The 143,764-nt window shown below is 44.2% G+C and overlaps 5 protein-coding genes and 2 long non-coding RNA genes across 7 annotated transcripts; 4 read left to right on the top strand and 3 right to left on the bottom strand.

Annotated features, from left to right (window-relative positions):
* The first annotated feature begins 33,080 nt into the window (after window positions 1-33,080).
* LOC310831462 lies at window positions 33,081-35,286 on the top strand. Its single transcript, XR_014557878.1, has 2 exons — window positions 33,081-33,763; window positions 34,874-35,286. It is a non-coding gene; the product is annotated as an uncharacterized lncRNA (long non-coding RNA).
* Window positions 35,287-53,141: 17,855 nt separating this feature from the next.
* Window positions 53,142-68,075, top strand: LCTL (lactase like; the record flags this gene model as incomplete). The annotated part of the gene is given in 12 exon segments (XM_083712139.1): window positions 53,142-53,179; window positions 56,852-57,011; window positions 57,194-57,281; window positions 57,900-58,002; window positions 60,352-60,484; window positions 62,154-62,258; window positions 62,841-62,988; window positions 63,358-63,689; window positions 64,500-64,571; window positions 64,577-64,639; window positions 66,180-66,243; window positions 66,984-68,075. Coding segments are annotated over 12 exon segments (1,422 nt in total). The 3' UTR covers window positions 67,100-68,075.
* A 141-nt stretch (window positions 68,076-68,216) lies between these two features.
* ZWILCH (zwilch kinetochore protein) lies at window positions 68,217-86,417 on the bottom strand. Its single transcript, XM_083713154.1, has 18 exons — window positions 86,253-86,417; window positions 83,558-83,609; window positions 82,705-82,800; window positions 82,500-82,615; window positions 81,328-81,524; window positions 80,743-80,822; window positions 79,781-79,951; window positions 79,519-79,590; window positions 78,925-79,018; window positions 78,478-78,530; window positions 76,970-77,066; window positions 76,723-76,802; window positions 73,705-73,861; window positions 72,098-72,126; window positions 71,315-71,451; window positions 70,128-70,223; window positions 69,908-70,026; window positions 68,217-68,836 (listed from the first exon to the last, which is right to left on the bottom strand). The coding sequence occupies exons 1-18, from the start codon at window positions 86,306-86,308 to the stop codon at window positions 68,751-68,753; spliced, it is 1,788 nt and encodes a 595-aa protein (XP_083569280.1). The 5' UTR covers window positions 86,309-86,417; the 3' UTR covers window positions 68,217-68,750.
* A 39-nt stretch (window positions 86,418-86,456) lies between these two features.
* RPL4 (ribosomal protein L4) lies at window positions 86,457-92,890 on the top strand. The gene is made up of 10 exons (XM_083713225.1): window positions 86,457-86,784; window positions 88,892-89,063; window positions 89,376-89,482; window positions 90,011-90,149; window positions 90,586-90,710; window positions 90,976-91,105; window positions 91,385-91,541; window positions 92,021-92,104; window positions 92,448-92,568; window positions 92,654-92,890. Exons 1-10 carry the CDS (start codon window positions 86,782-86,784, stop codon window positions 92,801-92,803), a joined length of 1,188 nt encoding a protein of 395 aa, XP_083569351.1. The 5' UTR covers window positions 86,457-86,781; the 3' UTR covers window positions 92,804-92,890.
* On the bottom strand, window positions 89,106-94,514 carry LOC310831998. Its single transcript, XR_014558102.1, has 2 exons — window positions 94,347-94,514; window positions 89,106-89,308 (listed from the first exon to the last, which is right to left on the bottom strand). It is a non-coding gene; the product is annotated as an uncharacterized lncRNA (long non-coding RNA).
* Window positions 94,515-94,593: 79 nt separating this feature from the next.
* SNAPC5 (small nuclear RNA activating complex polypeptide 5) lies at window positions 94,594-100,879 on the top strand. Its single transcript, XM_083713307.1, has 3 exons — window positions 94,594-94,801; window positions 98,286-98,375; window positions 98,937-100,879. The coding sequence occupies exons 1-3, from the start codon at window positions 94,712-94,714 to the stop codon at window positions 99,039-99,041; spliced, it is 285 nt and encodes a 94-aa protein (XP_083569433.1). The 5' UTR covers window positions 94,594-94,711; the 3' UTR covers window positions 99,042-100,879.
* MAP2K1 (mitogen-activated protein kinase kinase 1) lies at window positions 100,802-139,535 on the bottom strand. Its single transcript, XM_083713226.1, has 11 exons — window positions 139,096-139,535; window positions 123,952-124,162; window positions 122,979-123,125; window positions 118,353-118,430; window positions 117,270-117,321; window positions 108,429-108,553; window positions 107,458-107,665; window positions 105,676-105,740; window positions 103,365-103,426; window positions 102,489-102,534; window positions 100,802-102,224 (listed from the first exon to the last, which is right to left on the bottom strand). Exons 1-11 carry the CDS (start codon window positions 139,173-139,175, stop codon window positions 102,111-102,113), a joined length of 1,188 nt encoding a protein of 395 aa, XP_083569352.1. The 5' UTR covers window positions 139,176-139,535; the 3' UTR covers window positions 100,802-102,110.
* Window positions 139,536-143,764: the final 4,229 nt, after the last annotated feature.

The following is a 143,764-nucleotide window of genomic DNA, read 5'->3' as shown; positions in this document are numbered from 1 at the left end:
GGTATTATAGTTTTTCAGTTTCCTATAGAAATAAATATAGATATAGATATGAAAAATTGCAATATATGTACAACTACAATATTTTATACTTATATACATATGGTGTCACTTTTGTAAACTGCTTAGAGACACTCTAGCTATTAAGCAGTACATAAATATATGAAACAAATAAACATGAAACTAAATTTTTAAAAGGTGACTATTTCTGCATTTACAACTATAATTATAAACTGGCAAATGCAAAATTGTACCCTCTTTAAGCTGAGGCTGAAGCGTCCGCCCTGTGTACTGAGCAGAGGAGAGATAAAAATTAGGAACATAGATGGGTTCATATCCAAAGTACTGTTCAGTCTCTTGTTCCACTGGAACAAGAATTTATCATTGCACAGCAAAACTCCTCCCCCTCCTTTCCCTGCCCCCCTAAATTTATTCTGGGGGCTCTACAACCCCCATCAACCATGCTGGCTGGTGCCAAGGATGAGACAAAAATTTGATTCAGTTTGTCTTTAAGGGCAAACCTACCTAATTCACACTTTCTGAACCAAAACATGGCCATCCTTCAAAATTTGCATTTCTCCGAATTTTGCAGTTCAGTTCTGCACCCAAGTAATGTGTACATAAATGAATTTACTGGGGTATGTGTGCATAAAAAGGAATATATTCATGACAATAACATGCAGAGACGCATTATGTTGAGGAAAATATAAACATTAGGGAGCAAATGCTTTGCCAAAAAGGATGTGTATATTCGTACAATTGCATACAAAATTGTGGATATTAGGAAGGATTCGCAGTAAAGTACTGATGTGTTTTCCCGAGGACTATCAACATTATTTTCAAAAGTTGCAAAAGAACATGGAAATGTAGAGAACTGAACAAGAACCCAAGAGAAATAAAAATTGGCATGTTTTCCATCCCTGGCCAGGGCTGACGAAAATTGCAGTTTGAAACATCTGGAGGGCACCAAGTTAGGGAAGGCTGATCTTCAGGAATCCTACATGCATAAGAACATGGGGACCAAAATCCAACTCCCCCTCTTCTGCTTTGCAACAGTTTCTTGAGAGCAGCGCATCCCTCGCCCCTTGAGATTAACCCGGTTTTGGAGATCTGGGTCTGGGATCCCAGGCCTTGTTCTTGGTGACTTTCCCTCCCGGCACCTCTTTGTTAAGGCCGGGCGGGCCTCCCTTTCCCATGCCAGGGAGAGATTTGCCTGGTGCCGGCCAGCTCTTTGTCCCAGAGCGCAATTGATACAGCTTCCCCCAGATAAACACAAGCTTGTTTAACTATGTCTGTTGATAAGTCCCAGCAAGACTTGATAATGTGGCCGGTCGGATGTTGTCAGGACGAAGGAGTCAGACATGCTGGCAACAACCTTTTCCCTTTCAAAGCACATATGTTTAGAGAAGAGAAGGGGCCGAGGCTGGTGCCTCTGAAGCACCACTGGAGGCTATCAGAAGCATCAAAACACAGAGCGGAATGCTGTCGCCCAGTCTGTGAGCACAGTCACCCCTTCCCTCCCAGGCCCGGATCATGAAATAAAGATCACACTCTTACAAAAACAAAAGGGTCTCAGTGAAATGGCTTGTGGGCACATAAGGGGTTGCGGGCTGCATCCCACATAGTGCTGTGCGAAAATTCTGTCGGCACAGGATTCCTGCATGTGCAATGGAACATAAGAGCTTGCTAGATCAGGCCAGTGGCACATCTAGCCCAGCACCCTGTTCTCACAGTGGCCACCAAGATCTCCCTAAATCAGCGGTTTTCAACCTGTGAGTCCCCAGATGTTGTTGGACTACAACTCCCATCATCCCTGGCCTTGCTAGCTAGAGGTAATGGGAGTTGTAGTTCAACAACATCTGGGGACCCACAGGTTGAGAAAGGCTGCCTTAAAGGGAAGCCTACAACTCCCATCACCCCTAGCTAGCAAGGCCAGAGCTCAGGGATGATGGGAGTTGTAGTCCAACAACATCTGGGGACCCACAGGTTGAGAACCACTGCCCTAAAGGGAAGCCCATTAGCAGGATCTGAGCACAAGAGCACTTCCTCCCTGCCTCAGTTTCCAGCAGCTGGTATCACTCTGTACACTAACCACGCAACCCCTAAATCTGTTCTAGGGGTTTCCCCAACACTCTGGATAAGCTTTGGGGAGGGCACACGCAGACACACACGTGTGTGTGTGTGTGTGTGTGTGTGTAGAAGGGAGAAGTCCCATTGTGCCAGCAGAAATCCTTACACTGATGGGGCAAGTTCACTGAATACCACTCCAGATATGCAGCACTGTGCATGTGCGTTTGTATGCAAATATGTGTCTGTGTGCACATTCAACAGTTCTCTGGATATAATATGTTGGCTGTTCAGGCCATTGCTGCTTTCTAGCGCTGCACTGACAAATTTTATCTTCTGCCTCCTCCCAGTCGTTCTCAATCGTGTACTAAGAGAAGAAGTTGCATTCGAAAATTATCAAAGGGGAGGAAAATTGGTAAAATGTTTGTGTGCAGACTTTTTGTTGTGCTTTCCTTACTTTTGAGGTGGTGCTTATGGGACTGTCCTGTCTTTCATTCTACAAATAATCTTGCCAGTGGTCTGCACTCTACAGCCATCCCTGGCTTCCCGCCCATCAATCAAAGCCCAGGGGAAGATGTTGTGATGCAACTCTTCCCCTGGGGCTTTTTTTGGACCAGGAAATGTGGACAGCCAGGGAGGCTGGATATATGTTTACTGGAAAGAAGGGAAACACACACATGCATACAACCCATAGGCACTTCACAGGAACAAGGTAAGCTCAAAACCCCAGACCTTCTTAAATTCTTAAAACCACAATCTAAACTGTCCTAAGCATGAAGTCGAAAATGGAAGCCTCTTTTGCATAGGAGGCAACCCTGCAAGGAACTGCAGGACAGATCTGGGCAAAACACAATGCTGTTGTGTTGGATCCTCAACCTACTTACAGCGATTTCATGACTGATTCATCTGGTTTTCATCTCTGCAATAACATGTATGTGCATTGCTCTATTTTCCTTTGTTTGATGGCTACACACTGGGGCCAAATGGTAGGGCATTTATGGTGCTCAGAACTGGTCATCACTACTTGCGGTGGACCCTCCATTGCAACCTATTGAATCTGTGCATTTCTAAAGCAAGGGTAGGGGAACCTGTGGCCCTCCAGATGTTGCAGGACTACAACTCCCATTGTCCCTGACCATCAGTCATTTGGGTCGGGATTGATGGCAGTTGGAATCCGACCCGCATGTGCGAATGGACCACCACCACAGCAAACTTCACTGTCACCTTTGGTGGACCCAGATCACACATTCGGCCTGCAAGGCTGCCTGTCTCTGGGACGCAGCCACATGTTTTCCCACCCCTGTTCTAAAGAAAGACCTTTGTGGGTAAGGGCTGTAGCTCAGTGCCTTGCACACAGAAAGTCCCGGAACGTCCCAATGGCATCTCCAGGTAGAGCTGACAGAGGACCCTGGAAAGATGCTGCCAGTCAGTGCAGACAGTACTGAGCAAGATGGACCAATAGTCTGATTCAGTACAGTGGTAAATCGGGTTACATACGCTTCAGGCTACATACGCTTCAGGTTACAGACTCTGCTAACCCAGAAATATTACCTCGGGTAAAGAACTTTGCTTCAGGGTAAGAAGAGAAATCGGGCTCCGGCGGTGCAGCGGCAGCAGGAGGCCCCATTAGCTAAAGTGGTGCTTCAGGTTAAGAACAGTTTCAGGTTAAGAACAGACCTCCGGAACGAATTAAGTACGTAACCAGAGATACCACTGTATAAGACATCTTCCTATGCTTCCCTCTCTCCTCTCTGTCTTAAAGGGAGTCCAGTTTGAAAAAGCTCAGAGCCCTTGCAAAGTCTCCACGAATAAAATCAGAGAGCACTGAACCTGACAAACAGGATTTGTGCACGGACAGACCCCATGCTGGACCATGCAGCCTGCCAGAGGCATCCACCCGCCTGTCACCTCTCTCTTGAGATGGAAAACTTTCCTGGCCAAAGGGAGCTCTTCCCTTTGATACACTCTCTCTTCCAGTGTTGAGGAAGAACCCACAACACAACCGGCACCTGAAAAGAAAGGCACTCTCATGCCAGGAGGCAAGTCTGTCTTTTCTTATTTCAAACGTTTGGTTTTTTAGAGTGTAATGAACAGATTAAACAAGCTCACACCTACAATTTGCAGCAGATGCGGTCAGCGGCAGCACCGAAGTTACGAAATTTAAAACCCTGTGAACGACGTACCAAAAAAACAACAACACCCGCAAATCAGGACCGCACCTGACACTGAACAAAGGGGGAAATAGTGCAGACAACTTTCCCTGGACTGGGCTGGTGAAAGCGGGTTAAGCTAGCTGCCCTGAGGACAGCATTCCAGAGACAGGCTGGCAGCTGCATGTATGAACTGACACCACTGGAGGTGACAAGAAAGTTTGCTGTGGGAGGGAAGGTCTGCAGTAGTGGCCCAAATGCTGCAGCCATCAAGCAGTGAGTATGGTGGACATGGGAGACTGTTTGATTTTTATACAACCCTTCATCAAAAGATCTCAGGGTGGTTCACAATACAAAAGACATGAGATAAAAGCACAAATACAGTGGTACCTTGGGTTAAGTACTTAATTTGTTCCGTTCTTAACTTGAAACTGTTCCTAACCTGAAGCACCACTTTAGCTAATGGGGCCTCCCGCTGCTGTCATGCCACCGGAGCACAATTTCTGTTCTCATCCTGAAGCAAAGTTCTTAATCTGAAGCACTATTTCTTGGTTAGCTGAGTCTGTAACCTGAAGCGTATGCAACCCGAGGTGCCACTGTAAATAGCTAAAACAGATTTCAGGAATGCAACTCTTTGGATGCTGACACTGAATTCCCATTATAAACGACGAACTTTGCTGAACCTGAACTGCAGGAAAGTTCTTGTAAGACCTGGGTTGCTTTGCAAGCTAGGTGGCCCCATTAAAAGCGAGCTGCTTGATGACAAGCTGACGAGGTTTCCTTCCCCAGCAGACTTAATCAGCGAGAGTCAAAGGGCCAAACCTAACGGGATGGTAAACGCATTATTGCTACTCCTGTCAGAGATTTTAAAATTAATAGCAGGCATGGTGAGGGGGGGGGCGGTACTGATTTTCATCAAGAGCATAGCATACAAAGGAGGGGAAGTTTAAGCAATGGAAGCTTTGCTCCTAGGTCTCCTAGTAACTTGGAGGGGGGCAATTTTCATCAGGAGTTAGGAAGGGTTTAACATTCCTACTTGACAGGGATGACAGATATATGGGGTGGAAGGGGCTCCAGTCATCGTCCCCAATATTTTGGGGCAGGAAGCTGTCCCTCCAATATTGAGGGGATTACCACATCCTGCCACCGGGCATCCTCTGCATGCCCCAACTCCAGCCTCCTCCCGGCAGCCAGGACAAGCGAGGGCGATCAGCTGGGATGAGCAGAGGCATTGTCAGCCCACAAATCTGAAATCCAAGATGCTCCGTTGCAGACTTTTAAAGCTTCCAAAAATATACTTGGATTCGGGGCCAAGGTCAATACAATCTTCCTTCACATCCACACACCAGTTTAAAACCCACACAAAAATATGGCAATCTGCCCTTCCCTCTTTTTTCTCACAGGGAAGCTCACAAGCAGTCTTTCTTTTTATCACTTCAAAAGGTTAGCATTTATTACCACATCAGCTCCCAAGTAAACCTCTTAGTTATTACAAGAAACGACTTAGGAGAGGTCTGTAGGTTTATGCAAAAGGTTGTATATCAAGGAGCCCGCCTTTAGATTTAAATTCTTTGCGAGTTCTCTTCTCTTAGGTATTTTTAAAACATCTTTAATAGAATCTCTATATTTTGACAGACTTTATCCTCCCAAATCAAGCAGGTCCTGTTTAAAATCTGGAGAAATCTGCCTCTCACTATCCAGAACCCAAGAGTTCTGGGCTCATTTTTTTATATTTTAAAAAAAATTCGCTGCCTATCCAACTGAGTTCTAAGTTGTAAACACCTGAAGTAATTCTTTCCATAAGCTGAGCCACTGTGGGCCTCACTTGCTCATCACACACAAATCTTCAGAAGTGTCTTTATGATGCACAACCGTGTAAACATGTGTGAGCCAATGAAGCACCAGGGCTTTAATTGAAGAAGAAGAAGAAGAAGAAGAAGAAGAAGAAGAAGAAGGAGGAGGAGGAGGAGGAGGAGGAGGAGGAGGAGGAGGAGGAGGAGGAGGAGGAGACGTTAATGGCACAGAATGCAAATCCACCAGGGTGCAATTCTTTCCAGCTCTGCTATTCTCAAGTCATTGCAACCAAACACATATAGGACTTCTTGTAAGGTGGGGCAAATTTCCATAGACACATCCCTGGAGGAAAGCTATACATTAATATAGTCATGGGAATAAGAACAGTACTCAGCATTTAATCGAATCTTCGCCAGCCTGCTGCCTTTTAGATGCTTTGGACTACAATTCCCATCAACCCTAGCCAGCATAAGGTTCCCAAAAGCCATTGCTTTTTGAGTGTTTTTAAAAAATTATTTATGATTTTCAGTTGTATACATTTCAACAGTTTTACAGTCATTCTAACATTTCAAAACTTGACTTCCTTCCTCCTCTTTCTGCAGTTCCTTAAATTTATTTTTATCATTTACTGCATATTCTAAATTAACTTGACTTATTCTTTTATTCACCTACTTTAATAACATACTCTTATGAAACTGCAGGTTATTACAATAATCCTGCCAATGTCCTTATCTGTTTACAATTTGTTTGTAAATATTCAATAAACCATTTCCATTCTTTTATTAAAAGTTCTTATTTTTCTGGTAAAATTCACCATTTCTGCATAGTTCATAAGTTTTTGTATCCATTCTTCTTTCCTCAGGACTTCTTCTTCCTTCCATTTTTGAGCAAATAACATTATTGCGCTGTAGTCACATACTGTACATGAATAAATTTCTATACCATTTAGGTAGTTCTACCCCTATAATTCCCAGAAGGAAAGCTTCTGGGGTGTTTTTTTTACAAATGTTATTTTAAACATATTTTTCCATTCATTATATATCATTTCTCAGTAAGCTTTAACCTTACTACAAGACCACCACAGGCTTCAAACAAATCTCAAAATCCTCTGACACCCAGGTTGAGGGGGAGGCTGCTGCCACATTGCAGATGTTGACAGAATGGCTGTTGGAAGTGCAGCAGCAGGGATCATCCACCTTGTTAAAGGTAAAGGTAAAGGTACCCCTGCCCGTACGGGCCAGTCTTGACAGACTCTGGGGTTGTGCGCCCATCTCACACAAGAGGCCAGGGGCCAGCGCTGTCCGGAGACACTTCCGGGTCACGTGGCCAGCGTGACATCGCTGCTCTGGCGAGCCAGAGCCGCACACGGAAACGCCGTTTACCTTCCCGCTGGTAAGCGGTCCCTATTTATCTACTTGCACCCGGAGGTGCTTTCGAACTGCTAGGTTGGCAGGCGCTGGGACCGAGCAGCGGGAGCGCACCCCGCCGCAGGGATTCAAACCGCCGACCTTTTGATCGGCAAGTCCTAGGCGCTGGGGCTTTAACCCACAGCGCCACCTGCATCCCATCCACCTTGTTACTTAAGGGTTAATTCTATTCTCATTGAAGTCAAGTAGCCAAGAGGAGAATGGGTGGAGGTGTTGCTTAGCAACCAGGCAGAGTTACATGATCTTCACTTAGATAGCAGGTGGACTGATTGGCTGTGTAGTTCTAAGTTTTCTTTTGTATGTTTGGTTGCATATCTCTGTGGTATGTACAAGGTCTGAACTAAGAAAAATAAAACCTCTCTGTTTTTTTCTCCTCAAATTATGCACTGCTTTTGTTCAGTTTGGTCAGCCCAGTGTTAACAGGACTTTTCTTTTTTATTATTATTAAATCGTTATTGGTTTAAAATACAAAGATACAAACATACAATGAAGGTAAGTATTTCAGATTTAAATACAAAAAAGAAAAAAGAAAAGAAAGGGGGGGGAGAATAATTTTGAAACAAAGACAGAAAAAATGATATAAAGAAAAAAAGAAAAGACCAAAGATTTATACAACATTATATCTATCATATAATTTTTTTTGCAAAAAACTTCTAATCTTTCTCATTATACTTTTTCTGTTGTCATGATATTATCGTGCAGTTTTGTTTTATATCCTTTTTTATACATTCCACTATAATGTTTATATCATTTATCTGTTATTCGCAAGTATCATTCCAATTCTGCTAAGGGGAGTTTTAAACCAGAAAACATACAGAGAATGGAAAATATTTAAAGAATTTATAAGATTATTTTGCAAAAAATAAATAAATTGTTAACAGGACTTTTCTGCCTGGACTCCATCTGCATTATTTGAGTAACTGAGACTACACTCTTTACCAGGACTAACTAGGAAGTCCTGTGGGAAGGCAACATGCTATATAACAACAGAGAGAGAGAGACAGAGACAGAGAGACGGGGTGGGGTGGGGTGGGGGGAAACAGACAACTTTCCTTCCCTCAAGCACTGTGCCAAATTGGCATTAACTTGCTTAAGCTGCCAGCTACCAGGCATAGTTCATTAACATTTTGCCCATTTGCCATGGTGTTACTATCATGTTGATCTGCTTGAGATATTTTTTTAACAAACCAGCTTCATCCAGGCAGCCAATTAAGAGGGCTCTTTGAACTCATGCTAATGAATGCATTATGGTATCATGGCAAGAGGAGGCATGTTTGGCAAGAGCAGGCCAACCCCTCTTTCCACCTCTCTCAAACACAGACACACAAACACACAAGCGTTTCACAAAACGGGAGGTGTGTGGCTGGGTCAAATCCCACAAGATGGTACCCTGAGCCACCTCTGGGGAGACTGATCTTGTTCTCGGGTCCTGCTTGTGGACTTCCCATTGGGGCACCTGGGTAGCCCACTGTGAGAACAGGATGCTAGACTAGATGGACCATTGGCTTGATCCAGCAGGCTCGTCTTTTGTTGTTAGTCTCAAACATTAGCAAACATTTTCTAGAAAAAGAGGTGCCGGAGCTAGCTCTCCATGAACACCTCCCTCAATCTCATATGATAGCAATAGCACCCACCTGAGAGGTGCTGGAACTGAGTTCTGGTAAGTTCTGGCTGGAAAGAAACTCTTGCCAACAAGGCACCAGACTGGGGAAAGTGTGCTCTAGTCCGTCTTCTCTGTGGAGGGTTTGAGTTCAAGCACCAAGTTAGCGGAAATGTCAATGACCAAACAGCCAAGACTTGAGCTGCTTCTGCGCCTGATAGTCTTATCTTGTGCGCCGCCATTGCCAAGGCTCTCAGTCAAGCCGTTCAGTCAAGCAACCTGTGATGGTCGTGCAAGTTGCAATTTGTTTATAAGCTCGTGTTTGTAATGAATCATGCAAGGAAGTGTTCACCGCATGGAGACAAAAGTCTGGAGTTGCTAAATCAAAAGGGAAATGTAACGACGCAGTTTGCCTCTCCCCTTGGCACAGAGTACCTTTCAGGGTTTTAAAAAAACCACGCATACATACATGTGTGTGTGTGTGTGTGTGTGTGTGATTTTCTGCTTATTTCAGCTGTTTCTTTTTGTCTCGTTTTTATATAGCAAAAACTAGGCACGGTATCTGATTTTAAATAAGAAAGGCTTCGGACATTTTTTTAAAAATTTGTACACTTATTCAGAGTGGAAAGAACAGCCCAGTTCCCCTCTGGAACTCCTTTTCAATGCTAAAATCTCTCTCTTTTTTTTTACAGAAATAAGTAAGCAACAATGTAGAACAGGAGAGTTTGGAGAGGGAAAACTTCCATACTGCAGTTGTTTGCAAATCAAGAGGAGGGGAGGATTCTCAGCAACTCACAGGCAAAGAATCAACATTCCCACCCTATCCACCACTAATAAAATTATTAAAATAAGTACACAGATTCAGGGTGCCTCCCTCAACTGGGGAGCTGTGGGGCTGTTGCAGGGGTGAGGAACCAGGTCACTTCCAGATGTTGCTGGACTACAACTCCCATCATTCCTATCCATTGGCCATGATGGGTGGAGCTGATGGAAATTGGAGCCCAACCACATCTGGGTGTTAGGGGTTTAAATCATTGATTACTCCGAACTACAAAGGGGCCACAGCTCACAAACAACCCACCACTCCCTAAACCTGTAGGTGGGATCATTAAGCATGAGAATAATCAACCACAGTGTAACCAGGAGGGTGGGGGCTTCTTCCAGCAGTATTATTACCCTCCTAATGGTATTTCCCTTTTAAAAAAAAAACTTTCAAGGCCACCCAGCCCCTAAGAATCCTATTATTATTCCAAGGCAAAGCCATGACTTGCTGAATGCTAGGAGTGGACAAGAGAGGATGGTGTGCTCGCTTGGTGCCCTCTGCTGTAATCCCAAAGCATGAAAGGCTAGAAGTTGGAAAACGAGGAGCTGAAGGAAGGGCCAGAGGTGAGATACCGCAGGGAGCTTGGGTGAATCGGTCAATTTCAGTTTCTTAGTTTCCAGTTTACCACACTTCCACATCAGTTTGCATCTTTAAAAAAAAATAGGACTCATGAAAATGCACGAGCATTTTGGTGCAGATTTCTCCTTAAATTGGCATTTTTGCAAAGCAATTTCCCCTACTATAATGTGTTTCTGTATGCCATTTTCACTAATATAGGTAAAGGTAAAGAGACCCCTGACCATTAGGTCCAGTCGTGACCGACTCTGGGGTTGCAGCGCTCATCTCGCTTTATTGGCCGAGGGAGCTTCCAGGTCATGTGGCCAGCATGACTAAGCCGCTTCTGGCGAACCAGAGCAGCGCACAGAAACGCCGTTTACCTTCCCGCCAGAGTGGTACCTATTTATCTACTTGCACTTTAACGTGCTTTCAAACTGCTAGGTTGGCAGGAGCTGGGACTGAGCAAAGGGAGCTCACCCTGTCACGGGGATTCGAACCCCCGACCTTCTGATCGGCAAGTCCTAGGCTCTGTGGTTTAACCCACAGCGCCACCCACGTTTCGCGTTTCACTAATATAGGTATGTTTTAATGCACACTTCACGCTAGCGCATGCATTTTTGTGCGCCTTGCTTGGCTGGAGAGCTGCACTGCAAAATTCAGAGAAGTGTGGATTTTGAGGGATGGCTGTGCTCATGTATAGTTTCATAAAATGTGGATTAGGGAGGCTCGCCATTAAATGCAGACTGGATCAAATTCCATTCGTAATGCCACACATTGCGTTTTGCATGTGTGTTGCTGCAGGTTGAGATCATGGAGATATTTTCACATCACAAACTGGCTTCTTGCATGCCAGGCTGTCCCTGGGACGTTGTCAACAAGCTGCTTAGTGATTGGTTGGCGGTGTCACCATGGAAACGGGGGGTACAGTTGGTGTGGTTGTTCCATTCTGTGCTTTGGGCTTTTTTGTGTGCTGGGGGGTGCCTAGGATCCTGACTAAATTGTGCCAAAAGGAATGAGTTGCCAACTTGCCAAACTATAGGGATTGCTCAGTTACTCTGCCCAGCTAATGAACAAGTTTCCTCTAAGCCAGCCTTCCCCAACCAATCAGTTGCAGTCAGCACAGCCCACAGTCAGGGATGATGGGAGCTGTAGATGAAATCATCTGGAGGGCCCCAGCTTGGGGAAGACTGCCCCACCATAGAAAAATAAAAATTCAGCCCTGGAGAAATATATAGCACCAAAGAGCATAAGCCACAAGGGGGTTAGATGTGGCACGACTCAAGTCCTTGAAGATGAAAGATTGGCATTTATCAAAATGTGACAGTATAAATATCTTAATTACATTAGGGCAACTGCCAGAACATAATTGCCTGAATGGTACAGACAAGTATGCTAAATCTTCTCCAAGTGGTAGCCAGGTAAGGATGATTATGCATCATTACACTTTTATCTCTGCAAAAGCAGTTGGGGGGGCTGCTTCTTCTTTTTGTGATCTCTTGGGTACAATTAAGTGTTTGCTTCTTCTCCAGGAGAAGATTGAGAAGGTGAGACAGGAGGGGGAGTCATCCTGCTCCAAGTTGTGAGGGGTGGAATCTCTCACTCTTGCCAGCAGTGAGGCTGACATATTCCCATCAGCTTCTTTTAATCATCCTACCCCCAGAAACTTTTACAAGGCAAGGCAGGAGAACAGCAAGCTGCCATTTATGCTTATTTGACATGTGGGTGTCCTGGACCAACGGATTCAAATGACAAGAAAGGAGATAAGGAATAACTTATTGATGGTAAGGGCTGTTCAACCACGGAAGGGACAACTTGGGAAGGTGATGGACTCTCCTTCACTGGAGGTTTTTCAACAGAGGTTGGATGGCCATCTTTCAAGGATTCTTTGGCTGTGATTTCTGAATTGCAGGAGGTTGTACCAGATAACGTTTGGGCGCCTTCCAACTCTACAGTTCTATGATTTTATGAAATCTTTTTCTGTTCAAGTAAGTTTCTAGATTCGGAATGGAGCAACCTAACTCTGTCCCATTTCATTTTCACTGGTGCTCAACTATAAATCCATTTTATCTCACTTTGTGTGGATCTTCTTCTTTTTTTAATAGCATACAGATTCCCAGTCTGTAAATTGTACATATTTAATGGAATTTTGATGTATGGAAGTGAGAGCTGGACCATAAAGAAGGCTGATCACCGAAGAATTGAGGCTTTTGAATTATGGTGCTGGAGGAGACTCTTGAGAGTCCCATGGACTGCAAGAAGATCAAACCTATCCATTCTGAAGGAAATCACCCCAGAGTGCTCACTGGAAGGACAGATCCTGAAGTTGAGGCTCCAGTACTTTGGCCACCTCATGAGAAGAGAAGACTCCCTGGAAAAGACCCTGATGTTGGGAAAGCTTGGGGGCACAAGGAGAAGTGGATAATAGAGGCCGAGATGGTTGGACAGTGTTCTCGAAGCTACCAGCATGAGTTTGACCAAACTGCGGGAAGCAGTGGAAGACAGTGGAAGGCGTGCTCTGGTCCATGGGGTCACGAAGAGTCAGACACGACTAAACAACAACAACAACAACAAATGGACTTTTTGCATCAAAACCACAATTTTTTCATACGTTTTATGTATGCATTTTTCTGTGAAATGTGCATATTTTTAATATAAAATATGTACTTTTCTGTGCACTTTCTGCACACCCAAACGACGCTGCAAGATCTGCAGCACAGTGGAATCAGACTAGGAGTTTCATTCTGATCTGCAAGCAACCAATGGCACTTCAGACAAAAAAGGAGTGTCTTGGTCAAGTTCAACAGTTGTGGAATCCAAAGTTTAGAGAAGCTCTTAATTTACCCAGCTAAGTAGGAAAATGCCCCAAAGATCTTGGTCCCCACAAGCAAAACTAGCTCACCCATATTCCAAATAGTCAGGACACAATATACAAAGTGAGATTTGTAACGCAGGTATGCAAGAACACCCATTAAACTTTTGAAATGCAGACCTCATTGGGGCAGACACAACAAAGGGTTAACATGCAGCATGGCCACGAGGTCAGGAGTCCCATTTGCATTGCTTGGAATCCTTAAGCTCTCTCATAAGATCACCCACAGGCTGCGTCAGACCCTCAAGAAGATCAGATTTGCCTGCTGTTGCAACACACTTGTCAGCACGCCAGGTCTCCATTCACTACCATAAACCAAATCTCTAACCCTTCCCGCTCCATGCTCCATATTTTCTGATAATCCTTCATTCATCCTAACTGCAACATTTCATTGGACAGAGAATCATTCTGGGGCAAAGCACCGAAAGGCACTTACCAAGCCCTGACCAACATCTAATGGTTTGTGGGGTTGGAAACCACCCGCAGGGGGGGGGGGTTTGCAATCACAAAATCATAGAAATGTAGAGTTGGAAGGAACCCGAAGGGTCATCTTGTCCAACCCCCTGAGATGCAGGAATCTTAACTAAAGCATCCACGACAGACGGCCACCCAACCTCGCCTTAAAAACCTCCAAGGAAGGAGAGTTCACCACCTCTCGTGCAAGTCCGTTCCACTGCCAAACAGCTCTTATGGAAGATGTTTTCACCAGATTGCACAAGTCCACTGGCAATGGGAAGACCAATACCCTTCCCCCAATGGGTCTGCAAGAAGACTGGAGCATAAGAAGTGGCCTTATTTGGAACCAGACCCATTGAGCCACCTACGTAGCTTAGTATTGTCTACATTGGAAGACAATGGCACTGCAGGGTTTCAGTCTGAATTTCTCCCAGCCTTACCTGGAGATGCAAAGGATTGGACACAGGGCCTTCTGCATGCCACGCAAATGCTCTAACCACTCAGGCTCAATCCTTACCTAAGGGGAGGAGAAGTGCATTGTTTTTTTCCCCCACCTCCCATGAACCCTGAAGTTCTCTAATTTTCACTCCTCTGTCTAATTCCCTCCCTCCAGCCTGCGCTCTCAGAAAGTTGCAAATAATATAAAACCATAATGATTCTTATGCATGTCGTGGCATAAAAGAAAGGAGATTTGCAGAGGCCTGATGAAAGCGGAGAGTTCAGCCAGCAAACTCTGAGAGATTGTTGGCAAATTTGTGAATTGGCCTCTCCCCATCTTCTGCAACCCGTAGAAAGTAGCTGCACTCAGGATATAAACAGAGCAGGCTGAGTAAGGCCACTTCGTGGTGCCTCAGCACTAGCCAGGAGTTTGGGCAGGTGGCGAGGAGCAGGGGCCGTCAGAAAGGTGACAGAATATCCACCCCGTGTCTTTGTGTAGCGTCTGACACACGTTGAGGATTATCGCATTCAGAAATACAACGCAGTTCCAACATCTGAAGTGCCAAAAGCAACCTCGGCTAATGGAAAACTTTGCAGAGTATTTAACAACTGTTGTGTTTGTCCAGGCTTTTTTACATGTTGGTGAAGGAAGTCGGCTTTGAACACTGACACTTTGGTTGCTCTGTCCTTTCGTAACTATTCGTGGATTTTGGGATGTTGTTGCTTTTGAATTTTTTCCTGGAAACTCTCTGGACTGAGGAGCGGGATGCATTCCAAGCAAATAATTAATAGGCAAACTTGGCACTGACTTTTCAGCAAGCAATCGCCAGTGATTTCAGCCTCTGGGTTTTGTGGCTGCACTTAAGTTAGTCACTTCAATTCATTTCATATTTAAAGGTGACCCTACCTAATATGTGAATTGTGGGGGAAAGCCAACCTTTGGAATTCACACTTCTCTGAATTTTGCAATGAAGTTTTCCAGTTAAGTCATGTTTACAGATATGCATACATATGCATATATTAGTGAAAACAACATACAAAAATGTGTTCTATTGGGGGAAATTGTCTATATTAGGCAATATTGAATGCAAACATGTGTATATTAGGATAAATTCACAGTAAAATTCTGGTGAATTTTCATGAGGACTTAAGAAAACTGATGTGGAAAACTTAAGGCTGGAAATCTTAGAAAACGAGAGAAACCAAAATTGAAGGATTTACCCATCCTTCGCTTACACACATTACAATGCCATTGGTAACTTTAAGTAAAGCACTGGGCTGATTTGGGCAATCATAGCTGAATAAGCCAAGATACGAATGTGCCTCTGGGGTGCCTGTTCCACCCCCATGCTTCTTCCTTTGTGCTGGGAGCAAAGGAACCAGAAAGTTTTCTGTAGAGTTTTTTGTTCCATCCAAACCAAGAAACTATGGTTAACATAATACAGGATATTAAGCAAACTTCATCATCCATAATCACTTCATATATTAGGTTGGTTTTTTTAAGCCGTTAAACCATAGTTTCCTGGTTTGGATTAAACGGGAAACTGTAGTTAATGAAAAACCTCCTGGTTTCTTAGCTCACTTGCACAAATGGAGGAGGGAAGTGGCTGCAAGCACAACCCAGAAGTTTGCTCATAGCTTACTGAGCTGAGAATGAACATCCAAATGCAGCCATGTTCACTCACTGCAACCCCCACCCCCAAACTGCCATAGAGGGATAATACAATCCTGGTCTATTTTACGGTGTGGTTTGCAAAGATTAGAGGGTGGATATATGAAGAGCCAATGTGGTGTAGTGATTAGAGTGTTGGACTAGGACATGGGAAACCAGGGTTCAAATCCCCACACAGCCATGAAGTTCACTGGGCAACCTTGAACCAGTTACTGCCTCTCAGCCTCACCTACCTCACTGGGTTGTTGTGGGGATTAAATGAGGAGGGGGAGAACCATGTCCACCAGCCTGAGCTCATTGGAGAATATGGTGGGATACAACGGCAAGAAATAAATAAGTGGACTTCATGAAATCTAAGGGGCTTTTCCCCAACTTTTCAGAGGGGAATTGTTTTTCTTCCTGTTGCTTTTTCATTTTCAAATTAAAACAACAACATACTTTAAGTTCGAACCCTAACATCACTTCTCATCTCTTTCAATAGCCAGTGGATAAAGTCAAGAGAGGGAATACAGGTCTTTTATCCATCAAAAAGATTGGCACCTCAGTCAAACTAGAGCATCCTCCCAGTGGGGCTGCCTCATCAATCATGCTATCTCCCTTACCTCCCTCCTCTCCATTTCCAGGTCTCCAGTTCCTCCAGTAGGAAATTTTGCACCTTTTACAAACAGTAGCTCCTCCAGAATCTCAGCAAGTTGGATAGGAGTCAGGTATACTCATGTCATCCTGCCTGGCTCTCGTCCCATCCTGGCTTTATTTATCGAGACCCTTTGCTTCTCGTTCTGAATTCACAACGAAGGTGTCAGAAGGTGGCGCATACACATCATCAGGTGAACGGGACATTTGATGCATCAGAGTTAAGTGCAGTTTTCACTTCTGCTTTACTATGCCAGTATGGCCAATGATCATGGAAATTAAGAGTTGGACTTGAACAGCTTCTAGAGAGCCACAGGTTAGCTACTCTTTTTTATCCTGCTCTTCAGGCAAAATAAAAAAGGGGGGTGCTTCCAAAGATTAGAACTGAAAAAAGTACCTGCCTGCAGACTTATGTTTTCAAAGACGTGGCACACAAGAAAAGGAAGATGGGAAGGGAGGAGGAAAAAAGCAAGCTCAGACACCAACGTTGTGTGGAACCACCCTTGTTTCTCAAGTGTCTTGTTGTGGCTACGGGGCTATTATAACTTAGCACCTGTATTTGCTGTTTGAATATGTATGAAAACAAACAAATAGTTTGTATCAGTTCTTAAATCCTCTCTGTATCTGTGAAAACAAATCTCTAAAGCCACACACACATCACTTCTTCTTCTTCTTTTTTTTAGAAACCTGGGCAGCAAAAGTGAAGGAATCACCTCAATACATTCCTCAGCAGCTCTTATCTGATGAAAGATCTCCGCAAATGCGCCCAGGCAGCAAAAGAAACGCTCCTTTGTTAGGCCTTAACATTACCTCATAATCCAGGCTGGTGTGCTTACGGAAGTCCAGATGGTCCATTTAAAATAAAATAAAAAATGAGCATGTTGCCCCTTCTGGTTCGCCCAGTTTGAGGAAGAAGCCATTTGCTGCTAGAAGTTATTGCGACACTGAAACACGATTCAGGCCTCCCTGATCTCCCACTCATTCCATAGGCTTCAGAGCAGACGGCAAACTGGGGGAGCGAGAGGAAAAGGCAACAGAAAGAGCCCCACATCGCAGCTCAAGTTTTAGCAATATCCTTCAGCAGGGCTGTAATTAGATAGCGCACTGCATTAATCTGCCGCATTGCCTGCAGGCCGCCGTTGGCCTCCAGCAAAACCTCCCTTAATGAGAGAGGATTCCAAAGATTCCAGGATGGGAAACGGTACATGAGAAACCCTGGGCCCTTGTGGGTTCTCCTCCCAGTCAGCTAAAGCAGGAGTTGGCTAACTGACTGAGCTGCATCAAACAGCAGGTCATGAGGAGGCCTATGTCAAAAGTAAACATGTAGGAGGAGGGATCCAGTTCAGTTTGTATCTTAAGGTGAACCCACCCAACTCACGTTTCCTGGAGAAATACAGTGGTACCTTGGGTTACAGACGCTTCAGGTTACAGACACTTTCAGGTATAGACTCTGCTAACCCAGAAATAGTACCTCGGGTTAAGAACTTTGCTTCAGGATGAGAACAGAAATCGTGTGGCAGCAGCAGGAGGCCCCATTAGCTCAAGTGGTACCTCAGCTTAAAAACAGTTTCAGGTTAAGAACGGACTTCCAGAACGAATTAAGTTCTTAACCCGAGGTACCACTGTACACAAACCAAAGCACCACCACCCTTCAAAATCTGCACAGATCTGAATTTTGCAATGTGGTTCTCCTACTGAAAGGAATGCATGAAATTATGTGTATTTATTTTGTTTACAGATTTGTATACCACTTGATTGTTTTTAATATTAAAAAGTCCCCAAAGCAATTCAGGACAGATTGAAAGGAAGGGCTTAATTCATGCAGCACATGGTTAAACTATGGAAACTCGCTCCCACAGGAGGCAGAGATGGCCAACTTGGATGGCTTTCAAAGAGGATGAAACACATTCATGGAGGAGAGGACTACTAGATGACTATGCTGTCCCTGTACAGCTGGAGGCAGTGCTTCTGAAACCCAGTGGATGGAAGTTACAGGAGGGGAGAGAGCTCTTGTGCTTACATGCTGCTTGCTTGGCCACTCTGAGAACAGGATGGATGATTAGATGGGCCACCAGCAGGTTCTTCTTTTGTATGGAGAAAATACCTATACACAGAGAGACCGACAGAGCTTTTTCTCCCTCTCTCATAATAATAGAACCTGGGGAACTCTCTCAGCGGGGAGTCAGGCCTGGCACCATCACCACCAGTGTTTTTGGCACCAGCCTCAGGCGTTTCAGTTTCCTGAAGATTTTTTGGCTCTTAATCATGGATCCGACCTCAGCAGGATTCTGGCTTCTGTTCATTGTTTAGTGAGGTGGAGTCAGATTTTATAGGAGGACTAGATCAGCACAGCGGGAATTTTGCTAGCTTTGTTTTGTTTGTTTTTCTTGCTGTTTGTTTTTTAACTGATTTTAGCTGTCTTTGTATTTTATTGGGTTGAAAGTCATTTTGACGCGCTTTTATTGTATAAAGCAACAGATAAAGGACAGGCAAAGCAACCTGTAATTAGCTGGTGGAATGCACAGCATTTCAGTTCACTAAAAAGCACTGAAAAAATGCATATTTTGCATCAATCGTGCGTGCAAAAATCCCTACTTTATGCAAAAAGCGGAAACGAAATGTGTATAATTTAAATATAATTTTTTCCATGTTATTGTGAAAAACCCACACAAAGAGAGATGAAATTGACCTATAACTGAGCACCAGCAAAACTGAAACAGGATGGAATTTGGCCACTCAGCCCATCAGTACCTGCCAGCATTCATCCCTTCAAGAGGTCTGTTGCCTTTGCTATTTCTCGGTTGTTGTTTGTACTGATTAAGACTCTCACGCTCTACTGACTGAGCTATGTGAATTAATACGTGCCTTATAAGTAAGCAAGTCAGAGCATCTGGCGCTAGTAACCCACCTCCCCAGAAAGAACGCCTTTAAAAAGTACCTATAAACTACAAGTTTGCTTTTCATTAGAAGCAGAAAATGCGCCCAAGCCAAAGGGATTCCCTCCATCAACCTAACTGGAGTGGCTTATCTTGAAAATCAAGCCCAAATTCTCCAAGGCAGGATGAGGGCTTTGAAACCTGATCCTCAGATGCCTCAAAGAGGGCCAAGGCACCTCGCTCTGAGCCCTAGAGCCTCTAACCAAGACTCCAATCGGATTGGCTGAGGTGGGGGGAGGGATGGTCAGAGTAGGGGGGGAGTGTGTATCATTCTGTTGCAAGACATTTTGGCACCTGAGACAAACCACAAAACGGCACACCCCCCCTCCACCAGGGAAGAACGGATGAGTGCAGAACTACAAGAATGGAGAGGTTTGATCTTGCAGTCCATGGGACTCTCAAGAGTCTCCTCCAGCACCATAATTCAAAAGCATCAATTCTTCGGCAATCAGCCTTCTTTATAGTCCAGCTCTCACTTCCATACATATATCACTACTGGGAAAACCATAGCTTTAACTATACGGACCTTTGTTGGCAAGGCGATGTCTCTGCTTTTTAGGATCTCTGCTTTTTAGGATGGAAACTACAGGAGGGGAAAGTGCTCTTGTGTTTGGGTCCTGCTTGTGGTTTTCCCATGGGTTAGCCACTGTGAAAATGGGATGCTAGACTAGATGGGCCATTGGCCTGATCCAGCAGGCTCTTCTTACGTTCTTAAGATGTTTGGGACCCCGTGGAAAGTGATTCTCTGCAGAAAGAGCACATCTGAGGTGCCTGGTGTTCAAGGCCTCAAGCGAAGGCAGGAGGCTCCTTCCCACAGAACTGAGGCATGTGGGATGCTCTGCTTCTGCTAGAAGGCCATTCAAAGAGGGACCGTTCTGAACCAGAGGAATACGTGCAATTTCTGGAGAAAGAAAGATAGCTTGGCACACAGTATTATTTAGATAACACTTTGTCCTAAAGGCGGGTATAAAAAGGAGAGGCTCCATCTCACTCCTCCTGCTTTGCTGTTGACTGATAAGCAGCAACACCCTGGCATATCAGCTACAAGGATCTCCCAGGAAATCTGGCTCCAAGACGTGGGCACAGGTGGGAGACAAGGAAGGCTGAGGGACACTTGCCCCAACAGAGAACTTCTCCAGGGCATGTTCCTGAGGATTCCTCCCCACCTCATTGCTCTGCATTCCTCAGCCTGCAAAGGAAGACGGAAAACAGAGGATGTAGCCACGGGGGTTGCAAGGAGATGGAAGCTTTACAGGAACATAGGAAGCTACTTTATCCAGAGTTTGGCCCTTGGTCTATCTAGTGCAGTATTTTCTGCACTGACTGGCAGCGGCTCCCTAGGGTGTCAGGCAGGACTTTGTCCCAGATCTACTAGAAGATGCAGGGAATTGCACCTGGGACCTCCTGCATGCAAAGCATGCAACTTTCTGCAAACTGGAGGGCTGGCAGAGTTGATAGAGAGTAAAAGAACGATGGCAGGACACATTTGCTGGCATCGTTTGTGTGACCACCAAGTATGGTGAAGAAGCACATGCTGATTGCACCAAAGAATTCATATATTTCGTTAGGATTTTCATACCACGTGGGCTCTGAAATCCTCACACTCCCTGCTTCAAGGAAAACCCAATAAATCTTGGTTGGGAATTTTAAATTTTGGTTCTGACATGAATGAAGCTATGCTGATGGGGAATAGGTGGGGAGGAGAGAGACTGTTGTGAAATGCACCATTTCATTGTGCTCTCAGGTGCCAATGTGAGCACCTCCTGACAGTGGTACAGTATTTTTTTGATGTCCTCAGCTTACTGTTGCTGCTTCAAGAAAGCAAATCTTCACTGGTGCAGTCAATGACCAGCACCAGGGAGACAAAATAGGAAGCGCATAAAACACATTATCCAAATGTGTATGATAGAATTCACTTCCTCTTGCCACTCTGTGTGCTTTCCAAGGCTCCAATTGGCACCTGAGCATCTGAAGAGAAAGTGGCATGACCGAGAGAGTAAGGGAAGGGAAGAGATCTGGGAGGCTGAGGGAGGAAAACAGTGCAAAGTGGGGGTGGGGGACTCAGAATTCAGGAAAGAGAATGCCAGAGAGAGAAGTTGTGTGCTCTCACACACAGGCTGAATCCAGTAAAATGGGTGCTCTTGAAATTACGTATTTATTTAATGGGTTCTCCCATGTCCCCAGCCACTATCAAATCACAGATCACACCTGTCTCCATTGACTCAGCTGCAAAAAAGTGGACCCAGTGTTTTCCAGCACTGCCATAGCACAAAAGGATGGATTTTTATGGATTCACATTTCCTCCGCCCACAAGAGATTCCTTCAAAATCACCATCAAATCATAGGTAGCATCTGTGCTCACAGTTGTGTTCTGTGATTTATGGTTGTCATCCTTTTTTAAAAAAAGCAACCACCATGAAGATCCATAATGATCTGTGCATTGGTGCTGGCAAGCTCCAGACCTATTATTTTCATTGTTCAGCCATAAACTTTAATTTGATGGTAGTTTTTTGGGTGGACCTCTGCAAATTCAATATGGATCTGTTCAAATTGTGCCCAGGCCCTTAGAAAAATGAAGTCCTGGTGGCTAAGTATTGGAAAGGTAAACAAATACCCACTAGGGAAGAATGGTTATGCAAACTTTGTGAATACATGGAACTAGCAGAGCTGACAGACATTATAAGACATAAACCAAAAAATATAGATAAGAAGGAATGGGACTGTGTGAATGAGTATTTTGAAAGACAAGATTCAAGGGTAAAAAACTGGCTGTGTTTAGAATGATCTCATGAATGGAAAGGAAAATGTGTACACACATGCACACGCACACACACACACACACACACACACACATTAAGATAAGAATAATAACGAAATACAGATAGGCATATTAAGTACAAAAGGAAGTGCTGTGAGATTGGTGGAAGTCTATTATTTATTATTTATGTTAAAAAAGGTGTTAAGGGTTTTTGAAGTATTTTTTCTTTATTCATTTCTCTATTTTTTATTTCTTTTCTACTTTCTCCCTTCACCTTCATTACTTTTTTCTTTCTTTCTTCATCTTTTATTCATTTCTATGCATTATCTATTATTATTTTTTATGTATTGCTTTGTTTCAATGTAGTTACTTTGCAAGAAAAATAAAAATTATAAGAAGAAATAAAGAAAAAATGAAGTTTGTGCGGCCCCAAAGAATTGGTGACCACTGATGCTGCCTTAAAGCAGAGAATGCTGCTGATATAAGTCCATCTTGAGGACTGACGCCTTGCAAAGATGGCTCACACACCATCCTGGATATTTTAGGCTTAAAACCCAAACACATAAAGCGGAAAAAGGAGTTCTCTCCAAAAGACCACAATCTGAAAACAAAATGAAATCACATGAGCTGTATGGAGTTCAAGGCATCTTGGGAGCCAATGGTTTCTTATCAGCCAGATAAATGTGAGGAAGGAGAAGCCTGACGGCAGCAGGCAATTGTACAGCTGAACACTGCATATGGATACAACAAAGCGCATTTTTGAGCCACGGTGCCCCAGAATAATAAAGACAGTGTTGACAGGTGGATCGGACGTTGGTCTTCTGTAGTGAAAGAGGGATGGGATTCCAGTGGCAACCTTGCACCTCCTTTAGAGAAGTCTGAGTCCAACTAGCTGGAGCAGACACATCAAAAGCCAGTATAAAAAAGGGTTCTCTGTGGCACATGGAAGAATTATTTAGTTTTATTTGTTTTCAGTGTTCTGTCCTGGACCCATTGTTGTTCAACATCTTTATACAGTTGGACCTTGGAAGTCGAACGGAATCCGTTTCGGAAGTCCGTTCGACTTCCAAAACATTCGTAAACCAAAGCACGGCTTCTGATTGGCTGCAGGAAGCTCCGTCGGACGTTTGGCTTCCAAAAATAGTTTGCAAACCAGAACAGTCACTTCTGGGTTTGCAGCGTTCAGGAGCCAAAACGTTTGGGAACCAAGCTGTTCCAAAACCAAGGTATGACTGTACTGTAAATGACTTGGATGAAGGTATTGAGGGGGTGCTTATTTAATCTGCAGATGACACCGAACTGGGAGGGGTGGCCAGTGCCACTGAACTGGGCTTCAATATGACCTTAACAGATTGGAGAACTGAGTTCCAGTTGAAAAAAAGCCCTGGCTTCAGGAATCACAGCTGCCGTCAGGGGTGCTGGCTGGGGTATCTAGGAGCTGTGGAAGAGCCCCAGATAGGTTAAGTCTAATGCATGGCAAGTTAAATTCAAGGGTCATGGAAAAAAGACTTTTGGGATGAAGACTCAGGAGCCAACTGTCAGCCCACCACTGCAAGATATGAACAATCTACAGCCTTCACCACTACTACAGAAAGGCCACACCTACTCTCTTCACAGCCATCCCGGTCTCTGTTTCACACCCTCCTTGGGTGTTTTTGCCAGGTTGGACTGTGCCTTTGCACACTGAGAGTGCCTCTTGCTTGTCTGGATGGAGGCTAGAGACCAATGTGTGAATGTGTGTAGAAACTAGACTACAGTACAAAGGTACAATTTGTTGATCCACCCACTTTGCCTTTGGCCACACCCATCCCTGGCATATGGCGCTTGGGAGGTTGCCCAGAAGAGAACATGGCCTTCAGGTGGAAAATAGTTCCCCAGCTCTGCCAAGGTGGAAGATAGGGAGAGGTGTGCTTCCATAGAAACTTCCCTACTGTTCAAAGGTTAAATTTGCATTTGTTGCTCCACCCACCTTTATCTCTGGCCCCTCCCACCACTGGCACCATGCAGCCCCTGGGAGGTTGCCCAGAGGGGAATTTGGCCATCAGACTGAAAAATGGTTTTCTGCCCAAGATGTAAGTGAAGCCAGTTGGCAAAACAAAGCACATACTCTCAACACCTATCTACTGCCCTCCATGTGACATCTAAGAAAGCCATCCAAATACAGAATTTTGCCCCGTTCCTCCACGGTCATGCCACCCAGATTTCTAGGTTGGCTGGCCATCGTACCATTTTATTTAGGCTAAGATACCGAAACGACAAGGACGGCCCTCCAGTGGAGGGAGCCCTGTTGCATAAACAATACTTTCGAGAGAATAAGCAAGGTTCTGTGTTGCCGTGACCCACTCCAGAGCCAATAAATTACATCTACGCTAATAAATCGCTCAAGAAAGAACACTCTTGTTCCATTAGAAGAATGGCGCTCAACTCTGACCCCGAAAGGAGTAATCGTATTACAGTATTAATAAAACAAACTCCATCCGATATGTTATTTTCCTTCCAGGAGAACATGCACTCTCGGTCCTTCACAGAGGGGAGGAAGGAGTAACAATTCCCCAGTTAGCCGCGTCAGGAAAAATGCATAAAATGCACCACTACAGCTGACAGGGAGAGCAGAGAAAATGATTTATTGGGTAAACTCGTAATGCTTTCAAGTCACATTCCTCCTGCCCACACAGCCCTGCTCTCCTTGCTGCAAGAGAGCCCGTTTCTCAGGGTGTACGATGAAATTTAAGATTACTTTTAATTACAGAGGGTGTGGGAGAATGTTTTCATGGGAGACAAATGCATCTTCTGCTTCTGAACTCTGTTGATTTAAGAGGCTCACAGCAAAACACAAATAAACCAATTTATTGGCATGGGGGCATAACACAGCAGACGGCCTCAGCGCTTCAGATTTACATATATTTTCTTTAGGAGTTTGGCCTCTGGGCTCATTATAATTGGGCACTGTGGAGTGCTTGTAGAAGAAAGGTTATTTTGACTTTTCTCCTTCAAAACCCCGGTTTATGGATCCGACATTGCAAACGGGATGCAGGTGAGATGGCCAGCCTGCCTTTCCCCATTCCACAAGCTGACAGAAGATCCAGGTCCCCTCCAGACATCCTCTTTACGGCCCATTCATGTTGATTTCTGCTCACGGTGCTCTTGAGGCAGTCAAACAAGACCCCCTTTTCAACACTGTTTGCCCTTGCAAAAGTTCTGGGGTGGTCGCATAACTTCCTGCTGAAATCCTGTAACTTTTTGTACTGTGCATGTTCTGGTTTAGTTTTGTCCGGATAGCAGTAATGTGACAGAAGTGGGGCAACATCACAGGACAATGAATAAAGCAGTTAAGCCCATCAGTTTATTACATCAAGACTGTTATGTACTGAAGTTCTCACCCTGGGCCAGCAGGGGGATACTGTAGATAGTTTTCACTCAGGTCCACATATGCAAATAACGGATTGAAAGTGACGTTCAGTGATTGGATAGTTACAGAAAGTTGTTCCTGTTGCATTGTAGTGGAGCTCTATATAAGTAGGCTGGCTGAACCCTTCAGTTTAGTTCTGTTCTGGGTCTGTGAATAAATAAGAGCTGTTTGAAGAATCGCTGTGTCGTCTGATATGTTCACCCACAACTTAACAAAGACTATGTTGAATAAACTAATGGAAGAGCCCCCCCTGTACACATCCTTCTTTGCATGCGGAAGGTCCCAAGTCCAATCCCCAGCATCTCCAGGTAAAGTTGGGAGAGACCCCAGTCTGACACCCAGGAGGCCTGCTGCCAGTCAGTGTGGACAGTACTGACTAGCTAAGAAGAAGGCCTAGCTAAGAATAAGGCAGCTTCCTATGTCCCACTTACAGAGCACCAGAAAAGAGGAAGCACATCACCAGGTACAGGTCTGTATAACATTTTCATATGCTAATGTATGTGCAAATATAGATATATAGCTATATATCTGAAAGCAACATAAATAAATAATACAAATAAGGACTATGATTGAGATAGAAATACCAAAAATACGTCAGCAGGGTGTGGAGGCAGACTTTAACCAGATGATGTATCTGCTGCCCAAGTGGCCACTGTTCATTGTATGCAACGCTGTTTCTGTTCTTCTGCAGTTCATCTCTCACCAAAAACTATGCCATCTGTCTCGCTGCTCACTGTGGCAAAATTACATTGTTTGTATAATTTACGTTTATCGGGACATAGGATGAATAAGCGAGCATTGGCAATTGCTGCTCCCATTTCCCTTTCCACAGGGAATTCTCTGACCTCTCCATCACTGATAACAACTTCAAACCCACACCCACCTCTCTGCTGGTTTCCCTTCTTAATGTTCATTGTCCTTGAAGTGGGCTTGGACCACACACTTTGGAGTACAGTGGTACCTTGGGTTACAGACACTTCAGGTTACAGACTCCACTAACCCAGAAATAGTACCTCGGGTTAAGAACTTTGCTTCAGGGTGAGAACAGAAATCGCACGGCAGTGGCACGGCACGGCAGCAGCGGGAGGCCCCATTAGCCAAAGTTGTACCTCAGGTTAAGAACAGTTTCAGGTTAAGAATGGACCTCCTGAACGAATTAAGTTCTTAACCTGAGGTACCACTATATATGGAACAAATCCTCCTTGGTGTTCTTCCTGCTTGCCTTCTCCAGAGTGATCCTGGGAGCCAATCCTCCAAGGCTGAATCCCCTCTTTTCACTCTGATTGGCTCCAATCAGCACAAAGGGCAAGAAGACTTCTTCTTAGTCTTCTGCTGACTGAGTGACTCTAGGATGCTGGATGACAAGAGACCCTGCTGGAACCCTGCTGCAGAAATAGTAATAGGTGTCTGCCCCCCACCCCCGTATCCTTGGGCCACTAAATATTGGGTACTGGACCACCCAGGTTTGGTATTTGTTCCTGACAAATGGCATTCTGGTGTTCTCTTGAACAAAGGCTCCATGCCATGGAAACATTGCTTCCCTTGTTCTTCTTAAAGCCAAGTTCATCTACAAGTCAGGGTGAAGGCGGCTTTGGCCATCGAAAGCCAAGACACTCTGACGATGCTCTGGATGACCCAAAGGACCTTCTCTTCCTTGCCAAACAACCTGCCAAGTCAACACCACATCTCTGTGAGAAAGCTGCCATTTCCCATGATATACGGGCAACGATTCTCTCTCTTACTGGCAAGATCACTGGAAAATTGCAAAACATTTTCACTTAAAAGAGGCGTTTCAGCCTGCTTCTTTACAGGAATGTGTGGGGGAAAGACCCAAAAAAACAGCTGGAAAGATTCCGTGGACCTTTTGTGTTCATAATGCCATTTAAAAAAGGAAGATATATCTAAAGTATAAGGAGATAAGGAAGAGGCACAGTTACATTCTAATGTGATCTGCATAAGTAGGGAAAGTGGGAGCTTTCAGGACCTTAAGGGGGGCGGGAATCCCTGGCCACAGTCAAATGAGTGGGAGCTGGCTAGAGCACTGACACTCAAGGATTGTTCATTATTTCCCTTGCGCAATCAGCATGCATGACAGAATGATAAGGGAAGGACACAGATTCCCTGCCTCAGGGACCTTACAATCAAAATCTCAGCAGAAAGGAAGGCAAAGGGAAGAAAGGAAGAGGCAAGGGTATAAAGGGCAGGTCAATATGTACCAATCCAGCTTCAGCCAGCATGACCCAGCGGTCAGGTACAACAGGGACTGCGGTGCAGCAACATGTCATGGGGAACAGATTGGGTATCCCTGCACGAGCCCATGACAAGTTGGCCATGTGCACACAACAATTTGTTGATGGCGTGTGAGAAAGGTTGTGAGGGGCAGAAAGGCACGGCAAAGAGAGTGTGTGTAATAAGGAAGCCGCAGAAGGTGGCTCACATTATAAGTCTTGTACATTTTTATATCAGCTTAACTGTTGTGCATTCTCCCAAAGGATCCTGGGAACTGTCATTTGGCAAAAGTGCCGAGAATTTATCTGCTGACGATCCCTGGCTTCCCTCCACTTTGGAGAACTACAGCTCCCAGGGTGCCCTGGGGTGGCCATTAAAGCCTGTGAGCCAGTGTGGTGTAGTGGTTAAAAGCGGTAGTCTTGTAATCTGGGGAACTGGGTTCGCGTCTCCGCTCCTCCACATGCAGCTGCTGGGTGACCTTGGGCTAGTCACACTTCTTTGAAGTCTCTAAGCCCCACTCAACTCACAGAGTGTTTGCTGTCGGAGAGGAAGGGAAAGGAGAATGTTAGACGCTTTGAGACTCCTTCAGGTAGTGATAAAGCGGGATATCAAATCCAAATTCTTCTTCTTCTCTTCTTAAGTAGTGCTATGCAGATATGCCCATGAAAGTGTTACACAGAGAGAGACACAGACACACACACTGGATCTGTTGAGTGGAAGGTGCCAGCTGGCCACCCTCCAGATTCTTACAACGCAAAGCCCTTTAAATTGTGCTTGGCTGTGGTTTTTAGGAGGGTGCCTAGTCTTGAACAATCAGAGGATGGTGAAGGATCCACCATCCCTCTTGGCAGCCTTCCCCCTCTCCTCCAGGACTTATCACCTGTGTATGATTAATTGTGTTTTCTTTTTATGTCTGATTTGCATTTTTCCAACTTTGACTTCCTGCCCTGGTTGATCCCGCCCCGCCCAAGGGTAGGCCTCTCACTGATCAGGTGTAAACCTTAAGAGTGTTAAGAAAAAGAAGTCCCTGCTTATAATAGCATGTTACTTCTGCTGGGGACGAGCTGGATAGATCATACATGATGACTAGGCATTTAAGCTTAAATCTAAGCTACAAACTGATTTCAGTTTTAATTCAGTGTCATTTTCACGGCTTCCCCTAAAGCATCCTGGATACTGTCATTAAAGAATAATAAAGAGCAATACATAGTAAAAAGGCTTGGCAGTGATAGCTACCGTATTTTTCCGTGTATAAGACACCCTCATGTATAAGATGACCCCTATTTTTTTTTTAATTCAAAATTAAGAAAATGCACTATGCACTATCCATGTATAAGACAACACCTTATTTTAAAATTCAAAAATTTAGGAAAAAATATAGTCTTATACACTGAAAAATAAAGCATATGTCTAGTGTGAGTTTTGGGGCTTTGTTCACAGACACAAATGGAGGACTCAGTGCATTCAACAACATCCAAGTGTTGGCAGAAATTGTTTTCTCCGCCTCAGAAAGACTTGTTTGTAACTATCGCAACAAACTGGGTGAAGTCATGCCAAAGTCACATTTCGGTTTGCCTTCTTGGTTCAAAATGGCAACTGGAATCCCAATGTCAATGAACACCGCTGTCCGCACCTTGGAAACTCTTGTGCCAAGTTTGAAACTGGAACAGTTTGGATCCGTCACACCAAAAATTGGACAACATCATGCTAAAGTCACGTTTCAGAGCACCATCTTGATTCAAAATGGCAGCCAGCATCCCAACATCAATGAAAACCGCCACCTCCCATTTCGGGAACCACTGTGCCAAGTTTGGTGATGATATCCTGAGACACATCCAAATGCAGAGCGAATGATCGGTTTCTCAAAATAAACAGTCGATTTTGAGGGGTCAGCAAGAAGAAGACTGATGGCCTTTCCCCAGGCTTTACTTCCCATTTGCCTTATCTGCCGGGGTGGGGGGACACCCTATCTTTTGCATGTCCTCAACATGCTACCTTTCCTCTTTATGGTTTTTTCCGCAGGTGTTTTGTGGCTCTCAACAGATCATTAGCAAAGTCTTCTCACTTGATAACGTCAAGAGCCAGCCAGATCAAAGCCGCAGCTGATCTTGCAACCAGTAAACTTGACTTTCTCCACTGTAATTTCTCTAATGGCTCAGCAAGAAGCTCCGAGGGTTGATTGCTTTCCAGCCGTGGCGCCAGATTCTGAGCCCTCATTAACTTCTGCACCAAGGTTTGTGCAACCCAGGAGTTAATAATGACTCTGAATTAACATGGGCTTGGCATTGCTCCAGGTGAGATGTTGCGGTGTGATGGGCTGCACCCAATGGCTGCAGTGCATTTTTAAAGGAATCTTCTGAATGCCCTGCAAGCCCCACCCTAACCCCTTTGGCCATCCTGCAATTGCAGGGTGATTTGGAGTTATCCCTAAGCAGGGCAATAGAATCTGCACCAGGTTTCCCCCTGGTGGCTTGGAAGGAGGCGGAAATCCAAAGCACATTTTAAAAATAAATGCAGATGTTTGTCTGAAGTTTCCCCCATGCAAGTTTTTACACAGCTTTTCATTCTTGGAGCTGCTTTTGTATGCTGCTTTTTGGGCTGGAGGAAGGGGAGTTCATGCTTTTATTCTAGGCTGTATCTGCATTTTATTGCTTATGCAAACCACTCAAAATATATGGCTGGATGAGGGTGTGTGTATATATAACTGTAGTAAACAAATTTGACTCGTGGCACCACACCCTACAGGAGGAATGGGGAACCTCTGGCCTTCCAGAAAGGTTCTGAACTCCATCCCCCATCAGTCCCAGCAGGCATGGCCAATGGCAAGGGATGATGGGATCTGCAGTCTTCCAACTTCTGGAGGGCCAAAGATTACCTCAACCCATGCCCTACAGAATATCACAGGGCGAGAATCTGAAAATGGGTATTTTCTGCTATTACATTGGTATCTTAGGTTACCAACTTCAGAGGAGGGATTTGCTCAGAAGCTGACCAGCCAAGTGGGACAGAGGCATCATGCTAGCTTCCAGGCAGGTGAGCAGCTGTTGCTTCCTGAGATGGTGAGGGATGGCACCACATGGGAGGTCAGCATGGTACAAACATGCCAACAGGAGACCATGCTGGCTACGCTGCTGAGTTTGCACTGCACCAACCTCCTCACCACATCGCCCCTCCCTTCTCCCTCCCAGTAAGCAGCAGTGACCTGCCTGCTGAGAAGCAAGAGCAGCATACTGGGAAGTGTAGTTTGTTAAGGGTACTGAGAGTTGTTCTTCACAGAGCTACAATTCCCAGAGTGATTTAACAGTCATTTCTTGTTGTAGGGCAATGTAGCTATGCAAAGGGAATAGGAATGTCTTAACAACTCTACACCCTTAAACTATACTTCCTAGGAAGGCATGACTGTTCAAAGTGTTGTAATAGTGCTTTAAGTTTATGGTGCAGACGGGGCCCAAGGTATTGGCACCCATTGTCGCGCACCAGCTTTCCTCATGACTTCTTGACAACGGGTGCTCTCACCAGCCCTTTGCGGCCCTGCCAGGGTGTCGGTGGTGCCCGCTGCCTCTTTATTTGGGGCGAGGCTGACTCCGAGGGCAGTGCTCTGTTTCCTCAGCTGGAGAGAGCATTGTGTGGAAAATGTCACACAACCGCTCTCCTGCGCAACCGAGCAAGCGGCGGCTTCATTAAGATCCATGCGTAATGAGCACATCGTTCCCGTAGGACCTGCCCAACGTAGGAGAGGCTGCCAGGCAAAACCCTCCTTGAAGGAAACCAGACTTGACTGTAATTTAATGGAGTAGCAGCTTTGCATTCTTGGAGCGTTAAATAACCAGGAGAAATGATCATAAATTGATCAAGCCGGAGTGTGTAGATTTCCCCCTCCCCTTTTAAGCGCTTTATGGTGCCAGAGCTGCTTATAGAGTGAGCAGAACAAGATCTCCGGGAATGGTAGAATGCAGAGAAGCCCAGGAGTTTACATAATCCTAAATGTCAGATGGAAAATCAGTTAAAGGAGGAGGGACCCTCCGCCTCACACATGCAAGTGCGCGCGCGCACACACACACAGACTGCATTGAAGTACCACTCCTTTTAAGGAATGTATGGGCGGCAATAGCCCTGGGGCAAGGTATCAAGGCTACAGATGCGAGCTGGAAAGGCCCCACTTCAAATTTCTTCTCAGGCCATAAACTGAGGCTGGGAAACCTCAGCCCCAGGGGCCATTTATGACCCTCCATGCCTCTCATCCCTCTTCCCAGACACACCCACTTTTCACAGGCTGCCCCCTCACTAGCCCTGCTTTGTACCTCAAGTATTGCTTGCGTGGAAGGAGGACAGAGAGGGTGTGTTGTGTGTTTGTTTAAAAACCTCTGGCACGTGGGTTGGAATTGTTGGGATGCGATTAGATGTTCAGAGAGGATATGTTTATTAGATGTTATCTTTCCTCCCTCAGGTTTGCGAGTCCAGCAGAGTACATCCCTTTGCAGCTTAAAAGCGAAGCTAAGATTGGCTAGTTTCAGCCTTTTAGTTTATTCAGACTGTATTTTCCTGGTATTCCCCCACCCCCCTGTAAAATAATAACCAAGAACCAGAATTGTTAAAAGGTATAAATAACATATACTCACTCACAATGCTTCTTGAAGAGTAACAGATACAGCAGCTGTGTTCAGACAGGCTTAAAACATTAATTTGGTTACAAAGACTTACTTAAGTCTGGCTTAAAAATGGAGTTTGGGCCTGGAGCTCAGACACATAGATGCTTCCACACTGCTAGCATGGTACATAAGAGCAGAAAAAGGATGTGCTCCGGCAGGGAGAAGCATATATAGTGACAATCACTTCCTGTCAGGGCAACGAGGGGAGTGTTCTCATCGGGTTCTCTCTAGGAAGCTTACAGGAAAACTCTGTGAGCCTCAGCCCCTTAATACACCTATCTGGCAAAACATGAATTGTTGGTTTGACTGCCTTTAAACATCCCACAGGAATGTGACCTACTGTACCAAGGCAAACAAAACTTCGCTCTGTCCCCTTTTCTTCCAGCCCCACCCACAACTGGCATGTGGCCCCCAGAAGGGAGGGAATGTGGCCTTTGAGCAGAAAATGGATCCCCAACTTGGAATTTCAAGGGCCACTTGGGCAAATTGGTTAACCTTTCCTGGAGTTTAACCACCCTTTTGTTGACTTACAAAAACCCTAGCATCATCATCATCATCATCATCATCATTATTATTATTATTTGTTACATTTATATACCGTCCTTCACAGAAGAACATACAAAATTTAAAAAACCATTAAATAATTAGAATAAAACAGCAAAGCAATAACCACCACCACCCTTCCCACTCACACATTTAAAAGGCTGTAGAATATTAATCAGCCAAAGGCCTGGTTGAAGAGGAATGCTTTTGTCTGGCGCCTAAAAATATATAATGAAGGCACCAGGTGAACCTCCCTGGAGAGAGCATTCCACAAATGGGGAGCCACTGCAGAAAAGGCCCATTCTTTTGTTGCTATCCTCATGTGAAGGGCCTCACATGATGAACGCAGAGTCCAGGGCGGTTTGTATGGGAGAGGTGGTCCTTGAGGGAGGGAGATCAGACACTACCTGACTTCCCTCCCTGCCCCACCTCTCCTGTTTCTTTGTAGATGGAGAAATAGTTTTCCATAATCTGAAGTAAATGGCAAACAGTTTGTATCATGGTGTGTGTGTGTCAGAGGGGTGAGAGTGCATGTAGAAACGAGATCACCCTACAAAAGGTCACACTCATTGTTCAGTCCATTTTTTGCCTCTGCCCCCCCCCCCACTGGAAAGCAACCTGTCCAAAAGGAATGCAGTCCATGACCTGGGGGGGGGGGGAGATTCCCTACATCTGGCTTCCTGGAAGGAGGTGAAGGAAGGAGCAGCTGCAGAAATCAGAGGATGAGCAGATGGCTGTTTATTGCCTCTATCTAGGTAGGTCTGCATACACACACACACACACACACACACACTCACTCACACACGGAACTGTATTCAAATTTGAACATTTGCATGATTTGAAATGGTGCGGGCAGGTTTGCTTTGCTCAAGCTTTTGCATTTTCTTTCTGCACGGCGTACAGAATGAGCATACTGCCGTTGAATGTTGTCTGAATGCGCTTGGCATCCCACACGTCTGAATTTGCATGGTGTCCTCAGCGGTGCCAAAGCCTGAAGAATATGCCTCTTTTCCCCATTTCGAAACTTAATGGCCTGTGGACTGTGTTTTCTCCAAAGGAGAGCATCCATCGCAGCGCACTAAATCTCTGCCACACAACTGGAAAGCTGCCTTTCGCTCAAGCCTGGCTCTAGAATGGGAATTATTTAGGTCAAAGTCAAAGTGTATTTTAACTTGCTAACTCTATTTCTTCCTTAATTAGTGGCAAGAGCCATGCTGATCCAAAGCAATAAACTTCTCTCCCATGGTTTATCTATCCCAAATACATCTCCTTCCCATTTTTATGGGTGCTCTGTTGCACGTGTGAAGCTGAAGAGGGAATGGAGTATTCCCTTCCGGCCATTAATGGAAGACACTAAATATCCTTTTCAGCCTGATTTCAACAGTTTTGCAGTCCATTTGCATGGTAAATTTTGCCAGCGTTAAGAACATTCTTGCTTCAAAGAGCTGGGACTGGAGAAAGATACAGTCTATATACTTCATTTGGTGGATGTAATGACACTTCTCCCCCATTTCCCCACAACTTTGAGAATGCTCAGAGGCATTTTGTGGTTTGCATTCTGTGACTCAAGAGTGGTTCACACAACCCACTTCTTTTGTTTTGGGTTAGAATAATAGAATTGTAGCGTTGGAAGGTACCCCAAGGGTCATCTAGTCCAACGCCCTTCAATGCAGGAATCTCAGCTAAAGCATCCATGACAGATGGCCATCCAACCTCTGCTTAAAAACCTCCAAAGAAGGAGAGTCCATAACCTCCCGAATGAGTCCGTTCCACTGTCAAACAGTTCTTGCAGTCAGAAAGTTCTTCCTGAGGTTTAGTCAGAATCTCCTTTCTTTGTAACTTGAAGCCTTCTATTGTTTTAAAAGGTTGGATCATTCTCCCTGCAACTTTGCACCCTCCAGATCTTTTGGACTACAAATCCCATCAGTACTAGCCAGCAAGTACAGGTCATCACATTTGCACATCAGCTTGTGTGTGTGTGCTATGTACTGAGCTGAATCCTAGAACAATAGGATCCAGAATGGAGCAGTCTGATTGGTCCGCAGGAGCCACCCAATCCAGCTCCAGGTGGAAGTGAATTAGCAACCTGATTGGCCTGCAGGAGCAGCCAATCAGGCTTCTGGAGGAAGTGAATCCGCAACCTGATTGGCCTACAGGAGCAGCCTGGAATTAGCCAATCACATGGGGCCCATTGTGTAAATAATGTATATATAACTAGACGTTTGGGGAAAAGTTTCATTCATTGCTACTACGAACTGAATAAAGAGCATGAAATTCACACTCCAAGTATATTTCAGTGTGTTTTAAGTCCTCACATTCTGTCTGATTTACCATTTGGCCTTTAAGCTTCTTTCCTGATCAAGTCCTTCCTTTTTTGCAAGCAGTTTCCCCTAATATAATGCAGTTCATATGTTATTTTCACTAGCACATGGTATTTTGGCTTTGTCCTAATATATACATTTTTGCACACACCTCAAAATTCAGAGAAACGCGAATTTTGAAGGGCAGCTTTCTTTCAATTTTGTACATATTGTTCTCAGCATTGTAAAATGAGGCAGTTTGCGAATTGAACTAAATTGCCTCCCCATCAGTGCACAAGAATCTACCCCATGAAGTATAAGAACTGATCTGCCTGAAGGAAATCAAGGAAAAAAGCACTGCTGTGAAGTTGTTGGGAGATGGGGAAAGCAGGTCACTGGTCTCCCTGAATTAAACAGTTGATTATCCACAACGAGAACCAGTGTGGTGTGGTGGTTAGAGTGTCAGACTAGGACTTGCAAGATCTGGCTTCAAATCCCTCCTTGACCATGAAGTTGCTGGGTAACCTTGAGCCGATCGCTGCCTAATCTACCTCACAGGGTTGTTTTGGGGATTAAGTGAGGAGGGAGAGAACCCTGTAGGCCACCTTAAGCTCCTTGGAGGAATGGTGGGATAGAAATACAGTGAAATGAATAAACGCAGTGAAATTAACCAGAGGACTCATCTCTATGTGGCAGTCAGATAGAGCTATGAGCAGATATCAAAAGAGAGTTCTCTTTTTCCTATGAAGAAGTGGGGCGGTGGCTGGGGGAGGTAAAACTTTAAAATGTGAAGCCAGAACTTGACCTCAGAAGGCAATACGGTAAGGAAACATCACATTATGTGGAAAGAAAACCTCCCCTCTGCTGACATTAAAGCCACTCAGTATTTATCACCAAGTTGCCGTGTCATAGCAACTTGCAAAAGACAACACATCATACAGGGTGACTTTTTCCCCCTTTGAAATAATTAATGAGCGGAGAGCTGTCATCTTGGTGTCCTGATTCAAGGAGGAGAGAAGTCATAATTCAAAAGGAGGGCAAACTGGATATATACAGTTCCCTTCACTCACTGCTGACATCCAAGAATGACAGCATTAATTGCTCATCAAACATACAGAATATCTTACTGTGTGCATTTTGGACAGCCCTCAGCTGTCAGAAATTGACACCTGGCAGGATTGGTTCCCTGAACTCCATGCTTATTTTTTTCCTGAGGTGACAGGAGTCTGTGAAATTGACTAAGCCGGGCTGATGGTTATACATGAGAATGGAATGCTCTGAACAGAGGATGGTGTGTGATAGGTAACAGGTTGCAATTGCCACATAACTTTGGAATTCCCTTCCTGAAGAAGTTAAGCCGTCAGGTGATGACATTTCTATTCCGACAGGCCTTTGGGAACTGACAGTTTTTGAGAAAAGGGCTGGTGCTGTGATGCTTTAATTGCTATTGTCTGTGTTTTAAATGGACCTTCTAAATATTATTTTAATTCTATTAGTGTTTAATTACATTTTAATCATGGGCTTTTCTATGTTTTTAGCTCGTTCTGTTTTATCTGTGTAAGCCGCCTTGAGTCCTGGACTGGGGACAGGGCAGCATATAATATAAATATAAATATAAATATACTGTAATAGAAGTTTTGGGTGGTTAACCAAATAAAGTGAGAATTGGTAAAAGGTATAGCTTAAAATATAACGTAAGAATAGCCCTGCTGGGTCAGGCCAGTACCCATCTAGGCCAGCATCCTGTTCTCACAGTGACCAACCAGATGGCTGAGCACAGTTTCTCTACTTGTGATCCACAGCAACTGGAATTCAGAGACATAATGCTTCTGACAGTGTAGGTTAGAGTTACCAGACGTCCCCAGTTCCCGGGGACAGTCCCTGGATTCACCAATCTGTCCCTGGACAAAATCTGTCCCCGGAATGTCCCCGGATTTATGCCTGGGGGCCTCCGGCGAAGCACCATGGTGGGCGCCATGGCTGTGAGCAGCACTGGATGTCCCAGCCACGTCAAAGTTCCAGCCAGCCAGTCCACTGGCTGGGGGGGGGGCTATTTAAACCGAGGCACAAGCCAGAGAGCTTCTTTCTGGCTCGCTTCCTCAATCAACGCTCACCCGAAACTCGTGCAGAGCTGCCCGCAGCAGAAGAGCCCATGTTTGTGTGTTTGTAAATGGGGTTCTCCACCTGCCTTGTGTCGAGGTGTGCACCTGACAATCTTTGGGTTCCCCCCACCTAAAAAAAGGTCAAGAACTCTGGGCAACTGAAATATACTCAGAGTCGAGAGTGGATTTCATGCTCTTTATTCAGCTCATAGTGGTGAGGAGGGAAGACCAATCAGACAGCTGCATTTTGGATCCTATTGTTCTAGAACCAATCAAACTGCTGCATTTTGGATCCTATTCTACTCAGTACATAACAGCAACCCTTTCCTAAAATAAAGCATGAAATCCCCCCCCCCCGCCTCCAAAAAAGTGTCCCCAGATTCCCTGGAAAAAATCTGCTAACCGTAGTGTAGGTACAACATCATCCATGATTCTAATGCTCCTGTAAAGCCATCGAAGTTGATGGCCATCACTGCTTCTCATGGGAGCAGATTTTCAAAGTTCCCTGTGAAGAGGGATCAAATATCAAACCACTCTGAGAATTGTAGCTCTGAGTGGTGAACAGGAGTCTCTTGGCACCTTTAACAAACTACAGCTCCGAGGATTATTTGGGGAAGCTATGACTCTTAAGTGGTATAACAGTGCTTTAAACATATGGCTTGGAGGGTCTCTAGCTAAATTGCTCTTGGATTATTTTACAGTCTTAATTAATGTGCTATACCAGCTTACTTAACAGTGCTCTGAGGATTGGTTTTGCAAATATCAAAGGGCATCTAGCAAACTCAGAAAACTGTATGGGAGCATTCCCAGGGAAATCAGATTTTGTTCCTTGCTTGGCCTGAATTAACTCTCCTTTTCCCACTCCTAACTCCCAGATTATCACTCACTCTTCTTTTTTTCTTTGATAAATGGTGTCCCCTACTGGTTTGATAAAACATATATAAATCACTAGACTCCTGGGGCCTTTCTGCAGGATCCTGAAAGCACACTGCTACTGGCTGCCTAGGGGACACCTGCTTTGTAGACTCAGAACCCACCTTCAGTCCCAACCTTCAAAAAGGAACATAGTTTTCTTTCTTGCTACTCCTATTTCTTTCTCCTCATATAGCTGACCTTGGTAGTACATTGCACAGCTGCCTCACAAACAGCTACATCCATTTTAGACACACACACACACACACACACACACCCCGTTCTTATAATTCCTTCTAGATCTTTATTCTTTTCATTGTTTGCATCCCTCACAATCGGCAACAAATGGTGGCAGAAGTATGGGTTACATAAGGTTACCACCTCATGGAATCGTAGAGTCATCTCATCCAACCCTCTTTAATGCAGGAATCACAGCTAAAGAATCCCTGAGCGATGACCATCCAACCTCTTTTTTAAAAACCTGCAATGAAGGAGAGTCCACCATCTGTTCCATCTCACCCGATATAAAAGGTAAGGGGACCCCTGACCATTAGGTCCAGTCGTGGCCAACTCTGGGGTTGCGGCGCTCATCTCTTTATTGGCCGAGGGAGCCAGTGTACAGCTTCCAGGTCATGTGGCCAGCATGACTAAGCCGCTTCTGGCGAACCAGAGCAGCGCACAGAAACACTGTTTACCTTCCCGTTGGAGCGGTACCTATTTATCTACTTGCACTTTGACGTGTTTTCGAACTGCTAGGTTGGCAGGAGCAGGGACTGAGCAACGGGAGCTCACCCTGTCACGGGGATTCGAACCGCCAATCTTCTGATCAGCAGGTCCTAGGCTCTGTGGTTTAACCCACAGCGCCACCCACGTCCCTTTTCACCCCATATAACTCTGCCCAAAAACTGTGCTCCTCAGATGTGACAGTGCTAAGGGATGCACTAGGAACTGGTCATTTAACTGTTATAGCTGCAGCACTCTGGAATTAGTTCCCAGTTGAACTTAGACTAGCATCTTTATTGAATACAGTCATACCTCAGGTTACAGATGCTTCAGGTTGTGCGTTTTTGGGCTGTGCACCGCGCCGAACCTGGAAGTACTGGAACGGGTTACTTCTGGGTTTCGGCGCTCGCGCATGTACAGAAACACCAAATCACAACCCCGTGTGCGCAGACGCGGCGCTGCAGGTTGCGAACTTGCCTCCTGCACTGATCATGTTCGCAACCCAAGTGTCCACTGTAGTTAGTTAGTTATTTTCCATACTGCCCTTCATCCAAGGATCATGGGGCAGTTTACAATATGAAAACACATAACACAGCAACAATACCCTCCCCACAGTTTAAAAGGCCATAGAGATTGTTGAATTAGCCAAGGCCTGGGAGAAGAGGAAAGTTTTTGCCTGGTGCCTAAAAATATGTAAGAAAGACTGCAGGTGAGCCTCCCCGGGGAGAGCATTCCTCAAGCAGGGAGCCACCACAGAAAAGACCCGTTCTCGTGCTGCCACCCTCCGGACCTCTTATGGAGGAGGCACATGAAGAAAGCCCTCCAACGATGATTGCAGGGTCTGGGGCAGTTCATATGGAGAGACGAGGCCCTTGAGGAAGTGCAGTCCTGAACTGTTTATAGCTATTAAAGCCATTTTACCTGAAAGACTGTCTTCCTAAGAGCCAATGTGGTGTAGTGGTTAAGAGCAGTGGACTCGTAATCTGGTGAACTGGGTTCGCGTCTCCGCTCCTCCACATGCAGCTGCTGGGTGACCTTGGGCTAGTCACACTTCTCTGAAGTCTCTCAGCCCCACTCACCTCACAGAGTGTTTGTTGTGGGGGAGGAAGGGAAAAGGAGATTGTTAGCCGCTTTGAGACTCCTTCGGGTAGTGATAAAGTGGGATATCAAGTCCAAACGCTGCTGCTGCTGCTGCTTCTTCTTCTTCTTCTTCTTCTTCTTCTTCTTCTTCTTCTTCTTCTTCTTCTTCTTCTTCTTCTTCTTCTTCTTCTTCCTTTCCACTACCTGGTAACAAGTGGATGATTATGATTATCAGCTGGCTTTTTCACTGGTAGCACCAAGGTTGTGGAATGCTCTCTCTCTGCTGAAATATAAAAGGCGCCACTGGTATTAGGGTTCTGCCAGTTCTTAAAGATGCACTTGTTTAGGCAAGCATTCCCCTGATCTTCTGACCCCAACCTCCTGTTTTAATGCCTGTTTTAATTGCTGTTTTAATTGTGCTCTTTTAATGGCCTTGTTTTATGGCACATTTTAATTGTGGATGTTTATTTTCATGTTTCAACAGAATTTTGATTTATTGTGTATTTTAATTATGTGTATTTTTTTCTCGTAATTGGGTTTATACTTGTAAATTGCTCAGAAGCCACTTTGGAAATTAAGAACCAAATAAATTTAACAATCACCACTGTCATATTTTTTGGTTCAAGAAGAATTTCCCTGAAGTGTGACTCGGTCGTGTTATGGGATAACAATTGTACAGTTGTAGAAATTGTTTTTTGTTTTTTTTCAGTTTACTGAGTTTGTAACCTTTTAAAATTTAGTTTAATTGTATTGCACTCTGTGTCGGTAACCTTTGGTGGTGAAGTGGTTTATAAATCCTCAACCGAATCAATAAAATAAGTGTGTTCCATCTTAGATTAGGCTGAGATCCTCTGGTGGACACCTACCAGCTGATGGCCATTATGCAAGCACATTTTAAAACATTTCACAGTACCACCACCCTACACAAGTGAATTTTCAGATAAATAGCCCGCAATAGATAAACAGCTAGGGCAAGTAGCCTTGTTCAGGGGGCAGGAAACATGCTGCTGTTCTCTAGAATGCCACATGACACTATGTAGTAGTCAAAACTGCATACAAACAATCTGTATTTTGGGAAAAATTCACACAAAAATGCTGATAAGGATTTTTAATTTTTATTTTAAAACAACAAGATTAAAAATCGCAAATTGCTGTGCAAATGTGAAGACCCAACGTTAAGACTGTAAAAATGGGAAACTTCAGTTGACAGATTTGTCCATCCGTCATTGCCATGTGGAATAAGCTCTAATCGTTAACATTTTCCACACAGTTACGTTCTCAGGTTTGCAATTGTGGAGAGAAAGGGCTGTTTATACATGTGAACTGTGAGGAAATTCAGGGTTCTCTTACTTGTAAAAGGAACGTGTAGGGAATGTGTGGACCTCAATCCAAGAGGCAAACGTAGATCTAGTGATTCTGTTGAAAACTTTCTTCCGCCCCATTCAAACAGTCAAGGAGGCCCACTTCAGAAACCAGTTTGGCAGGAATGCTGGCGAGGAAAGATCAAGCAGTCCTGCAAACATGTTTGATTTCCTCCAAGTAAATCCATCTGGGATAGAATCTTAGGTGGAGGGTTTTTTGCTTAGATCTTGTTCTTAAGCCATTTTGCTTCTCAGATCATTCTCATTTATCAAATTGCAACAGAATCCCCTCCAAAGAATCCCAGAGAAAGTCCTGGGTGCAGATTCCCAAAAGACAATATGAGTTCAAAACTGTAATGTGGATTTTTAAAACTCTCATCAGGCTCAGGGACATTACTCAATGATTGCAACCACTTTCCAGAAACAGTTGGGAGACAGTTTTGTTCCAACCAGCTTCCCGAGATGAATGACTATATCTGTGCTGTGGGTGTCCATTTTCTGTTTTTGAATTAGTTCAGTGAATTAGTGAATCTGTTCACTCCAAGCACTGCATTTATTATACAGGTCACATTAAGGAAAGACATAACAGGAGTCTTTTGAAGAGGTACTAGTGGAGTTTATTATTTATCCCGAAAGGGAAGTTGGGAGCAAAAAAAAAAAAGAGAGAGGCAGGAAGCAGCCCAGCATTCAAGCTGGTTCACCCGGCCAAAGTCCTCTGCCTTTTCAGCAACGCCAAAGTCCCCCTCGAAAAGCCATTCACGTTAATTAGAGTTTTGTAAAAGGAGAAATCCCTACCCCCCAAAAAAAGATGTCAAATTTTATCTGGAGTGTTAGTGATGGATGGATGGAGTGAGGCTTTTGGGCCTCTTAATTGGGTCTGTTTGCTCAAGCGCCACAAACGCTTTTGACACGAAATGTTCTAATAACCCGGCAGCACAGGTGGCCCATGTTCCTGACAGGCCCGGTCTTCATGTCCGTTTCGTTCAGGGTCCGCACGACTGAACAGACGGCTTTGGGCCTTACAGTCATTAACCCTCATGTTCTCAGCCGGTCGCCTAGCAACCAATTTAAGTAGCCGGGATCTGTTAACATCCGTACCAGAAATCCACACAAATAAAAAAGCGGTTCTGGGGTAGACTGGATTTTATCGACATAGATCTCATGAGGGTTTGGTGTGGCTTTTTTCTTCCTGATTAACAATGTGGGCTGAGTGAGAGACAGTCAGCAAAAACCTCCCACTTTTGACACTGCATTCAAACACTACTGAAGATCTCTGCACATGTTTCTAGAAGTTCAGTTTGGTTTAGCTGGTCTAAACCAAAGAATGCATCTAAACCAAACATCAAGAAGGTAGTGTAAAGGTTATCAGGGCAACCTTGCATGCAAACAAGTTGTGGTGCTTTCATTTATTTTTTTTATTTCATAAAATTTGTGTGCTGCTTGATTGTATAACACACACAAAAAATCTAAGCAGTTTACAAAAAAGATAAAACAATAAAAGTATCACTAAGAGAAATCAACAACAATAACTGATATCAAGTAATCCAACTTTTTTTACCCCATGTCATCCAATTTTCTTAATATTTTGTACACTTGTTGAATGATCAAAACTAAGTTTAAATCTGAATTTTTTATCTCATCCTGTTTGTGAGTTACGAGGATTTGAAATTTTTTAAAAATTGACAATTTTGTCCTCGCCAGAGTAAATAAATACCTTAAAAGCTCAGCCCAAAATTGAGATACGTCAAAACTAAAGACACCAATTTCTTCTGAACTTCATGGGCTTTAATATTATATGCCAAATTTTAAAATTTAAGTTACAAAATTTAAAAAATGATTTTTTAAAAATGTATTGATTATTTAATATTTCTAAGAGCTATCTGCAAAATTTCATCTTGGAATCTCAATAGAACCACATTTTTAAAACATATTTTGTACATACACGTCTGCCTTATTGGGTTCTATTTAGGATAAATGGGTCTTCTTGGAGTAAAATAGAATAAACAAGACTTCAAACTATAATATCAGTTACTTCAGGCATTTCTTCAAAAAGTCCTTCAAACGTATCTGAAAAGCTAGTCAGGCTTTTCTTTCAAAAATGTGTTCCAAAGCTGAGTGATAGCTTGCTATGGCATGTTAAAATTAATGCTTTGAAATAATTATTGTTAATCTACTTATTACCTCATAAACATTACAACAAAATACATATCAAACAAAAGTATGACACTGCAGAAACTCTTTAACTGGTGCCAAGATAACATCCTTTCTATCCAGTTCTTATTTTCAACAAATTTGGAGTACAAAAAAGAAGAGGGAAAGTGATGAAGGGAAAACAAGGATTTCAATGCTTTGTTCCATTTAAAGGTAAAGGGACCCCTGACCATCAGGTCCAGTCGTGGCCGACTCTGGGGTTGCGACGCTCATCTCACTTTACTGGCCGAGGGAGCCGGCGTACAGCTTCCGGGTCATGTGGCCAGCATGACAAAGCCACTTCTGGCGAACCAGAGCAGTGCACGGAAATGCCGTTTACCTTCCCACTGGAGCGGTACCTATTTATCTACTTGCACTATGACGTGCTTTTGAACTCGTAGGTTGGCAGGAACTGGGGCTGAGCAACGGGAGCTCACCCCATTGTGGGGATTTGAACCACCAACCTTCTGATCGCCAAGTCCTAGGCTCTGTGGTTTAACCCACAGCACCACCCGCGTCCCCTTGTTCCATCTACAGCCATTCTAACAGAAAATGTGATCATTTCCTACCTCCCCACTCCTATAAACCTCAGCCTCTTGAAGACATGGGGTCGACTTAGTAGAGACAGCTTTGCTGCATGCCTTCCACGTGCAACCTCTCAGGACCTGCAAGGCTTCCTCTCATTGTCTTTGGCTCTCCTCAAAGCGAGGGAGAGATGATTGATGGTTCGGAGACATTTCCATGTTATGTATTATTGACACTTTTAAACCTTGGCTTTATTGCTAACTCTTAAATTGTAGTTGTTTTTCGTTGGCCGTGCAATAAACGAAAAGGCAAAGCAGCGAGATCGCACCGATTAGGAGCAGATAGCAGCTTGTATTACACATGCAAATAGGGGTGTTAATCGTTCATTAAGCAACCCTAAATTAAATATATATTTATTTTGTGGGGACAAGCTGTACCCTGAATTGCAAAAGAAGCGAGCGAGATAACAATCTTGGAACAGCATCTGGAAGGGGGGAGGGGAGGGAAGAAAGTTGCTGTTTTATCTAATCTGATGTTTTGCAACCTGTTACCTCACTCGCTGCCAAAGCTGGCTGCTCATAGAAAGCAGGCAATTAATCATCCAGGGCTGATTGTTTTTGAATAGCAGTCTCTGATGCTTTGGGAAATGAGGAAAGCCCGCTTGTGAATTTGTCACCTTTGTAACCCAGCTATTTCTTCACCAAGCATTGGTGATTGGGATGTTGCTGCACTTCATTCTAACAACAATCCTAAGAGGTAGGCTAGGCTTGGAGATGATGATTGGCCAACATCACCCCAGGGCCGGGCCAGGAACACTTAGAACTACAAATGATTAATTGGTATATAAAGGATCGAAATAAAATAAATAAAATAAAGAGGCAAATGTCAAGATAACATCCCCACTCCCAAACCTGAGGAGCAGCTGAACCTTCCTTCAACACGGAGAACAGAACATCTTCCACTGTACCTGAGAACTACAGGCTAGTTAGAAGGTGCAGGATAGGGTATTTATTACAGTGGTACCTCGGGTTAAGAACTTAATTTGTTCTGGAGGTCCGTTCTTAACCTGAAACTGTTCTTAACCTGAAACACCACTTTAGCTAATGAGGCTCCCGCTGCCGCCGCACAATTTCTGTTCTCATCCTGAAGCAAAGTTCTTAACGCGAGGTACTATTTCTGGGTTAGCAGAATCTGTAACTTGAAGCGTCTGTAACATGAAGCGTCTGTAACCTGAGGTACCACTGTATTATAAATCAGGGGTCAGCAAACTTTTTCAGCAGGGGGCCACTCCACCGTCCCTCAGACCTTGTGGGGGGCCGGACTAGATTTTGGAAAAAAATAATGAACGAATTCCTATGCCCCACAAATAACCCAGAGATGTATTTTAAATAAAAGCACACATTCTACTCATGTAAAAACACTAGGCAGGCCCCACAAATAACCCAGAGATGCATTTTAAATAAAATGACACATCCTACCCATGTAAAAACACGTTGATTCCCGGAACGTCCGCGGGCTGGATTTAGGAGGCGACTGGGCTGGATCCAGCCCCCAGGCCTTAGTTTGCCTACCCATGTTATAAATAATAAAGCTGGATAATGAAGCTGTATAATGAAGTCCCTCACCCCTGCTCTACAATGACTATTGCTCCAACTCCTGGGAAAGTGAGGACTTTTAACTAACTGCCTTCTTTTCCCACTAACATTCAAGGCCGGACCTATCATTAAGCAGAGTGAAGCAACTGCCTCAGGTGGCAGATGTTCAGGGGCAGCCCCTGACTCTTCCTCCTGAGCCCCCGGTAATTGCCTTCTGATGCCAGATGGCCTCTCCTACGCCCTCCCCCCCAATTCAGCTTGCTGCCTCCAGTGTTTTGGAGGATGTTACCATATCACAAGCATTAGATTCAACTGCTGGCCCAGGCAGCTTCTGTGTGTAGACTTGGTAAGGAGCACTGTACGTAGGTCCTTAAATTTTGCTCCATGGAGCTACTGTTGGCAAGTGGAAACAGACCAGAGTCGCATCAGAAGTAAAATAAAGTGGAAAGATTTGTTTAAATTGAAACAAAGAAATGGTGAAAATATATAATCTCTTCCATTACTAAAAAAAAACATTAAAAATGCATGAATGAAATGTAAGAGTGCATATTATAAATGGAAAATGAGATCAGATTGGCGAATAAAAATAATTAACCCTTAAGTAAGTAACCCAACAGTTGCCAATAAAGCATGCATATTCCTAAGCCCTAAATTGAATCCTCCAAAAACTTCCACCAGTCCAAACTAGTTGAAAGCTTACTAAATTCCAGCCTTATAGCAATTTAACAAAGATCAGGAGTGGGAGTGGATTATAACTGCCAATCCAAACAGGGATCTGAGGAACTGGCTTCTGTGGGCTCAAAGGGAAAGTTGGGAATGAATCATCCAGGATCCATTGTAAAGGATCCAAAAGGATCCGAGAGGAAATAAGTTCAGTTTAAAAATAAGGAGAAATGTTTAAAACTGGATGTCTGAACCTCAGAAGGGAATAAACAGAAAGTAAAATGAAAAAATGAAAAATGATTTTAGGGTTAAAAAAATAAATAAAATTTCAAAACTGAATCAATTCAAAACGGTTCATGAGCCAAATATCCAGACCCGAAAAAACTGGCTCAAAGCAGCTTCAAAAGCTGAAGGAGAGACATGCTCAAAGCATATTCTCTCAAACGGAAGACAAAAAGGCATGTCACATTCAAAAAGCCCCCAAAACAAGCATTAATCTGTTAGCAAAACTTGGAGCTAAACATTTTTTAAAAAATGCAAAGCACATGTGAGTTCTAGCACTGAGAGCAGTCTTTTTTTGATACTCCAAATTTCCTACATTCTGATTTGTCCTTTTTTCTCACCCCACATTTTTCTCACCAAAATTCAGTTTTGTATTTTTAAACATTGAACACCAGTAGAAACCGTGTAATTCCAAGCTGTATGGGGGTACGAAGAACACTGCTAGCGGCCACACATGGAATAACAAATCCTGTGTCTTCTTCACACAGATGCATGGTCTTGACTTGACAATGGCCTTATCTTGTCTCACATTCCAGACAGAAAAGCATTTCTGCCCTCAAGACAGGTATTCAGGACTACTACAGCGATGAACCAAAGCTTCTTGGTTCAACATTTCTCTTCCATTCTACTCCAAGCTTTGTAGGGTGATTATCTTCACCCTGTGTGCAGATTCCCCCCCAAAACTGACCTCCCTGAAAGGCTCCACCTCCTCATTTCTCTCAGGTAACAAAATGTCCTGGGCCAGCCCTCTTGACAGGGCACCTGGGACAGTATCTCAGTGTCCTTCATTCAGTCCCATCAAGGTGAATTGAACACACACTTTGCTCTCTTCATCGGAAACTAACAGGACTTAAAAGTGGACAAATGAAACTTTTTTTATTCTCTCTCTCTGTTATGTATTTAAGTTCTCACCCTGGCCATCAGGGGTATTGTGTATATAGTTTTCACTCAGGTCCACGTCAGTTAAATTAGGCGGGAAACCCTGGGATGTTGTTGTTACAGTGTTGACAGCCGGTGTTATGTACTGAGTTGAATAGGATCCAAAATGCAGCAGTCTGATTGGTCCTAGAACAATAGGATTCAGAATGCAGCAGTCTGATTGGTCCTAGAACAATAGGATCCAGAATGCAGCAGTCTGATTGGTCCACAGGAGCCACCCAATCCAGCTCCAGGTGGAAGTGAATCCGCAACCTGATTGGCCTACAGGTGAATCCCGGAATTAGCCAGCCACGTGGGGCCCATTGTGTAAATAATGTATATAAAGCAGACATTCTGGGGGAACTTCCATTCCTCCTCACCACTATGAGCTGAATAAAGAGCATGAAATCCACTGTCGACTCCGAGTATATTTCAGCCAGCTGCCTATAAAAGCAGGCCGGCTGAGCTGTTTGGTTCAGTTCCAGCTTACTATAAAGAACCACTTGGAGAAATCTCTGTGTCATCTCCTTTGTCAACCCACTACCTAATACCCTCATACCCCTAGAACTCATGGACATCCAATGAAGCTGAATGTTGGAAGATTCAGGACAGACAAAAGGAAGTACTTCTTCATTGAACTGTGTAATTGAACTGTGGAACTCATTTCCACAGGAGGCAGTGATGGCCACCAACCTAGATGGCTTTAAAAGTGGATTGGAAAATTTAATGAAGAAGAGGGCCGTCGATGGCTACCAGCCACAATGGTCACAGTTAGAGGCAGCAGTGCTCCTGAATACCAGCTTCTGGAAGCTACAGGAGGGAAGAGAGCTCTTGTGCTCAAATCCTGCTTGCTGGTTTCCCACAGGCATGTGGTCGGCTGCTGTGAAAAGAGGGTGCTGGATTAGATGAGCCATTGGCCTGATCCAGCTGCCTTATCATATGGTCTTTTCTTCCTATAATATTGTTAATAGAAGCCAAAAAAACTTTGCAACCAGGAACTAAAGGCAGTTTACTCTCCAACACCCAGAGAAAGGCTTTAGCCGAAACATGGCAGGGTTAGCGGAGTGAGTGCCTGCAAACTCACGCGTTAAATAAAGCTGTTCCTTTTCATTCAAGGTGGCTACTGTCTAACAGTACATAATTAATATCGACTTGAAAGGCAGACTTCCCAAGGGAACCTAAACAAATGCTGATGCTACACGCCGATAAAAGGAACAATCTGGGTATCTGATGGTCTGTTTATGCCATAACCTAAATGAATATTTGTCAGTTCCAGTTGGAATCTCTTCTGTCTTCTGCACAAACTCTTGGCCTTGGAATAAGGGGGAACCTATGGAAGATGGAACAGGAAACTCTGCTGGGTTGGAACAAATCCAGCCCGCAGAAGAAACAGATGGTACCTGCTATTAAACCTTTGTCTTATTTATTGAAAGTATTTCTATACCATTTTTCATAGGAAAGTTTGCACAATGGTTTACAAGCAAGGTGCGGTGTCAAATCAACAAAATTAACAGTACAAAACTGCACCGGATAAAAACATCGTAAAACATCAAAACCCATGCAACAGAACAGCATAATCTTCCCATAATTCAGAGTAGGGTAACTAAAGGTACCCTAAGCCTGGCAGAGTAAAAATGTAAAGATGTCTTAGCAATGATGCAACCAAGTATCCCAAATGGTATATGTACCAAATTGCCCAATAGCAGGGAAGGAGAAAAGATGATGGGCAAGTCCACTGGAGAACATAAGAATGCAAAGTAATGAAAAGCTTTGATTATCAGCCTTGATCATAAAATGAAGAATGTTATTATGTCTTATTGTTTTCATTTTTAGCTTTGTAAAACTAGAGAATCCAATAAAAATATTTAATATGAATAAAATGGATAATGGCTACAGAGCAACTTTGAACTGCACAGTTGTAAGGTGCACGAAGTCCCTATTTGGGCTGACAGAGAAATTGGCAGCAGAACCCATGCTGCAGGGGGGCCTGGTCAGGAGCCCAGCACCTCTGAACACCAGCATCCCACAAAAACCAGGGTCATTCCTCCTTCCAGGGAAGTCTAAGAAATATACTGGGTGAGGAAAACACAATGGACCTCTAACAGAAATCTCATCACTTCATCAGTCTCAGAGGTAGTCACAGGAGCTATGTAAAGCGGTACAAAGTAAAGCTATGTATACAGGGTAAAGAGGATCTGAAACTCAGTAGGAAACTCAGTAACAGCGCAGGAATCCTGTTGACTTCACAAACCTTTGGAACTAGACGACCTGAGCTGATCCTTCCTTCCTTCCTTCCTTCCTTCCTTCCTTCCTTCCTTCCTTCCTTCCAAGAAACCCAGCCAAATGAGGAAAGAACATGTTTTAATTAGCTGTCGGCTGTAACGATAACAATTGAATCAAGTAAATGTTCTTAATTCCTAGCTTTTAATAAATTTAAATACAAAATTTAAATGTTGCATCGCTGGCTAGCAAGCAAACTGGCGGAGCATTAAAGGGTTACAAATTTAGCTGGAATGAGCACAAATCTGATTTTTTTTTTGTTTTATGATTACAGCTAAGTAATAATCCCACAGGAGACAAAGTTCTTTTCTTCAAACTATGCCAACAAAGTTAGCTGGAGAAAACACACACACACACACACACACACACACACACATGCGAGCCCTTAAGAAACTTAAGAATATATTTGAAATTTTAAGTATTCTTTTTATAATAATAATAATAATAATGAATTCACCCCACGACACAGGAAACAATAATCAGATGACCTCAGCTCCAAAAATATTCCACTGTAGTGGCTATGCCAGGTTGGAGAGTTCATGTGGAAAATAAAAAGCTTTTTAATGTCTCCAAGTATCAGTCATCACTTCCAGATACCTCTAAATACAGCCATTCATTTCACGCTGCAGGATATTGTATCAAAAAGCAAGGCAAGGCACAGCCAATCGAGCACCTTCCACGGCTAACTCACACACACACAGCACACACAAGGACCTCTGGCTAAGTGTGTTTTTCCTATTTGGAACAGGGCTTCTTCAGTGCTGGAGAAAGATTTGTGGAGCGAGCGCTCCTCTTGGATAGGGAAATTATTCACAGCCCTTTGCAATGCAGTCCTAACATTCCATGAGAGCTACATGGCAGAGATGCTCCTAGTGATTCAGCAACCGCTTCCTTCTGTGATATGCATCAATCTTTTATGGATCAAAGCGATGCATAGCAATAGAGCCGGCCCTACCATTAGGCAGAGTGAGGAAGATGCTAGGGAGAAGGGCATGGCAGCAAGGTGTTGGGAAACAGAGCGGTGTGTGCCAGCACTCCCTAGGCTAGTGTGCTGCCCCCACAGGTGCAGTGGAAAACACTGACCCCCCCCCCAGGGTAAAATATAATTCAGTAGAGAGGGGGGAGGTATTTCACATTTAAAGGCAAAACTACCAAATTCGTACTTTCTTGAAACAATGCAGTTCTCTAGCTAAGCAATGTGTACAAAAAATGCTCAGCTCCCACCTGTGGCTCCTAGAAGCTGTCAGCAGGTGACAGCAGCCACATCCCAGGAACAGCTATGACTGGCTGGCTAAACCAGGAGAGGCTAGTTGATGGGTCTCAAACCCTCAGTGAGTTAGGGACTTCCACTGCATGTGAAGACAGGCTCTGGCAGATTGAGGCAAAGAGACCAATTGTGGGGCCAACGGTCAAGGTAGCCCATCTAGGAGAAGGAGAACTCTGGTGCTAAACCTTGAAGGATATATTCGGGAGAAGAAACAGAGTGGAGACCCTAAGATGGTTGGATGGTGCTTTGCATGCCTCCTTCCAGCAACTCCTGCAGCCAAGCTGGTTCCAAATGTATTGCTCGTCTTTCATTTGGACCACATCAGCAAGGCTCAGGGTGTGGTTTTGTCATCTGGGCAGCCCAGGACCTCCATACACACTCAGACCCTCCAAGTGTCCCTATTTTCCAAGGACGTCCCTGATTTAGAGAAGCCACCCCAGTTTCTGATTTGATCCTGTAATGTCCCACTTTTCCTTAGGATGTTCCTATTTTCATCGGAGAAATGTTGGAGGGTATGCATACTGACCAGGTTTTCACCTCAGGGAGGTCACTTCACTGCTGCTAACACCCTGGGGTTCGACATCATCACCGGAGGCGCACTCCATTGTCTTTCAAGACAGACAAATGCCAACAACATAAGGAGCGTGAGGCATGGCAGTGGTTGGGACATCTTCACTGCTTCCATTCAGTCCTGCAGCTCTTGTACCTTGGAATCACGACTTCTGGACCCTGTGCTTGTTTGTTGAGCCTGTACTGCCATTAGCCTGAAAAACGATCTCTTCTTTTGGGACATGAGAGTGGCAGGAACTTGTGGCTGGTGAGCCAATACTGGTCCAGCAGGAGTTTTGATTTGGCACATGAAGTTTTGTTAAACCACGTCCACCTGTCAGTTAGAGGTGTGCGCACCTTGATGGGCAGGTTTGATATGCACAATGGAGCCCTGCACTGAGCAAGATAGAACCCCAACACACCACCTGATGGGTAGGAAATTGAGTCCTGCTTTCGGCTGCATGTGCAGCTGATCCCTTCACTGAGCAGGACTGAACTCTCCTCACCCATCAGCTGAGCCCAAGGCAGTTCATTCCTGCCTTGGTTTGGCTGCATGTGCCAGTTCTCCATAGGGAACTGGCTCACATAGTCAATCCTTGCGCCAAACAGGGCCAATCAATCGCTGGGCATGCCAGTCAATTTCTGCAGAAAGCACAACTGAACTCCCGCTCAGCTGATGCACAGAGAATTTAATACTGCTCAGTTTAGCTGCGGGCACAGTGAAAAATGTTGGAAGGCATGCTCATCTTCCTCAGCCCCCCATGCGCATTGGGACAAGAACAATTGTGGCCTACTTTACAAGGCTGCTATTAAGGGTTGCTGCAAAAATGTGTGTGAGGCACTTTGAACTCTCCCCAAACACTATATAAACTACCCCCCCTCCACTAGGTAATAAAATCCAGCCACCGAAATCCAAATCTTTGGGAAAGGTGCTGAGTTGCAGATGTTTGCTTCCTCCGTGACATAAATGCTCATGTTTTAAAGTCTAGTTTACACAAGATAAGAGAGCGAACTTGGGCTGATGTCGCCGAATTGTTGCCTGAGGCGCTGCGTGGATGTCAGAGCGCTACCAACTAGCCCTGGAAGCATTAGTTGATTACTCAGTGTGATTAACCAATTAATAGCTTGATTACAGAGTAAATATACAGCTCTGGCTAATTGGAACTGACAATCCACTGGGGGTCTTCGACTTCCACTGCTGGGGCTGACATGTTGCTTAATGCTCCACTTTCTTACTGTGCTGCCTCCCACAGCCCGACTTGCACCCCTAACCTTTCTCCACCCCCTAATGAATAATTGTTTGTCTCCTAACATCTCTGAACATTCTTCACTGCAGCCTGCCTTGCTTCCACTAACGCCACTCTTTGGTTTCCGGAGTTTGTGAGCATGGAAGGGTTGAACAAGAAGCCTCAACAGTCAGGAAAGTATAACGTCAAGACCAAATAGCGCCAGATAATCTCGCCTGACCACACTGGCCTAATTTAAGGCCTTGGTTTCCCCTGTCTTTTAAGAAAGGCTGCTCAGAGCTTGCACTAGGGGAACGAAAAGAGGAAGGCAAGTGGAAGTGTTATTCTAATGCTGCCATCTTGTGGGGGGAATGGAACATGGAACCATCTGACCTCTAAGGTTTGTCTTCGGGCAAATTTTAGTGCCTGCTTGCTGCAAAAGTGTCTCCATCACTACGGTTTTGCCTGAAGGGGCTGCTCATCAGAGTCAGGGATTTGCAAAAGAACCGTAATGGCATTTTAATGGCTGTGAAAGTGACCCAAGGGCAATTCACCTGTGGTGTGTGTGTGTCAGATGAAGCTATCTGTGCCCTACGGATGAGCTACTCCAAAGACCTGTCTGTGTGGCTGCCTTCGCTGCGTTGGGCCCAGGAGGCAGGGCTCTCTCCAAAATCTGTTGTGAATAGATTTCACTTTTGTAAAAGGTGGTGGGTGGCTGGGTGGGTGAGTGAGAGAACTTCAATTGGTGCAATTATCCAAAGCTCTAACAACACCCAGCTGATGCTGGCTCTGGTCTTATCAAATGCTGATGGCCTAGCTTAAATTGAGATGCGTTCTGGGTGGATAGTGGAGATGATGTCACCATTTGAATTCAATTGTTTGGAGGCCGGTCATCAAGCAATAGAGCAGCAACTATTAATTTTAAGGAGAGAATGCCAATATTTGAAAAGTGAACTACTCACTAAAAAACTTCCTCGCCAGTCGTCATACTCCAAGTTGAAAACTCTGTGTTTTGGGATAACCTCATTCCTTCTTGCTTTGATATGTGATCTCCTCATTCTGTCCTCATTCTGATCAGTTTCATTGGATTCCCCCTCCCCATTGGGTGCTTCCAGATGAGTGTTGATTGAGGAAAGGCAGCTTCTCAAGCATTAATTTTTTTTTGCAGAGCCTGTATTCCCCCTGCCTTTGCAAAATCTCAGCGACCCATTTGCAATTTAAGCCTGCACCTGGAAACACTCATTAGTAGTCAATAAAATTCTTCAGTAGGTGCTCTTGCTCAATTGAAAGATGAAAAACTGCTTTTGCTGGACAGCTCTTGTCATGTCCTTTGCATTGCACTTGGCAAAACCGCTTTTTGCGGTCCAACGAGTTTCTTGCAGAACCCCCCAGGAAATGAACAAAGCCTTGGCAAAAAGAGCATGAAAGTGACCAAGTCCCATTTGGTTCAAGGAAGATTCCACACTAAAAATTCCCACGGATGGTGATGGGGCTCGTCCTTCATTATGAAGCTGTGCTTACCAAGCCCTTTGCGAAAAAGAAAAAAAAAAGGAGGGGAAGGAGAAACTATTTGTATAGTTAAGCTAAATCCTTTGCTGCACCAATGGCTGCAGACAAAATAGAAGGATTGTTCTGTATTGTTGTAGGGCATTTTTTCTTGTTGTCGTTCTTGTTTTAACCAATAGAACATAGATGGGGAGGTGCTCTACCTAGAAGTTTCTACCATATGTATGAGGCAATCTGTAAAGTAATGTAAAGGTGAATTTGTTGTTCATGCTCTGGTAGTTTTCCAGCTGCGATGTGAAAGTCTCCCCCCATCAGAACACCACGCAAGGAAAACTAGCAGGTAAGAGCAAGCAAAGAGAACAGTAATTGAGTGAGGGGGGCAGCGGCTATTTTAATTAGCAGGTAACTTACTAAAAAAAAAGGCAAGGTTATTTATAAATATGCCTCCAGATCAAGAGAGTACAAGAGTGTGTAATTATAAATCAGAATTTTCAGACTGACTCTCACACATCTTAGCGCTGATCATTGCTAAAGTAATTATTCACACAGGTTTTCTAATTGCAGTTTGGGCCTGCTCTCCTGTCTTTAATAGGAATGGGGTAGAGGGAAGCAAGTGACGTTTTTCCTGGGCCCTGGTGATAGAGCAATAGGACGTGAGCTGTGTGTCAAGCTGTTGTTAAAGGGCAGCAGCAAACAACCTCTTCTATCAGACTTTACTAACCTGGTGGCCTCCAGAAGGCTGGAGACTTTACTAACCTGGTGGCCTCCAGAAGGCTGGAGACTTTACTAACCTGGTGGCCTCCTGAGGTAATATTTCTGGGTTAGCGGAGTCTGTAACCTGAAGCGTCTGTAACCTGAGGTACCACTGTAAATGGAAGTGCTCTGTCATCCCCGCTTTTAAAAAAAGAAAAAGAAACGGGCATTTTATGGTTAAGAAAATGACAGGGAAACGCACTGAAAAGTGGAGATGAACAAATGACTAATGGGAAGATGTGTAAGTACCCTACAAGCAACTCAGGGTGAATCACTTGGTGGGCTATAAATGCAATCTATCTATCTATCTATCTATCTATCTATCTATCTATCTATATCTATCTATCTATCTATATCTATATCTATCTATCTCTCTCTCTCTCTCTCTATCTATCTATCTGTCTATCTGTCTATCTGTCTATCTATCTATCTATCTATCTATCTATCTATCTATCTATCTATCTATCTATTATCTATCTATTATCTATCTATCATCTATCTATCTATCTATCTATCTATCTATCTATCTATCTATCTATCTATCTATCTATCTATCTATTATCTATCTATTATCTATCTATCATCTATCTATCTATCTATCTATCTATCTATCTATCTATCTATCTATCTATCTATCATCATCTATCTATCATCTATCTATCTATATCATCTATCTATCTATCTATTCAGTGACCATGGACCATAATCTGCTTCGTTAGAAAGCTTACACCATCGCTACACACACACACACACACACACACACACACACACGTATGCCACAATTTCATAGATTTGTTAGTCTTCAAGGTGCCACAAGACTGCATGGTTTTTGGTACAAGAGAGTGGCAGGACTGCCAATCTGGGTACTGTTTCCGAAGATGTACATTTACTTCAGGGCTGTCGCTACTGTAATCTAAAATTTAGTGCCTTTTTTGAAAGAAAGAAAAATTGGGTGGGCTGGGATATGTGGCTAATGTGGCTGTTCGTTTTGGGACTTGTTTCCAAACAGTTAGATTTAGTTCGGGGCTGGAGATAACAACAAATGAACCAATGTTGCCAAAATCCAGTGCCAAAAATGTTTAACGTGCCAACCCTCATAAATGCAAGCTTGACAATACTCTGACATAAACAGCTAAAGCTCTTCTTTAAAAAATCTCTTTCTCAAATACCTTTTTCCTTTCTCTCTCCTCTCCCTTCTGCAGAGCACACCAGAAACTGTAATAACCTAAGCCAGATTAAAGAATTGGGCACAAACATGCCAGTGCACATAAGGGAATTATTGAGCAACTACAATATGCTGCATAGACAGAGAGCAGCTCCCTGGGTGTCAATATAAACAGCAGTTCGCTATCTATTTGTGGTTTCTGCAATGCTGCATACGTGCCATCCATTTAAAGCACGTGACTTCCCCCAAAGAATCCTGGGAACTGTAGTTTAACCCTCACAGAGCTACAATTCCCAGAACCCTTACCAAACTACAGTTCCCAGAATTCTTTGGGGGAAGTCATGTACACCATGGAGGAAATGTGCTATAAATAGAAATGAAATGGTTTGGTGGGACTCCTGTTTGCTGAGTTGTTTTTTGCTGTGCTCATTTGTTGATATCTTCAGGGTTCCTCTGGGCGTTGGCAGTTCTGCCGGTCAAACCGAAGGCGCCTGGGACAAGGATGGAAAAGGCCCACGTATCTGGGACTCTCTCGGGCATCAAGCAGGGAAGGTCTTTATGAACCACATAGCAGATTCGTCATGCAAAGGCTACTATACCGTTAAAGTAAGATTCCTCCCCAACCCTCCAAATTTTCAGGACTGAATTCAGTAAGCAGGATGCTGTTGGATGGATCACTAACCTAACTCAGCCTTGCAAATCTCCAGTTTGTAGCAAGACCTGTAGGATGTTTTTAAAGACGTGAGCAAAACTAATTTATTTCACCCTCTTTTCCCCTCTGCTTGTAGGATGACATTCAGCTATTGAAAGAACTGAAGGTTAATCACTACTTGTTCTCAATTTCCTGGCCTCGTATTTTGCCCACAGGGATTAGATGTAAGCCTAATGTTTTGGGGTAACACATCAATATTTTCCTACAATATGGCAACTAACTGATGGTGTGGGATTTGGTGGTGATCCCCCCTCTCCATACATGTATCGTACTTAGACCAAGAGGGAGCTTTCAGTTTTTGTTTTTGCTGCACGATAAACCACTCTTGAAATTGAAAGAAGTTTCAGGAATACAGTGGTAACTCGGGTTAAGTACTTAATTCGTTCCGGAGGTCCGTTCTTAACCTGAAACTGTTCTTAACCTGAGACAACACTTTAGGTAATGGGGCCTCCTGCTGCCCCATTTCTGCCACGCGATTTCTGTTCTCACCCTGAAGCAAAGTTCTTAACCCGAGGTACTATTTCTGGGTTAGCGGAGTCTGTAACCTGAAGTGTATGTAAGCCAAGGTACCACTGTAGTTTGTGATAGAACATGTAAGTTTTTGTTTTGTTTTGTTTTGAAAGCAATTTAACACATTCCATTGGGTGACTGCAAACACTTATGTGGGCCAAAAAAGTTCTTCTGCCCATATATCAGGGTCAGTTTATGTATTTTCCCCTGAATTACATCTTAATACTGAGATCCTCTCTTATTCTCCCCCACCCCATCCCACCTGTTCACAGCTCAAGTGAATGAGAAAGGCATACACTTCTACAATGATACCATCAATGCACTCTTGGAAAACAGGATTGTTCCCTTTGTAACACTCTACTACTGGGATCTGCTGTTGGAGACTTCAGAATGCAGACCAGAATGGAAAAAAATCCAGGCAGCAATATTTTAAAACAAAAGTTTTATTGACTTTGGTTTATTTGTCAGACAAGCAAAGCAAAGTGGGTACATTCAGCAAAAATGAGAGAATGCCCCCGAACACCAGGGGCAGACAGTTTTTATCCCCTTAGGCAAAGCAAAGTTCAGCCCCTTCACCCACCCCCCTTAAACATTCCCCTTTATGCAAATTCATTGAAGCTCAACCAATTAAAGAATTGATGGTGGCCCTTCGGTTCCAAGCTGCATTATCCACTAGGTGGCGCTGCGAGCTTATAAACCTCTTGACCTATTTACAATTCCTAGTAAAACCACATTGGCCATCTGTGTTCTCACCATTAGTCTTGTGGTGGGCTACATCTTCCTGTTGTTCGCTCTATTCTCGGTGTGTTTACTGGAATTGGGTCAACGGCTAGAGCAGGTGTGAAGTGCTCTGACCACATTTGCTGCATTTACAAAAATGCTGTGTGCAGGCAGAGGAGAGAAATAGTTTTTAGCTTTTAGCTTGCTTCTTATAAAATGGCTTCAGTCTGGCTCTCCAAAGTGGACCCAGGTGGACCCTTGGTCCTCACTCCTTCACTGCCTCAGGTTTGAAGGAGGATACTTTGATAATGTGGGTTGGGTTGGGGAATGACAACTAACATTTAAAAATGTGTTTTTTTATTGACCCATCCCAGTGAATTGTAAGTTATATAAAGGAAAAATAAAAGTACTGTACACGGGTATATAAAAGCATCTTGGAGTTTACTGTTGCAATTATTTTCCCCATTTCTTTGCAAATGCATTTGTTACTTGCTTATTAATAAATTGATGGTGGTGGTGGTGGTGGTAGTAGTAGTAGTAGTAATAATAATAAATTTAATTATAATAATAAATTTAATTATTACCAACCATTCAACCCTGAGGTCCCAGATAAGTTACAGCATTAAAAACAAAAGAAACGTACAACCCTAAGGATAAGATGGGTCCCAAAAACATGCCCTCCCATCAGATGTCAAAGAAATAAACACCTCGGGTTAAGAACTTAATTCATTCTGGAGGTCCGTTCTTAACCTGAAACTGTTCTTAACCTGAGGTACCACTTTAGCTAATGGGGCTTCCCGCTGCCGCTATGCGATTTCTCTTCTCATCCTGAAGTAAAGTTCTTAACCCAAGGTACTATTTCTGGGTTAGCAGAGTCTGTAACCTGAAGTGTCTGTAACCCGAGGTACCACTGTATCTGACTTTTAGAAGACATCTGAAGGCAACCATGTATCAGGAAATTTTTTAATGACTAATGTTTCACAATTTTTTCATGTGCTGTAAGCCACCCAAATTATTATTATTATTATTATTATTATTATTATTATTATTATTACCCCAAGTGTCAAAAGCCAGGGTAAAGAGGGGTATCTCATCATCCTCCAGACAGCTGTTCTCAACCATCATCCCTGACCACTGGTCATGCTGGCTAGGAATGATGGGAGCTGTAGTCCAACAACATCTGGGGACCCACAGGTTGAGAAACACTGCTCCAGAAGCTATATAATGAAGGTGCCAGACACACTTCTGCGGGTAGTGAGTCCCACAGCTTACCAGCTGCCACAGAGAAGGCCCTCTTCCAGACTACCACCCCCTGAGGGTGGAGGAACTACCAAGGGATTGACAGAAGAGTTCAGACAGAAAAGCAACTGTGCATACCTTCCCATAGCAATCCAATATGGAAGGAATCCTTAAAGATTTCCAGTAAGCTGTTGCAGTATGTAGGATTGACATTGGCTCCCAGCATGATTCTGAATGATAACAGGTAACAGGAGGGTGCTAATTCCAAGTGGTAGCATTTCACTGATTTTGTAATATGCTACTGTTAAATTAGTACTGTTGTAGTACGGCAGGTCAGGTGTGTGGTTTTTTTATCCTGCTCTGAGCAATCTCACCCCCTGCAACTGATGGCCTTTGGCTAAATTCTAAAGATTTGGCTTTAAGATGGATGGAGTGACACAGCTTTTTTTAAAAGTACAGTGGTACCTCAGGTTAAGTACTTAATTCGTTCCAGAGGTCCGTTCTTAACTTGAAACTGTTGTTAACCTGAAGAACCATTTTAGCTAATGGGGCCTCCTGCTGCTGCCGCGCCGCCAGAGCCCAATTTCTGTTCTTATCCTGAAGCAAAGTTCTTAACCTGAAGCACTATTTCTGGGTTAGCGGAGTCTGTAACCTGAAGCGTATGTAACCTGAGGTACCACTGTATTAATCTTGCATTTATTAAATCAAGAGAAAATGTTGGACACTTTCAAAAAATTTAGCCATTTAAAAATTTCTTGCACACATGCAGGTATTTCAAGAAAAATACGGAGGGTGGCAGAATGCGAGCATGGCAAGTTATTTTAAGGATTATGCAGATTTGTGTTTTGAGAGTTTTGGCGACCGGGTGAAGCACTGGATTACTTTTAACAACCCCATGGTAAGTGCCAGCTTCGTCCAGAAAGAATGCACATTAAAGCCAAACATCTGTATAACGCTGGAACTTAAGACAAGGATCCAAAGATCCACACAAACAGTACAGTGCCATAGCAGCAAGGATGGAGGTTTCTCTGACAGCAATATGGGGCATAGGGACGCAGGTGGCGCTGTGGGTTAAAGCCTCAGCGCCTAGGGCTTGCCGATCGAAAGGTCGGCGGTTCGAATCCCTGCGGCGGGGTGCGCTCCCGCTGCTCGGTCCCAGCGCCTGCCAACCTAGCAGTTCGAAAGCACCTCCGGGTGCAAGTAGATAAATAGGGACCGCTTACCAGCGGGAAGGTAAACGGCGTTTCCGTGTGCGGCTCTGGCTCGCCAGAGCAGCGATGTCACGCTGGCCATGTGACCCGGAAGTGTCTCCGGACAGCGCTGGCCCCTGGCCTCTTAAGTGAGATGGGCGCACAACCCCAGAGTCTGTCAAGACTGGCCCGTACGGGCAGGGGGACCTTTACCTTTACCTTTAATATGGGGCATAATGGCCAGAGCCTGGAGACAGAGGAGAGCTTAAACATTATGGCATCAAGTTTTCTGAGTGTGAGGAATTTTGTGGAGCTTTTTTTTTTTAAAAAAAGGTTAATATTTCACCAGGACTCAAGATTATAGATGCATAGTTGTTAAGAGCACCTCAATCTCTGAGCGCTAAGGGATCGCAGAGGTCTCTGGGCATACCTTGCTTTATGCTTTTCTTAGAAGGATCACTGGAAGCTTGTGGTGGTCTTTGTGATACATGGCTTTATTTGTACATGCATACAGCCTGAGCTGAAGGTGGAAGATCTCCACAGATCTTGCTTCCCCCTCAAGCCATTCCTTTATGCCTCTTCCAATCCCACTTCAACGCTGCCTGTTCTTTGTTCTCCTTCAAACACAAAGACCTTGATACCACCTTCAGCCAGGGAAGGGGAAAGGTATACGGTAGCTTCCCTTCTGCATATCTTATGTAATTCCCATGGCCACCACTTACGTGTATTCCTTACGGTTGCAAAGAGACTATCTAAAGCCATTAACCTGCAGTACTTTTTCTCTGCAGGAAACCCTGAAACCCTAAAGATATAACATCACAGGCTCAGAGGTGACTAGTTTCCCAATTTAAAGGCTGCAGTCTTAAGCACTGTGATTAAAGCCCAGTGAATACAGTGGGGCTTTCCTTCAGAGTAAATATGCAGAATGTTATATAGAGAAGTTAAAACATGGGTTGGCAAACTTAAGGCCCGGGGGCCAGATCCGGCCCAATCGTCTTCTAAATCTGACCCACGGACGGTCCGGGAATCAGCATGTTTTTACATGAGTAGAATGTGTCCTTTTATTTAAAATGCACCTCTGGGTTATTTGTGGGGCCTGCCTGGTGTTTTTACATCAGTAGAATGTGTCCTTTTATTTGTGGGGCATAGGAATTCATTCATATTTTTTTCCAAAATATAGTCCGGCCCCCCACAAGGTCTGAGGGACAGTGTACTGGCCCCCTGCTGGAAAAGTTTGCTGACCCCCTGAGCTAAAACATATTGTGTGTGGGCTATGTGGCCGATTACTGGCCAGGGCGCAGTTTAATTTGGCAGTGCCAGTTCTTATGTACTTTCCCTGCCTCTGTACCCTAAGTGAAACAAATGTTGTGTTTCCAGACAATCGCAGTAGAAGGCTATGAGACAGGACAGCAGGCGCCAGGCCTCAAACTAGGCTCAGATGGAGCTTACAAAGCAGCACATCATATAATTAAGGTAACATGGGCAGAATGCTGAATCCAATTCATGTTAGTATTTGATTCCTGCGTGACCAGAACAGTGAAGACACCACTTTCCCCTTCTCCTCAACTTTGTATCATTCCAGCCACATTCATAAACATACCTAAGAGCCTTGTTACATCAGACCAAAGGCTTGTGTAGTCCCGTGTCCTGTTTTCACAGTGGCCAACTTGATATCTCTGGGACATGAATGCAACGGCACTATCCCTGCTTGCAATTCTTACCAACTTCGCTGTGAGTCCCAGAAGATTTGCTCCCTGCCTTGTTGGCCTTTCCCCACTTGGCCTGGGAGGATAGGGACCTGGGAGGATGTGGTCTTTTGTAACTTTATTTTAGATCCTGTGGTGATTTATGTAGAAATTGTTCAGTTTGGTTTGGTGTGTTTTTTATTGCTTGACTACTTTTGTTATGTTGTGCTTATGTACTTCATGTTGTAAGCCACCTTGAGCATGGTTTGAACTGTGGAAAGGTGGCTTACAAAAAAAAAATGGTATTCAGAGGCACAATACAGCCATCAGGACTAGTAGCCATGGGTAGAATTTGTCTAATCCTTTGTCTGGCTCACAGCTTTGCCCATCTTTGCCTTCATCTGCCCCACCTAAAATAAAACATGTCTCTCCCAAACCAGTCAATGACTGGAAGAGCCAACACAGTTTAGTCCCCATCTTCCTCCCTGCTGTCTTCTGCAAGGGCTTTGCCAACTTCTTCCTCTTTGGTCTCCATTCTGCCCTTGCAGAAGACAGCAGGGAGGAAGATGGGGACTAAACTGTGTTGGCTCTTCCAGTCATTGACTCTGGCTCCTTTTTTCCTACTGGTTCCTGGCACCAGCCACTAGAGATACAGTTAGTGTGGATGCAATGGGCTGTATTGCATCCATTAATATCACTAATTTCAACTCTGAATGGGATTGGCATTGGCTACAACCTAATGCACTTCTATTGAGCTTATCCCACTGTAATCAGAAAGAGGGTCTAATTGAGGCATTAATGACTACAGAAATACAGCCAGTGACTGCTAAAGAGAGCTTCACTGCTTGGATGTTGTAGCCAGCATATGTGCTCTTTCTAAAACAGGAAAAGGTAAGAAAGCTTAAATCCTACACATACCTACACAGACTGCTTTTTCTTCTTCGTGCTTGCCTTGAAAGGTAGAAAAAGTGCCAAGCAAGGACTGGCATCAAGACTGCCAGTTTTCTCAGCACAAGAGAAGAGCTACATTAAGGGTACAGCAGACTTCCTAGGAATAAGCCATTTCACCACCCGTTACATTTCACAAAAGAACTATCCATCGGAAGAGCTAAGCTATTTCACCAACAGAGATTTGATGGAATTGGTGGATCCCAAGTGGCCAAATGCAGGGTCCCAGTGGGTATACATTGTGCCTTGGGGCTTCCGAAGACTACTCAACTTTGTCAAGGTAATGTGTGCTTCCTTAAAGAGTCCTCCTCTTTGCAAGATGTGTGTTATTCTATCAAGTTGGAAGCACTGTAAAACATTATAAGCACATCAGAGCTTGTCTTTTGCCAGTTCACCTCCAGCATCAATTGATTTGCATCACCAGGTCACTAAAAACAACTTTTCTATCAAGGTAAATGCAATGCTTTTCAACTGAGAGAGCTCTCTAGAGTCAGCTGCAAGTTATCCAGTGTGATGAAATCAAGAAATTACATATACCTACGTGAAAGCTAACTACCAAACAATGCATGAATGCATACAAGCATGACATCTGGTTTACACCAGGGATGGAGAATCCCTTCCCCTCGAGTGTTCTTAGGAATATAACTCCCATTATCCTTAGCTGTGTGCTAGCTAAAACTGATGGATGAGAGAGTCCAGCATCTACATGGCCACAGGTTCACTATCCCTGGGTTTTTAATAAACCTTAACTGGAACTAGCTGCAGCTGGAAGTGCCATTGTATCAAACAATGGTTTAAAGGAGCACCCCATGGGTACATGTTGGTTTGGGCTCCAGTGCTCAACAGAACTTGCAATCAAATCTTTTCCAGCCTTTTTACATACTAGCACTGCATTCTATAACCACAAATATTTGAATTATCTTGGATCACTCCAGCTATCCTTAAAATATGTACATTGGGGGTTGGTTTTTGTTGCCTTAGGAACCCAGCTCCAATTTCAGTGCAGCAAAATGCACTCATGGCTCTTGGAACAAGGGCAGCTCTGCCTTTGATACACATATCAATGAAGACTTTCTCTTTTTGTTTATAGGCACAATATGGAAACCCACTCATTTATGTGACTGAGAATGGCATTTCAGAAAAGCTACTGTACACTCATCTGTACAGTACCCAAAAGCTTCAGTTCACTATTATAAGGCAATAGTAAATGGATTTCCTAACCCAAGGGAGACAAGGCCACTTTCTGCTAATTTTTGCTTCATGGGGAAAGGCAAAACTGATCAGGTCTGAAGCATCAAACAAGCATCACTTGGCTTGGAGTTTGGCAACCATGTTTCCTTCTAAGAAAAGAGCAGAAGAGTGCTGCTGGATCAAACCAAAAACCTCTTATGTTCCAAAAAGAATGAAGTCTCAAGGCTGCTCTCCAATGTGATGTAGGGAACTTCATCTGCCTAAGTTGGGTTTGTTGTTGGGACTCCCATCAGCCAATTGTCGTAGATAAGAGCTGGAGTCCCAGCAAACACCCAGAGGGCCAACGGTTCCCAATCCCTGACTTGGGCAGACTAAGAACGTTTCCCTGTATCACACTGGAGAGCAGCCTTGAGAATTTATTGCCTTTTCACACATCACAGCAGGAAGAACCAATGTTGTACACTCCAGACTTTTTGGAATACATTTCCTGACATTCCATGCAGGATGAGGATGGTGGAAGTTGTAGTCCAAAACCTTTGTAGAGCTCCATCCATACTGGTTATTCTCTGCACTCATGGTTTCCTTCAGTGCTAGAAACTGAGATATAAAAGCTAGGAGCTAAATGGCACCTTAAACCTAGGTTATGGGTGCAGCAACGGAATGTCTAGGCACACTTTTTTATAACAAGAATACAAAGCTGAAAATGAACTGCAGCTAAAACCTTATGCTCGTTTTTCACGTGGTCTAGTCCTCATCTGAAGACTGCAAAAAACAAAGCCCTACATCCCCTGCCTGCCCCCTTAATATTCTTATGAGGGCCCCTCAAAACGCTGCCTTTCTGTAAGGCCGGCTGAGAGGCAGAGCCTTTCAGTTTGCCTGATGCTGTGGTGATTTCTTGGAAGTTGAGGAGGCAGGAATTTCTCCTCCCACGCCCTCAGCACCAGCAGTGGCAGTTTTAATCTGGAATGTTAAGTGCAGTACTGTGCCCCATGCTCAGAAATTGCTTGCACTACTGAAATTCCCAGTCGCAAAATGCGCCTAGAACAATGGGAGTTTCGAACACTGGTTTCCTTCAAGCACAGTAGCTAGTTCCTCAACTAGGTGTTTTCTTAATAGCACATTGATGTGGGCTAATCTTTAAAGAGCACACTGCTCCTTTCCAGCTCTATTACTTTATAGGTAAAGGTAAAGGTACCCCTGCCCGTACGGGCCAGTCTTGCCAGACTCTGGGGTTGTGCGCCCATCTCACTCAAGAGGCCGGGGGCCAGCGCTGTCCGGAGACACTTCCGGGTTACGTGGCCAGCGTGACATCGCTGCTCTGGCGAGCCAGAGCCGCACACGGAAACGCCGTTTACCTTCCCGCTGGTAAGCGGTCCCTATTTATCTACTTGCACCCGGGGGTGCTTTCGAACTGCTAGGTTGGCAGGCGCTGGGACCGAGCAGCGGGAGCGCACCCCGCCGCAGGGATTCGAACCGCCGACCTTTCGATCGGCAAGTCCTAGGCGCTGAGGCTTTAACCCACAGCGCCACCTGCGTCCCGCGCTATTACTTTATAGCTAACAGCAATTTGATTTGGCAGGTGGAAAACTGGCACCAGAAGGCCACTGAAGTCTGCTCAGCCATGAACCAACTCCTTAGTGCAGGTAACTCGTTTGAACTGCCCAATGATGATTCTTCCAGATCACAAAGACAGAGTTGTAGCAGTAATATAGATCAATACACTTAAGTTTCAGTTTTGCTTTTAGAACTTTGCTCACTTCAGAAATTATTACATATGTTTAAGCGAGTCTTGTCTCTTAAGTCAGGTAGGGAAATAGGATGTAGAATGTTTGTGGTTGTGCACTCTTACCTTTAAGGGCTAGTATAGAAAAAGTCATGGGTGCAGCCATCTTAGTGTAACATTTTTTTTCCCTCGCTAGAGACACATTGCACAGCACGATGGAAGCTGCCTCCCAGCACTGAGCAAGCACCATCTGAGGATAGTTAGTAGCGATGGGGGAAGAGGGTGCTCCGCTATGTGTGCACCAGAATGACAAATGGTGAAGCTGCTCCAAAGATTGACAACTCTTTCTTTCCCTTTCTTTAAAAATTAAGAGTATCAGCAGAATACTGTTGCTAATATACTCAGACTAATTCACAGTAATGGGCACAACCCATTTTTGTTATCATCTGAGCATTCACATGCTTGTAGATTCTGTTAAAAGGGGGAAAGACAGGAATCCAGAATTGGGCTTCCTTGTGTTTCAAAGTTCTTATGGGAGTTGTTGACATTTGCTCATAATTCCAACTTAGTGCAGAATGACAGCAATGCTGCTCAAAAGTAATTCTTGATGAAAATGCACAGCTGTACTTATCTAGCCCCCACTCTTTTCTCAAATTTCAGAGCCTTTGACAACTCATTTGGAAATGGTGGCTGAGATTGTTGTGCCAACAGTTTTCACTCTCTGCATTCTCATAAGTGCTGTTCTACTGCTGACTCTACTCAGGAAACATCATTAACAAGCTTTTCATAATACATCTTCATTTGAAAAATGTTCCCACCCATTTACTTCTCCATCTATTGGCTAACCAAAGTTCATATTTTTGCTGACTTTATCAGTCATCTTTTAAATCAACACTTCCTTTGGGTCAATCGCGAGCGAAATAGCTGTACCCATTAATTCAGTGAGAACACTTTATAACAAAGTAGCAATTTTTTATTTTACATCCATAACCTATCTTTTTTCCAATATGGAACTCAAGCACCTTTGGCAAGGTGGCTGCATCATGTGCCTTCAGACTATGCTGTGGGACTTAACTAGGCACAGCAATCTCTGATCTTAATTAGGAGAGGAATTTAACATATCGTTTGTCTGCTTCTGAAGTAAAAAGTGGCCTTCAAAAATTACGAAAGGCTACATAAAAATGGCCCTTCTGGAATATATAAATAATATCCAAGAAGAGTTCAATGTTGAAAATCCCACACTAAACCTCACTTGCTGCCCAAAATTCCAGCTCGTAAAAGAAATAACTTGGCTTGATTTTTAACATCAATTAGACTGATTGGATGACAGTTGTTGGGTTGTTGTTTTTAAACCTTTCTTAGAGATCAGGACAATACTTGTGGTCCAACCCTGTGATATGCTTCTGGAATGATGTAAAATTTGAAAAGTGTAACAAACACTGGGATCCACCAGTCTAAAGTCTTTTCTGATTAATTTAGCAAAAATACAACCTTTTGCTGAGGCTTTCATTATGAAAATGTTATTTGAATTATAGAAAATTAGGTGCCAACTGGTTCAGGGTTACTCAATAGCTAAAATGAGCATTTTTAAAGTAGGTTACCTGTCAATAGAAGTGTCTTGCTTTTCAACACAGTCCTCACTACCTCATTTTTCACTGCCACTCTTCCCGACATCCCCACTTTTCCTTTGCTAGCCCCACAACCCTCCTCACTTCCTCTCAGTCCCATCTACCTAACATAGATTCCAAGTATTGTGGACAAATGAGTATATTAACTTCTGGCACACTGTAGACACTACATAAATGTTTACCAGGAGCAAAGAATAAACCTTAAAATTTAAGGCTGCAGCTCTGCTTCGTGTATTGACTTTGGTACAAAGCTGGAGTGGAGTCCAACAGTCCACTTATCAGGAACATCATCACCATCATTTATTTATTATTTCTACCCCGCCCATCTGGCTGGGTTTCCCCAGCCACTCTGGTAGGGGGCTTCCAATAAAAGATTAAAAATACATTAAAACATCAGGCATTAAAAGCTTCCCTAAACATAAGGAAGTTGTCATATATAGAGTCAGAACGTACTATCTCAGTACTATCTACAAATTTTCAATGGATCTATTGGCGGTTACTAGACATAAGCACAATTTCAGTGTCAAGAGGCCTGCGACTACTAAATTTCAGGAACACAGAAAGCTGCCTGGTTCTGGGGTCAGATTATTGGTCCGTCCAGCTCAGCATTATCTATACTGATTGGCAATAATCTCTCTCAAAACTTTCTGCATGCAAAATAGATATTCCTCCTGCTATCCGCTCAACTGCATTTTTACTATTATATTGGTTTTAATAACTGTCTTATGTAGATTTTATATTTGGCTATTGTTAGATGCCCTAGGCTCTTATGGAAAGAACAGGAAATACTGCCAATATTTTATGTAAAGTACACCTGAGAGCACTCGGTGAAGGTAATAAAACACATTTCTTTACTGCCACCATCTTCAGTATCATCCAGAAGACCTGCAAGACCAAAGAAAAGTGGTGACAGGTAGAGAAACCACAACAAGTGGATTATGAGGTGCTACACTGGGTGTTAAGAGCAAAACATTGGACTTATCCATTAAGCTTTTTCTGGTTAAGTAAAAGGGGAGGCTTCTGTGTTTTCCGGGGGGGGGGGGAGAGAAACTTTCTCAGGTTTGGAAGCTCCCACAGTGAAGGAATAAGCTAAACTATGCAATTCAAGAAACCCGGAAACTCACTGACATGGACCACTTTCTTGTACAGAAAAAGAGGACAGAAGCCCATCCACAGGATCTTAGACAAAAACACATAGTCCCTAGGTAGAATGTGGAGACCTGGTCTACCTAGGATGTTATTTCCAGTAGCAAAACATCCAATGTTTTTTCAGAGAATCTCTGAACAGTTTGGGATGAAATCTGGATCTGACATCTACATTCTGGTGGTAACCTTCATCTTAACATCTGACCTCCACTACATCAGCCATAGCTGGAAGTGGAAAGGTGGTATTTCTCCCTTTCTGAAGACCTCAAAGCAAAGCCATCAAAATTAATCAACCCATCAGCTGCATGGCCCTGACTGTAACCAATAAGGAACTTGTTTCCAAACTCACTGAAAAACTATAATGCCTCTCTACGAACTAGTTTGGGGAGTTATTTAAGCCAGCGCCCTTGTTGTTTACCTTTCCTCAGTATCACACACATACTTCATAGAAGAAACCCATCTTCTTCTCTTTCTAGAAAACGACACTCCTGTAAGCTACACCCCAGAAATTCCCTTCATTTTTGGAGGCCAAAAGGAACTGTAATCAGTGATCTCTCGTACATATAAATAGCCTCTCCCTTGCTGGTATGCAAGTCTTCACACATGCCTCAGGTCTACCCATTTAAACCACATGTAAGATGCATCTGCATTGGCAATCACCAGTCTGCCATCAGCTCCAGTACTGGAAAATAAGATTCCCAATAATAAGACATTTGCAAGGCAGGCTACAGGAAGTGGAAGGAGGCAGAGTGGGGAGAGACAAAGAAGCAAATACAAACACTGAAATTCAGATCATAGAGACCCACTCACCTACACTGCTTGAGTCCATGTGTTCAGCTGGCACTGTGGTGCTCAGTTGCCATATTGTTTTCACTTTTTTCTCTCCTTGCCCACTGCTGATTTCCACTCTCCAGACCTGAGGATTTGCACTGAAGGACAGTCAAGAAGAAAGCCAATTATAAGACAACCTGGCAGTTATCGCTATACAGGCATTTAAATTCCAGGGTTCAAATACTGAGGCATAGCTTACTTTTGGTAGAACTCCTTCACAAAAGTTGTCCTGACTGGTAGCTGAAATGCATTATTTTCATTCAGGGGGGTTTCCTTGTAGTAATTTATACAGGACCTAGGAAAAGAGAATTTCTTTGAATATCAGCGCTCTGAAGAGATACCCAGGGAATGTTACCTATTCATCCCTACAAAGTAATTCCAAACCAGCCACATCCTTAATCTTTACAATGATCATCTGGCAAAAAGGTATGAGATACACTCAGGCAAATCGCAACCTATTTGGAAGGTATTTTCATAAGTGCCAGAGTGAACAGGAGTTGTGCAAAGAGCACATTCATGCTGAAAAACGTAGGGGCCTTTACAGGAAATAGCAGCAACAGAAATCCCTTCAACTGATTTTTGATTTCTTAAATAGGAGCAGAGAGACACTTTAATTTAGAGCTGTGGTTCTCAAAGTGGCTGGTACTGTCCTCTGGAAGGCGCTAAAAGGCAAGGGGGCAGCAGGGGGCCAGCGGAAGTGTAAATGGCCATCAGACTTTGAAAAGCTGGTATCATCAATATAGTTGAATTAACTGAACTAAATAGTTTTATTGGATTTTGAATAAATGTGCAATTAATTGTTATTATTTTGAATTTTATTATACTATTATCTTCCTTAGTAGGTTGTACAAGCCACTATTCTGAATAATGGTTTTTATAGAGTAGGCAGCACTGGGTATTAATTTATGTAACCATGGCGTTGGTGGTATGAAAAAAAATTGGGAGCCACTGATTTAGAGCTTAGCTGTTAAGAATTAAACAGTACTCCCCTCCCCTTTAGAAATATATTCTATGGCCAAAACCTTGACACACAGTAACTTGGGTGTCAAAGAGCAAGACCTCAATAATCCAATCATTATTATATATTTGCCCCCAAGTTGTATTTTTGTGACAGCTGCACTTCTCTTACAACCTCTTACAAATGGAGAAAGGAGTTAGCAGCAGTACACACTATGATACACAGGAAAATAAAAGGGTTTAATAATAATAATAATAATAATAATAATAATAATAATAATAATAATTTATTATTTCTACCCCACCCATAGTGGGGATTGGGATTGCAGTCTCCATCCTCAATTAAGATGGCCACTTTCCCTTTCCACATATCAGTATTCCAGAGAATTCACTTGTCCTTGCTATTGAGATTTGCTGGTAAACAATTACTGTGTCAAGAAGATGAGGTTCTCTTGCTCAAGTTTAAGAAGTTCTACACAATTGTCCACGATCTCTAGCATATGGTGGAGTTTCTGGATGCGCTGAACCTGCTCCTGCAGATCTACTGAAGTTGACATGAAGTAGTCCTTTAAGACAAAGAGGCGTCAAAGAACAAAAACCAATAGCTTTTAAGAGAGACACCAAATATATATAAGTTGCTGGGTTAAGACAGAATACAATGCAAATACTTCAATACATGCAAGACAGTGCTCACCCCTACTTTACTCAAGAAAGACTAAGCCAAAAGAATTGCTGCAGTTCCGCTCATAAAAGGTCTAGTTTGCTCATCATAGTAAACCATATTTAATGGTTTACTGTGAACAGGTTCTTTGCTCCCCGCGTTATCATGTGGAAACAAACCATGATTCTTGGCCTAGTGGTCTGCCCCACTCCCTTAAACCCCTGAACTATAAGCAACATTTGTTTTTGGCTCACTGACTATATAGTCTGTTGGGAATGAAACAAACCACCATCTCCTGTTTGGAAACTATGCTAATCCAGGGATTATGGTTTACTGCTTCTTGATAAAGCACAAGGGGAAACAAAGTAGCCAAGATCAGCAAGTTGTATCAAATGCTAGTCCTGCTCAGAGCAGACCCATTGAAATGGATGGAAATGACTAACATAGGTCCATCAATTCCAGTTGGTTTACTCAGAGTAGAACTGGCACTGTGCAGGCTGGGCCAGTCACTGACTACTGTTTTGAACAGAGGAAAATTGGAAGTCTCTTACCAAGTGAGTACGGGTTGCAAATTCCTTGCCTGAAACAAAGATAGTTCTACTTAGCATAATTTTAAATACAAGGGAAATTTTCATTTATATAAAAAAACCGAATGGGGATATTACACAGAAAGTCACAAGCCTTCCTCCAAGTTTACTCTGCAAAGAGCCCAAGACCAATGAGAAAACTTGAGATGAAACCCAGATGAGTAAGAGACCTTGCAAGTTGGCCAGCAGAGTTTTAACTTCTTAACAAATTAAAAACACTTTTTTTGTATCCCAGCATTTGGTTGACTTCTTATTGGAGAATTCTACTGGATCTCTGTGTTTTGTTGCTGTTTAAAAGTTCTACTTGCTAATATAATTTATGCTTTATTGTGCTTATTATATTGTACCCCACTCTGGGATTATTTTTTATTGAAGAGTGCTTCAGAAAACTTTTTTTAAAAGAGGGCAGTTTTGCAACCACTAATATTTACAGGCAGCAGAAGGCCCCTGTTTTAGTGGCAATGCTATATACAATGTATTGCTAATATCAATTAGGTCAGCAAAATAACCCCTGAATGAATGGATCTAGGAGCATGACCAGGAGTCTAGACCACCAAGTGCAATCAGAGAGTCATTAAATGTAAAAAAAATAGAAGGAAATTGGTACTAGAATGATTACCTAGTAACACATATAAAAAGACAGATGTACAGTGGCAAAAATGTTGGTTCAACCAATAATTTTAGTTGCTAAATACTTGGGGAAAATAATAAATTCCATCTGTAAGATTCTAGTGCATAAATTGCATGTTATTAACAAATATGGGAAGGAACATTAGATTTTTTTTGCAAAGTTTCCCTTAAATCTTGGCACACATTCATATTTCATTAGTAGTAGTAGTAATAATAATAATAATAATAATAATAATAATAATAATAATAATGTATTAATTATATGCCGCCCATCTGACTGTTACCCCAGCCACTCTGGATGGCTTCCAACAAACAAAGACAGTAAGGCATAACAGTGTAATAAAGCCAAACATTTGGGTCAATAGCTCTCTGTATAGGAGGTGATTTAATAAATGTGCTGAAGGCAATATTGAAAACTTAGTTTGTACATAAACAGTACTCATCATTGTACCCCCTTCCAATGGATCTCTAACGATTCTCTCTCTTCTCTCTTTTTTGTACTTTTGTTTTAAATGCAAACCTCATTCATTTATTTATATTCCACCATTCCCACTGAAAGGGACTTATGAACACTTTCTGCTCCTAAAAAAAATTATCTGCAACCCCCCCACCCAAAAAAACAATAAGTCTTTTAAAAAGAGAAATCTTCTAAATATTATGTGAAGATAATGTAGAAAAGCAACGTAAGGACAAGGACCATCTGGAAAACTCAGCTGATAGTTTGTTGAGTAAGACAGTCACTTTTGTTGGTTTATATCCAAAAGTAGCATTCATGGAAACAGTCCTAACATGTAATTAAGTAATTTGCCCAATAGAACTTCAAATCCTTTTTCATGACATGCCCGTCTAGATTTTTTAATTGAAAGAGATTGATTTCAAAAGTGATGGATTGTTTGGACGCAGTCACCCAATATCATGATGGCTGTGCAAAACAGACTTACCTACAAAATAGCTAACATAATCTCTCCTCATCTTATCCACACCAATTTCTAGGAGCATTTGAATTGGAGTATCTCCACTAAGAGAAACTGATTCTATGCTTCCATTATAAGATTGCTTAATCAGTTTGCTCAGTAAGCTGTTACTTCCTTGATGAACCTACAGAGACATAATCCGTATAAATAAATGTACACATCCTGTCTACTGATAAGATATAGTGAAGTACAATTACAGCACAACGAGTAGTTTTAAGAGAGCCCATTTCTGAAGGCTATACGAGTCAGTTCATCCCTAATCATTCAACCAAATACATTCACTGATACTCATTCCCTCAATTAGCAAAGTCAGGTAGTAGAATACCTCTTAGTTTGGAAATAAAGCAGGGTCACTCAAAAGTAATGAGTGGTTTCATAGTTGGGAGCCTATATAGTGTCCTCCAAATGTTAGTGGACTACAACTCCCATCAGACCCAACCAGCACAGCAGATTGTCAGATTTGTTGTAACCCAGCAACATCTGCAGAGCAACACCTGCCCTGGGTACAAAGAAATACAATAGTTTGTAAATTAATTTATCATTATTATTAAATTCACAGAGAGCATGACATGCAAGTTTCCAGCATGTATTGAATATTGAGGGGTGCCAAATAAAGGGAAATTGTGGGTGGGGGAGAAAACTGGCCTCTGCGAACCCCTAAGATAGTTAGCAACCTGACAGAAAAGGATTAAGGTGGGGACAGGTGTGTGACATGACATTAAAAAGCCCACCTACCTTCTCTGCACTGTATTTCAGGAGCAAGGAAAGGAAAACACAGATTTTCTCTTTCCCATTCTCCAGAACCCTCCCACCATGCTGGCTACTTAGGTTTCAGATGCTTGGTTTCATGGGTACCAGCCTTAAAACAGAGCCCACTGAGAATATAAGAAGCTGCTTTTTACCACAACAGGCTGCTTATCTGTCTCACCCACTGTTGCCTAATTTTGACTGGCAGTGTTATTTCAAAGAATCGGGCAGAGATATACCATATGGATGAATTATCTTATCCTCAGCACAGCTGGGAAAGGTATCATAGGGGTGTGAAAGACAAAAAAGGTGGTCTATTTATTCTCTGTGAAACTCTGCCTGCCCCTACTTACAAAGCCTGAATAGGACTGACTGAACTAAAGCATTCCTCTTAGGGGCTGGAAGCAGACCTGCCTTAAAGAAGTTTCCTGGTCACCACTGGCAACTAGAAATTGCTGCCAGGCAACCAGGCAGTGACTCAAGACTTCTCAATATGCAACACATTCCCCAGCACGAGCCTAGTCCTTAAAAAAACAAAACCAAAGTAAATTCACTGGATATGCTCCGTTCAGTGCCAATTATATCAAACTAGAACTTTGTCCCAGAAGCCTCCTGCGTGACTTTGCGGAGAGCACTGTCATTTCACAAGACTCCGTAAGCTGAGATGAAGACTTAGGATGAGCAGATTGTTCATGGCCTTTGGAAGGATCTTTAGCACCTTCTGTTTGCTTTTGCCTTGAGGCTGATTCATTAGGAAGGTATAAAGTGAGCTCCAATAAGCCATTTACTTTTGTAGAAGCTGCAGCTGCCTTAAAATAACCTGGAAACTGCTTTGATAGGAATTCTGCAAGGGCTATACAAGACTGCTTACAGTTACTCAGCAAGTAAAGAAAAAACATATCACTTAATATATGGTTTCTAGGCATTAGTTACGTCAGCCTGTTTGTGAGCTGAGTCCTGGTGGTAAAAAAACAAACTTTGGTCCAAGTTCTAGTAACACCAACTCAAATTAAAAGGAGAGAAAATGAGATCTGCCAGAGAGGTGCACCTGCAGTTGTGTTGTAAAGAGGTGCCGGTTTGGGGCAGCGGGGGAGATTTATTTTGCTTTGTCTGCCCAGCAAGGAGAAGCTCCTCTGCAACTGTGTCCAATATTTTAAGAACAATATTCCTGTGCTTCTTTGGAGATTCATCAAGGTAAATCCAAATCCAAAACCACCTTCTCTATTTCCCCCCCCCTCGAGTTTTCTTTGTCTTGAGACTTTACTTCTGTAATTCCAGAGCAGCTGGTTTAAAAGCAAAGCAAGCCCCCGCCCCGTTCTCTTAAATCTGAGGTGAGAGAACTGACAAAAAGTGCTTTAAAAAAAGACTCACGTCAATATGGAAGGAATTAAAATACAATGAGGTGAGAGGCAAGGGAAAGAGGGATTCTAATCTATGTACTCAGCATTTAATTAAAAAGGTATTTATTTCCCACCCACTTTAGCAGGTAGCCCCCTGGAGAGTTGGCTAAGGGTCAATGAGGCCCTAGGCCTGAAAAAGGTTGACTTAAGGGAACTATATTGTAGTTCCTCTGGCTGGGGGTTTACAAGATTTGGTGGAAGCCCAGCATGAAAAATGGCTGCAATGTAGGTATCCTTTCCAAAGCTACCCGATTGGTGGACTGTAGCACCAAGGAATGCCGAAGGAGCTTGTCATTTTTTTGGTTATCTGGTTGTGCTTCTCCCCATCCCAGTCCCAGACCAAATACTTCCTGGATACCACAGCTGCTCAGCTAGCCTAGTAGCTGTGCATCTTGTCTCCCTACCTACTTCCCAGTAACATAATTACTATATAGCAGGGGTGGTCAGAAGGTAGACTGGGATCTACTGATAGATCTCTGGAGGATTTGCAGTAGATTAACAATTGGGAATGAAATTCTTGGTGAACAATAGAAAAAAACTTCTTGTTTTCCAAAATGCAACAAAGAAAGTGGTGGGCTGGAGGAATGGATTTTTCAGCAGAACAAAAGCGAGCTCAGGTTCTGGCATTGAAAACAAATTCCTGGGCACCAACGTATGCCCTGTTCCTTAACTCTAAGGATATACCTGCTCCACTTTCTAAGAAAGTACTTTGCACATGGTTCCAGTTTGCAGACAGCAGGATTACAGGAAAAAAGGCAGATCCCACAAGCTTGAAGTCTGACCATCCCTAGATAGGATTGGTTTGCCCAAGATGTAAGCTTTATTAATCATTACATACCCAGGTCTTCAATTCACCACGCTGGAGAGCTTTCATTATCAACGTGAAGCACTTCACCAATTCTTCATATGAAGTAACATCTTGGGAGGGGGGAGCAAAGCATTAAATAAAACCAGTGTTAATTAAAAGTAGCTCAAATGAAAAACAAACAAATAAGCAGGACAGTGCATAAACCTTCAGTCATTGCTCTTACAGGCTAAAAATCTTAAAATAAAAGATACCTAGGGTCATCTAGAAGCATACTTACTCTTCCATATTTTAGACCAGAACTGCTCAACAAAATCAATGTCTCTTCTCCTGCTAAAATGTGTTTTCATGGTGCCATAAACTGCAGCAGTGTCATCCTGGAGATTCGGGGGGAAAAAATTAAAATCATCCTTCAAAATAAAGGCATGGATTTAATATTATTTTAGTTATTTATATCTTGCTCTTCAAATAAATCTATCACTGTGCATTTACAATAAAAAAGCAAAAAACACTACACCTTTTTTTTAACCAACAGCAGTAGCAAATAAAAAGGCCAAATAGTTAAATATGGAAGAGTTCTTTGGGATCACACAATGTTAGGTTGGTAATGGCACCAGGTTGGAGAAGGCTGAACAAAGGGAATCAACAGGAGCAGACATGCCACCCCAAACCCATCAGACTCTGTGTTAGACTAGTTTAATAGGTCCCCATCACTGAAATGAGCTGCACTAGTGCACCCCAGGACCTGAGAAACTGCCCCAATATAGACCTGTAAGGTAACTTTGATCATCTGGAGAAATTCTACTCATTGCATCACGCTCTATTATATTTTTACCATAGGGTGGTGACCTGAAAACAAGTATTTCTGCTACTGCCCATTCGGTGGCATGCCTTTTTCTGTTTGCCCCATGTGAGAGCAGCAGCCATTATATGTTTCTGATGTCTTGTAGAGACATCTTTTTGCCCAGGCTTTTCTTGACCCAGAAGATCAGACTCTTGTTTTATGTGTTCGAATCCCCCAATTCCTATTGTATCTGTTTTATATGCTTTTATATTGTTCTTTTATCATATTTAGGGGACACAGGTGGCGCTGTGGGTTAAAGCCTCAGTGCCTAGGACTTGCCGATCGAAAGGTCGGCGGTTCGAATCCCTGCGGTGGGGTGCGCTCCCGCTGCTCGGTCCCAGCGCCTGCCAACCTAGCAGTTCGAAAGCACCTCTGGGTGCAAGTAGATAAATAGGGACCACTTACCAGCAGGAAGGTAAACGGCGTTTCCGTGTGCGGCTCTGGCTCGCCAGAGCAGCGATGTCACGCTGGCCACGTGACCCGGAAGTGTCTCCGGACAGCGCTGGCCCCTGGCCTCTTGAGTGAGATGGGCGCACAACCCCAGAGTCTGTCAAGACTGGCCCGTACGGGCAGGGGTACCTTTACCTTTACCTTTATCATATTTAGTCTGCATTTTAAATGACATTTAAAAATAATTGCACACCACTTAGTCAACACTTTTAAATAAATAAATGGAAGTGGCTGGTGCCAATCTGAATTGCAACAGGATATGACCCTACCATAACAAGGGACTGCTTTAGAAATAAAAAGGTATTTAAGTTTAAAAAGTAACAAAAAGCAGCTGCACTGGAAGAGAGTTCGAAGAGCACAGTCCCTCCTATACACACCTATGAGGCGTAAAAGTCAAGTTACCAAACAATGAACAGCCAACACATATCCAGCAACTACAGATTGAAACTGCCCTGGCAATGATGAACAATGAAAAATTTCACAGCTCTGAATACCTCAGCATCACTACTGTTTGGCATCTTCAAACCGTCCATCATGTCCTTTAAATCTAAAGTGGGAGAGAGGATGACAGTACAGATCTATTGGCAAGGTACACATAGCAGAGTATCAATACATAATGCAAATACCATTGATGTAATGCAGATAGTTTTGCTTAAAAATTTGGCTGCAATGGACATTTACTGAGCACAACAAATTTACCTCTACTTCTATTGGAAGCACAAGAAGTTGCCTTACGACAAGTCTGACAATTGGGTCTATCTAGCTCAGTATTGTCTACACTGACTGGCAGAGGCTCGCCAGGGTTTCAGGTAGAGGGCATTCCCAGCTCTACCTGCAAATGTTATAGTTTGAACATGGGATCTTCTGTATGCAAAACATACTGAGCTATGGTCCATGTCTAGCTTTTCACAGCAAACATTTCCAGAATACTACAAAGTTACCTTTCAAAAGTTTCTGTACTAGTTCAACAGCTGGTTTCCCCCCCACAAGTTTAGGCCAGTCAGCCATGCCAGTCTTCAAGCTCTCAGCCAAACTCTTGACAGCGCCGTGTAAACAAAACAAAAAGATCACTATTCAAGAGCTTTGTATTGGTTATGGTAGGGTACACAGGGGTTAAGTTTATTTTTTGGGGAACCACTGTTTTAAATGTATAGTGGATCTGTCTCTAGAAAAACCATGTGTAAATTCTGCCAAAAAAGTGTACTCAGGGTAGGATTTGGGACCAACTAAGAATCGGTTATGCTTACTCAGACAAGACCCACTGAGATCATTGACCTTACTCCTTGGTAAGGGTGCTTAGGATTGTACTTGGGACTTCATACTTTGTTCCATTTCTTAAGAAAGAAAAGAAAAACCACTGGAACTACCATGATCTTTACTGAGTGAGCTAACTTTCAAAACATTTTTTTTAAATTTGGAGTATTCTTACAAATATTAATTTGATTTAAGGCAGTTGTTTAAAACCACACAACCATCCTTGTTACTATATGGCCAATAGTTCTCTTCTGAAATGTGATTTTCATAGCTATACTTACAAGAAGGAACTGCAGTTCTCTATTCAGTTCATACACAGAACTCAAGGGGCTCCCAGATGCCATCTGAATCTTCTGAAAGTTCAAAAAAAGCATAATTCTTGATGTGGATCCTTGCTAGAGCCCAGGAAGACTAATAAATCATTTAATGCACTATCACTAGTTAAACTACCTAACATTAGTTTGTCAATTTACACTATTCATAGTTAAGTCAGCACAGTTTTACTCTGCTACAATAATATGTTAAGAGAAGTGATTTCCTTACCAGTGTAGCAGTAGAAGTCAGGGGAGGGGCCTCCACCATCTTCTTTACAGAGTTCCAAGAAAAATCAGCGAATATATTTCTCTCCAACGGAATAAGGGTGTCCTCCAGTGAGAGGGAGTCTAATGAAGTGGTTTCAAGGAACTTGTAACGAGCAAAACCCTTTATTGTCAACTATAAAGATAATAATAATGATGGTGATGATGATGATGATGATGATAATAATAATACCCTGCCCAACTGGCTGGGTTTCCCCGGCCATTCTGGGCAACTCCCAACAAAACACTAAAAACAGAATAAAACACCAGACATTAAAAACTTCCCTAAACAGGGCTGCCTTCAGATGGCTTCTAAAAGTCAGATAGTTGTTTATTTCCTTGACATCTGATGGGAGGGCATTCCACAGGGCAGGCGCCACTAGCAAGAAGGCCCTCTGCCTGGTTCCCTGTAACCTCACTTCTCACAGTGAGGGAGCCACCAGAAGGCCCTCGGCGCTGGACCTCAGTGTCCAGGCTGAACGATGGGGTGGAGATGCTGCTTCAGGTATACTGGGCTGAGGCCGTTAACTAGAATTAACAGTTTACAGTTGAAGAATGCTGTTGCAAAGGTGACCTTCCAGAGCATATTTCTGAGGGAGAAGGGTCCTGGGGGGGGGGGGGGCAGGTAAGGAAGCTTATCTAACATTGGATGTTACCCATAGTTTAGAAGAAGACAAACACCGAATTAAAAAGTGGTTACCATAAAAATCCCATTAAGGCTTAAATCCCAAACAAGAGCTAGACCCAGATTGTTTAGGCTCTAGCCCTACAGAGGCCATGTCCTAAGACTAAATATCAGTATTTTAGGGGTCTAGGCAGGAAGTGACTTGAGGTTTCACCAGTTGCGTGCATTTGAAAATTAAAGTAGTTCCAATATTTGTATAGGTGTGAAGAATAATAATAATAATAAAAACTAGAGAAACCTACGTCAGAAGAGTGATTCCTCATTCTGTGAGTATCTTTTAGTTCTTGCAAGTCTGCTGAATAATTTTTATTTGATATTGGACCTGAATTAAAAAAAACTGAATTTAGTAGAAGTCTTCTAACTTTTGAAGAACAACATGTCAGTTTCCTCTTGGGATTTGCTTGCATCAGAAGATTCCCCTCATATCAGTATCCTACTGTCTCTCCCAACATTGAGAAGCTATGAAAAGAATCTAGATTATGGGTTTCTCCGAGACAAAAATTATTACCGGCAACCAGTAATACACACCCACTTGTCTACATCTCTTTAAAACAGCAAGTAAAGTACACCCACCAGACCATCAAGATTAAATAGGTAATTTCCAGGTAATACCATTTGAATTAAGAAAAACCCAATTTGTTTACTGTACTACATGCTGTATTAACCTGAACTAACACTTTGATTATGGACCAGAAATGCAGACACTGTATTTTAAAGACTAAAAAAAAAGGGGGGGTTACATTAATAGTCTTAACATCTCTACTTCCTCTCACTCAGATTCAATGAAGAGGTTGCTGACAAGTAAGGTACCCAAGGGAAAACCTTACCATTGCAGGTAACTGTGTATAGATGGATCCCCGTAATCTTGTTTCCAGTGCAGAAAGGTTCAGCTCCTAGCCAGACAGTTTGTTTGGGGTCGGAGTGATCACATCGCACCCACAGTGGAGGAAGCGGTGCTGACTCATTTATGTTGGGGTGGGCCATATTTGGATTTTGAGACATTGTGTAGAATGAAATCAACTGCCTGGAAACAAACTTAAAGACATCAGAAATGTTCAATAACTGTCAGGGTTGTATTATGAGGGGATAATGCTTAATTCCTTTCTATGCCACAGTAGCCTGATTTAGAAGATAACCTCTTCTCTTAATAAACCAAAAAATGCACGTGCTATCCTAAGAAAACACAACGGTGGTGTACAATAAAAGCATTAAAACACCACAGAGTACAGAATAAATGATAAACACTGACTCAAATTAATTCTCTGAAACTGCTTAGCGAAGCAGAACTGTTTTCAGCAGGTGATGAAACATCAAAACTGCAGGTGTCTGACTTGATAGGAAGGAACATCTGCTCTGTTCCTGGCTCAACCCTTCTTCCTTTTTGCTGGCATGCTGTGGCACATCTTAAATTAACTGCAGTTTCCTGCAATGTCCAAACTGGGAAGCTATAGTTACTGGTATGACTACCAGATTCAGAATGAGCAAGCATCTTAAACCAACTTCAAACCATGAAATGTAATTATAGTTACCTTGTTCAGACATCATTGGAAACGATGATTAACTGAAGACTTCCTGGCTTATCACATTGCATTGAGAAAGGGGAGCATAAGGATGGGGTTGACAGGGGAAGTCTAGTACACATATCATCTTAAGAAGTTGAGATATGACAATCCAAACCAAGCCACTAGTTCTGGGCTGGATCATTTGATCTTACAATTCAGCATGCAATAGCAAGCTATCCCAAATCAAATAAAGCTAATTTATGTCTCACGTGTAATAAAAGCTATTATCTTCATGCAAATTTAACATAAGCTCCTCTTAGAGGAGTTACAGGTGGCTGGCTACTAAGGCCATCATGAAACATTTGTTTCCAGCATTTCTCAGAAGTTTACACATTCAATTACAGTAGTTGACTTGCATAATAAACAATTAGTCTTTTGTTAGTTGTTAAGAAAGTGCATTATTTTCAATAAAAGTATAAAAAATAGGATTCACACACCTTGCTCTTGGAAGAGGTAAAGCAAGTGCTGAAGAATTCTCTTTCGGGAAAGTCCTAGAAATAGAAGGGTCACCTATCTGCTCCTCTTCCAGTTCTTGCATTTCTTCACAAGGTCTCTATAAGAATAAGAAATTGTGTTAGAATGATTACCACTCAGACAAAAGCAAGCTCAATGTTTGTTTTAAAATAAAGGCACTAAACATACTACTTTCTCCATAATGAACATTGTATCACTCCTGTCCCAGAAGCTCTCCAAGGGATTTATACATCCTTCCTGAATCAAATAGACTTGCACATCAGCCTGGAAGAACAAACAGTTTAATTTCTGCAGCAAAGCTTTGGGAAGCATTTAAATGACACTTGAGGAATAGAACATTATCTGCTATAATTAATTCAGAGCATCAATACATAAAGCAAATCTATATGAAGTGACACTAAGAATGAGTTTTCTTCTGTCAATTTCCATCTCCCCTGACTAAAAGCTAATCTCCATATCACAGGCATATCCCCCCCCCCCCCCATCTCAGCGATCTCTTCAGTGGTGATCCAGAGTTGGACTTTTCACATTTGATGAAGGTTATCTCCTATTGAACTACATTGCAGCCTTAATCTACATAGCAGCATACACATACTTTAAAAATTAGGCTGATCAATGTCAAAGAAGCATCTCTTTAAGGCAAAAGCACCAAAGCTACATCAAAAATATTGAGATAAGGGTCTACGATATGGCAAAAATGAGAGATCTATATTTTCCTTACAAAAAACTGTTAAGAGTTCATTACAACATCTCAACTTCCAAGGCACAGAATGAAATTTACTCAATAGCTGTTCTTATAGCATGAGTTGATTTGCCATTTCAAATCAATCAGATGATTTTCTCAGATTCAGAAATACTACAATTTTAAAGTTTGTCAATCAGATTAATCCACAGATTTCTCCTCCTCCTCCTTTTCTGAATGTAGATCTAAATTAGGACCCCCGCAAGTGCAGAACTATACATTTTCATCTACTGTTGTAAAGCACAATGGGTGTTTTTGGGAGAAATTATAAATTCTTACCTCAAAGGTAAGTGGTCCTTGATTGATATTCTTTTTTCCTTCCTCATATACTCTGTAACATAAATAATTTATAGTATTTGGTTTTCTGAATTAATGAACAGACTTCAAGAGAAATATTTTGCAGGCCAACCCTAATAATCTTCTGGTAACACTGTCAGTAAACTGTACAAATACTGCTAAAATCACCATCTGTCCTAAGGTTGCTATTCCACTCCCACCTCCAATCATTAAACATTAATTAAGCAGCAGTAGAAAAATGGTCACATCCTTTTAATTTTTGCCTGTCAAGCTGTTACTAAAAGTTCAGGACAAGACTCCTTGCCAACAGTGTCTCCAAGTGAGTGCAGCATTTTGCAGTTTCCCTTAAGCCAGAATAGCACCCATCCACAACAGGAGAAAATAGAAGGAAGGATTTGGCACAGTTAAACTATGGAACTCACTCCCACAGAAGGCAGTGATGGCCAGCAATTTAGATGGCATTGAAACAGGATTAGACTAAATTGTGGAGCTCAAGGCTACCAATGGCTACTAGCCACAATGGTGACATTCTACCTCCATTGAAGGTTCTTCACAGTAGAACCTCCACAAAATACCTCTGAATGCCAGTTGCTGAGAATTGCTGTTGAGCTCATATTCAGCTTGTGGGTTCCCCATAGGCATCTGGGTGACCACTGTGAAACCAGGATATTGGACTAGATGGGTCATTGGCCTGATCCAGCAGGTTCTTCTTATGTTCTCATGGCATCATTATGTGGGCTCCCACTGATTAAGAATCAAGCCTGTTTTGCACAGCCTTATCCCTTTGTGGGCCTGACCCCAACCTGTGCCTTGTATCTTGGTTAATTAGGGGCAAGCAGGAGGTAGAAAGAGCCAAACGTTAATTTCTAGGGAACCACCTGCAGGTTCCAAGGAACTGTCACAGGTATCCCAGAAGGCCCATTCCACAGAAGGAACTTGCAACAAAATTAAATGCTGTAAGCTTATTTGATAAGTTGCAGACCTGGTAGCAATATATAAATAGATACATTTTTATTAAACAGTGTACTGTATCATCCTTGGTGCATGATTATGAAGACAAAGCCTTGACACCTGCCCATGCCTGCCCTTCTTCCACCCTTGTCCTAGTGCTGGATTTTAGCCAGAGAGCTCCAGGTTCCAATTCTCTCTCATTGCTTGACCCAAAACCACCACTCTGGAGCAGATTCACCTGTTCCTTATTTAACTTGCAAGATGCATCATAACTGCAAGAGGCAAATTTTTAACACGTAATGCGTTACCAGGGCATTATATTTCATTATTTTTAAAACCCAAAGTTTCTGCACCATTTGACATTAAGAAAAGCACCACAGTAGCCCCAAAATGGAAAATGAGTGAGGTCTCAACTAAAGAAAAATGGCAACTTAAACCGATGTAATATGCGCAGCTTGCGGACCTAACATATAGAATGAGAACAAGAAGAACATACGTTTAAAGAAGACTGGAAAATGTTTATTGAATATATGGGGGGAAACTCTGCACACTTGAAAATGTTCGCAGCATTAAGATAAATTCAACAATGTAAACAAGTTTTGATGAATGTATTAATGGAATACTGAATGGTTTAGTTTATGTAAAATATACAGGGATTTACGATATGCAAATTGAACCATGGAAAGAGAAGAATGGAAGTCACTGACATTTAAGGTTTGTTTAATGAATATTTTAAATTGTAAAATAGAAAACTATACACACAAAAAATTATACACACACAAAAAGAAATGCACCACACAGCATGACATGAGAACATTCAATTATTTATTGCACCCCCCACCTTTCCTCCAAAGAGAGATACTGGATTCTTGTCTCATTACATATGCTAAAGCTATTTTTGTTCATCCTGCATACCATCCCTTGCTTTTTCCTGTAGGACTAAATGCTGTAGTCGTCAAAAGGTTTACCATACCCATTGAGTCACCCACCCCTCTCCTACTACCCTTCTGAGAAAAACCCCACCCCACTCTCCCACTATATATAAATATATATGGGTCTGGTGACTTCAGTATACAGTGGTACCTCGGGTTACATACTTAATTCGTTCCGGAGGTCCGTACTTAACCTGAAACTGTTCTTAACCTGAAGCACCACTTTAGCTAATGGGGCCTCCTGCTGCTGCCGCGCCGCCGGAGCCCGATTTCTGTTCTTATCCTGAAGCAAAGTTCTTAACCTGAAGCACTATTTCTGGGTTAGCGGAGTCTGTAACCTGAAGCGTATGTAACCTGAGGTACCACTGTATCTGAAGAAGTGTGCATGCACAGGAAAGCTTATACCCAGAACAAACTTAATTGGTCTCTAAAGTGCTACTGGACAGTTCTTTATTTTTCCCCCAAGGTGAAGCACATTACATAGCTCTCTTTCTCCCCATTTCCTCCTCGCTCCTACGAGAGACTGTGGTTGGCCAGCAGCAGTTGTTTCCTCGCGAATGGTGCAAAAGCGAATTAGAACAACTGAACAAAGTGTCCCCATAATGGGTAGCACTAAGATCACTACGCGTTCCTTGTGCTGGAAACTATTACTCAGCGGCAGCCCTACCTTACAGGGTTGTTGTGAAGGTAAGTGGCGAAAGCAGCCCGCCCTTAAGACACTTGCAGCGTGTCATGAGGGGCAGAGGGGGGAGAGAGAAGTCAAAGGAAAAAGGTGTGGAGAGGAAAACACTCACCGCAGGAGGAGGCTGTGGAACCGAAGGAGCGACTCCTGCCTCTGCCGGGAGCCCATCGCCGGTTCTCCCGGGCTACTCCCGCAAATGCGCAGCAGCTCCCGCCGCTTCCTTTCACTCAAGCGACAAACGAACTGCGCGCCAGAACTTCTTCCTTACAAATCGGCCTCGGACTAGTCTCCGGTAGGAATCCCTCCGCCGAAGTGAGGAGGTTTCCTCTCCGCCGCCCACACACACACAAAAATAATCCGTAGCATTTCTGAGGCGAACTCATGCCAAGAAAGGGAAGCGGAGACGCTCTTTCCTCGGTTAGTTTTCATCAAAGAAAGCGGAAGAAAAAAGAGGGCGCTGTGCGCGCGCGCCGAGAGTTCAATCCGCTGGGCGGGGAGGAGGGGGAGAGGAGGGTGGAGCTGTGAGCGGAAAGGTGCGCAAGAAGCAAAAGAGGAGCGGCCGCGAGGAGTCCTTCCTTTTCCGGCTGGGGCCGAGTTGGTGAGAGAAGCTAGCGTGAGGGGCTCCTCCGCTAGTCGCCATCATGGTGAGCAGGGAAGGGGCCGGGGGCTCTGCTGGAGGTGAGGTTGGGGAGGCAGAGTGGTCGCGGGGAGGCCGCCATGGCGGGCGGAAAGGAGGAGGAAGAGAAGGAGAATGGGAATAAGCCGGGCGGTGCGGAGGGGAGAAGCGGCGTTACAGGCCGGCCGGGCGCCATTTTGGAGCGGAGAACCCGCCGCGTGGAGGCCTGGCTGACTGGGGAGGGCAGGCCCAGTGCCCGCTCCTGCGGCTGCCTGGCTCTCTTGTCTTCCTCCCCGCTCGCACCGACCGCGACCTGAGGGAGGGCCTTTAGCTACGAAAGGGGGACGCAGCCTGGAGCCGATAGCGCTGGGGATGCGGAGGTCTGGAAGGGATAACCCTTGGTTCCTCGTTTTTCCCTCTCTCCCATCCACCGCTCATTGGATTGAGTGACTTTAATTTTAAGTCACACAAAGGAAGAGTCAGTGGCCTGCCTAGTCCCGCATCCTGCTCCCACAGCGGAAAACTCGCGATCAGCACCCGAGTTCAAGAGACATGGCTTTCATCGCTTAAAGATGCGAGGCAAGGCGGGACTACGGCAGCAGAAGAGGGTCGTGCTGGAGTCCATTCCTGACTATTCACCACGTTGGCTGGGATTTGGGGCCCGGCGGCAACTGGAGAGGGGCACATTCCGCCCCCTCCCGTCTGCTGTAGACCTATATACAGTATTTCTAGTCCCAAGATGCTTCTGAGCTCCCCAAAGGTGCTGCCGTCTTCGTGAGAGCGGTGTTTCAGTAATGCACTTTTTTAACTCTCTGAAATTTCTGGGTTTTATATCAATTTACAACCACCACCCGTCTCTCAGATGACAAGTTATCCTATGCTTGTAGGATAGAGTGCAGCATTGAGTATTTTGTTGGAAATTTGCATTTACCAAGCCAGCATGTTTATACTTGGGCTTTCATTCTATATGTGCTTACCTGTGAGTAAACTGCACTAAATCCAATAAATATGCATAGAATTGCTACATGCTTTCATTATAAATATGTCAAACAGAGTATAAAATTAATTGCACTGAGTTACATATGATACATTGTAGTTGAAACAGTAAAATAAGTATTGCCTATTTTCCAGTTTTCCCCAAAATTTTCCAGTTTTCTAACTTTCCCATTGGCCTCATGTCTAGAAACCATACACGTAACTTACAATGATGTAAATATTTATTAAAATGGTTAATAGCAACAATAGTATAGAACTTCCAAGTGCAGCTTCCCTAAGACTACTTAGTGAGTTGAGAGCAGAAACAAGATTTGCACCAGGATTCTATAGTTCAGTCTCTTTGCTGCTGCTCTACATTACCTATTAGAGGCTAAAAGACTTATGGGCTTAATCAATGCTGTGTGTTAAATACCTATATTCTTGATGGCTAAATTGAACATGTTCAGACAGAATATGTCTCTGAATACCAGTTGCATGTGGCAGGGCAGGATAAAAAGTGCAGTAGCTGTTTTTTAACTTTATTTGTCAGGCTTTCAGAGGCATGCATTTGGCAGCTGAGCGAAACTGGATGCTGAAATTATAATAGAAAACCACAAATCGACTAAAACTACAAAATGATTATATCATAAATATCATTTAAAAATCAGATGAGAAAACAAGATGATCCATGGCAGCTTGACTTTTGTTTGTTCAATGTAGTATGTGTATTTGGAATGTGGAGGAAAGCTGCCTACAGACAGTGGTCAGCAGATCCAACAGTTCCATGGCAGTGCAGTAGAAGACCTGAGTAGCGGACAGGAATTGCATTGTATGGATGATATAGAGGGCTGCAGGTTCTCAATCCCTGACATCTGAGAGTCTAAAAAATAAGCCAAAATACTTGTATGTTCATTCTTTATTTAACATACCAATCATTTTTATGTTAGGTGCAAGAATGCATTACATTGCATGAGTGCACATATTGCTGTGATGTTGTAATTTGCGTCCTATCCGGTCTTCAGGGGCAGTAGCCTGCTGTCCACTTGCTGTTGCCGTTGAGCTGACGACTTTCTGAAACTGAGCAATATTTGTGCTGTCGCTGAACTGCAATAACACCAGTTGCCTTGTATTTGAGAATTTGCTTCTCTTCCCATCCCCAGGCTTGTACTCGTCCTTTGGTTTCGGTATATTCCGAAAAGGGGGAAGTTTCGGGTAAAAATGTCACTATGCCTGCTGTGTTCAAAGCTCCAATTCGTCCAGATATTGTGAACTTTGTTCATACCAACTTGCGGAAAAACAACAGGCAACCCTATGCTGTCAGTGAACTTGCAGGTAAGAGTTGTGCCAGTACCACTGGAATTACTTATGGATTGAAAAAAGTTTTTGGGATATAATTTCTGAAAACCTGACTGAATAAAAGTCTTGGCTTGTTACTTCAAGTCAGTTTAAAAAGTCATCCGTATAGCATAAAAATAAATATATAGCTTGCTGAAATGATGAAATTCCACTTCATTGGTCCGTGTTTTTGAGCTCTGTGATATTAGTGGAAGTTCTGATCTTGGCTTGGCTGTTAACACCTTCAGGAAAATGACATCGAACATGACAATCAGTAATTATTTAATGGCATGCTTCTTTTCTTTTCAGGTCATCAGACCAGTGCTGAATCTTGGGGTACTGGAAGAGCTGTTGCTCGTATCCCAAGGGTTCGTGGAGGTGGAACTCATCGATCTGGCCAGGGTGCTTTTGGCAATGTATCCTTGACTCTGGCTGCCCTTTCTGATTATGTCCTCAAGAGCAAAGCTAATCAATTGAAATACAGTGGTACCTCGGGTTAAGAACTTAATTCGTTCTGGGGGTCCATTCTTAACCTGAAACTGTTCTTAACTTGAAGTACCACTTTAGCTAATGGGGCCTCCTGCGCAGCTGGAGCACGATTTCTGTTCTCATCCTGAAGCAAAGTTCTTAACCTGAGGTAATATTTATGGGTTAGCAGAGTCTGTAACCTGAAGCGTATGTAACCCAAGGTACCACTGTATAATGATTTATTACCAGCATTGTGATAGTATGTATTGTGTGTCTAGAAACTGGTTAGAAATAGAGGGATCATACTTGCTATGATGTCGTAATTTGCGCCTTACTCTGTATACAGTGACAGTTGCCTGCTGTCATTAGGCTGGTACAGATGGTTGATGATCAGCTAACTCTGAGCAAGACTGAAAAAGGGGGTGGATCTTCCACAAGAATATACTTTGGTTCCATCCTTTACACTTGACAAATAGATGTGTCGTGGAGGTCGCATGTTTGCCCCAACCAAGACTTGGCGACGCTGGCATCGTAGGGTGAACGTACCTCAGAAGCGCTATGCCATCTGCTCTGCTCTGGCAGCTTCATCCCTTCCGGCACTTGTTCTGTCCAAAGGCAAGTATGTTGTTTTATGTAGGGCCATTCATATACTTATTAAATGTGACATAGTTGTAATTGTGGGACAGTTTGTATTTGTAGCCCACGTTTATAGGAAGTAGAGCACCTTTTACAGAGCCTGTGACTCCAGATGTTGCAGACCAACTCTGGTCAGCCTCAGCCAGCACAGCCAGTGGTCAGGAATGATGACTTGTAGTCCAACAACTTTTGCAGTTTAACCACCCTGGGAATAGGTGACTGATGTGTCTGGAGGACAGTTTAGAGTACTTATGGAGACATTGGGGTGTTATAAGTGGGTTTTCAGGTGAACAGGCTTAGAGTGCAGTTTTTTTGCTATCCTGGTGTTCATTAATGAACCCAGACAGTGATGGTGGTTGTTTATTTGCCATTGTAGTCAGTGTGCACTAAAATCTAAAATGTGCTATCTTAACAGGCCATCGCATTGAGGAGATTCCAGAACTTCCTCTGGTGGTTGAAGACAAAGTCGAGGGCTACAAGAAAACAAAGGAAGCTGTTCTACTGCTTAAGAAGCTGAAGGCCTGGAATGATATCAAAAAGGTGTGCTGAGTGTTGACTGCAACAATCAGGGGGTGGTAGAGGAGTCTCTGTGTGTTTAACTAATCCAATATTTTTTTTAAAAGCATTATATATATAAAAGCATTCAGCAATCTGATTACTGTTGCTTCTGCAAAATGATGAATTTTTCACTGGTCCGTGTTTCAGATGAACACTGATGATTGTGAAGTTCTGAGTTGCAGAAGCACAGTTGTTAACCCTGAAAGTGGTTACTTGGTTTTTACACAAAATGTTTGTTTCCACCCAGGTCTATGCCTCCCAGCGTATGCGTGCAGGCAAGGGAAAAATGAGGAACCGTCGCCGCATCCAGCGCAGGGGACCCTGCATTATTTACAATGAGGACAATGGCATCATAAAAGCTTTCAGGAACATCCCAGGTAGCTTTTGAATTAGTATGCAAAATGCATGAGTGAGGTTGTAGGCTGGAGGGGTGTAAAAAATGATGATATTCCACTTCATTGGTCCGTGTTTATGAAACACATGATTTGGTGGAGGTTCTGACTAAATACCCAGATTGGGGTGAGTGTTTAGGTGGGAATATGGTTAAGAGCCGCATCGTGTTCCCTTTTATCTTCTAGGCAGTAAGAAAACAATTCATTAATCAGAATAGTGAACATGTGTACTTGAAACATGTACACTGTGCTCTTATCTAACAGGGATTACCCTTCTTGATGTCAACAAGTTGAACCTTTTAAGACTTGCTCCTGGTGGCCATGTTGGACGTTTCTGCATTTGGACTGAAAGTGCTTTCCGCAAGTTGGATGACTTGTATGGCACCTGGCGTAAGCCAGCCACCCTGAAGAGTAACTACAAGTAAGCTTGTTTTTAGGTTCTGGTTGGGTTTGCTTAGCCTCACTAGTAGTTAGAAGTGTTAATTGCCCTACAAATAAATTGGGAGTTTCAAGTATTGTAGTGGGCTTGGTGACTGTTGAGTATGCTCCCTGGAAAATCCCATAATAGTTGCCATTCCTCTTTAATGCCTCCTTTTCAGGCTGAAAAACACCTTATCAAGGAGGAGAGGGTGGCAGACAGCGGATGGGTTCAATTCCCAGTTGGGGCAGGGGATGGTAGAAGCATGGTTGTGCGTCACTGAGGTTGCCCTGTTTGAATGAGAAATTGTCACATTTTGTACTCTGCCATTTGGAATTCTGCCCAGGCCTACTTAATGACAAATGGAAGGGTGCTCATGTAAATACTTGTAATATCTATCATCAATAACTAAAAGGAGATGAAATGCATTTGTGTGTAAGAGTTCAGTGCTAAAACTGTAATATGCCTGTATTTAAATGCAGCCTGCCAATGCACAAGATGACCAATACAGATCTTGGAAGAATCTTGAAAAGCCAAGAGATCCAGAAGGCCCTCCGTGCACCAAAGTTAGTGTTTGTTTTAAATTTTCAACTTAAAATAGTAGTCCTTAAGTAGTGCTATAAGTGAGATACACTGGATGTTTTCTGGAACACAGATAAGGGGAATGAAGCTTCATGAGGGAATTTTATATTTGAATCTTGAATTTCTGTCATTGTGTAGCAGTATTTTTCTAGTTGCGCACAGATTCTCTCCCTAGTATCTGTGTTTGGCATCCTAACAGCTTAGGAATTCCTTTTTTTGTTGTTGTTGTTATTGAGCTGTATATGATCTAACCCATCTGCACTGCATGATGGTGATTACTAGGCTATAAATAATAGGGCTATGTACTCATCCAACTACCTTCTGCAGGAAAAAGATTCACCGCAGAGTTCTTAAGAAGAATCCACTGAAGAATTTGAGAGTTATGATTAAACTGAATCCATATGCCAAGACTATGAGACGCAACACCATTTTGCGCCATGCTAAGAATGTAAGTGGGGTAAAAATTGGGTTGAAATTAGATTTCCTGTTTTCAAAACATTGCAGAGTATAACCATCTTAATTTTTCCCTACAGCACAAGCTCAGAGAAGAGAAAGCGGCAAAGGGCAAAGCAAAGGTTGAGGCTGCAGCTGCAGTTAAAAAGACAGAAATTGCAGCTAAAAAGAAGGAAACTGCAGCTAAAAAGAAGGAAACTGCAGCTAAAAAGAAGGAAACGGCAGCATAAATAAGACAAGCATTGGCACTTCTCTGCTTCAGTGCTGAAAAGGGCTGTACTGTGGATTACAGTTAATAAAAAACAAATCTATCCAGAGTGCTGTCTTTACTAATCATTTGCACTGATGCCCTTCAGTCCTGAAAGAATGAAATGGAAATTCAGGAGCCAGTAAATACATTTTTATGGAATGGTTTAGCCAGAGGCCTATTACTTGCATGTGTTATAAAGACATATCAAAACATATTTTTTGGATACCATGTTATAGTACCCCATAAACTACTCTGAAGTGGAGTGATAGGACTTGTGAGTTACTCTTCAGAAGAATTCTGACACACAACCAAGTTATAACACATAGAATTTGGAGTCGGAACAAAATTAGAGGGGAAGGAGAAATGGAAGTTTTGAGGTGATGGATTTAATTAGGATGCAAACTCTAAAACTTTCATCAGTAATGTGGAATGGGCATTGGAGGGAGTTCTAGGGATAAAATATTGAAAAGGGCTTTTAAATGGGCCTCAGTGGAAATACAACTTGCAGTTAATGTGATAGCACAAAACTGTGCTTTCAAAGTTGCTGATTCTGCATCAGATTTCCTTTTATGTACATGATGCAGAGCGGGAATAATTGTAGATGGCCCCTGACCACTGAATATATAGAATGGAAGGATGGCCTATAAATCCTTTTTAAAGTTAAGTGAGGAGAGCTCATTGCTATAGAAATAGTACCAATAGTAAATATGAAGGAATACACAAAATAAAGCACTCAGCCAGTTCTGGGATTTTTTTTTTTTTTTTTTTTTTTTTTTTGGTAGAGGTTCAGTTTGCAATTTCTGACATGTCCAATCTTTTGAACTGCTTAGTGCAGAAGGGTAGCTATGCAGTCCCAGCAAAAGCAAGCCTGTACCTTAAGCCAAGAGGCAGTGCTCAACTTGTGTCTACAGAAGAATGGAGGTAGTGCAGTGGGGTAGGAGAGCTGAAAATAATGCCAATATATTTCACATCTGACATTGAGGTGTAGTTTGGTCAGAATTGAGTATACACTAAATACCGTACATTGCATCTGGTAAAAACCACCATAGCCACTAGAGGGGCATGAAAAATTGTCGGGATTTTTAGACTACCCAAGTACTATCTGAAACCAAAGGAGCACATTGGTTGCCAGATGTGAAATATACTGGCGATATACAGTGGTACCTCGGCTTACATACGCTTCAGGTTACCCACTCCCTTCAGGTTACACACTCCACTAACCCAGAAATAGTGCTTCAGGTTATGCTTCAGGATAAGAACAGAAATTGGGCTCTGGAGGCGGGTAAGCAGCAGGCCCCATTAGCTAAAGTGGTCTTCAGGTTAAGTACGGACCTCCGGAACGAATTAAGTACTTAACCCGAGGTACCACTATATTCAGCTTTTCTACCCCACTAGCTGACACTGATCTACATAAGGGCTACTACAACTGCAGGTTTGCTATTTTAAATACAACATAAGAGGATAGCAGAATTGGAAACATTCTAGCTAAATCTGTTCTGTTATGCGCTACCCCTCATTCTGACGCAGGAGGATCCAGAAAAGAAATTTCTTTCCCTCGCTTCCCTTTGCAATGAGAAATTATGCCGCTGCAATGGGTAAACCGGTACGCTAAATTAGAAGCAGACGTGACTCCCTGCCCGCGCCCTCCCCGAAGTGCAGAATGGGAGATCCCGTAGGAGGGCCTCCCCTTCTGCCGGAAAGCGGAGCGGCCAATAGAAAGGGGTTGGCGAAAAGGATTCCCGCGCCAGCCATCCGGCGGAACTTTGAGCACTTCCGCCCTCAAGCAAGATGGCGCTGCCTCCTTCCGGGTAGGCGAGCGGCCGCGACAAAGGTAGCGTCATCACTCCACGCGGCCTGAAGTGGTGGCGGCGGAGGCAGCAGAAGCAGGATGCTGAGCCGCCTGCAGGAGCTGCGCAAGGAGGAGGAGACGCTGCTGCGGGTCAAGGCGGCACTGCACGATCAGCTCAACCGGCTCAAGGTCCGCGGGGGGGGGGGCGGGGCGGTTTGAAAGAACAGGAGCTGGAGGGGGGAGGGGAGAGAGGCTTTCTGGGCCCGTCTCTATAGGTGGGGTGGGGAAGGGGGTTCATTCGCATATGCAATTTAGGGCGTTATGTGTGTGCGTCTGCAGGTGCACGTGTGCACGCGTTTCCTCAACCCGTGTTTGAGTTACGCCTGGTGAGTGCAGCCCGTCAGCAGGGGTGAAGGGACGTGCTGTCAGCGAGTTCAGGGCGGTGGGTTTTTTGATCCTCCCATGCAAAATGAGGCTTATTCGGGGACCACGGCTGTGGGTTTGCTGGCAGAACCCAGGCTTTGCTTGCAACGGGTCAGCGCCGTGGTAGAGGATGTGCCTTGCAGCGTCCTTTCTGGCCCTTGAGTGCAGCCCATCAGGTCCCGGAAATTCGATTTCATTTAATGTAGCCAGGTGTTCCTACCTTCAGCTGCAACTCTCTCCTTAACAATACTCATTTGGTTATCACCAGGTTAGGCGCTGCTTTCCTTTTGGGTGAAAATATATTAGATTTTATTATGCATCTTACTGGAATTATTTCAGATCCGGGGTGGGGAATATGTAGTCCTCCCAGATGTTGGATGTCCCCATCAGCCCCAGCCATCGTGGCCAATGGTCAGGGGTGGTGCAAGGTGAAGGCTGATGTCAGCTGGAGGGTTCCAGTTCTCCATCCCTAGGATAGACAGTACAGTACTGAGCTGGAGAGGCCCAGCGCCTGGTGCTATATAAGGCAGCCTCCTATGTCACAGAGGATCCCATGCTGGAGAAAGTTGCAGTCTACGCAACTGGAGGGCACCAGATTGGCATATGCTGGGTTAGGTGGAGGTTCTTGGGCTAACATAGGAGGGCTCTTTATTTGTTTTTATATGTGTCCATTTTATGTTCCTGGATGTTCTCATTTGCCTCTGCAGCATGCATGTGTTTATGCAAATAAGGGAATATCCACACCATACATTTCAGGTACATGGCTTCCCCCAAAGAATCCTGGGAATTTACAGAGCTACAATTCCTAATGCCCTTAAAATATAGTTCCCAAGATTATTTGGGAGAAGTCATGTGCTTGAAATGTACGGTATGGATGTGACTTAAGAATCAAACCTTTTCCTACCTCTTCTCTTTATTCATCTGTTTTCACAATAGTGGGCCTCTATTTTTTCCTCATTTCAATAGAGCCCTTAGGCCTGCCTTCTCCTCAGCTCTTGTGCACTATCCATCCTCTTCCTGCAACAATTCCTTTTTGTCATACTCAAGAGTAGACCCATTGAAATGAATGAACTTGAGTTCCTTAAGTTCACTGATTTCTGTGGATCTATTTTGTGTACAGCTCACATTGAATATCACTCATTCTCTCTCCCTCCTGAAGCTCACTCTTCAAAGAAAATTCCCATATTGCTCAATATGACTTGCTAGGCAATATTGGCATTTGAATGGGTCCTATCCAACATTACACCTATTCACAGCAGACCACACTTAGCCTTAAGTGTGACTCAGTTGGCGATCACCCAATATGAAAAGAATACAGCCATATCAGAAACCTGTATTGGCATACATAATAATTTAGACATTTCCATATTTATATCCTGTCTTTCAGTCTCTCAAAGAGCCCCAAGAGGGCAGGGGGTGGGGGGAGAAAGAAAAACAGTAATATTCATCTTGAAGCTCCCCCAAAGAAGAAATCCCATAAGGAAGTTGCTGTAAATTAGGCAGCCTTGCTCCTTACAGTAACCAACCTAACATCAAAAGATAGAAGGAACTTGGATCACAGCTTCCCTTAAAGCTTTGTGTGCATAGCCCAGGAAGCTTTGACTCTCCAGATGTTCCTGGGGTAGGAGGGGCATAGCTTTGTGGTAGAATTCTGCATTCAGGTTCAATCCCCAGTATCTCCAGGTAGGACTGAGAGAGACTCCTGGCTATTGGCCATGCTAGCCAGGGCTGATGGGAGTTGTAGTCCAACAGCAGCTGGAGGGCTACAGGTTTCCCCAAACCTGCTGTAGTCTTTTAAGCCCCTTGAGCTTTTCCTTGGTCTTCCAAATAAAGGTCCGATGAAGAGTAGAGTGCTTATTCAAAGGTGCAATTTCTCCATCGACCAAGCAGTTTGCTTCCTCTTCTGCAACTTGTATCTATAAAAGGGCTCGGCCAGTGCTGCACCAGAGCAGTTGTTTGCAGTGTTTTGCTTTAAATGCCACAAGGTTTTGGGAGCATTAGTACAGCTTTCAGCTGAGTGCTAAGGCTCTGGTTTGGAGAAGGGGAAAAAAAACAACGCACACACACATGGCAGTGTTATAAATAGGGTGCTAGGGAATGCACTTTCCGGAAGAGATTAGAGCTTAAGCTTCCTGGCATGTGCAGAGTGCTAGATGCTATGCTGATGCTTGCTCGCCATTGTTTTGGCACCGACAGAGCTGGCTTCATTCCATGTGCCTGTTAAGTGTGCCTCGCAAGCATGGAATTCAGCTTTCTTTTACAAGTAATTATTTTTTTAAATTCCTTCCAACACTACAATTCTAAATTTCTAATCCTTGTGATGTGGTAATTTTGTAAATCTGGGCAATGCTGTCTCCACATCCATCCCTGTGGACTTTTTTTTTAAAAAAAATGAAACCCGAATGCTTTTGAAGTAGAAATTTAAATTTTGTTTACAGCTACCTGTCTTCCTGTTATCTCAGTTCGTTTCTGTTCGAGCTCTTTCTCCTCCACCTGCTGTACCCCACTACTTCTGTTCTTCATTTTAACATGTCAACATGACTTTATATTCAAAAGAGGAAGACTAACTAACTCCGGGCACCTGAATATGTTTGCTGTAAGCTGTTTCTTGTTCTGCTGTTTCTTGACAATCCTACCTTCTGGTGAATCCAGCCAAGTTGCTTTTTATTGGGGTGGGGAATTGCGTAATTTACCCACAGGGAAATGGGCTGTAGCTCACTGGTAGAACATCTGCTTTGCATGCAGAAGGTTCCAGGTACAGCTGGGAAAGACTCCTTACCTGAAATTCGGGAGAGCCGCTGCCATTCCGTGTAGGCAATACTGAGCTAGGTGGACCAATGGTCTGACTTGGTGTACGGCAGCTTTTTACACTCCCGAGAGCTTAGAGGATTTGAATTTTTGTGTTCATAGAACTATAGATTTGTAGAGTTGGAAGGGACCACGAGGGCCATCTAGTCCAACCCCCTGCAATGCAGGAATCTTTTGGCTAATGTGTGGTTTGAACCCACAACCCTGAAATTAGGAGTCTCATGCTCTACCGACTGAGCTATTTCACCAGCATCATGCTAATTTCCCCTGACATTGGGTGGTGAACGAGAACAGATTTTGCCATCCTGGTGCCCTCCAGATGTTTTGGACTCCCAACATCTACTGGTGCCAGCTGGAGAGAGCACCAGGTTGCCGAAGGGTGAACTTGTCAGTTTTAACATTTTGGCTGTGCTGCTTTAACTGTTCTTTAAAACGTTTCTAGGTGGAAGAGTTGGCCCTTCAGTCCATGATCAGCGCCAGGGAAGGAAAAATGACCGTACCTCCCGAAACTGAGATGGAGGAGCATCAGAACGTAAGTTCCTGCTCCCCGCTGTTCTCTTTTGGGAGGAAGGCAGTGTCAGGTTGCCAAGAGAGACAACTGGCCCTGATCGAATGCTGGTGAGGAGGTGCAACATACCATCTGCTAATCCTTTTAGTGTTTATTTCCCCCTGCCTGGAAAGGAGGCTGTCTCCTGTGCCAAAATGGATTTGAGCCAGCTGAATGGTCCCCGTAGCATTGCTGACACGCTAAGAGTGGGGGGTGGGGAGTAGCACCAGGAGAGAGGCAGGAAAAACATGTCATTTTCTTTAAAGAACTGTCCCTTTTCAATTTCTGGCATCCCCTGGTGACCCCAGGGAGTCAAAGGTAGTCATTGCTGCCACACAAAACAAGTGTGGCACCAGTGTCTGTCCACAAATCGAAACAGCCAAGCAGGAGCCTATGTGCTTTAGCAACCCTGCAAGTAAACTGGAAAGATGTATTTGGGGGTGTTTATGCACGTTGTTGCATCTCTCAAATAGGAGGGCGTTTCTGGTTTGCGTTCTTTGTCCCAAAGTAACTGGGTTTTTTATTTCATGCATGCTGACGGGACAGATGGACAACGAAGCTGCTATCAATCAAACTAAATTGCAGTTGCAAATGCATGTTAGTGAAGAGGAAGAGGAGGAGGAGGAAGAGGAGGAGGAATCCGATTCATGAAGTGGAGCATGCAGCAGCCTGACAGCCTTTTCCTCCCAAACTCAGGAACCTCCCTGTCCAGCACCATTCAAGCAAATTACTTCATTGGACTTTGCTTGGTGCTACAGAGACCAAACAGTATTCACAAGTGCATCTGGGTTTCCCAAAGGCTTCCAGAGGTGGTGATGAACTGTGGCGGGTGTTGGGAGAATGCAGTGTCGATGCCTCACTATGTAGCATGATTCCTTTTAAACACACACTCTTTGAGCCAAGTAGCATTTGGGAAAAGTCCAACACACAACTCCTCCCAAAGCAATAATTTACCCTTGGCAGCATCTGCTGCTGGTGAAAATAAGATGAAAAAGCATCAAGTCTAAGCCAATGGCACTATCCAACCTCAAATACTACAAACGGAAACGGTACTTTGGGACTTTTATTGCATGTAGCATTTGCTGTGGCATTCACAAAAAGCAACAATTTCCTTTGATTCCAACCCATGGTATGAAACTTTGAACATTTTATGTATTGTCTATAAGTAATAATGGGGAACGTTTTGAGACAGGAGCTTTTACTTCTGAAGTGGGCACATGGAACGGTGTTCCTTTCAGCAAAAGTCAGTGGATCGTATTTGTGTACAAAATAGAGAGGAGTCTGTTGATCGTCCTAAAATCAGGGGTTTCTTGCCTTGAATGAGGTGCCCAAGTATCCCTTCCCCTTACTGCTTAGTTTAGCTACCACAGGCTTGATTGCAACAAGCCCATCTTCTGGAGTGTGTCTAAAATACCTTGGGCTTCCACCTAAGGGTTTTTAAGATAGGTCCTGCTGGAAACAAGTGCTGTACTTGTGATCAAGGGTGCTGAGTGCCTGCAGTGGCTGCTGGTCCTCAGAGCTGAAGTGCTTCTCTTTCTAGCCTCCCTTAGCTCTGTGCTGCTATGGCAGAAGAAGCTGATTTTTCCTACCTGCCAACCCAGCAGTGCTGCTTCCTCTTAGGGAAGTGAAGCTGGTTGTGCTCCTGGATGTTTTTCTTCTAAGTCCTTTTCAGCCCCAGGTGCTTTCCCCTGCTCTTCCTCTTCCCAAGTGCAGGCAAAAAGGTGGGCTTAGGTAAGACCAGAGAGGGGCCTGAGGGGTTTTGGTTCTCTGTTTCATGTGTCTGTGATCCAGTGTCAGGATTTCACATGGGCTGGTTTACAGTGTAATAGCTGAACATCACCCAAGGGAGTGGGGCTAAACCCAGATGTATTACCATACAGATGTGTGCAAACAGCTGGGGGGTCTCCTTATCTGTGACAGGCTTTGAGGTGGAGTGAACAACTGCAAGCAGCACCTATACTCCCAACTAATAGTCGGGTGGGTGGGTATGTAGCTTTATAAATTGCCCCACTCTCCCCACTTCCAGTTGCTAGTCACTGGCATGCACGGATACTGGGAGTTGTAATATATTACCATTGTGGCTGATAAGACATTGATAGCCTTATCCTACATGAATTTGTCTAATCCTCTTTTCAAGCCACCCAAGTCAGTGGTGATTGCTACATCTTGCGGTAGCGAATTCTATCGCTTAGCTATGTGCTGAAGAGGTTAGCTTGATATGCCACGAGGAAGAATGGAAGGAAATCTACAAATTGAATGCGTGACAATGTGCCCAGGAGGAGGGTGTGCAGATGTAGAAGGACAGTACTGGAGTAGCAAACCTCTCCTCTCCTTTCCCCCCCCTCTTTGCCCAAACGCCTTGAATCCGTCTTGATACCAACAAACCACAATTAATAACCCACTCCCTGAAGTAATTTCATGACATTTATTAGTGTAAGATGAAACACCTGAAATAATAAAAATGATTAAAAGAATTTTCAAACACTTAAGTATGCACAATTTGTCATATCAAACATCAGCTGACCTAGAAGGGAAACCATTCTGATGTGTATTATTAATATCATTTATTACTCATTCTTCAAAAAGTCTTTGATTCTGGCTGAGAGGAATAGTTCTTTCATCACCTGTTCTCAAAATACAGATACAGGCAGCCCCCCCCCCATTTACACGGGGGGTTATGTTCCGAGGCGCCGTGCGCATCAGTGAAATTGCACATAATCGAAATCCATTGAAAAAGCCCACAAACACCGTTGTGCCCTTTTTAAATGATGTTTCAGTGGTGTCTTTAGGACACTTCCAGGTTTGGTCTCACACATATTGAATGTGCATAAACGGGCAGCTGCCTGTACCAAATTAACCGGAAAGGGACAGATGTATACCACTAAGCAAATCCCAAACATATGCAACAAGACACTTAAAAATAAATAGAAGTGCCAACAGATTTCTATGTGTTGACCTGGGGGCGGGGGCGGAGGGTGGCAGCAGTCTACGGCACAGGGTCCTACTCACATTTACCAAGAGTCTGTTATACAAACCAAAATATCAGAGCCATTATTCATAACTTCAATCTCAGATTAGCAGCAGCAAAGACATGCTTCAGGGGAGGCTGGACTTGGGGCATCTCTGAACTGTTCTGCCCACAACACTGGCTAAGCAAGGCTTGGGGGAAAGTACCACCAAAGTCACAAAAGGCTCACGGTCAAAACAACCCAGCAGAGGTGAGAAGGAAGCAGCTCCAGCAGGATTTCCTACTTGTGAAAGGATGTCCCAACATCCAGTGCCAAATTTGCCATATCGCTATCACTTAAAGCATCACATGTTTGGTCAGTTAACAAATAAGGAATCAAACACAACAGCTGTTAATTTAGAACCCTAAAGAGGAAATAAAAGAGACGGGGAGTGGGGGGGAAAAATTTGGCACATGCTAAAATTAGGGAGACACTTTTAAAGGGGAAGTTTATGGGCTGGGGAATAGACTTTTTTTTTTTTAGTAGACAGAAGCTCTGAGGAACAGGACCAAAACAGCTTTAAACAGTTGGAACAGGAAGTAGCTTGGAACACAAATCCACCAGGCGCCATTCCAGTTTGCTTTCAGTGGGTCTTGCAGGGGGAAGTCCTGGTCAGACTCCACTTGGAATTAAGGTGGCGCGGGAAGAGCAGGAGCAGAAGGAATCGGCCGCAGGAGCTCTTGGTGTGTTGTTTGCCCTGGAGACTCCAAAGTCAGACTCCTCCCACGTGGGTCGGGGTGCTAGGCTGGTTAAGGCCTATGGTGGCACACAGCCAGCCTGCAAAATCCACTTCATCAGCTTCTGATCTCTTTATGAATGTGTGGACCTAGAGGATGCAAAAGGGGGGGGGGGTTACAACAAAGAAAGCCCAACTTTGAGGCTTCCATGGGAGTTGTTACATAATTAGCATGGAGCAGATTAAAGCAGCAAAATGTATTCTCATTGCACGGGTAGAGGCCAGAGGGGACCCTTTTTATACCAGCTTCCCTAAGACTGTGGCTTCTGTCCAGCTTCCAAATATCAAAAACTGGCAGAAGGCATCTTGGAAAGCCCCAGAATACTGTTAGCAGAGAAAGGAGTTTCCACTCACCACCAGCTGCTTCAGATCTGCCCTCTCCGCTGGATTCTTGACCAAACTGCATAAAAGAAAAGAATGTCATACTCCTCTTGCCACTTCAATTCTCTCTGCATCGCAGAACAGACAATGCCAACCATTGCTCACCATTTGGCCGGCTTTAGATGGTGATACGGCACCAAATGACAACTCTTGTGCGGCTCCTGAACATTTCAACGGGGCTTGTACTAAAGAACTTCACCCTGGCTTGTGCTGTGGGCTGAATCTGGGGTGGGGAACTGACCAGTGGAGCAGATCCTTCAGACACCCACAGGCCAGGCTTGACAACTGGCATTCAAATGACCTGTTTTTGCCACGCTGCTGGAAACCAAACCGCGAGGGCAAAGAAGTATGTATGGCATTTCCCTTCTGCTGACAATCAGCTGACTGCTAGCACTAGGTTCTGTGTGCAGCTCTACCCAAGCAGCAACAATCAGCTGATAGCCAGTGTTTGGGAAACATGGTGCAAAATGCTTTGCAGCCACAGCTGAATGCAGGCATTGCCTAAGTCCTGTTTGTCCATGCCCTGCCTCTACCTGTCCAACAGCTGATGTCATATACGGAGGGAAGGGGGGGTATGGTTTGGCCAAAATGGCCTCATGGGTCAAATGTGGGTGGGGCTTGGGAGGGCTTCATTAGGCCTACAGCCAGAGGTTCCCCACCCATGTTAAATTAAGGGGAAAGAGGACTGACATTTTGGAGACTCAGAAGCATTTTGACCCCGTCTGCTTAGGATCCTTTCCAAAAAGCAAAACCACACTTTTTATTTACTAGTGTACCCCAAACAGAGTTTGGAAAACACACGTTAAAAACATTTCCTCTGAAAATAAGCTGCTCAAGAACTGAACTCACCACTTGTTCACAAAGTCCTGGAATTCTGGACTGAAGACTCCACTGGGAAGCTTTGGCGGAGGCTGGGGGGGGAATGTGGCAAAGAGATGAAAGCAAAAAAGAATAAACATTTCAACAGTATAACTCCCGAAACTTGCAGTTTATTTAATGGTTCTTTAGGCAGGCATTAAAAGGATGCAATTGAGTTGAAGGGGTTTTAAGCACTCTTGACAAATAAGGCATTCACGTGTGACATCAGAGGAAGGTCCAAGCGGCATTTTGCATGCTGTGAAGGGGCTGACATAATCAGTTTGTTCAAAACTCCACCCACATACAAACATTAGCTGCCTTTTGAGACCGGAAGCACAGATTTAGTGTTGGCAGGCAAACGGGGGTGGTGTGGTTTTTTTTTTGGGGGGGGCGTGTAGACATGTTGACAATGTCAAAGGATATGATCATGGCAGCAAGTGTCTAAAAGACAGGGTTTTAGTTTTAAATTGCACACAACAGCACATCAAAAGAAGTGCATAAAAGCTTTGTGTGCATCATGCAATGTGTACAGTGACTCCAAGCCCCAGAGTATCAGGGCTGGAAATCAGGACTCTGAAAGGGGGAATAAACAATCAGAAGCATCATAGCCAGACACTGGAGAGACCTGTCAGGAGTAAGCATGGACCAATGGTACCAAATAGTATGGGAAACAGCCTTACTAGAAAAATTAACCAATAAACTAAAACTGACACGGGGACAAATAGAAGAAGACACCTTCACCCCGGTATGGCTCCCCTTTATCAGATACACAGCCCAACAAGACAACGTCAAAAATCCACCAACAGCATACAAATCAATATGGCTAACCTGATCCAAAACACCCACCCATCCCACTCACAAGTGAAAACAAAGACCACCACAGCCAACCACAAATGAATAACCACACTCTAGGCCAACCCCAACCTCTCTCACCACCAAAGGAACACAAGCGAACAGCAAAGAACCTGCACAAGCAACGCTGACACCAAACCCTACATATAGCAAGTGAAATAGAAACATCGCCACCCGAACCCACTCCCACCCATCTCTCCCCCTCCTCCACCTCTTTCCCCCTTTTCTTCCTAATGTCTCAACAAATGAAACTGATTTGTAAAAATGTTACATGGGGAAAACACACGATAGAAAGACATTGCACACTTTTGTAAATCAACAAAATCATTCATATATATATATATATATATATATATATATATATATATATACACACACACACACACACATACACACACACACACACACACACACACACACACACACACATATATATATATATGGGAGGGGGGGAATTAAAGGGGGAATAAAACACCGATCCTAATGCAGTGGTGGTTTTGCATGATAAGGTATTAAAACAAGAGAGGGCAATGTACAGCCCTCTCACATTTGCAGTCCCTGGGATGGTCTCTCTTGGTTGCTGCATCCTGGGAAGGCAGTGTTTCAATATCTTGCAGCCCTTGCTTTGTTTCAGGCCTGCCAAATGATCGTGGGTCCGAAAGTGCAATCTTTTAGGCTCCACATGATTCGAGCGTGTTAGGCTTGGGATTGGCGTCCTCCCCTCTTCCCCAGGGGAAATGGAAGAGCACCACAACTGGAGGAGGATGACGACGATGGAGGAGGATCAGGTGAGAGCCTTCCTGGAGGGGGTGCTGCAAGGGGTTCCCTCTCGGCCCCAAAATTGGCACAGATTGCAGGGATGAAGCCCCCGCAAGCAGCTTGTCGCGCTTGAGTTAGCTGGATTCTAAAGCAGGGGTGGGGAAAGCTGTTCAACCAGAGGGCCACATTCACTTCTGGGCAATCTCCTGAGGGCCACACTAGAGTGAAGGGCAGGGCAAAGTGGGCAGAGCAACAGGTGTGGATTTTGCCCAGGTATGGGCAGGCAAATGAGAAGCATAATCGGAGTTTAAGGACACATCCTAGCAGGGCAAGAACACCCAACATGTGAAGTAGAGCCCAGATTATATGAGTGGAGCCCAGATATGAGTGGGGCCTATGGCCTGGAGAGTTCCAAGGGCCAGATAGTATGGCTAGGGGACCACATTTGGCCCCTGAGCCTGAGCTTCCCCCCTTCTTGTCCTAACACGTTGCTTGAACTGTGCGCAGTGCAGGGGAGTTTGCACCCACCCCACCCACATCCAGGGTGAGGCAAGCTACCTTTACATTTTGAAGGATCCATTTGCTGGAATGGGGTGTAGTCTAAACCCTCCTTACAGCACATTTCCAGGCACATTTCCTCCTTGCAAAACTCGCCAAAACACAAAATACAGAGTGATAGCAGCTGGCTTACCTCGTTGACAATATAGTCTAGGAGTTCAAATATAGCCATTGGTGGTCTGCTGTCTGAGCCATAAGCTGAAAAGTCACAACAGAGGTTGGAAGTTAATGAGACAACTCATTTCTCTTTCTTACTTTTTGTTCTTGTTCCTACTTTTTCTAGTAAGTTCTGTTACCCCCAAAGCCATCTCCAAATGGTGTTTTTCAAATGCTCACATGAAGTTCGGATATTCACATGCTTACAAAATGAGCACTGAGGTTTTGTTATTCATTGCTGCTTTATTTCTTTTTTAAAAACAAAACAAAAAAATGCTGTCTGGAAGAAACATTTGGCAGTAGCTAGGTACCTCATTTCCTTAATTCAGTCTCCTCCAACCTGGTGCCTTGCACCTTTTTTTGGAACTACAACTCCCATCAACCCCAGCCAGCATTTACTGTCTGAGGATGATGGGAGGTGTAGCCCAAAACAGCTGGCGGGCACCAGGTTGGAGAAGGCTGCTTTAGTTACAGTGAGCCCCTTGTGAAATGGGAAGCAGTCAGGAAAGAGACTCCATCAATAATCTGAAAATAACCATGTCTGCAGAAGAAGCTCTGAATTGAAGAAAAAAAAGGTCTTCCAAGCACCTCATTTTGTCATAATTGCTCTTGTGGAGAGGTTTTTGCAGTTTTTGCAGCCTCAATTTATTTATTTATGTCTATTTACCTAACAAGGTTTATATACAGCTTGGACAACTAAAACCTGCTTAATATGAAGCAATGCAAAATACTGATTTAAAAAATACTGATAAAAACCCAGCGTTAAGAGCAAGCAGGCATAAAATTTATCTAAGTAAATAGATAACACCAGCAGTCTTTTAAAATAAAAAATATACATACATTATAATGGGTAGGTTTGCCTTAAAAGGGGGGGGGGAGGCACTGAAAATAATAAGCCATTGAGCTAGGAAGTTGCATTATGACGGATTGCTGAACCACCATCCAGCAGAAGAAAATTATTCCTCAATGGTGTATTCAATTCGCCATCGCACAAATGGCTACTTTATAAACAAGTCTCAACTCCTACCCTCAGGAGAGTATAATTGCACTTTGGGGAAGGGCCACAGCTCAGTGGTAGAGCATTTGCCTTGCATGCAGAAGGTCCCAGGTTCAATGCCAAATGGCAGCTCCAAGCAGGACTGGGAAGTGTCCCCACCTGCAGTCCTGGAGAGCCACTGCCAGTCAGTGTAGACTGAGTTAGCTGGGCCCATGGTCTGATGCGGTATAAGCAGCTTCCTTTATTCCTAGGTATATTGTCTTCATCAACTCCAAGAAGGCCTCAGTACAGAGACCAGCTCATACGTCTTCGCTGGCATGGTCCTCCTCCCTGTGTTAAACTGGACAGCCTACACCATGGGCACGAAGAGGGCAAGTTTGCTACAGAAAGCAGGATCTTGGGTTCAGAGAGGAAAAGACAGCATAAATGACACCGACTTGCTGACCATAAGACTGCCGCATTGTGAACTCTCCTGTTGCCTTTGTAGAGCTTTCCCGAGAGACAGCAGAACCTTGGAATTTGGGTGGGTTTAGGCAGATTTCCAGGCTCTGGGCACAAAATGCATCAGCCAACACTGTGGTACCTCTAGTTGCAGACATGATCTGTTCCAGGGTGCCGTTCGCACCCTGAAAAGTCTGCAACTATAGCGGCGCTTCTGCACAAGCGCGGAGCACTATAGAGCGCTTCTGCGCTTGCAGCAATTGCAACCTGAAAAGTCACAACGTGGAGCAAACACAACAAGATTTATGACTATTATCTTACCGCTCATTGGCCGGTTGGGTGTTCTTTGTCTTGGGGATGCCTCAGAGACAGGCGAGTCGCCCCCTATGGGGCAGCCGAACATGAGTTCCAGCTCCTTTGAATCAGGTGGGGGAATTGGATACCTGCCGATGGCCATCTCGACCAGGGAGAGCCCCATGCTCCAGATGTCTGACTGGACCGAATAGTGAGTCCCTTGTAGTCTTTCTGGCTACATGCACAAAAAACCACAAAAGATAGAACAGAAATAAATCTAAAAGCCCGAGACAGTGGAAATTTGTAATGTAAAAGAGAGCAAACCCCTGGTGAGTGTGGAGAAGAAAACAAAATGGAGGAAGGCGGTTTAATTCTGCTTAGTCAGGCAGGCCCCTTTTCTTTTTGCTTTCCTTTCCCCTACAGCAGGAGACTTGGAAGCCTGTGGGACCTTCAGATGGCTTCAGGAATGCTGCACTGCTGAAGCCTTCATAAATATCAAAGAGAACTGCCAATTTTTAGTTGTAGTTCGTGCTGCTCGGCCTGCGATCTGTTGTTAAGCCTCTATGCCACAGGAAATTACGTAGCGCTCAACTTGAAACGAGCACGGCTCCTCCATTAGCCCTCTCTGTAGCTGACCCTGGGAATAACACCAACCACAAGTAATGGAAGAGGCAAGTCAGGTCCGGCTCTGAGGAAAGGGTCAAGTTCCTTAATCTCCTGCCCCAACGGCATCTGAAGTTCATGAGCCACAAAATCCTGGCAAGGTTTGATTCTAGCAACATCTGTCGTAACTGCATCCCTTTCCAGCAATGCAAATGGCTCACATGTAATTCTGTGGCACGTACACGACTGCAAAGCACACCGACGTGCAACTGTCACACATGGGGAAAAGCACACCACACGAGGACATGGAAGCGCTCTCAGCACATGGCCATTTTGTCCTGAGTAAACTGGACCATCACAGTTTCATCATCATCATCGTCGTCGTCTGTACTTACGGACATGTAGGACCTTGTGCCCACAAAGGAGTTAGCCATTGAATCTATCAGCTGTCCACTGACACCAAAATCACAAAGCTTGATCTCCCCTCTAGAGTTTACCAAAATGTTGGATGGTTTAACATCTGGGAGGGAAAAAAAAAAGATGAATGGACGATATTTTAATTACTTGTTTTCATTCAGGCATTTCTGCCTTGCTTTTTTAATCTCTGGTGCTCAGTATGTATTAAAATGAAATGAGAGGGTGGTTCGAAAACAGATCATGAAACCAAACCAAAAAGTGAAAGGGAGAAATGCTTCCTTAATGCAGTCCTTTCCTTTTTATAGCGCAACAGGAAAAATTAATAATAATTCCTTCGGTAGGCCTTCTATTTACCTCATGACATACAGGAGACAAGATATTTTGACCTTCCACACCAGCCTTCCCCAACCTGGTGCCCTCCAGATGTTTTGGACAACAATTCCTGTCAGCCCCAGCTCACATGACTATGCCAGCTGGGACCGTTGGGAGTTGTAGCCCAAGTCTTCTGGAGGGCACCAGGTTGGTGAAGCACCAGCTGTGGTTGCAAGTTGTCCAATTCAGAGACTGGCTTGTCCAATTCAGAGTTCACTCGCATTCCATTCTGGGCAACCTTCCAGGGGCCGCAAGGCAGTGGTGGGCAGGGCCAGAAGCAACAGTGGGCGAGGCAACCAATTTTACCTTTGTACTGTAGTTTCATTTCTACATGCACTCACAACACCCATCTCATCCTTCATCCAGACAAGCAAGAAGCATCATCACATTTCAAGGGCACTTTCCAGTCAGGCAAAAAGAGGGCCTTGGGGGCAGTTCCAAGGGCTGGATAGAGAGGCCTGAAGCCCCCCATTTGGCTGGCTTTACATGGTCAGGAGTTTTGCTACAGACCAAGAACGTTCCTGGGGTGGTGCAAGCTGATCTTGGGCCAAACATATCCCAAACCCAGTCCAATTATGCAATAAAGGCTCCTTGTGGATTGCTCCAAGGATGACTGAACCCAACAGCTTGTTCATGTAAAGAAGAAACACGACTTTGAAAAGAGTGTCCTGTGGCACATTGCAGACCAACAGTCAGATCACAAAGGACTTGGCTTCTACAGAATTTTATCTGTTTATCTAAATTTGTACTGTCCAATCAGAGCAGAGAGGAAGATGCTTTCCCTGGTCCTGGGACTTGACAGCCTTTGTATGGGAGATCCCAAAGGCTGAGCAGAGGGGTCTTCTGCAAACAATGCCAAGTGTTCCACACAAACACTACACACACACAGAGAGAGAGAGAGAGTCCCGGACTCTCTGCCCATGGCACCCCACTGACATAAGCATTTGCAAGCTACAGCTGCTTAGACAGATGGCACAGTCAGGACACAGAATACGTCCTCCAAAACGCCAGCCTCACTGCCTGTTCTCTGCCTGTCAACAGACTTCCTCTACTCATGAGGCTTCACATGTTTTCATTCCCTCCCAAACAGTTTCCCTGGATCAAAATCAAGAATTCCCATCTGAATTCCTACAGTCTTTTATCATGCAGGCATGCATGGGAGGACAAGGCTCTTTGATTTCACAACCCCAGAGTGGTGTTATGGGACAAAAGTCACAACCTCAGAATATCACTCAACTGGCGTTCACAACCCTGTTCAGCCACACAGCTTCTCTCTTTCTCTCTGTCTAAGCTACCCCACAAGGATGCTGTGAAAGGACTAAGGGAGAGAAATTATGTATGCTTGCCCAAGGTCTTTGGAGGAAAGGTGGGATTAAAAAACAGGGTTGTATTCAACCAGATGGGCGGGATATAAATAATAAAATTATTGATAATATCATAAGTCACTAGATGAGTAGAATGACTTCCTTGAGTTCAATGTAACTCATTTCTCTCTTCTTTCTGGATGCTCCCCAAATCTGTTCTGGGGGTTCCTCCAACCCCCTGGGGCAGATTGGGGTGGCACAAGGAGAGGGAGAAGTTCTGTTGCACTTTTGGAAGCCGTTCCACACATGCAACGATTCTGCTGGATTCAACGCATAATAAAGCAGGGACTGTTTGCACACCAACAGGCAGGTGGCAGGATTATGGTCAACCACCTCCCACTTCAAATTCAGTCTTGATCTACCTTTCAACATACACAAAGCATCAAAAGTAGAGGAAACTACACCCTGATCTACCTGGCATATGGATGGCTGAGTCAACAGCGGTAGTAAATAAATGTCAGGTGGACTCTGGAAAATTTGGGTGTGTCCCCCCCCCCCACACTGCACAAATAAGTGATAAGTCTTTTGCAAAACACCAAGTTATGGGATGAAAAAGCAAAACTTGATTGTGCAAAGGGATCCAAAGCAAGAAGCTCTTCAAGCCATCATCTTTGGACAAAAATCAGAAAACATGGTAGCTGCTGGAGCCCATCGCTCATCGGACCTCTTCGGCCAACTTTGATCCACCACACTTTTCCAACAAAACCATAAGAACCGAGAGCAATCAGTGAGTCTTTTGATTTTGCAGAAATCAAGGCTCGCTGGAGAAAACATGGTTGTCCGAACCAAGCCACCACCAGTTTACATATGCAGGCCCGCTTCCTTAAATAAAGGCTGTCTGTAACTAGGCAACTGAAAACTATTTATGAATGCTCAGGCACTGGAAGCGATTCTTTTCATCTTTTCTGCTGTAGGCGGAGGACACCACTGTAGAATAGAGCACTTATCCAGTCATTAGCAATGCATTAAGCCTTATGAAATAAGCAGGCATCTCTGCAATCAATTCTTCTGGTAAGGAGGAAAAATGGAGCAGCTGAAAAGTGGTGGAGGTTCAAGGAAGCAGCAGCAGCAGCAGCAGCAGCAGCAGCCTTTCACGATTTCTACTTGCAGGGTGGGGATAGTCAAGAGCCCAGAGTTCCTTCCTCACTATTTCTTTTAAGAAACCTTACAGTGGATAAGAGAAAACATCACTGATGTTTCCAGTGGGTTAGCTGTGCTAGGTCTTTTGCATCTACTGGGCTTTTATGGTGGATGGGTAAACAGTAAATCTCCTGAGTCAAAGCCCATCTCCGTGGTATAGATGCCGCATAGGAACATCCATGTATGTTAAACCTATGTGGATGTTCATACTCGTTGAGTGGTGGGAGACTGGGATCATGCCAGCTCACCCTGATCCCTTTGGCACACCACCAAACCTTTAATCCTCAACTAATTTGCACATTTCAGCACAGAGGACTCCCGCCATCACTGGACATCAATGTCTCGTGCTACCATTATCTAGTGCTGAGTAACACACTTCCAGGGCAGTGTAGCTGTGTGTGTGTGTGTGTGTGTGTGTTTTCTTCTGCTATGGCCTCACTCCCTGTGACACTGGATGGAAGGAGGAGTTTCCACATTCCTCCAGCACTTCCAACAGCCTCACCTGCCACCAGGAGTTCTGAGAGCCAGAACATCATTTGCCCAAGGAGCCCCTCAAGAAAGGGTACAGATGAAAACTGATGTTTTGCACACCTTGAGTGATACTCAGAGCAGAAATCAACAGATGCAAGTCCATTCGTTTCAGTGGATCTAATCAGAGTACTGACTGCACAGGCTATCACTCCTTGAGTTCTCAGGGCACAGACAGCTGATTTGCTCCCTAAGACACATAGGACTTATGCAAACGGTAACTCTAACATGTGAAGCACAGATGAAGCCAGTGGTGGCGTGGTGCCCGATATGGCTGGGCTGACTTGGTCCACTCCCTTACTGTACAGGAAGTTGCTGTGTCAGCCTGTTTCATCATAAGATTGCGGTTCTCCATGACACCACTGCATGTTCCTGCACAGCTCTGGCACCAGAATGGAGACTTCCCACAATGGAGCAGTAGGGCCAAACCATCATGTGGGAAGACTTAAAAATTATGCGACCTCTGAGCCAAGGAGATAAGTAGCTATACAACCTTTAGAAGACATCTGAAGGCAACCCTGTATAGGGAAGTTTTTTAATGTTTAATGTTTCATTACGTTTTTATATATGTTGTAGGCCGTCCAGAGTTGCTTGCCCATCCAGTCAGATGGGCAAGTTAAAAATATATTATTATTATTATTATTACTATTACTATTACTACTACTACTACTACTACAGTGGTACCTCAGGTTAAGTACTTAATTCGTTCCGGAGGTCCGTACTTAACCTGAAACTGTTCTTAACCTGAAGCACCACTTTAGCTAATGGGGCCTCCTGCTGCCGCCGCACCGCCGGAGCCCGATTTCTGTTCTTATCCTGAAGCAAAGTTCTTAACCCGAGGTACTATTTCTGGGTTAGCGGAGTCTGTAACCTGAAGCGTACGTAACCTGAAGCGTATGTAACCCGAGGTAACACTGTACTACTGCTACTATGGAATAGGTCGTCCCTATTTTCATTGGATAAATGTTGGAGTGTATGGTAGAATGTTTGATGTGTACAGCAACTCTCACCCTCCGCTTTCAAAGGAATCTCAGGAGACACCCAGCTGCTATCTCTTATCTCCACTGGTCTGGTATGTGTTGAAGCTTTCATTTGAATGGTCATTACAGCCAAGAGAAGAGGCAGCCTGCTTGATCATGGTAGATCTTCACCGGTACAATTTGCATCTATGCCCTCCTGGATGAAATATTTAGCACCTGCTTCTCCGAACCTCACGGCCCTGCATCTTGGCTGCCATAACAACCCAGTGCTTTACAGCTGCAGGAGGAGCCAGCTAAGAGCCTAAGTAAATGCAGTCAATTAGACTAATGCAAGGGTACAGTGCTAGTTCTTTATCACTCCCTTGCCAGCAACAGGACCCAAAGGCTCTTCAGCATATTTAAGTCAGGATCTCCAGTCCCCTTTGCAGGGGTGGGCAGGTCATTCCCCCTAAGGGAAGGGCCATAATTTGTGGTAGAGAGTCTGCTTTGCATGCAGAAGGTCTCAGGTTTGATCCCCAGCATCTCCAAGTAGGACTGGAAAAGACTCCTGTCTGAAAGTCTAGAGCAGGTTTTCCCAAACTTGGGTCTGCAGATGTTTTTGGACTATAAGACCCATCATGCCTAGCTAGCAGGAAGGACCAGCTGTCAGGAATGATGTGAACTGTGGTCCAAAACCAGCTGGAGACCCAAATTTTGGGAAACCCTCATTTAGAGAGTCACTGTCGGTCAGAGTGGGTGATACTGAGCAAAATGGACCAATAGGCTGATTCTGCATTAAAGGTAAAGGGACCCCTGACCATTAGGTCCAGTCGTGACAAACTCTGGGGTTGTGGCGCTCATCTCGCTTTATTGGCCGAGGGAGCCAGCGTACAGCTTCCGGGTCATGTGGCCAGCATGACTTAGCCGCTTCTGGCGAACCAGAGCAGAGCACGGAAACGCCATTTACCTTCCCGCCGGAGTGGTACCTATTTATCTACTTGCACTCTGACGTGCTTTCGAACTTATAGGTTGGCAGGATCAGGTACCGAGCAATGGGAGCTCACCCCGTCGCGGGGATTCAAACCGCTGACCTTCTGATCGGCAAGTCCTAGGCTCTGTGGTTTAAACCACAGCGTCACCCGCGTCCCTGGCTCTGCATTAAAAGGTAAAGGTACCCCCGCCCGTATGGGCCAGTCGTGTCCTACTCTAGGGTTGTGCGCCCATCTCACTTAAGAGGCCGGGGGCCAGCACTGTCTGGAGACACTTCCGGGTCATGTGGCCAGCGTGACAAAGCTGCTCTGGCGAGCCAGCACCAGCGCCGCACACGGAAACGACGTTTACCTTCCCGCTAGAAAGCGGTACCTATTTATCTACTTGCACTTAGGGGTGCTTTCGAACTGCTAGGTGGGCAGGAGCTGGGACCGAGAGACGGGAGCTCACCCCGCCACGGGGATTCGAACCGCTGACCATGCGATCGGCAAGCCCTAGGCACTGAGGTTTTACCCACAGCGCCACCCGCGTCCTGTCTCTGCATTAGGCAGCTTCTAATGTTCACCATTTTGTTTTCATGTTAGGAGGTGTCTGAGTGAAACACACCACACTTAGAAAATGTGAACTGTATTATCCTATATTCTAGGATATCGAAATGAGTGTCTTGCCCCTTATATTCATAACTGTGCTCTATAGGATACCATCTCACCAGGAGGTCTACACAGTTCCATACAATGCAGGAACTGGACCTTTAATGGGGTGGCACCTCCCTTTTGAAACTCCCTCCCATTAATAGGTAAAAAGGTAAAGGACCCCTGGATGGTTAAGTCCAGTCAAACTGGTTAAGTCGAGTTGTCTTCAGCCTACTGAAGACTTCCATTGTCGACTGCTAGGAGTTTGTAGCCCAACAACATCCAGAGGGCAAAAGGTTGGCCAAGGCTGGGTTTCCTGCACCATCACCCAGTGCTTGTAAGAAGGCGAAAAGAAAACAGAATAAAAACCGACAAATTCCAGTTTCTTTGGGGGCAGAATGCACAGAATCACCCCCCTACCAGCTGGGTATGTGTCCTGCATGGGCAGCCTAATTCACAGGAAAGGAGATACACAAGTGGAGAGGAATTGCACTTTTCTGCAGTGACTCCCCATTTGTGAAATGCTCTCCCCAGGGAGACTCACCTTTAGGTGCCAGGTGAAAGCATTCAACTTCAACCAGGCCTTTGGCTGACTGACATCTTGCATCCTTTTAAATGTGTTTGCGGGGAGATGGAAACAAGAAAGAATCCCTACCAGAGATGAATGGCAAATCAAGCTCTTGGACTATGCCAAAATGGCAAAACTGGCCAGAAAGCTCAGGGACCAAGAAGACAAAAACTTCAAGAAAGAAGTATAAGCAGATGAAAACATTAGCGGGATTTTAATCTCACTTGTAATGTAACAAATACTATGGACAATATGGATAGATATAAAATATAGGCTATGATATAATATGCAGTTGAAAACATTGACATTAGGACCCATGGAGGGGATGGAGGGAAGTCTCGAGAGTCAGAAAAAATTCTTTATATGGATATGTATTTGGTTTTGTTATAAATTTATATCTGTAAAATCAAATAAAACGATTAAATAATAATAATGTGTTTGCGGGAGGGGGAAGGGGAGTTATTGATTTATTTTGGTTTTGTTCGTGTTTTTATTATGTATTTTGTGTTTTTATCTTGTGTTTTTATTCTGTGAACCGCCCTGAGATATTTGGATGGCGGGCGGCATACAAATTTAAGAAGTAAATAAATGCAAAGATCATCTCAGGGTAAAGATGATCAGGGTAAAGGCCCTGGAAGCAGCCCAACATGACTGTTCTAGCAGTTTCATACAATTCTTAGCCTTTAAATCTCCTATTTATCTGAGCTCTCTGGTTTTATTGATTTCCACTGCCCGAACATCCAATAATGTCTGTCAGGAAGAGAATAAGTTGACACAAACACACCTTTGGAATATTGGCTTTTGCAAACAGCCTCCTCCAGGTTTATAAACCCCCCAGGGGTGATTGGCTGCAGAGGATCTATGGAAGGAGGGGTTATGTTGGGACACGGACACTATTAAGGAACTGGGGAGCGGCTGGGGAGCTGACAAAGGAGGCAAAATTCACACTGCATTTGAAGGTGAGAATTGGTTTTTAAAAATGCGTACATTGTATAGTAGGTACCTTTTTAACCTTGAAAGGATGAAGCAGCAAGTTGGCCTTGGAAATAATAAAATGATGCAAAGCCCCAGTCTCCTCACCCCCTCCACTGAAACAACTCTGCAAACAAGTGCTTCTGGAACAATCCGCACTATGCATTTAAAGCACAATCATAGAGACTTCAAACAGTCATGCTTCCCTCCAAAGAATGATGGGTGGGAATGGTAGTTTGCTAAGGGTGTAAGAGTTGGTTCAGAGACCCCTCAAAGAGCAGCAATTCCCAGAGTTCCCTGGGAAGAGGGATTGATTTTGAACCACTCTAGGAATGGTAGCTCTGTGAGGGGAGTTAGGTAAAGGTAAAGGGACCCCTGACAGTTAGGTCCAGTCGCAGACGGCTCTGGGGTTGTGCGCTCATCTCGCTCTATAGGACGAGGGAGCCGGCGTTTGTCCACAGACAGTTTCTGGGTCATGTGGCCAGCATGACTAAGCCGCTTCTGGCGAAGCAGAGAAGCACGGATACACCGTTTACCTTCCCGCCAGAGTCGTAACTATTTATCTACTTGCACTTGACGGGCTTTCGAACTACTAGGTGGGCAGGAGCAGGGACCGAACAATGGGAGCTCACCCCATCACGGGGATTTGAACTGCCGACCGTCCAGTCGGCAAGCCCTAGGCTCTGTGGTTTAGACCACAGCGCCACCCGCATGAGGGAATCCTGTCTGCCAGGATATCTAATAATGGTCACTGATTGCATTACCTGGGCAATCTGGCCATTCTTTTGTGAAGGTTAACACTTTAGTTCCTGAATCCAGGTCACAGGCTCATCCTATTCATACACAAAAATGCCCTTAAAGACAGGATTTGAAAACGAAAAGACAATGGGAAGGCTTTCCATATTTGCTTCTCATACTGCAGAGGAATATTTGAGGTTATCGGAAGAGTCAAAATGGCTTCAGGATTGCTCTCCCATACTATTTCAGACACATGGTTCATATATTTAGATATGTGTGCGCTTATGAATATTTATTCTATATTTCAGAGACCTTAAAATTCTTTTAACACTCCACCGAATGGGCTGAGCTCAACCCTAGTTGTCCTCAGAGTAGACCCACTGAAAATGAATGGGCCTAACTTAGTCATGTTCATTAATTTCAGTGGGTCTTCTCTTAGACGAGTATCATCCTATGAGCTGACCTCACAGACACCTACAGGGAAAGGCAGCTAAAATTCATAGACAAAGGAATGCAGAATATGCTTGATCATGAAGAAGCAAGATTGCATCCTTACCTCTGTGCATGATCTTATGCTTCTCTCTCAAGTATGTTAGACCTTTTATGACCTGCATCCAAAACCAAAAGTTTAAATTAAAACAAACAAACAAAAAAGCAAAGGAAATGAAAAGCCATATATTGCATAAAATACAAGGGGAAATGGCATTATTTCTCCTTGATTGGGGAGCAGCAATGCTCTTCCTCCATGTACGAATTGTGCTTTAAATGAATTTAGAATTGCAGGACAACTCCTCAAATTTGGCTCCACTTGCTTGTAGAATACAGCAGAATTTAATTTTAAAATTTAACTTAATTTTTTAAAAAGCAACACGCACGCCCCAATTTAAAATCACACAAGTTAAGAAGCAGTTAAAAACCAGCTGAAAACATTTTAAACAAGTAGGGCAATAATAATAGCAACACAACCTCCTAAACAATACCCCAACCCAAAAATCTGTTCAGCCACCTTGGCTTTTGTAGATTAAATCAGTCAGGGCCCTGGCCTGGGAGGAAAGGGAGCAAGTGGTCTTTGGATGAAGGGCGGTATACAAATTTAATTAATAAATAAGAATAAGCAAAATAAACTATAGGGAGGTTTGGGAAGCTGTTTTCTTAAGTGGGTTGGTAACATCCAAGGTTGAAGTGGAGGAGACAGATGAAGGGACAGCAAGGAGCAAGGGGAGAGTCTCTCCTTGCATCACATACTTCTCTCTCTCTCCCATCTGCCTGCCCTCTGACCCCAAGTTGCATCACATGCTGGAGAACAGGAAGGATATACTAGACCACAACAAATGAGTTCTCTGTGGGTGACTGTAGTGGCTGTCCCACCCAAAAGCTGCTGCAGTCAACTAAAGGCTTCTGGTGACAATGGGACTTCTATATGGGCTATATTTCCTGTGCCAAGCGTGTCTTTCTAAAGACAGTCTATTTAAAAGGGGGAAAGCAATACATTTAGAAGCACGAGTCATAGCTGTCCATCTCATTTCAGTTTGCCTCAAGCAGAAACTTTCAACCAGCTGTCTCTGCCTTCTGGACTTGACCTGCCATCACCGACTACATTTCAATTCCACTTGCTTGAATGCCAAAGCAACATACTTACGGCAATGCTAACTTTGCCCAGAATCTGTTCAGGGATTCTGCCAGCCTTTTTCAGGACTTGATCCAAGGAGCCGCCATCCTATTAAGAAAAAAAAACATGTTTAAACATTCAGAGCATTAATCATGTTTATCCTCAAAGTGTCAAAGACACTCTGAAAGCCCCGAAGGGGGCAGGAAAAAGGGCAGCTTGACATCTGATAGCAGAAAAGGAACAGCTGGACCATGTTTTTGATGAAATCAAATGGCAAATAGTTCTGCAAAAGGAGAGAACAAAGGAAGGCCACACAGAGCAATTTCTTACTCACAACTTGAGGACGTAAAGGGCACACAACTTCCTGTAACTCATCCCATTAACCCCTGAACTCAGATGACACATTTAAGGTTTGTAACCCCTTCCCACCAGCAGGTTTCTGTGCCATTAAGCCATTATTTACCCAAGTGTGGACATTGGCAGGTGTGTCCCTCTTGTTACCAGCACACCCTCTAGAATTTGCACTGCATAAGATTACAGCTGAATTAATAGCACATTATCTTACTTCCACATTTCGAAACAAATTAATCAACAGGTTACTGGTCATCACACAGCATGAGAATGCAAGAGCCCTGCTGAATCAAAATGGGGCAGGGGCCTAACATCCTCTAACATCCTTTTCCCAAGAGCATGTCAGCCTGTTGGGTTTCCCAGAGGCAGGGACACCGACTTGCCCCCCACCCCTGAGGTGGTGCCATCACGCTTGCTCATCTCAGCCCTGGGTCGGCTCCTGAGTTGCCAGGTGGAGGCTGGGGCTGGGGCATGCGAAGGTTGCCCAGCGGCAGTGATTGAGGGGTTGGCCCTCAAATATTGGGGGACTGGAGCCCCTTGAGCCCCATACACCTGGCACCCCTGTCCAGAGGTCCAAGCAGGTCACAAAAGCAGGAGCCCTTCCCCACTGGTCCATAGCATTTCCAGGGTAAACTGCCATTGAACATGGAAGTTCTATACAGCTGTGGGCAGAGCGCACCTTTTTCCGTCAGGCAGAATTAGTTAGGTAAAGAGTGGGACACCCATGACCTGCCAAAACATGGGGGGGGGGGTTTGGGGGGGTGGAGCAAGGAAGGCAAGCAAGACAGAAAGCCTGCTATCCTTAGACATCAGTCTTTAAAAGAAAATCTCTTCCCTTGCTTATCGGGGCCTGTTACAGAACGCAAACACACCCTTTCCAAGTTAAATATATACTGCTGTTGCTAAGAGCTGGAGGCAGAAGGGGAGAGGAATGGTGTAAGTCACATTTATTTATTTATTTATTTATTTGCAAAGCACAACCATTTTGAGGAAAGAACAAGCTTTAAAAAGAGCCCACCTCTCTTCCAAAACACACAAAAAACCCCAATCAAAATCTTTATTTTAATTGTTTTCACAAATAGAGCTGGGAAGCGTCTGTTTCCAGGGTGGTGGAGAGGTTCGTGGTGTTCCAGACTTCCTGAAATGCTTGATTAACAAGGGACAAACAGTCTCTGCAGTTAATTTATTTACTAACCCTCTAACTTTCCTCTAAGGAAGAGACAGTGTGGGTGAGACGCAGGGATAAAAAAACGCTGCCCAAGCAAGGAGCAAGCTGGGTGGTCTGGGACACTTTAAAGCTCCTCATCTGGATAGTGTAATTGTGAACGGAATGGTAAAGTTATTTCATAGAAAAGAATCACAGAATTGTAGAGTTGGAAGGGACCCCATCATCATCATCATCATCATCATCATTATTCTACAATACTACATATGCTTTTTGTATCATTTTGATTCCATGGCTAGATTAATTACTTAATAAGCTTTTTATGTTTTTAGCTACATTTCTTTCAAGTGTATTTGTTTTAATTTTTGTAAGCCCACTTGAGTCTTGGCTCTGGGTAAAAAGGTAGGATATAGATACGGCCAGGGTTTTCCAAACTTGGGTCTCCAGCTGTTTTTGGACTACAGTTCCCACCATCCCTGACCAATGCTCCTGCTAGCTAGGGATGATGGGAGTTGTAGTCCAATGACAGCTGGACACCCATGTTTGGGAAACCCTAAGTAGATAGGTAGCTGTAGGGTACATCTGCCAAAAACACCCCCAAAAACCCAAACCCCCACCAGCCTGGAAGGGTCCTTTTTACCTCCTGCCCTCTTTCTCATATACCTCTACAGTGGTACCTCTGGATGCGAATGGGATCCGTTCCAGAGCCCCGTTTGCATCCTGAGTGGAACACAACACGCGACTGCACATTTGCGCATTTCGCCGCTTCTTAGCATGCCTGTGACGTCATTTTGAGTGTCTACACATGCGCAGGCGGCAAAACCTGGAAGTAACACGTTCCATTACTTCCGGGTTACCGCGGAGCGTAACCTGAAAAAGCTCAACCTGAAGCATATTTAACCCAAGGTATGACTGTATTTTAAGTTATTCACTGCTCTTCCTGTACATTTTCTGTGAATATAAATTTTTTAAAAAAACCCCTCATGTCCTTCTCATTTCATAAGAAACATTAGCAACAGAAAGGGCAAATAAAACAAAGACTTCTGTTAAGAGTAGGGCAGAAATAATGATGTATCATGGTGCTCAGAATGCCAGCTATTTTTGTAGGCACCATTTCATTTAACCCCAAAGCTGGGACTTTGGTTTTTTTTGGGGGGGGGGGGGTATTGCACAACAACAGTTGGTCACACATGTGAAATTGTTCAACACCTCCACTGGGGTTGAAGAAAGGGAGGGTTTTGACTGACCTTTAATGGGGGGGGGGACTAGTGCTCTAAAACTAGGGGTTCCATCTGGCTCGACAAAGGCTGACAGATGTCGAGAGCAAAGTGTCATTTTTTTCCCTCTATCAGAGTGAAAATAAATGTTAAATAATGTTAAACCTGAAAAATTAGGGAGGGAGAGGGAGAGGGGGAGGGAGAGAGAGAGGGAGAGGGAGAGGGAGAGGGAGAGGGGGGGAGAGAGAGAGAGAGGGAGAGAGAGAGAGAGAATGGAAGGAGAACTTTCTAGTTTTGTTAAAAAATGGAAGACGGGAGCAACCCCAGGCAGCCCATAAAGGTAAAGGGACCCCTGACCATTAGGTCCAGTCGTGACCGACTCTGGGGTTGTGGCGCTCATCTCGCTTTATTGGCCGAGGGAGCCGGCGTACAGCTTCCGGGTCATATGGCCAGCATGAGTAAGCTGCTTCTGGCGAACCAGAGCAGCGCACGGAAACACTGTTTACCTACTTGCACTTTGACGTGCTTTCGAACTGCTAAGTTGGCAGGAGCAGGGACCGAGCAACGGGAGCTCACCCGGTCACGGAGATTTGAACCGCCGACCTTCTGATTGGCAAGTCCTAGACTCTGTGGTTTAACCCACAGCGCCACCCGCATCCCCAGGCAGCCCATGCTCACTGTTTATATCCCAAAGGTGAGAACGGCAAATGCAGCAGTGAATACCAAATAAAAATACGAGGTGAAGTGGAGCAGTATGAAAGAGATACTACGTAGATTTGTATTTAGGGTGAAGCTCATACTTTATATTTTTCTGTTTGGGTAGGGCACACCCAAGGAAGAACTCGTCTTAGAAAGAGCAGTAAATCCTACAACTGTCTCTACAGGAGGGGCCATAGCTCAATGACAGAGAACTTGCGCTGCATGCAGAAGGCTCCAGGTTCAATCCCCAGCATCCCCAGGGAGGGCAGGAGAAGACTCATGTCTGAAACTCTGGAGAATAGCTGCCAATCAGAGCTGACAACACTGAGGTAAGAAGGACCAATGGCCTGTGTCAGATTCCTGTATTCCGACCTCTTATTGACAGCTCCTTCCATATACAAGCTTCCACCCAATAGCCACCAAGAGATCTGATGAAGCTCTTGAGCAGGACACACAGTTAAAGCACTCCTTGGATGACTTTCAGAAGTGATTAGACAAATCCATGGAAGAGGAAGCTTTAGGGATTCACCCAGTGCTAGTCCTACTCAAGAGCAGATCCTGACATTCATCCTCCCCCCACGCTTGTCATGTTAATTCATTTCAATGGGTCTATGCTGAGTAGGTTTAGAAGTGGATATGGCCTACAAGTCATGATGGCTCTGTTCCGTCTCTACTGTCAGAAGCATACACCAAATGCTGGCATTCACAAGTTGGGGAAATGCTGTTGCACTTGGATCCTGTCTGCTTCGCTTTGGGGTATCTGGTTGACCACTGCAAGAACTGGATTCTGGGCTAGGTGAACCTCCTTGGACCTGATCCAGCAGGGCTGTTCTTATCTGCCTCTGATGAACCAAAGCTGTTTGGTGTTTGGTGTAAATGAGTTCTATGAGTTAATCACACAAAGCACCGTGTTGTGTGCCTTAACCCTGCCTCGTGAGGACCCAAAATTCTGGTACTTTGAGAATGCACAAATAGCTTTTCTGTATTCCACCTCATGGAATTGTACAGTTGGAAGGGACCATGAGGGTCATTCAAGTCCAACGCCCTGCAATGTAGGAATCTTTCGCCCAGTGTGGGGCTCAAACCCACGACCCTGAGCTTAAAGAGTCTCATGCTTTACCAACTGAGCTATCCACCTCTCCATGAAGACACACAATGGGGAAGCCATAATCAGGGAACAAACCCAAAGGCAGAGAGTGGGGGGAGGAGAAAAGGCTTACTTACCATGTGTTCCATGCAGATGCTGATCTCGCCGTCGCTGTAAAATGCTCCATAAAAGCCCACAATATAGGGTGAATTACATTCATGCAAGACTTGTAGCTCACGGATGATCTGGTTCCGGATTGCCGGCTTGATCTCCAGGTGAATTAACTGCAAAATGATAATTGCCATAAGTTTCAGGGGTGTTTAAAAGAAAATAAGCATACCCCAGATGCAGGGTGTGCTACATGAAGGCAGAAAAGTCATGACATACCAAACACAGATTGACCCCAAGAGCTACAAAGCTGCATTTCATGGAGGAATCCCTTGCGAAGTCTGAATGTTAGAGAAGCCACAGAGGATAACACCTGTGATCTGAACATCCTCCTCCCAGAATTGTGGGCTGTACTGTCCGATCTTTGTGGATGCGTACCAAAAACAAACTAGACTTTGCAAGAATTTGCAAGCTGGTAGAAACTGGCTATGGCAACTGTGAAATAAGTAACTATGTGGGTATTTGATTGCTTTTTAGATGCATTTATTTTATTTTAAGTTTGTACTGAATAATAATAATAATAAATGTTTTGATATATTGCTGCCCCAGGCTCCTTTGGGATTCCTAATTTTTATTTGTTTCATTTCCCCAAATTCCCAATTTTATTTGGTTTAAACTAAATTTGTACTACTGTTTTACTGGTTTTATGTGGTATTTTTGTGTTAGTCATACTGTTTATTGTTTTTATACGTTACTTAGAGATTTTTAAATATTAATCAGTTTATACGTAGGTGCTTTTAAATAAAATAAATTATAAATAAGACTACAGAATGGGTCAACAGGGAGAGACACAGGGCAAATTTGTCAATGGGAGGCTAGCCAAAACAGCTTTCCTCATCCTGTGCTGGATATGCTGGGACTGATGGGAGTTGTAGTCCAAAAACAGCTGGAGGGCACCAGGTTGGGGAAGGGCTGGCCTATAAGGTCAGTAACAATGCTCACCTTCCTTGCCATAATGAGGCCAGAAGGTTTGTGCGAGACTTTGAAGACCACCCCGCCATTTCCTGCACCCAGCTCGCTTATTTTCTCAAAATCATCGTCCTTTAGCTCCCCAACTTTTTGTTTCTGGGTAAGGAAGGCCTCAAGGCGTTTTCGCTGCTGCTCATCAAGTTCTAACTCTTCCAACTTTTTTTGGAGGGCTTCCAAATTTGTCCTGGAAGGAGAAAGAGAGAGAAAAGCAAAGAAATAGCCATTAACTGAACTTGAGTCACATTCACAGACACTGCTAAATGAGAAAGTGGAGAAGGAGGAGCCAACACAATTCAGTAGGGCCAGCTCTACCATTACGAAGAGTGAGGCAATTGCCTCTGGTGGCAGTTGCTGTAGAACAGAAGCATTAGCAGTACCCCCTGATCTGTGGCTGAGAACCAATCCCACTCCTCCTTAGCACAGTATTGCAAAATATACACTGCACCAGTCTCAGAATGGTTCGGGGAAATGGTGAGATTGGGACTTGGGTGAATCCTCATCTCAAGGGAAGACACTCCACAATTGTGGCACAACCACAGAAAAGGCGTTCCACGAGCCCTTGGAACAAGGTATGCAGGGCTCCAACTGTTTAGGATTTCTAAGTCAAAATGAGAGCTGTATAGATTCCTTGCCAGAAACATCAACATTCTAAGCCAGGTCATCTGAATTCTGCACTACAGGAAGTGCAATTCTGTTTCTCTCGTTACATGTGCCATGGAAATCGGCATAATGTTTCTGATTTGTTATACATTTGTTTATACATTTGTTACTCAGTTTTACTGTTTTGCAGATTGTATTGTGGTTTTGCTAGTCACAGGGAGGGGCAAATATCTTAGCAGCATACTGAAAACACACACATTCTAGAAATCCTCTTTAGTCACTTCACTCCCTGCAAGTTTTAGAGATTTCAGAAGCTCTTGCCAACGCGCTTCCAAGCACCTATCTGCAACCATAAGACCCGGAGACTTTACCTCTCTTTTTAACCGAAAGCTGAAATTGTCAGGAATCTGAAAATCAGCTGAACCCAATATCGCATTCTGCTTGCCTCCTCCCCCCCCCCCCCCCCCAGAACTGGAGCACATGCAGAACTTGCATGTTTGGTGGCGGTGGATGCAACATGGACAGGAAAAGGAAATGTCTGTGCATAAGAACATCTAGCTGGATTCAAGCCAGCCACCCCTTTAGGACAGGAAACCGAGTTAATCTTTGACTCAACACTTCCATTGTCCATGTGGCCCCGTTGACTCAGCAGTGCTAACTCATGTTCCAGTGAGCAATCACTACCTCTGCAGAAAGGATTCCCGGATTGAGTGAGGGGGACGGCTAGAACATGCAATCATACCCTGCAGAGCTTGTGTAAATATTTCAGATGCGTATCGGTGCCAATTCAAAGGCAATTACATAACCATGGGCACGCTCCATGGAAGCTTCTTGCTTGCGCTTCTCCCTCGCCCACCCTTCCCACATAAATAAAACGTGTCTGTTCACTGAAAGGATAGGAAAACCAAGGAAACACAAGAGGGCAGCTTCTCTTCCAGAGTCCACACCGATCGCTGATACCTCTGGTTGTTTCAAGTCATTTTCTGCCGAATTTGAACTGACTCCCTTTTACCAAGTACAACACTGATCTAAAAGCCACTTGATTTGCTAAGCACCCAAGTGAGTCCTACCAGCAACGAAACAGCGGCCAGCTTGCATTTCCCTTGCTCCATGAAGTTTGGAGGATATATCAACAAAGAACTACGCTCAAATGAAGAGGATGTGGCTAAGCAAGGGCTGAATCTGTCTACACGTGCAGAACAATAATCAGTGTTAGAAACTCAGATATACAAGCTAATTGTCAAAAGGCATCTTAAACCTGGGTTACGGTCACCACAACGGAATGTCTAGGCACCATTTATTTTTACAATGAAATATTATTGTTCTTGTTGTTGTTGTTATCATTATTATTCATTTCATTTCTATGCCGCTTTATATTTTAAAGAAAAAATCTCAAAGCGGTTTACAACACACTAAAACATCAGATAAAACAATCCAGAATAAAACAAATTCAAGCTTCAAGGAAAATATTTCAGATCCTTCTCTAAGTGACATTTTGCTTTCCCCATATTTCATTACCTACTTGATTTATATAGCTGCCCCATAGAAGAAGTACTATGGGAAGCCAGTGTGGTGTAGTGGTTAGAGTGTTGGACTAGGACCTGGGAGATCAGGGTTCAAATCCCCACTCAGGAAGCTCACTGGGTGACCGTGGAGTCAGTCACAGCCTCTTAATCTACCTTCTAGAATCTAGATCAAGCCAAAGCCCATCTAGTCCAGCATCCTGTTCCTACAGCGGCCAACCAGATGCCCCAATGGGAAACCTGGAAGCAGGACCAGAGTCCAACAGCATCCTGCCCAATTGTGAAACCCAGCAAATGGGCTTCCTCACTGTGGTCTGCAAGAGAGTTTCTCCTTTTTGTAAGCTGCTTTGAGGTTTTATTACTGGTTGTGAAATAAAATAAATAAATAAAAGTCCCAAAGATCTCAGAAACCCGCTCCACAATAACTCCGAGCAGGGCTTTCAGTGTGGCTGTCCCTGTTCAGTCGTCGTGACTAGTAGCCACCTAACTTCTGGCCAGAAGTGAACCCAGTAGCGGCAAATTGGTTGTATGCTACATGTGTTTCCCAAGTTTGCAGATCAGCACATTTCACAAACAAAAAGGGAGTAATTGCATTCTACGCAATGTCACAGAATGGTAGGGTTTATGCAACATATATGAAATGCCTGTAATAGCCTTTGCTCCACCTGCCACGTGCTTCTCCTCCTGTTACAACAGAAAGATGGGAAACCGAACATATCCTGAAACAGGAAATCTGCATCTGTTTCAGGCCTGGGACACAAAGAATGCAAGAGGATTGTGTTTTCCTAGCCAACCCCCCCCCCCCGCATTAAAACAAAGAAACAGAGTTCCTCTCTCACAGCCCCTGCAAAACAACTGATGCATCAGCTAAAAACAAGAAGAGGCACAGGTGGAAGCAGCTGCCTTCTGCCCCTTTATCCCAACAGCCAGAAAACAAAATTAGAAGCCGCTCTCATTAAGAGGAGGAGCAGAGCACTTGTCTTATCGCAGGGCAGTAAATATTTGCATGTCAGTGCAATCTGATTATTCACTTCCTGCCCTGGAAGTTTTCTGACAGGGCAGGAGACCAGAATAAGCAGCTCACACTTCTGAAAGAGCATCCGCTGGCAGGGCCCACCTGGTCAACTGAACTCCTTGGCTCAGAGCCAGGTGAGCTGGGACCCAGGAGCTTCCACAGAAAAAGATCAGGTGGCGCCAGAGGCAGAATATCCTGGACAAATGACAAGAGCCATGCAAGAAAAATTGCCAGCCCCATTCGCAGAGATTTGCACAGATAGATTTGACCCATGCTGCACAAACGCTTCATTCTAAACTGTTTGTTTTGACCACTGTAGGTTGAAAATGCAATACAATTCCAGGTAGAATGCCAATTTATCTACAGATAATATATCCATTATTAAATAAAATAAATTTCTACTGTAAGTTATTGGGGGGGGGGGGGAGAGCCACATGGTTCTTGTGCTGAACCTTCATTCCACAAATTCCACAATTAAACAAACCCTTCTAAGGGCCTAAGCAGATCACTGCCCACCCCCTCCAGATAAGAAGCAAAACAGGCCTTTCCCATTTATGCCTTTGTTATTCAACAGTTAGAATAACATGCTAGGCCATGGGTGGGGACCCTCAGGGATCAAATCCTGGTCCCTAGAACTCTCTCTGGACCACACCTCTCCCTAACCACACCCCCTTTCCCCTGGCTTCGATAAGACATCCTCCTTGAGTGGCCATACAAGTTGGTGGCCATACAAGCAGGTGGCCATCACTGCCTCTTGTGGTCAATTTTACATCGTGCCTGCAGTTTGCTCTTTAAAGATACAGTATATATAACCATTGTCATGGTGAATTGCATGAATCGTATCATGTCTAGCTGCTTTTCACATCTACTGACACAGATTCGGGGGTACAGGCGCAAAGGCACGAGTGCTCATCTAAAGCACCTACGCACCTGTCTGTTTTTGAAAAGGTAGGAGGTGTTTGACAGTACAATTTGCATGAACAATTGCAACTGGGGAAATTGCTGGTGTGGGAGAGTGAAAACTGAAATTCTGCAGACAGCTCCATACATCTTGAAGAGCAATACATGCTCGCTTCCACACGGTGGCTGAAACAAGAGGGTAAAGTAATTTTTTTAAATTGCTTTTCAAGAGCAGCATCCCAAGAAATAACAGAAGGCAGCTCAACCTTGAGGACCTTGGGAAAACTCCCTTATACCAGGGTACTATCTGACTGGCAGCAGCCCTCAAGGATCTCAGACACAGATAGATCTTTCGCTTCCTAGTCTCATGGCACCCTTGACAAGGAGCTGTACTGGTACCATTACCTGAAAAAAAAAAATCACTTTACAGAATAGCCACCAGCTGAGCAAGTCCCACATAAGCACCAAGGCTCTGCTGGGACCACCTCCTTCTCCTCTTCCTCCAGGGTCCTCTCCCCTCCCCCCCATTCATTTGGGTGCACACAGCAGCAACCGAGTTCCCTAGGCTGTGCTCTCACCTAGAAGCAAGCAGGGGCAGGCAGGCAGGCAAGCAGGCCCTACTCAGGCTCTGACATTTTTGATGCTAGTGCAGTACAGTGGTACCTCAGGTTAAGTACTTAATTCATTCCAGAGGTCCGTTCTTAACCTGAAACTGTTCTTAACCTGAAGCACCACTTTAGCTAATGGGACCTCCTGCTGCTGCTGCGCCGCCGGAACACAATTTCTGTTCTCATCCTGAAGCAAAGTTCTTAACCCGAGGTACTATTTCTGGATTAGTGGAGTCTGTAACCTGAAGCGTATGTAACCCGAGGTACCACTGTATTGATGAACACACTGATAGGTTTAAAGACTGTCTCAAGGCAAATCTAAAAAAATGTAGTATAAACACCGACAACTGGGAAACACTGGCCTGCGAGCGCTCCAGTTGGAGAACAGCCTTTACCAAAGGTGTTGTGGACTTTGAAGACACTTGAACTCAGAACCCAAGGGAGAAACGTGCTAAGAGGAAGGCACGCTTGGCAAATCCACAGCGTGATCAGCTCCTGCCTGGAAACCAATGTCCCCACTGTGGAAGGACATGTGGGTCCAGAATTGGCCTCCACAGTCACTTACGGACTCATTGTTAAAACTGTGTTTATGGAAGACAATCTTACTCGGCTACGAGTGATCACCAAAAAAGAAGAAGACCTGTAAGAAGACTGTGTGAAAGGACATTGTTAGGAGAATCTGCTTATTGTATGTGTCAAGAAGTTTGTGCAGGAAAAATCTCAGGCTTGGACCAGCTTGATAGAAAGCAGACACTGAAATCTTCCTGCTGAATCAGGCACCCAAGCTCTGATAATGCAGGCATGCTTTCCCTCCAAGAATATTGCTTAATTTCTACACCTGCGTCAAGCCAAGGCAAGGGAATGCCTCTATATGAGCCTTTATTATAGGCCTGTGGTCTCCACTCTTGTTGATTCCCCAGCAACCACTGTTGCGACCAAATAAAAGCTGTCTTGAACACTACCATCTGGATAGCTCAGTTGGTTAGAGCATGGTGCTGATAACGCCAAGGTTGCAGGTTCGGCCCCGGCTGCATATTCCTACATTGCAGGGGATTGGACTAGACAATCCTCAGGGTCCCTTTCCAACTCTACAATTCTATCACAACTGGAGTGTTAAATTGCAGAAAATCCACTACACTAGCATGTAAGCATTTAAACGTCTTCTCTGACAATATACAGCTGACTCTGAGAATCTCCTCCAGAGATTGAAGATTAAGTTAATCAGCTTCCTGGAGCCCTCCTTGCCCCTGACATTAGCACACACATTCCTGATGGAATGTCTAAGAAGTGATGAAATCTCTCAGAGAGGCCATAAATCGTGTCACGGTCACTGAGGAATGCCAGCCAACAACGTTCCAAAGGAATTTGCTCTTTTCCTGTTCAGACAGGGCTTTGAGTAGGAGAGAGACCTTCCGTCCATCCGAGAGCAGATGTTTGCTAAGAATTTCTGAGCGGCAAATGGTCCATTTCACCCTTCGAACAGCTGCTGCTTTGCTGCAGGGTAACAGCCAACAAAGACTTTTGGCATGCGGTTCTCGGAGTCAACGTGTCCTCGGATGCAACCCTTTTGCGGCTGGGGTGAGGAAGGAAGGGGAATTTGCCCGCCTGGAAGGCAGGGGGAAAGTTCACCATTCAGTTCCACTAATAACATTAATCAGAAAGCACTTGCACAAGGAATGCTTCCCTTCCTGACAGACTCAACCAAAGTCTTTGGTGCTGCCTTTTGCCAACCTGGTGCCCCCCAGGTGTTTGGGATTCCAACTTCCATCAGCCCCAAACATCTGAGGGGCACCAGGTTGGCAAGGCTGCCTTAGCATATCAATAAAAATGGAACGGAATCTTCTGGAGCTGACAGAAGCCAGAAGGGGTTTTGCCAAAGGAAAGTGGTTTCTGACCAGAGAAATTAGCCTCAAGAGAAACCACTGTATACCAGATGTCAGGAAAATGCCACCAGCAATGGAGAGGTTGCTGCTTTGGGGTCCTGCTGTGAAGTTTCCAGAAACATCTGTCTGTCTGCTGTCAGGAGTGGAAGAGAATGCTGGACGAAAGCAATCTTTTGCCCACTGCAGAAAGAATTCCCTCACACTTATCAGTCACTTTCCCTGGGCTGGAAGTGGATAGAGCAGCCTGGACCGACCTACCTCTCTCTCTCTCTCTCTCTCTCTCTCTCTCTCTCTCTCTGTGTGTGTGTGTGTGTGAGAGAGAGAGAGAGAGAGAGAGATGTGTGAGTAAAAGAAAAATGACAACAAAGACACATACTGCGGGATTGCACTTGCAACTTTCTGCAGCTGCCCACACCCACAACACTCTTTAAAAACTCCAAATGTGCCCTCACATCCCTGGAGGGTCAGCTGACCCCTGCTCTTTGCACTGCCTCATCCTGAGTCAAACTGTTTTGCTACCTGGCCCAGCACTGCCTACACTGACTGGCAGTGGCCCTTCAAGGGTTCAGACCTTCCCAGTCCTACCTGGAGATACTGGGGTGAAATCTCACGAATGCAAAGCATGTGCTATATCAGGATGCTGTGATGCTTCCTAAAAGGTCCTCTGCAATGTTCAAAACTCCCATTGTTCTAGGCGTATTTTGCGACAGGGAATTTCATTAGCTTGAGTAGTTTCTGAGCTCAGGGCGCAGTACTGCACCTAAGATTTCAGATAAAAACTGCAGAGTGGAAGGAAAGGAGGATCTTTTTCTGCTCCCCATTTCCAGCTACTCTCTGAAGACTGGAGAAGGGACCCTCATAAGAATATAAAGGGGTGGGACAGGGTAAGAACTAGACTATGTGAAAAAATGAACATAATATTTCAGCTGCAGTTCATTCATTTTCAGCTTTGCATTCTTGTTATAAAAAAAGTGTGCCTAGACATTCCGTTGTTGCATCCAAAACCTAGGTTTAAGGTGCCATTTTGCTCCTAGCTTTCATATCTCAGTTTCTAACACTGGTCCTCTGCATCTAAAAATGTGTACTTATCTCCCATGAGTGGATTTCCTTCCAGTACAATTTAACAACATGAAAACGCATCAAAACGGTTCGTGTTATCACACAGCATCATTTTGTATCCAAATATCAAACACAAATCTTTTCTCAGTCTGTACTGCGTGAGACTCTTAATCTCAGGGTAATGGAGTCGAACCCTGTGCTGAGCAAAAGATTCCTGCACTGCAGGGGGTTGGACTAGATAACCCTTGTGGTCCCTTCCCAATCTACAATTCAATTATTCCATGAATGGCCTTGCCTGCAGGTTGAACACAGGAACCCTTGCAGCCAAGGGAAGTGACATGCTCCCAGAATCCAGAACTTGTCTTAGAGGTTACCTTGGTGAACGTTGCCCGGAGGTGATTCCCCCTCCTTTTTTCTCTCCCCCCCTTTTTTTGCATCATCACCAACATACAGTAATTAATTGCTCATAAATTTCATTTTTAAAGAATCTCAAGTGGCAACACATACAAGGGTTAAGAAACACTGCCTACACGCTTTCCCTTGTACATTTCTACCTAGCTCTTTATAATTAAAATGGACACTGATGAGAATATTTTATTTCTCCTGGGGGTAGATTGCAAAGCTGGCCTGCCAATCTGTGCTTGGAACTGAATAGGGATTTAAGGTGGATTTGAAAAGTGCATTTAATAACAAACAGTTCCACCATTAGCTTGGAATTATGCTAAATTCATAATGCCCTGCTCGCAAAATACACCCTTTCACAACCAGGGTGGACTGGTTAACATATTATCAGTAGGAACGGAAAAGGAGACTGTTTTAAACAAACTAGATGGATCCCCCCCCCCAAGCAATAAGCACTTAGACGACAAAAACGTAAGTGAAGCCATTTTAGAGACAGATGATGTAAAAAAAGAGAGACTGTCATTTTACTAAATGGACTCATTTGGCACCTGAAGAATTAACCAATGTATTATAAGCATAAGCTTTCTATGAACTAAAGTACACTCTATCAGATGCACAATGTGTTAACCTCAGGGCAGCTCTCTCTCTCTCTCACACACACACACACCACTAGGGACTAAGAAGACCCATGTTCAGATCCTCACACAGCCACAAAGCCCGCTAGGCAGCTATGGGTGGGTCACAATCTCTCAGCAACACCAGCCTCACAGGGGGTTGTTGTGAGGATAAAAAGCTAAGGGAACCTTATAGCTGCTGTGCTTTTTTTAAAAAAACAACAACAACAACTGCATTGATGCTACTTGGGAGGATTTGTATGCTGGCATAAATAATTGTGATAAAATGTACTTTTCTAGAGGAAAGACACAATATAAATGAAAGATACACATGCATACATAATTGCTTATATATATCGTTATCCATGGACAAAAGGACAGGTCTGTGCCCCAAGGGGATTACAGTCTAGAAACAGACACAACGGACAAAACAGGAAATGGAGGCAGGGCATAAACAGGGTGAGAATGTGTGGCTACTGCAGTTATACAGGCTTTGTTACAGTATGAGGGGTGGTGCCCTCGGCCAGTAAAGCGAGATGAGCGCTGCAACCCCAGAGTTGGTCACGACTGGACCTAATGGTCAGGGGTCCCTTTACCTTACCATGGTTAGTTGTCCAGAATGCTTGGAATTGCAGTCCAATTACATCTGGAAGGCACCAGATTGACCACCTTGCTTACACCCAAGTCCCCTGCCCTTCGCCGGAAGCACAGGGCCTCTTCTAAAGCAATAGCTGCCTCTCTGAGAGCTGCTTGCAAGGCACATACTTCCCATCTAAGACAAAATTATATTTATGGAGGAACAGAAGAACAGACGTGCATAGCAAAAGCATTAAGAACAAAATGATGTTGAGAGCAACAACGAAAAGGTTATATAATAGAGCAGTACCAACACAGAAAGGAGACGTTAGGAGCTGGCCTCGTTTTATCTCTGGCGTTACCAACACTGAGTTGCATAATTAAAGCTCTCCAAATAAAATCAACATATTCCTATCCAATGTCTACACTAAGCAGCCTTCCCCAACCTGGTGCCCTTCAGACGTTTTGGACTACAACTCCCAGCACCCACTGCATACCAGACTGGGAAAGGCTGGTTTAAAGAACAAAAAAATACTTTCTTTCCCTCCTGAATGAAGCATACGATGAAAATGATTTTTAAAAGGCAGCATTGGTGTGGCGGTCACAAATTTGGCAAGTTAAAATGCAGGGCCAGCCCTCCAACATCTCCACACCAGAAGCAAAAAAAGCATTTACCTCCTCTGATTGTTAACCTGGCACTGGCTAATTTTATCAGCTAGGAAAGGTAGGGATCCAACAAGCAAGCATGATGTCTCAACCCTCTAAGCAACTTATCAACATCCTCAGGCTGTTCAAGCTAAAAATAATTCATAACAGGGCCAGACAGTGTTCTAGCTGTATCTTTCTCAGATTCTGTCAAAACTATGCCAGAGCTGACATGAGTGATCTCATCCGCAGAAGGCACCTATGGGCCTTTGAAAGTTAAACAGGTTGATCCATTGGGCCTCTATAGCACAGGCCTTTCACCACTGAGAAGAGCTGCATTTGCTGGCATTGTGCAGAATCAATGGTGGTGGTGAAGTGAGCTTTCTCCACAGCAGTAGTATAAGCTCTAAAATGGGCTCCAGTCTGTGCTTGATCATATTCCCTTTGAGTTTTCCACCATCTGCTCTCCAACAGTCAACCTTGCAGTTTCATTGATATGGTGCAGAGCTAAAAACCAAAGAGCTAAATTGACTCTATGGCTTGGCCAATAACATTAGGAAGCAGTCGTCTCAATGGCTCAGGTCACTTCCTGATCCAGGGGTAGGCTACAGCCTCGGTAAGACTGCTGGCCAAATCTGTGGGAAGTTCTGAGGGTCTACCAATCTTCAGGGTCAAACCATCAAAACTGGTCCTCCACATCTATGGAGCTTAATTGCAGCAGACAGCCCAGACCTGATCAAATAGTGATTTGTCCATAACAACAGTCATTACTAGTACCCACAGACTGCCACGCCTGATAGGAACGCGGAAAAGGGCCTTCTTGGTGGCTGCTCCCAGACTCTGGAACTAGAGAGTCCTGCAAAAGCTATCCTGGTTCCCTCCTTGTTCTCCTTCCACCAGCAGGTGAAAACCTCCTTGTTCCTACAGGCTTTTGGAATTGACTGCTTTTAATGAAACGGCTTCTGACGTGCTATTTTTATTGTAACCGTTCGTAAGCTTTAATCACGATTTTATATATGTATATAGTTTTAATTCTATTATTAATTGCTTTTTAATGACTGTTTTTCCTATGTTTTTAGTGACTCTAGCTTTTATCTGTAAGCTGCCTTGAGTCCCATCAGGGGGAAAGGTGGGGTACAAATAAATATGTAACAATGACGACAATTACAGACACTCAGAACCAAACAATTCCTGAAGTGAGTATCAGACAAAGGAGATGGGCTATAGAAACCCCACCTCTTCAACACTCAAGCAAAAGCTCATGTAGCACCCCAATCTGAGAGGCTCAGCCTGAACCCCTTAAGCAAACCAGGTCTCTGTTATACATTCCACACCAGCATTTTCCAGGTAGACATAACGCATTGTATGAATAATTTTTTAAAAAGATACTATATATCAGCAATGTCCAACAGGTCGGCCATGATCGACAGGTAGATCGCCAGGGTGTCCCAGGTCGATTATGGGATATTTGAAAGTGTTCGCCCAGTTGCTCCTGAGAACGATCTCCTCGCCCCCAGCACTAATTAGCATCGCTGCTAAGACAGCTTGCATATCCTCCTATACTCCATCAACAAGTGTGCTATTCCTCTGGTCATCCCCCTAAAAAAAAAAGGTCAACAACTAACTCTGGTCGCCCCCCCCCCAAAAGCTCAAGAACTATTGGCAATGACAATGGATAGATCACTGCCAGTTTTATTACACTGGGAGTAGATTGCATTCTCTAGACAGTTGGGCATGCCTGCTATACAGTGGTGCCCCGCAAGATGAACGCCTCGCAAGACGGAAAACCCGCTAGACGAAAGGGTTTTCCGTTTTGGAGGCGCTTCGCAAAACGAATTTCCCTATGGGCTTGCTTCGCAAGACGAAATGTCTTGCGAGTTCCTGCGGGTTTTTTCCCCTCCCCCCCTTTTCCTAAGCCGCTAAGCCGCTTATCAGCTGATCCGCTGATAAGCCGCTTATCAGCGGAGCCGCTAAAAGCCGCTAAACCGCTAATAGCGCTAATCCGCTAAGCTGTCAATGGGCTTGCTTCGCAAGACGAAAAAACCGCTATACGAAGAGCCTCACGGAACGGATTAATTTCGTCTTGTGAGGCACCACTGTATATCATTTGCTGCAAGTTCATTGGCTGCAAGTTCTAAGAAATTGAGAAAAGTGTTTCTCTATCCACTCCATGTATCTACCTAGTCTATCCTCCGCAATACATCATTTTATAAACCTCTCTTACGACTTCTGTTTAGTTTCACCCCAAATTAATATGTCCAACATTATTTAGCCCTTCTGCAATGGAAAAATGCTCCAACCTCTTTTTCCACCTTTTTATAGAACTAAGATACCCCTCTAGAGAGCAGGCAACCAGAGCTGCACACAGAATTCCAAACACAGTTGCACCATAGATTTACATCAAGGCAGAATGACACCAGGTGTGTTTTCATCCCGCTTCCTAATACTTCCCAGTACAGAATTTGTCTCACTCATTTCAGCCGGGTACCAAATTGGCACTCACATTGAGCTATCCACCGTGTCCCCAATATCTCTTTCAAGGTCAGGCACCACCAGAGCCCATCAGTGTATCTGAATGCGCATCACTTTGCAATTAACTTACACTTAACCTCATTTGCCATTTTGTTACCCAGTCATACCATATAGGCAGATCATCCTGGAGCTTTCCAGATTCCGCTTGGGTTTTCACCATCCTGAACAATTTGCTGACATTTGCAAACTTGGCCATCCCAAACACCTCTCATGACTACAGACCATTTAAGAATGTTAAATTAGCACCAGCTTCTTACAGAAGCTCAGCAGTTCCTTCCTTCATTGTGAAACCTACTTTTGCCTTCTACTTCCTCATCCTACCCTAGCAACTAACTGATAAGAAGTCCTAGCCTTTTTACCTCAGGTCTGCTAAGCTTACTTAGCAGCCTGAGTTTGCACACGGGTTGAGTCAGAACCTATGTTCAATTCTCAATAGCATTTAACCATTTCCAGAAGAGTGATTCATTGTTCCATTGACCTTAGCACAATTTTTGCCACTGCGATTGCTTGTGGAAGTATTCTGAAGGGGGAATTGGCACACCAGAAAAGGTCTATCCATCCATCCATGTGGATTTTTAAAGGAAATATTGTTATTTGCAGCAGTTTAATTTTTATTTTGAATAGCCAGTCACCTTGATGAATCTCTCTCTCTTATTTTAAAATGGTATTGTATGTTTTCACATTGAAAAATGCCTGGGTAGTTTATGATATGGTGATACAAATAAATAAGAAATAAAAAAAAATCTACCCTGCCTTTTTGAGGGGAGCCTCTCACTTCAAAGAGTCGTGTGGATATCCAATGGAAAACATTTTTCTACATATACAGGAATCATTAAAAAATGGACTCGTGAACGTAAAAACATTATGTGGGTGGTTATGCCCAACAACAATTCATCTACAAGTCTGAAAAATGGAAAAGGATTACAGGACCCTGACAAACCAACAGCAGAACTCTCACTTTAGGAAAGGAAGAATCAATCCATTTCTGGGCAGTGTCACTTTTGCATGGTTCTGTTGTGTATGGTTTCTACATCAATCTGTGAATAAGAAAAACTAAAGGAAAACTGTATAAAAGTACATACTTTCAAAATTGCGTTTTTACTTTTAACCTTGCATTTCTAAATGTAGGTTTATAAGCTTTTTGACCCTGGGACTATGAGAGAGCATTCAGAAAGTACAAAAGCCAGCTGATAAATTCCAATTAGCACGCCCCCCCCAAATTTCCTGTCAGTCCTGAAAGTGTCAGTTTGTATCTGACTCTGGAAATACAATATCGGATTCCGTGAATTCCATTGCGTACATCTCAGCACTGCAATGGAAAGGAACCTGGGGACCTGCTTGTCCTATTCATTCCCCCACCCTTCACTAGGCAGAAGGCTTCAATATAGAACTTTCCAGGCAATCAGAGTTGTCAATTCACAGGTAATCCTGACGATCAAAGGCGATCGTTTTGATTAATGCAAACATCTTGGTATCATTTCAAATGAGAGCCTAAGGCAATGAGCTGCTTGCTGTTTCATCCCGCACTCCACCCTTCATCCCCAGCGCCCGGATTGTGATGTGCAAACAGAAGAACATCTTCAGTTCTGTTATCTGGAGATGTCAGAGAACATCCACTTTGTTGGAATAGCCTGTAGTCAGCATAGCCACAGCACAGTATGGCGATTCTGTGGGGTTATGCAAACATTATTGCAGGTGTCTTACTTGCGCGTTTAAGTAGCATTTCCTGCAAACACTTAATGCAGTTTTGGCGGCCACAAAACTGTCACTGCAGACTGGAGCCGGAGGGTGCGGAAAGGCTCTGCCTACTCACAAATAATTTTTTCAAAGTGTCTCTTTTTCACAGGCGCTGCTTTTAGCGATGCAGCAGCTACAAAACATTCGGGGAAGTCCTCTACAACCGTCTTCAGCAGAGAAACCTGTAGCTAGCGAGTCCTTGCACTAGGGCAGTTTACAACTTAACCTCCAGCCATAATTTTATCTTTGGCGGGCAGAAGTGGTTTAATAAGCACAGATTCCGAGTCTCAGTAGTCCATTCTGTCATTTCCTCCCTTTCTTTGAAAAGACCCCTACACACGAGCCCGAACCCACAATAATATCCCTGTGCTCTTCAGCCTACAGTTTCGAACAACTACTTTAAAAGCAACTAAGAATGCGAAGAATTGATGCTTTTGAATTATGGTGCTGGAGGAGACTCTTGAGAGTCCCATGGACTGCAAGAAGATCAAACCTCTCCATTCTTAAGGAAATCAGCCCTGAGTGCTCACTGGATTGACAGATCCTGAAGCTGAGGCTCCAATACTTTGGCCACCTCATGAGAAGAGAAGACTCCCTGGAAAAGACCCTCATGTTGGGAAAGATGGAGGTCACAAGGAGAAGGGGACGACAGAGGATGAGATGGTTGGATAGTGTTCTGGAAGCTACCAGCATGAGTTTGACCAAACTGCGGGAGGCAGTGGAAGACAGGAGTGCCTGGTGTGCTCTGGTCCAGGGGGTCACGAAGAGTCGGACACTACTAAACGACTAAACAACAACAACAACAACAAAGAATGCAAAGGAAACGAGGGCTCCTGGATTTCCGCCGGGCGTCGTTCCCCCCCCCCCTCCAAGCCCCCTCCCCGCGCCCCCATCTTCCACCGAAGTCCGGGGAAAGAAGTCCTGCACTCCGAGGGCAGGAAAGCGCCAGGGCGGCCCGGCGAGGGACCCCAGCCCGGCCCCTGCTCCGCTTGCCTCCCCCTCCGTCCCCACAGCCTGACTCACTCGGCCGCGCTGGTCCCGTTGATGGCGGAGCCGTCGGGCGCGGGGTGGAGCTGGATGGGCATGGGCTTCTTCTTCGGCATGGTCTCTCTGGCGCGCTCCGAGGAGGCTGCCCGCCAAAGCGCCGCGCTGCCTCCGCCCGCCGAGCCCCGCGCTTTGCCCTCTCGCCCTGCGGCGCTGGGCGCGCTCCCTTCTCGAGGCTCGGAAGCCGAGCGGAGGAGCCCGGGGCGAAGCAGGCGCCGGCTCGCTCTGCGCCTTCCGGGCTTCGCCTGGGCGCTCCGCCACCTTCTGGGCGGCGTTTACTGCGGCGGCTGCTGCTGCTTCTGTGCCGAGACGAGCTCTCGCCTCCTGCGCGCTTTAAAGAACAAGGCGGGGAGAGAAGCGCCTCAGCGGAGGGTCCTCCCCCGACGAGCGAAGGGGTCCGGCTTAGCGCAGGGCGCATGTGCCCAGAGCCTTGCGCATGAACGTTGTGGAGGGGTGAAGCCTCCGCCAAGCTTCCCTGCCCTTACTTTGCCCGGGATGCGTGGGAAATTGCGGCAGGGAGGGGCCTCGAAAGGCGCGCTCCGGGGCCAGAGCAGCCCGGGAAGAGTCGATGCAGCTGAGCGGCAGCTCTCGCATGCAAAACGGGGCACAGGTTCAATTCCCTCCCCACCCCCATCTCCTGGGGTGCTTCCTATCGTTCCCAGGAATCAGCGTTGACAATACTGAGTTAATGAAAAATGAATGAATGAATGAATGCTGAGCTACAAGCAACTTGTTTCTGGGACAAGAACAGCGGGTTTCTGGGACAAGTCTCAGGTTCAATCCCCGGCGTGTGCAGAAAGGGTTTGGAAAACCCTCGTGCTCTAGAGCAGCGGTTCTCGACCAGTGGGTCCCCAGATGTTGTTGGACTACAACTCCCATCATTCCTGAGATCTGGCCTTGCTAGCTAGCGGTGATGGGAGTTGTAGTTCAACAACATCTGGGGACCCACAGGTTGAGAAAGGCTGCCCTAGAGTTATCTGCCAGCCAGTCTAGACAGTACTGCGCTGTATGGACCACTGATCTGGCTCGTTTCTCAGGCAGATTCTTGGGTTCCTATAATTTCCTTTATTATAGGAGACTTAAAGTAAGGCGCATCAGCAGTGTTTCTTTGCTGTTGTATCTTCTTCGGTGGCACAAATTGACTTGGCACCACTCACAGCTCCAGAACATTACATGGACTCAGGGCCAGTTTTAGATGAAGAAAGGCTACTTGTGAGGCTCCTCCCCATCCCCCAACCTCACAACTAGTAGAAAATGGAAGAGTGTTATAAACAAAATGGAGTGAAGCCAAGGATGATGACGGGTGTTTAAAATTCTACATTTCAGAATTTCTCCTCTAAAGGACATAAAATATTATTGTTAAATACCCTGGGCAGGCCGCAGGCCGGATTGACAAGGCATCTGACCCTCACCTGAATCACATTAGCATCACGTCATGTTCATGGAAGTTGCGGAACCAATTAATCAACTTGAAGGATTACTGTTCATAGCACCAGTTTTCCTATAACTTGATATTGCTGGATAGTTTTGGTGAACTGCAAAACCATTTTTAGTTTGCTTTCTGTTGCCACCCTGGAACTTTTCTTTATCAGTGCCACTTTGTTTTGTATGATTCCTTGCAAATGAAGGAAAACAACTTTTCTCCCTCCTTGTGTTATCCTCACAAAAACCCTGTAAGGGAGATTAGGATGAGAGAAAGTCACCGGCCCAAGGCCAGCCAGTGAACTTCATAACCAAATGGAAATTGTACCCTGGTCTCCCAAGTCCAAGTCTAACACTCTTAACCAGTATATTGCTGTAAGCTGCCTTGACACTATAAAGGTAAAGGTAAAGGTACCCCTGCCCGTACGGGCCAGTCTTGACAGACTCTGGGGTTGTGCGCCCATCTCACTCAAGAGGCCAGGGGCCAGCGCTGTCCGAAGACACTTCCGGGTCACATGGCCAGCGTGACATCGCTGCTCTGGCGAGCCAGAGCTGCACACGGAAACGCCGTTTACCTTCCCGCCAGTAAGCGGTCCCTATTTATCTACTTGCACCCGGGGGTGCTTTCGAACTGCTAGGTTGGCAGGCGCTGGGACCGAGCAACGGGAGCGCACCCCGCAGCGGGGATTCGAACCACCGACCTTTCGATCGGCAAGCCCTAGGCGCTGAGGCTTTAACCCACAGCGCCACCCGCGTCCCTCCTTGACACTATAGGGTACAGCAATGTGTGTGCACCTGAACGTATAGGACAGACTGTGTGTAGATATGTAAGAGTGGGTACTCTTACATATACTTCTTTTTCCAGTACTTCTTTTTCAAATGTTTTTTAACATGAACATTTTTGTTTAATATTTGGTATACCTACTTTATAACTACAAAAAGCATAACAAACTGCAGAAATTTGATATAAGATTTAGGATGAGCATTGCTTTTCTATTTTCTAGATTAATCTTGACAATAAATAAAGGTCCCATAAAAGCATCAACCTAATTAAATTAAAAACATTGCACAAATGCTAGAAGCAAATTGTGATTGCCGTGGAAGTTTTGCAGTAGTGTCCTATCCAGAGCCAAATGTCATGCCAGAACAATTAAGAAGGAAGAGAAGTAATGAAAGTAGCTGGGAGAACCTCAAAGGAACAAATTCAGACTGCGTGCATATTTCTGTTTACGCTGCATCCAGTGTGCTCCCACTGCTGGTCTGGAAAGTGGTGCACACATTATATGAGTTACAATCTGTGTCTATATTGCATCCTGTTCTCTTGGTTTTTGTTTTTTTAAAAAATATATAACAGTATACTGCATTTTGGGACGTGGGTAACGCTGTGGGTTAAACCACAGAGCCTAGGACTTGCCGATCTGAAGGTCGGTGGTTCAGATTCCTGCGACAGGGTGAGCTCCCGTTGCTCAGTCCCAGCTCCTGCCAACTTAGCAGTTCTAAAGCACATCAAAGTGCAAGTAGATAAATAGGTACCACTCCGGCAGGAAGGTAAACGGCGTTTCCGTGCGCTGCTCTGGTTTGCCAGAAGCGGCTTAGTTGTGCTGGCCACATGACCCAGAAGCTGTACGTTGGCTCCCTCGGCCAATAAAGCGAGATGAGCGCCGCAACCCCAGAGTCGGTCACGACTGGAACTAATGGTCAGGGGTCCCTTTACCTTTTTACACTGCATTTTGCTGCATTTCCCCCTCAAACCAGCTTCAATCCAAATTGAGGAAAAAGAACAACCTAGCTGAGTTTTAAGCTGGTAATGGGTACAAAGCTTCAGTGTAATAAGGCATATAGGCGTTTGTCTCTCATGGTATAATTCACTTTGAACTCTGGAGGCCAAATTGGGTGAACAGATTCTTGGAATGATTGCTCCTCTTGAGTCGTGCTGATCCTGAATCTTGTCGTAGATAATTTCTGCCTGCCATGGACTTTTTAAAAGGCACTAGCTCCCTGCCAAGAAAGGGGGGGGGGGATAGAAACTGTGTGTTGTATTTACTCCAAGTAAAAGAGGTGTGACAGAGCAAAAGTGAGGACTTGTGGGTCAGAAATGGCAATCCCTAGACTCGCACAGCTTGAGCCCAAAGCATACAGTCTGACAGCCGCAGTCCTAACTCCACTTACACGTAAGTAAACCACAACAAATAAAATAAGATTTGCTTCTGAGGAGACTCCTGCACTCAGCACTTAGGTAAACTACAGAATTTGCTTGGATGGTATTAAGAGGATTAGACAAATTCATGGGGGAGAAGGTTATCAATAGCTATGAGCCATTATTACATTTATATCTCATACTTCTTTCCACTTTATTATTATTATTAATTATTATTATTATTATATTTGTATACTGCCCTATACCTGCAGGTCTCAGTTACAACATAAAATCACAATATAAAAACACAAAATACATAATAAGAATAAAAACAACCCGCTAAACCCCCCTCCTCAACCCAACACATTTTAAAAGGGTATTGGAGGTAGGTTGGGCTGAGACTCAGTGGCTGGTCCAAAAACACCCTGTGAGCTTCGTGGCTGAGTGGGGATTCGAACCCTGGTCTCCCAGGTTCTAGCCCAGCACTCTAACCACTACAGAACACTACTTCCGCTGTTATATATATGCTCCGGGATCTTCTGCAACATTCATGAAGGGCAATAAGGCTATCAATGGCTATTGTACTTCTCTTGTCAAAGGCAGAATCCCTTTGAATGTCAGATGCTGGGAAACACAGATGAGGAGAGGGCTGTTGCATAGGGCTGAGCGATGTCTGGTTTCCAACATTGTGATATATCACGATATATCGATATTTCATGATGTCTGAAATAAGGATGGAATGATGTAGAGTGAGCAGGGTAATGCCCTGGGAACTGCTACTACTTTGGGATCTTAAAAGAAAACATTTTTACTTATATTTTCCATATTGTTATAACTGTTACTTTATAGTACAGAACAATGGGGGTGGCAGGAATCTTGACAGAAGCGATGACCAGCTTCACTAGTTTTTTCCCACATCACATTTTTTTACATAGCACACATACACATTGCGATTCTCGATATAGCACCACGTCGAATATTAGGAAACTGTGACCATGATGTGGATTTCAAACTGATTTTGGACGATGTATCGATATAGCACCCAGCCCGACTGTTGTGCTCATGTGCCGCTTTTGACTAAATGGGCCT

This window comes from Podarcis gaigeae (assembly GCF_964106915.1).
Source record: "Podarcis gaigeae genome assembly, chromosome: 14".
Lineage (NCBI taxonomy): Eukaryota > Metazoa > Chordata > Lepidosauria > Squamata > Lacertidae > Podarcis > Podarcis gaigeae.
This window is presented reverse-complemented; position numbering and strand designations above follow the sequence as displayed.

Excerpts from the sequence above, each read along its gene's own strand:
- ZWILCH (XM_083713154.1), bottom strand. The coding sequence starts at position 86,308 with ATGGGCTCCCGGCAGAGGCAGGAGTCGCTCCTTCGGTTCCACAGCCTC. Across the intron at positions 79,952-80,742 it reads TGAGGAATCACTCTTCTGAC|TTGACAATAAAGGGTTTTGC; the intron begins GTAGGTTTCTCT and ends TTATCTTTATAG. Across the intron at positions 68,837-69,907 it reads CATGGACTCAAGCAGTGTAG|GTCTTCTGGATGATACTGAA; the intron begins GTGAGTGGGTCT and ends TTGGTCTTGCAG.
- RPL4 (XM_083713225.1), top strand. Across the intron at positions 90,711-90,975 it reads CCTGGAATGATATCAAAAAG|GTCTATGCCTCCCAGCGTAT; the intron begins GTGTGCTGAGTG and ends GTTTCCACCCAG. Across the intron at positions 91,106-91,384 it reads AGCTTTCAGGAACATCCCAG|GGATTACCCTTCTTGATGTC; the intron begins GTAGCTTTTGAA and ends CTTATCTAACAG.
- SNAPC5 (XM_083713307.1), top strand. The coding sequence starts at position 94,712 with ATGCTGAGCCGCCTGCAGGAGCTGCGCAAGGAGGAGGAGACGCTGCTG. Across the intron at positions 94,802-98,285 it reads ATCAGCTCAACCGGCTCAAG|GTGGAAGAGTTGGCCCTTCA; the intron begins GTCCGCGGGGGG and ends AAACGTTTCTAG. Across the intron at positions 98,376-98,936 it reads AGATGGAGGAGCATCAGAAC|ATGGACAACGAAGCTGCTAT; the intron begins GTAAGTTCCTGC and ends CTGACGGGACAG.
- MAP2K1 (XM_083713226.1), bottom strand. The coding sequence starts at position 139,175 with ATGCCGAAGAAGAAGCCCATGCCCATCCAGCTCCACCCCGCGCCCGAC. Across the intron at positions 123,126-123,951 it reads GCCTCATTATGGCAAGGAAG|TTAATTCACCTGGAGATCAA; the intron begins GTGAGCATTGTT and ends ATCATTTTGCAG. Across the intron at positions 102,225-102,488 it reads CAGATCTGAAGCAGCTGGTG|GTCCACACATTCATAAAGAG; the intron begins GTGAGTGGAAAC and ends TGCATCCTCTAG.